The sequence below is a fragment of the Nannobrachium achirus genome (genome assembly GCF_963921795.1).
Source record: "Nannobrachium achirus genome assembly, chromosome: 5".
Classification (NCBI taxonomy): Eukaryota; Metazoa; Chordata; class Actinopteri; order Myctophiformes; family Myctophidae; genus Nannobrachium; species Nannobrachium achirus.
The window spans coordinates 65,588,405-65,732,583 of NC_137814.1; the positions used below are offsets into that span (position 1 = coordinate 65,588,405).

The window sequence follows — 144,179 nt, forward strand, 5'->3', positions numbered from 1 at the left end:
TCATTCATGGTGATACGATACGATTCGATTCAATGATTTAAAATCGATATAGTTAACTATTTGGCAAAACCATTACATATGTGTGAAAGGTGTGAATAGTGCAGGTTTTTAAGGGAAACATGGATTATTATGGATATAAATAAGTAAACACAGTGATTATCTGCCAAATACATGGACATTGTATATTGACAAACCTGCACCTTGACATGAAACCAGAGATTACACACATTTATCAATAGACCAGTGTAGCTATATCGGAAGGAAAAGTAATTAAACCCCTCCTTTTCATTTTTTCTTCTTAAAAATGCTAAATACAATGCACAAGTAGGTAGTATCGATACAATCGATTCTTTGCACTGCCGATTCGATACGATACAAAATAAACCGATACGATTCGATTTTAGCTGTTTTCATTTAGATATACTTCGATTTTTTAATTTAAAATGTATCGATATTTCGATACAGTTACTATATCGTTACACCCCTATTAAATACATGGTAGACATTCACTGTAAGAACAAACTAACTGAAGACCAGAGTTTATGTTTAAATACATGGTAGACATTCACTGTAAGAACAACCTAACTGTAGACCAGAGTTTAATGTGATTTCATTTATTTAACACAGTGTAAAAACAATACATGAAACAGTAACACAATGTAAAATTAAAAGTGCGGCAAGAAGCCCAAAGAGCTTTTTATACGAGGCCTTTACTATGTTTAACACAATAAAATACCGATGGTACATGATTTACCATGTTTAACACAATACAATACTAATGCAACATGGTTTACCATGTTTAACACAATACAATGATTTACCTATGTTTAGTTTAACACAATACAATACTAATGGAATGGATTTATAAACAATGCCATATACAAATATGGTAGACATTCACTGTAATACCAGAGTTTATGTTTAAATACAATATACTACTAATGTAACACGATTTACCATGTTTACCAAAATAAAATATTAATGAAACATGATTTACCATGTCAACAATACAATGATTTACCTATGTTTAACACAATACTATACTAATGGAATGGATTTATAAACAATGACATATACAAACATCGAATTTACAAATAATATGATTGCTGTATACAAATCAAATATTAAATTAATTGTAGAAATTCACTGTAAGAAAAACTAACTGAAGAGTTCAGTGTTTAAAAACATTAGTATTGTTTTGAATAAGAGTTAGAATAGATCAGCACATCATAACTGTCAGACAGAGACCAGCTATCTCAATGTAGAGGTAGCCGTAGTAGAGACAGGTTTATCTATCGAACGATGATCATTTCCCGTTACCGTTGTAATCTGCCTTAGCCATCCAAAGCTTAAATAGCCTATTAAGAGAATGAAGCTGAGATGTTATCATTCTCTGTTTGTACCAGGCCTCAACCTTGGGGCCACTTGAGGAACGCATCTTGAAAACTCTCGATAAGCTCAAAGACATTGAGTTTGAGATGTTCAAGATTCATTTGCGATGCCCCGAGGTCCTTGAAGGCCTCGATCCAATCCCAAAGAGAAAGAAGGAGGACAGGAGGACCATCGCTTGTCTGATGGTGCGGAGCTACTCCAGTCCAGAAGCTCAGAAGATCATAGCGATCATTCTGAACAACATCCACAGGAATGATCTACTGGACAACCAAGGTAGGAGGACACAAGTTAACGATAGGCTATATTGAAATACAATTAATATATTGTAATTGGAGACTGCTGCTAAACTCATTGTGTAATTGGGAGGGCAATGCACGGCTAAGGAATGATCTTGTATATAAACTAAAACTTGGCTTAGATGATTTTCTAAAGCCAAACAAGACCTGAATATGTTTGTCCCTCCTTGCAATACTACTTTCAAAATGGTGACGACACCTATGCTCCTGAGAAGACATAAGTTGAGTCCTGCAGCTTAGGCCTATTTCCAAAACACATATAAATAGTTATACCCTACCAGTCAAAAGTTTGAACACAGCTTCTCACACACATTGAATAGAAGCTGTGTCCAAACTTTTGACTACTATAGGGTACACACACACACACACACACACACACACACACACACACACACACACACACACACACACACACACACACACACACACACACACACACACACACACACACACATTCATTTGAGCACCTGGTTGTTTTTCCTGCTGCAGTCTGTAGACAACAATTAATTAAATTACTAAAAGACAAACATAATCAGTCCAGTATAATAATAATGATGAATGTCAGGATAATTACTGCCAGGTAATAGCAGGGTTCTGTTGTCTTTTCTGACACAATAGTTGAACCATCAGACCAGCATGTAACTACAGACCCACCAATGACAACTTCACCTTCAACAAGTAGAGACGTCTCTAAAGGTGAGCTGACTCTATGAATAGATGTCTTCAATGAACTGATTAACCACTAGAACCCCAGCATCCATATTCTGGGGGAATATTATACAAAAATAGCAGATCTACAAGGTCACAACGTGTTGTAGATTGTAGATTGTCTATTTTGGAGGAAGATATGATCTTTAAAACATAGGGAAGACTCCATAGATCTATAGAACATGGGGTTGGGCCTGTAGATCTGTAAAACATAGGGAAGACTCCATAGATCTATAGAATGTATGGGTAAATCTGTAGATATGTAGAATATAGGGATGGGCCTAGGAATGAGCCCATGGATAGAAAACCTATGGATGGGACCTTAGATTCATGGACTGACCCATAGATCTATAGAACATGGGGATGGGCCTGTAGATCTGTAAAACACAGGGACGACTCCATAGATCTATAGAACATGGGGTTGGGCCTGTAGATCTGTAAAACATAGGGAAGACTCTTTGGGATGGGCCTGTAGATCTGTAAAACATATAGATGACTCCATAGATCTATAAAACATGGTGATGGCCCTGTAGATCTGAAAACATATGGATGACTCAATACATCTATATAACATAAGGATGGGCCTGTAGATGTAAACCAAATGATGGCTCCATAGATCTATAGAACATGGGGTTGGGCCTGTAGATCTGTAAAACATAGGGAAGACTCCATAGATCTATAGAATTTATGGGTAAATCTGTAGATCTGTAGGATAGAGGGATGGGCCTAGGAATGAGCCCATAGATCTGTAAAACATATAGATGGGACATTAGAAACATAGAACATGGGGATGGGCCTGTAGATCTGTAAAACATATAGATGGGACATTAGAAACATAGAACATGGGGATGGGCCTGTAGATCTGTAAAACATATGGATGACTCTATAGATCTATATAACATGGGGATGGGCATGTAGATATGAAAACATAATATGGATGGCTCCATATCTATAGAACATGTATTGTTTATTCATTTCATTTTGTTATTTATTTATTTCATTGTGGTATTTATGTAGGCCTATTTGGGCATTTAGACTTCCAAAGGGAAAGGGACTGGATAGGAAAGCCCAGAGAACTCATGCCAACCCTAGAGCCTTTTGATTGGCTAGTGGAAAAGGCCTCACGTCATTGGCTCTCAGTCGGTCACGTGACTGTTGGCCCTAATTTGCCACTGCAGAACTGCAGCTGAAACTTGAAACTTTTCAAGTTGAAACGAATGTAAGAAGCGAAAAAAATCTGAAACCGAAAAATATAACATGATATCTATATTTTAACCTTTGCCAGCAGTAAAAAGATAAACCTAACCCTAACCCTAACCCTAAGTGCTCAGATCTCCACCAGGCCGGGTGGCCTACCCAGGGTCTGAGTGTACAAATGTTCTAAACAGACAGAAAAGCAACTTGCACCCCCCCCCTGAAATCAGTAAAATCCATAGAAAGCAGTAAATAAAACAATTTAATAAAAAATAAAAACTATTAACCTCATCGCCTGCTATTTTGACCCCTATTTCACGACGGTTCACAGATCGTGAACGCTCTACGATCATGCCCCACCCTGTCATTCCTCCCCCACGTAAACAATATTACCAAAATTGCATTCTTCCACCTTCACAACATCGCCCGCCTCCGCCCCTCCCTGACTGCCTCTGCTGCTCATTCACACCTTCATCTCATCCCGGTTGGATTACTGGAACAGCATTCTCTACGGCACCACATCCAAAACCCTCAATAAACTCCAATACGTACAAAACTCAGCCGCCCGCCTACTAACCAGCACCCACACCAGTCCTCCATGACCTCCACTGGCTGCCTGTCAAACAACGTATCCACTTCAAAATACTCCTCACCACCTACAAGACACTGCACAACCTGGCCCCCCCTACCTCTCCAACCTTATAGCGATTAAAGCATATTGAGAACTCATCATACATTAGCAAAAAGGACACACTTATATAACTTGTCAAACTTGTCATTAGCAGTCAATGAGTTAAAAAGAAAGGTTGTTGTCCTTGTTGGTGACAACATGTTGTGGGGCTTCAACGTTAATTTGTTTTAAGTGGCGATTGTAATGAAATATTACATTTCTTCTTTGCTTGTTAGCTGTGCCTCATCCAGAGAAGACCATGGCTTCAGACCAGGTAGGTGTACTGGCCAATAGCAACTCAAAATAAATGTCATTGTAACAACTGTTGCATATTGAAAAACATAATAATACCTGCTACTCATTTCTATAGGACTCGTCTGTGAACATATTGGTCGCCAACAAGGTGAAACTTGTCGAGTGGCTCAGCGCAGATCCTTACATTCTACAGCATCTACATGCTGATGGAATTCTTGAAACAAGAGTTTATAATCGACTGATGAAAACATCACCACCAGAAGATGCTTTTATTCAACTTATTGACACTGTGACTAATAAAGGAGAGGGAATTTCATATCAGTTCCTAAAACTTCTAAGAAAACCAGAGATTCTCGACACGTATCCACAACTCACGGAATGGAATTCTTCTTTTGTGCTGCCAGGTAAAAAAAAAAAAAAGAAAAAAAAAAGAAAGAAAAAGAAATTGTACAATTCATTGAAAGTATGAAAAGTTTAGATTTTAGTCTAATTTGGTCAGCTATTGCACCTTTAAAGCTATACTGTGTAAGTTGCTAAACTAGTGGTCAGTAGCGGTATTGCTTTTTTCGGCCGTTTTTCGCCCGGAGTCGTCGCGGACCACCGCCGCGGACCACCGGAGCGGCGCCGCAAACCACACTGCAACGATACGAATCGTCACAGGGGTAGAACGTAATTTTCTGGCCAGGATTTGGGGATTAAGAGGTTAAGAATCCTTCACCATGGTAAACACAGTAGCTGAGGGAAGCTACTTCCTGAAGATACGGCAGATAGGCTGTCATTGGCCGGTAGTGTATCATGTGTGTATGATCCGCGATGTGATTGGCCAACGTATACACAATGTATAAAGATGATGCAGATAACGTAATTTTTCCGCAAAATCCGGTCCCCGGCCAGGATCATAGAAAACGTATAAAGAGAAGGCTTTAGAAGCTGAAAATAACGGAGTGGGTGTTCTAAAACTTTAGCGATGTAACAGTTAGGACAATTTTAAGATTTGTTTTATAAAAAAAGTTACATGGTATAACTTTAAACATTAATTTAAAAACGTACATTAACAGTTTGACAGCCACGTGGAGCCTCTTAATATTAAAATCGTACTATATCGGACTTCCTGGGGGGAGGGGCAGCCAATCGTCTTTTCCCGTACTTTCCCGTATTTACCGAAATAAATGATTTTCATCCGAAAATCGGCGATCGTCTAACCTTCCCTAGTCACGACTCGTGCATTGATAGCTCATGGCTGCGCTGACATGAAGCAGAAGTGATGTCATTGGCCTTTCCTTTTCCAAGGCACATTACCCCATTCGGTTACTGTCCATACCCTGGTGCTGCTACAGCAGCCATGCTAGGGGCTATGCTAGCGAAAATTTTCAGTTCTGCTCTTGAGTCACACATGGATTATTTGAGGGGACATTTACGTGAACGGATCGCGCACGCGAAACGCACGGGGACATGATGCGTTAGCCGAATCTCCCACTCTAAGCCAATGCAGATTGAGAACTTCACTGGGATCTGGGGTGAGTACAACAACAGCGATTGCGGAATGGTAATGGGGGATGAAGACCACTTGATATAGCGCTGGATGTCTGGTAAAAAGAATGCGGTTCAGATCATAATATAATAATAGAAATTTCACGGCTAATCTACCAACAACCATTCTATGTCGGACGGCAAAGGGTTAAGAAACTTAAAATGAGTACACTGCACTTCTGTCTTCTACAGGACCACCTGAACCAAAGATCACAAACAGCCTTTCTGTTCCAGGTACAGACCCTCGCTTTTTACAAAATATCCATAATTCCAGATATACCAAAAATCTATACACTTTTGATTGTATTATTATCATCAACATTGGCCATCTTCTTCAGTTTCAAAGTGCTTTATTTAGGAAGCACAATACAAAAGTGTTTTTCACACTTATACAAGCTTAAGTTCATAGCCTAATGCCTCATTCACACTGTAGCAGCAAAGCTAATGGTTTGCTTGGTAATTCAATGTAATCTCAAAAGCTTTAAAGCTGGTTTCCATTGAGATTACATTGAATTACCAAGCAAACCATTAGCTTTGCTGCTTACAGTGTGAATGAGGCATAAGTATGTCTTCAATAAAAACCCCATTATCAAAATAGCTGGGTGTTGCCAGATTTTGAGAGAGGAATAAGCAACAGTCTATAACAAAAGCCCAAAAGCAGTAAAATATGGGCTACATGAGGACTTTAAACCTATATACTGTCTATCGGCTATTTGAAAATAGCCGATCCGATCTACAAGCTCACAACCGCATCCGCCATTAATTATAAGCAATTTACAGGAGAAACAAGCCCAACGTGGCTTATAATAATCAGACCTGGCAACACTCACTGCATGTACGTTGTTCCTCCACCACTCTTCTCTGACAGAATCAGAGTAGCTTGTTAACACTAACTGCATATGTATCCACTCTGCCACAGACTGTGAGACAAACAGTTACCACACCAGTCTAAAATCAATACGTTTTGAAATTCATCTTGAGAAATGTACAGTAGAGCTATTTCATCCAGTTCACAGATGTATTATAGCCCATATACATGTCCAAAAATAGAGATAGACCTATACAAACATAATCATAACACATAACGCAAATATTTAATTACCTGAGGGATACCTGAGGAATGTCTTTACATTTTAAAACATAGAGGGCTCTATTTTGATTGTCTTAAGAACCAGCTCTTATGCCTTAACTTAAATGTCTGTCCATACTGTCTCCAACGACTGAACTCCTCGTCAGTCTTTCTAAAGTGCAGCATTCCAAACTCTAATTCAGGGTAATTCAGTAGATGCGAGTGAGTCATTTTGTAATTGAACCGGACCTTTCCGACAAAATGAAAGAGCTCCCTCTGGTGTGAACACAGAAGCATTGCCATTTACACTTCTGGACAATGTTGATTGGCTGGAAACCAAACGCTCACCTGACAGGCAAAGGTCCCGCCCTCTATAGGCCTATTCCGTGTCAGGGGCGGTCCTCTTGTCATTTCCATTCCCGACACATGCATTCTGAAAACTCTACGTTCTCATATTGAGATCATTTCTCTATCCTAGTGTGCCTCATAAACAACCAGCTAACGAGGCCTAACTTTAGCTAAACACCTAGCCTAGCTCGCTCCGCTCTTGCTCACGTTAGCCTAGCCTAGTCAGTGTTTGTTTGCTAATAGTTCCCAGCTGTTTAGCACAGATACGCTGACTAGCTTGCCTCGTGTCCCACAACACTCGTAAGCCACTGTGTTTTGACGAGACCAAGATGGCTTCAAACGGCACCCGACAACCGAAGCTTGAAGCACTCCTGTCTCTACGGCCTTCGTTGCCCAGGGATCAGCCGTGTTAACACACCGTCCACCATCAGGCTGTTTGTTTCCCCCATTTCGTCTGATAGTCGTTGACTTTCCCCTGCACAGTCGTCCTCAATGGCCTCCGTAGTTCGGAGACTAGCCATCACAGGAGTAGTGTGAAACACTCTGATGGTTCTGGAGCGTGAGGGACTGAACTTTAGCATTGAGGGTCTGCCTCAGAGCGTGATCGACACCATCCAGAACACAAGGACCCTCTCTAAGAGGTCCGAGTATGTTGCAAAAGATTTCTGGGGAGCGCTTCGCTGTTACTACATGCCATCATTTCGACACCCAACTCTAACCCTTACCCTAAACCCTCCCGATGCTCCTTAGTCGAAATGATGGCATGTAGTAACAGCGAGATTTCCCGATATTTCTGCAGGGTCTTTTCCACCATAAAGGTCTATCTGGCTGCCGTCTTGGCTTGCCACATAGGATGGGGGAACGTAAAAGTGGGTCGGCACCCAACTATCGTCTGTTTCAAGAAAGGGGCTCGATGCAGTCTACTGGTCACAAAATCCCAGGTCCCGTCATCTTGGGCCCTCTTGATCCAAGCAGCAACTTGGGCTTCACCCTTGACCTTCACCAGCTTCTACGATCTGGACGTAACGGTGCCACCAGTAGCGCACGCAGTCCTAGATGTAGCTTCCAGACGGGGGTTGGACTTCGATCTTCCCATAGCGAGTCACAGAGTGAGTCTTAGAAATAAAACTAGAGGTTACTAGGGTAACCACAGTTTTATAATAGGACAAGTTAAGTGACTCGCTGAATCATCGTTCTTGGATGCATTCGAGAATAAATTGTGTTTCGCGTCTTGGCCCCCGACACAGGAATATATAAACAGGGCGGGACCTCTGCTGGTCAGGTGAGCGTTCATCTCCAGCCAATCCGACATTGTCCGGAAGTGTATAAAGATAATGCTTCTGTGTTCATGCCATGGGACATCTCAATATTTATACATTTCATTAGTTCGACTAAGGGTTAGGGTTAGGTTTTAGGTTTAGGCAGTTTTACTGAGGTTAGGGTAAGGTTTTAGGGTTAGGTTAAGACATAGTGGTTAACATTCACCAGGTTAGCATTCACCAGCATCGAACTAATGGGACGTCGAACTAATAATACGTCGCAATATCAACACGCTCCCTTTGCGCCAGAGGGCGCTCTCCCCTAGCGAGCCTCTTCACTCGTCTTATCATAAAACCAGGGTTATGCCAGTAACCTATAGTTGCTTAGCCTCGCGTAGCCAGGCTTACTCATCTGCGAAGAGAAAAGCCTGGTTATGACCATAGGCTGCATGAAATCTGCACGAAACGGTGCTACTTCTGCTGGGAGAATTTCACCGGCAGACTGACATAACTTCCGTTAACTGCAGCACTTCCGCCACTTCCGGTGTCTTTAGGTTCATGCCATTTACGTTGCCTATTATGGCCAGGGTGATAGTTGCTATGTCTCTTAGGAGGGCTGTGGGCAGTTCAGAAACCCGCCTACCAGTGACATCATCGTTAAGCAGATTATTATTTATTTATTTTTTACTTCCAATGGCTTCCGTTTCATCATGTTAACTTTTCAGGATTAGAAAGCCTGCAGTTTCTAGTAGCTTGGATTCCCCATCAATGATGTTACTGATTGGCAGGTGTTTCAACTGCCCACAACCCTCCTATGAGACACAGACTGAGTAGAAAGAAATTGTGCTATTTTATCATGAACATTAGTGAGGATCAATTATATGAAGATAGGTTGAAAAGCGGTGAAGTCGTCCTTTAACTAAATGTGCCTATCAGATAATTTCTCTCAACATCTGAAGGAATTGCTTTGTTCCTTGCAGGTTTCCTGGTGAAAACACACAAAGATACACATCCTATTACTTACTACCAAGACAAGCTCAAAGCAAACGTTAGGGAACCATTTGCATCTTTACCTGAAGGGGCAGTCCAAAGTGAGGATAAGAAGGATTATGAATGTTACACGCGTCTCACCCTCGTACGTGCGGATGACACAAAGACCAGCAGTGAACATGCGGTCATACAGAAGCAAGCAGGGCAGGAGAAGAAAGCAGGGCAGGACATCCAACTCAGTGAAATCTACAAACACCCTTCTAGAAAAAAAAAACGCATGAGAACTGTGATGTCCATTGGCGAAGCAGGAGTTGGCAAAAGCTTTCTGGCAAACAAGTTTATCTCTGACTGGGCAAAGAATAAAGATCAAGATCCCCATCTCACATTCCTGCTCCAATTCCGCCAGCTCAATTTGCTGCGGGGACAAGAGTTTACTTTGGCACAGCTCATCCATACATGTATTGACGCATCCAAATGCATCCCAGAAGAAGCTCTTGATGTCTTCTTCAATGAGCTGCAGAAGTCAGGAAATGCCAACTACGACCTGAGTCCTGTCAAAGTTATGTTTGTTCTGGAAGGGTTAGATGAATGTCACTTGAAGCTGGACTGGAATGTTCGCTCTAATGATGTAACCAAGGCCACATCACTAGAAATTCTACTTGTCAACCTAATCAATGGGAACCTGCTTCGCTCTGCTCACCTCTGGATAACCACACGCCCTGCAGCAGCTAAACTGATCCCTGATGGCTTAGTTGACTTGGTGACAGAGGTGAGAGGGTTCACCCATGAAATGATTGTGAAATACATCAAGAAGAGATTCACAGATAAAGTGCAGGCCAGCAAAATCATCTCACACATCAAAGCAACAACGTACCTCCACATCATGTGTGAAACCCCAGTCTTCTGTTCGATCATTGCCAGCGTTCTGCAGGACATGTTGACAGATGACAGAGGAGAACTTCCGAAGACTCTGGCTGACATTTACAGCCACTTCATCTTTGTCCAGACAAAGAGAAAGTGGTTGAAGTGTGGTGAGAATCGAAAGAAACTCACAGAGGCTGATAAAGCAGTTCTTCTGAAACTGGGCAGGCTGGCGTTTGAACATCTGCAGAAGGGCAACATCATTTTCTACGAAGAAGACCTGGAGAGATGTGATCTTGATATTAAAGAGGGCCCAATGGACTCAGGACTGTGCACAGAGATCTTCAAACGAGAGAGTCGATTCTTCCAGGAAAATGTCTACTGTTTTGTTCATCTGAGCATCCAGGAGTTTCTGGCAGCAGTCTACCTGTTTGACTGTTTTACACAGAAGAACAAGGAGAACATGGAGGTCCTGAAGAAATTCCTGAACAATGATGATTTCAACTGCAACAGTTCTCTGTCTGACTTCCTGAAAGCTGCAATGGAAAAAACTGTGCAGAGTGAAAGTGGCCACCTGGATCTCTTTAACCGCTTCGTGCATGGACTCTCACTGAAGTCCAACAAGAGACTGTTAGGGGGTCTGTTGTGTCAGGCAGATAGCGGTGAAAAGGAGATTGAGAAAGCCATCACCAACCTGAAGGAGATGGATCCCTGCAGTGGCTCTCCTGACAGATGTATCAACATCTTCCAATGCTTGATGGAGATGAAGGCATCCTCAGTAAGTCAGGGGATCCAACAGTACTTGGAGTCAGGAAAGAGACTCTCTGTGATCCAGTGTTCAGCTCTGGTCAGAATGCTGCAGATGTCAGAGGAGGTTCTGGAGGTGTTGGATGTGGACAAATGCAACACATCACCGCTGGGGCGAGAGACACTGATCCCAGCTGTGAGGAACTGCACAACAGCCAGGTTAGTAGTCATTCTAATATTGACATGTTGGTGCGTGTTAATTAATTAATTAATATTCATTCATTCATTCATTCATTATTACACTCACAGAGCGAGAGAGATTCATTGTGAGGAATGAGAACATTATATTCAGTACCGTGTGTGCGTGTAACACACACACACACACACACACACACACACACACACACACACACACACACACACACACACACTAATGAAGGAAGGAACCCCAATCTAAAAATATTTTGTGCCAGGGACCCTCCTACATTGTCTTGTTAAAATGGTTCCGACACATTTGAAAGATCTCTAAAATGATCACACAACGTATCACTTTTTGACATATTGTGAGCTTGTAGATCGGCCATATTTCAAAAATAACCAATGCCCAGAATACAGTGCTAATTCAGTCAAATTGTGATGCTATAATTACTCTGTGTGCGTGCATGGGTAAATAGAACATGGTTCTAGGGCTGGGCAAGGTAACCTCCATACCGCGATTTACCGCAGCACAACACGGTGTCAGGTCCCTACCCATGGTTTTATTTAGTTTGTATTTTTTCCCGCCATGGGAGTGGAGGGCGGGCTATTTCTTTATTAAAAGCGAGCGAGTTTTAAAACTGCGGAGGAGCGAGGACCGCCTGCCGCTTTGCTCTGGGCCATGATAAGACAAGCACCTCTGTGTATGAGCAGGAGGTAAGCTGGTTTGTACAGTGGTGTGATGACCATCACCTCACTGTTAACACAAAAAAAACTGAAGAAATGGTTTTCGATCCAGGTCATGTGGGGGACCACACTCCATTACTAATAAACAATGTCAATATTGCTCAGGTCGATTCATACAAATACTTGGGTGTGCATATTGACAGCAAGTTATCCTGGGATGTCCATGTTAATCATGTGTGTACTAAGATCCAGCAGCGACTTCACTTTCTGCGTAGGCTCAGGGTGTTTGGTGTCCAGCAGAGAGTGATGTTGCTTTTCTATCATGCTGTGATCGAGAGTATTTTCCGTTATACAATTTGTGTGTGGTTTGGTAATTTGACTGTGAGGTCAAAAGCACAGATTAATAGACTAGCTCAGATTGCATTGAAGGTGATGGGTGTGAGGGAGCACCCCACCCTTCAAGCAATATTTGAGGAAAGTGTAGTTAAGAAAGCTAAGAGAATAATTGCTGACCCCTCTCATGTTCTGCATTCAGAATATGAACTGCTACCCTCAGGTAGACGTTATAGAGTCCCAGTTAAAAACAAGAAAAGACATCTGAACAGATACAAATACTCATTCATTCCCATATCTGTTAATCTGCTAAACTCAGGCCGTTAGTAGGGGTGATGACTCTGGTGTAATGTAGTGTAATGTATGCACTTGACCTGTATGTCAGCACTGTGTGTTGTGCACTATTCGTTGTAATTTACTTTCTGTCTGTCTTGTCCTGTTGTATGTTATGTAGCAGCCTGCATGTCCAAATTTCCTTCGGGACAAAATAAATGAATCTTGAATCTTGAATCTTGAACCACATGTTTGTAGCAAGCTCGGACGTCACACCGACAGACACAGAAATCCTCAATACTGGAACAGCAGTGGCCTCGTACAGCTGCAGCGTTCACTTTCTCCATAATCCTCCATACTTTTTTTTATCCCCCCCAAAAACATATAGGCTTAACAGAGCATACAAGCGGAGCCATTTTTAGTTTAGTCGAGACATTGCGTCCCGGACGTGACGTGTTGAGAGCTTGTAGATCTGCTACTTTCGAAGCTGCGCTGTACGGGGAAGTATAACTTATAGGACTGTGGAGCGGTGAATTTTGGGCTGACGATAGGTATATTTTGGCTTATTGCGGAACCCAAATTAAAAGATGCGCTCCTCGAGGTAATTACCGTAATACCGTTGGTAAATAGAAGACCATTTACCGCAGTAGCAAAATTCCGATACCGGCCCAGCCCTACATGGTTCCACACAGAACAAGAAGTCAAGTCCTCTCTGTATTTACAAGTGTCCTCATCAGATATTCTACAAGGAAAACAAACTATTCCAAATGAGAAATAGACCATACCATTAGTGGAGGGGTGTACAGAGGATGGTCTTTTAAACAATGAGCCTGGTCATTACTTAGGTTTACACGTTACTTAATACATAAATGTAAGTTCCATGTTGTAGTTTACAGACAACTTTCCATCGGTCTTCCACGTCTCTGTTCTTACTGATGCAGCACCACAGGGAACCTCCTTGACAGAGAACATGGTCTGATCTGTTTTGATCATCTCTGATTTTACATTTAATCTGTCATTACAGCCTTGTTGGCTGTGACCTCGAAAAGGAACACATTGAGGTTGTGGCTTCAGCTCTCAGTTCTAATCCATCACATCTACGACACCTGGACTTAAGTTACAACAACCTGGCCAAGCTGGACCTGGAGCCGCTCAAAGCTGCACTCAACAGTCCACATTGTAAACTGGAAACTCTACGGTCAGATTAATTCACAATACTTATTTTCACCAGTGATTTATTATGTTATTATACTATGAACACTGTGGTTATGCTTTGTTTGAAGAGTGGCCCATGTCTGTCTGTCTGTCTGTCTGTCTGTCTGTCTGTCTGTCAGAATGCAGGGCAGAATGCCCTGTTCACAAATGCTAAAGGTTTAAAACTTTGTATACATTTTTAGAATATAGCAGATCTACAAGTGTGTTGTGAGCTTGTAGAGCTGATGTTTTGTTTTGTTTTTTGTATATCTAAAGTATAACAGGTAATGGAATAGGTGGTTAATGTACATTTTGCAATAATCTAAATCTGCAAAGTAAATTCGAACAACAGTTTCAAATATTGGAGGAAATATTTCCCTCTAAGGTGGTAGTACAGTAAAAGTATAAATTATTACAAAATGGACATTATCAAGTAACATAAAGAAATACCTAAGATTTGTACAGATCTTGTTCTTAGTTACATTTCACCACTTGTCTGTATTGGGTGAAGCTCTTTCACAAATGTTTGGCCAGGGAGACAGGGTTTTGAGGTTATCATTTCTGTGAGGTTAAGGTTAGGTTTAGGCATAGTGTTTGTAAGGTTAGGGTTAGGTTTAGGCATAGTGTTTGTATAATAGATGATTTTAAGCAGGTTTAGTCAGGAAAAGTTTTATTTCATAGCAGACAATCAAACATCTTGTGTTATTTTTGTATTCTTGTTTTAAATTGTTTCGTTTAGACTGATTCACTGCTGGTTGTCCGAGAGAAGCTGTGAAGTCCTGGCCTCATTTCTCAGCTCCAATCCTTCTCATTTGAGAGAATTAGATTTAAATCTAAACAGACTGCTGGATTCCGGTATCAAGGGTCTGTGTGCTGGAGTTAAAAGTCCCCATTGTCAACTGCAGACCCTGAGGTAAATATTGTTTTCCTCTGTGTGGATGTGTACTTGAGCATCAACAGCAGTTTGTTAAAGTCTTGATTTCTCTGCAGGTTGTCAGGCTGTGGGATCACAGAGAAAGGCTGTTCTTCTCTGGCGTCAGCTGTGGCCCTTAACCCCTCCCATCTAAAGCATGTGGACATCAGCTGTAACCATCCAGGAGGAGATGCTGTACAGACACTGCTCTCTGCTGGACTGGATGTCAAGTGAGTAGACTTGGACTGTGTCCATGTTGGTTAGTGCAGCCATTCCCTTGTTTCATGTTCAGTGGCTGGATGTGAGTCTGCTATCCCTACCAGATCTGAGGAGAGTAGGGGGAGGAGCTTGTGCAAGGACACGCTATGATTGGCCAGTAGCCAAACGATCTTGCCTAAACATCATTTACTATTCTGTTAACTATACTTTATCTGACAAACTAAACTCAAACAGTAACATTAAAATATGTATCTGAAGACATTGAGGTGAGAAATAAGCAGCTTAGTGACATAAACATGCTTCATGCGCTCCTTCTCTCGGGCTGCGTGAGATACAGGCTACAAACATAGCTTTCTCTGGCTAATGTATTCCCATAGCCCAAGGGCATGGGACCTTTCAGAAACAGGCTTCCATTTCAGACTGAAACTTTGGGACCATACCTATGTTCTCCAGGTTCTATGTTCCCCACTTAGCCCCACAAAAAAGGTTCTATGTTCGCTGCTCAACTATAAAAAAGGTTCTACAGGGGCGGCATAGCCCAGGGGTAGAGAAACCGTTATTAGAGCACGAAGGGTTCCCAAAGGGTTCCCAGTTCGATTCCGGGCTCCCCCTAAGTTAATGTCGAAGGGTCCTTGGGCAAGACTCTGAACCCCTAGTTGCTCCCGGTGAGTAGGTTGGTGCCTTGCATGGTTTCCTCCGCCACCGGTGTATGAATGTGTGCGTGAATGGGTGAATGTAATGCACAATCTCTGTAAAGCGCGTTGGATAAAAGCGCTATATAAATGCACTATTTACCATTTCTATGTTCCCCGCTCATCCAAAAATGCAGGAAACATTAATTTCTAGTTATTAATAACAATTAAAAACACACAGAATGGAACATAATGGGGAGAAATTATGAAGACTAGTGGGACAGGGGGCACTAGGGACATCTGGGTAACATATTTTTGTAATGACTGGGCATCTGGACGAGTGGGAACCTGGACATCTGGACGAGTTATATCCTAAATTAGGATTGCCCACATGTTCTTGGGGAACATAGAATGCAGTTTCTCGTGAAACGGTCCAGAAAGGATTGACATAGATGTATTATGTAAAGATGGGTGGGCTGACGATCGGCGCTCAGTATCACAGCGTTGCGCTATAGACTGACAAGGCAGCGGTTCCGGAAACACATTTGTGTTCATAGTAGATAAGATGTCGGCCGCGGCTTGTGATTGGCTGAACCAGAGGCAAGACAGTGCAACACAGTGCCTCTGCTGTGCGGAGAGGACGAATGGGGAGGCGGGGGAAGGGGAAAACACACAAACCAGCAGAATTCTGACCTTGTGAATTATTAAATAGACTTGATGATCGTCATCACACATTACGTTGTTGTTTAGGGGCTGGTCTTAGGACTGTAATTGTTTCATTATAATACAAAAATACTCAAATATTTCACTTTTTCTTTGAGCTGCAAGTCAGAGTCGAGTCTGGAGTCTCCAAAAATGTGACTAGAGTGTGTCTCTAGTACAAGTCTCTGATATATCTGGCAAAAATCTAACTGATTGATTTAATGTTGTATTTGAATTGTTTTGTTGTTTGCTGTTTTTAAAATGTTCTGTGAAGCACTTTGTATCTTAGTTTGAAAAATAAACAAATTATTGTTACTTCCTACAGTGTGAATCATGGAGGAGAACACTGGATTGAACACTGGACTAATCCTCAACTCCTCAAAAGATGTGAGTGTCTGTCTGTCTGTCTGTCTGTCTGTCTGTCTGTCTGTCTGTCTGTCTGTCTGTCTGTCTGTCTGTCTGTCTGTCTGTCTGTCTCACACATTGACACAGTGTTTTATTCTGTTGGCCCCTCCCTCCTTGGATACTGTGCTGAAAACTCTTCTGTAGAACTTCCAGGGAATTCATATGGTTTCTCTGTTCTTGGCCTGGTCTTTAACACCAGCTGATGCTCATTTACCAAGCCCTGACACATCGTCTACAATTCTTAGAGACCAGACCCTTCTGGTGGCTAACTTGTGAAAAATACTAGAAAAACAATTAGGGAAACTTGTTCTGGCAGCCTGAGCCACTCGTCCAAAAGTCTGGAAACTGGTGTTTGGCAGACAATGTGTCCCTAAAACACACTGTCCCCACATACAACACTCCCTCTGCCACACACATTCTGCTGACACTATTAGGATCATTTTGGTGACACCTGCAGATGTTTTGCATGATGTCCTACCCTGTCTGTTTCTTCTCTTTGTCCACTGCTCTGTCCACTCCTAGGCATAGGAGTGTTCATTAAACGTGTACAAAGACATACGGGTAAACAAAATACAAACACTGGGTAAAAAAATATATCAAAACTAGAGCCCTACACGGGCCTGGCCCATGGGAATACAAGCCTATCCTGGGTACCGATATTTACAGCCCAGCCCGGCCCAAAGCCCGCCACCTTATTTATTTAATTAATTATCTTTGTGCGTGGCTTCCACTGGTGTGCACAACAGCTACCCTCTCAAGGGCAGTCCATACTGTCACCGACCACCGAACTTTGCGTCGGAAAGGTCCGGTTCAACTACAAAATGACATCTCTCGCAACTTCTGAAAAGGATTACTCCTAAATTTGATTTCGGAAAGCTGCACGCACGTCGGAAAGTCGTGCAAGTCTTTGAATATTTCAAATCCTTTTTTTTTTTTTGAAAAAAAAAAAGAAAACTATGTTTCTATGTCAGAGGTTCTCAACGTTTTCATGTGAAGGACCCCCAAAATGATATGTATTTGGCCACGGACCCCCATCTCAAAATTATTTGTTCCAGGGACCTACATGTTCACAATGCATCACGTTGCGACGCGTTGTAGAAGTGATATTTTCAGAGCGCAGCCAAGTGTAAAATCAAAGATTTTTTGAAAAACCTATGCTTCTATGTCAGTGATGCTCAAAATAAATGGTATGTATTTGGCCAGGGACCCCCATCTCAAAATATTTAGCTCCAGGGACCCCCAGAAGCAAAATTTGAGTTACAAATATTCAAAGATTTGCATTACATTTTCACGAAAAATTACAAGCTCACAGCGCGGCACCGAGTGCCACGCTGTGATCTTGTAAATCTGCTTTATATATATATATATATATATTTGGTATTTGTCAATAGTTAAAGTATAAAATAATTAAGGCCCCTCCACCTTGGGCCCTAGTAACTCAGTCCCACTCCCCCCCTCCCCCTTGTGACGCCCCTGTCTGTGTGTGTGCGTGTGTGTGTGTCTGTGTGTGTGTGTGTGTGTGTGTGTGTGTGTGTGTGTGTGTGTGTGTGTGTGTGTGTGTGTGTGTGTGCAGGGGTGTGGCACCAAATGCTGGGCCCTGGGTACAAGGATTCACTGCAGGCCCCCCATGGATGTTCTTCATAGGAGGAGGAGGGGGTTTAACCCATTTAGACTGGGAACGCATTATTACGCATTATTTTGTGCTTTAACTATTGAAAAATAGTAGATATACAAGCTCACAGCGCGGCACTCAATGTCGCGCTGCAACCTTGTAGAGCTGCTATTTTTGAAAAATCATGAACATTTGTGCAAGTATTTGAATATTTCAAATCATTCTAAGGTTTTTTTGAAAAACCTATGATTCTATGTCAGTGATGCTCAAACTTTTTCATGTGAAGGACCCCCAAAATGTTATGTATTTGGCCAGGGACCCCCATCTCAAAATATTTAGTTTCAGGGACCCCCTAGAAGCAAAATTTTAGTTGCAAATATTCGCTTAAAAATACATGTATTCAAAGATTTACATTACTTGTCACAAAAAATAGCAGATCTACAAGCTCACAGTGCGGCACTCGGTGCCACGCTGTAAGCTTGTATATTTGCTGGATTCACTGCGGGGCCCCCCATGAATGTTCTTCATAGGGGGAGGAGGGGGTTAAACCCACTGGGAAAGCATTATTACGCATTATTTAGTGCTTTAACTATTGAAAAATAGCAGATATACAAGCTCACAGCGCGGCACTCAATGCCGCACTGCAAGCTTGTAGATCTGCTATTTTTGAAAAATCATGAACATTTTTGCAAGTATTTGAATATTTCAAATCCTTTTCTAAACCCTATGTTTCTATATGTCAGTGGTGCTCAAACCTTTTCATGTGAAGGACCCCCAAAGTGGTATGTATTTGGCCAGGGACCCCCATCTCAAAATATTTAGTTCCCGGGACCCCCCAGAAGCAGAATTTGAGTTTCAAATATTCGCTTAAAAATACATTTATTCAAAGATTGGCATTACATTTTCACAAACTCTGTGCCGTGCTGTAAGCTTGCATATTTGCTATTTTTCAATAGTTAAAGCAGGGGTCTTTAACAGAGGGTCCGGGACCCCTAGGGGTTCCTCAGAGTTACTACAGGGGGTCCTCCAAATCTTTGTGTGATAGAAACTTTGTTTCCTCCTTTTTTATATTATCCACTTAAACCATAGCATCCATATTCAGAGAACTTTTGCTAAAAATAGCCGATCTACAAGCTCATAAAGCCTCGCGCTGTGAGGCCGAGGCGTTGTGAGCTTGTAGATCGGCTATTTTCAGCTAAAAGCTTTGGTGTAGAGGGGAAAAAGCAGACTAAGTACAGAGTGAAAGGTCAAGTTTATTAAGTATTGACGGTTCAAGTGGTTAAATATCTGAAAACACAAATTAACAGGAATCCAAAATCCAAAAAATGATTGTGCTGTCAAACGATGAAACTATATGGAATCTATGAACAGGTTGTGGGGGTCCCTGCTTCATCTCTCTCTCAACTAAGGGGTCCCTGCTTCATCTGTCTCAGCTAAGGGGTCATTGGCCTGAAAACGTTGAAGACCCCTGAGTTAAAGTATAACATAATTAAGGCCTCTCCACCTTGGGCCCTAGTAACTCAGTCCCACTCCCCCCTCCCCCCTTGCGACGCCCCTGTGTGTGTGTGTGTGTGTGTGTGTGTGTGTGTGTGTGTGTGTGTGTGTGTGTGTGTGTGTGTGTGTGTGTGTGTGTGTGTGTGTGCTGGGACCCCCTGGAAAATGACACGGATGCTTTCCCGGCTTGAATGGGTGAATTCATTCATCAAAAATGAATGTATTAATGTTGGTCGATTAACCTTCATTGAGGAAAACCAAATAAAAACAAAGCTATGATGATTAAAACTAAGACTAAATATATTGACAAACATAAACTAGACTAAAACTTTAGGGAGGGACTAGTGGAAAAGAGATCCAGTAGAACTAAAAAGTCATTTTATGTTTGGTTGTGCTCTGAAAATAGCAGATCTACAAGCTCACAAGCTAGCTAAAGTATAAAATAATTAAGGCCCCTCCACCTTGGACCCTAGTAACTCAGGATTCACTGCAGGCCCCCCATGAATGTTCTTCATAGGGGGAGGAGGGGGTTAAACCCACTGGGAACGCATTATTTAGTGCTTTAACTATTGAAAAACAGCAGATATACAAGCTCACAGCGCGGGACTCAATGCCGCGCTGTGAGCTTGTAGATCTGCTATGTTTGAAAAATCATTAACATTTCAAATCCTTCTAAAGTTTTTTGAAAAACCTATGTTTCTATGTCAGTGGTGCTCAAACCTTTTCATGTGGTAAAATGGTATGTATTTGGCCAGGGACCCCATCTCAAAATATTTAGTTCCAGGGACCCCCCAGAAGCTAAATGTGCATGTATTCAAAGATTTGCATTACATTTGAACTGTACCGTCATGAAACTGTACTTTTTTCTATGCAAACTTCTAATAAAGTCTTCAATCAAATCATTCAATATTCACGAAAAATTGCAGATATACAAGCTCACAGCGTGGCACTCGGTGCCGCGCTGTGAGCTTGTATATTTGCTATTCTACAATAGCTAAAGTATAAAATAATGAAGGCCCCTCCACCTTGGGCCCTAGCAACTGTGTGTGTGTGTGTGTGTGTGTGTGTGTGTGTGTGTGTGTGTGTGTGTGTGTGTGTGTGTGTGTGTGTGGCACCAAATGCTGGGCCCTGGGTACAAGGATTCACTGCAGGCCCCCCATGAATGTTCTTCATAGGGGGAGGAGGAGGTTTAATACATTCATCGAAAATGAATGTATTAATGTTCATCGATTAACCTTTTTCATTGATGAAAACTAAATAAAAACAAAGCTATGATGATTAAAACTAAGACTAAATATATTGACAAACATAAACTAGACTAAAATGTTAGGGAGGGGCTAGTGGAGAAGAGATCCAGTAGAACTAAAAGAAAAGTCATTTTATGTTTGGTTGCGCTCTGAAAATAGCAGATCTACAAGCTCACAATGCATCACGTTGCAACGCGTTGTAGAACTGATATTTTCAGAGCGCAGCCAAGTGTAAAATCAGGCATTGCGACACCATCAAGGCACCGCCAAAAAAAAATAAAAAAAATGTCGTCAAAATCAACCGTAGATTGAAAGTCTAAAATCTTTAAGATATACAAGCTCACAGCGCGGCACTCAATGCCGCGCTGTGAGCTTGTAGATCTGCTATTTTTGAAAAATCATGAACATTTGTTCAAGTATTTGAATATTTCAAATCCTTCTAAGGTTTTTTGAAAAACCTATGTTTCTATGTCAGTGATGCTCAAACTTTTTCATGTGAAGGAAATGGTATGTACTTGGCCAGGGACCCCCATCTCAAAATGTTTAGTTCCAGGGACCCCCCAGAAGCAAAATTTTAGTTACAAATATTCGCTTAAAGCTATACTGTGTAAGATGCTCAACTAGTGGTTAGTAGCCCTATAGCAAACCGCGGTCGCGTCCGCGTCTTTCGGCCGTTTTTCGTACCTTCACACCCCCGCGTCTGCCTCCACCTCGCCGAGATCTATCTTTCGAGGGGTCCCTGGTTCCTGTGCGTTCAGGCATTCCGGAGAAACGGACTACTTCACCCTGCCTGATAGGCGAGATTACCTTTTGAGTATAGAGACAAACGGGCGACTACAAATATGGCCGCCATAGCGACCCCACTTCAAGATGCGCTGTGATTGGCCGGCAGTGTATAACCCTCGCTGTGATTGGCCGGTAGTGTGATGACGCAATTTTTCCGCGAAAACCGGTCCCCGGTAGGGATCATAGAAAACATATAAAGAGAAGGCTTTAGAAGCTGAAAATAACGGAGTGGGGGTTCTAAAACTTTAGCGATTTAACAGTTAGGACAATTTTAAGATTTGTTTTATAAAAAAAGTTACATGGTTTAAAAATACATATATTCAAAGACTTGCATTACATTTTCACGAAAAATAGCAGATCTACAAGCTCAAAGCGCGGAACTCGGTGCCGCGCTGTGAGCTTGTATATTTGCTATTTTTCAATAGCTATAAAATAATTAAGGCCCCTCCACCTTGGGCCCTAGTAACTCAAGGATTCACTGCGGGCCCCCCATGAATGTTCTTCATAGGGGGAGGAGGGGGTTAAACCCACTGGGAACGCATTATTTAGTGCTTTAACTATTGAAAAATAGCAGATATACAAGCTCACAGCGCGGGACTCAATGCCGCGCTGTGAGCTTGTAGATCTGCTATGTTTGAAAAATCATGAACATTTGTGCAAGTATTTGAATATTTCAAATCCTTCTAAAGTTTTTTGAAAAACCTATGTTTCTATGTCAGTGGTGCTCAAACTTTTTCATGTGAAGGACTCCCAAAATGGTATGTATTTGGCCAGGGACCCCCATCTCAAAATGTTTAGTTCCAAGGACCCAGAGCCGATTCTGGGCCCACGGGGGCCCTAAGCATGATTCTGCTATGGGGCCTTTTCCTTCCGAAAAAATAATATAATTTTTTATTGTTTTTTAATCAATTTTATAATGGGTTTAATTCTGGGTTTTGTATATAAATAGGCCAAATTGCAGAATAGTCATGCAATGTAGCATCAAATAGCCTAACATAACAAAGGACTGGACAAATACCCCCAAATAAGCATAGCCCCAAGGTGGAAAAGGGTGATTTTTTTTTTTGGGGGGGGGATTACATTTTTGACCTTTTTCGGGTCGGGTCGGGTGAATTTGGGTGATTCTAAGTTTCTAACTCGGTTAAACAGTGACTTACACATACAATACATGCAGCAAAATTGGACTTGTTGCCTACCACGGCACCGATTGTTCTAGATATAATGAAGAAAATTAAATCTACAATAAAAATATAATATATCCTATAGATATAGTTATATGAATATAATAATATTTAGGGACTTGTCTTTAATATAGGCCACAGGCATAGATAGAGACAATGCATGCTGTGAGCTTGTAGATCGGCTATTTTTTTTTTACACACAGTAAAAGATTTTGCTTAAAATGAAAGGGTTAAATTAACTGGAGTGGTTACCATGGTTACTGAGTTGTCTAGTGCACGGGCAGTGGTGTAAAGTAACTAAGTACACTTACTCAAGTACTGTATTTAAGCACAATTCATTTTCAGGTTATTTTACTTATACTGGAGTATTTCCACATCTCAGCGGCAAATATTGTACTTTTACTCTGGACTTTTACTTGTAACAGAGTATTTCTGCATTGCAGTATTGATACTTTTACTAAGTAAAACATGTGAGTACTTTTTCCATTACTAGTCTACATGGGCCAAGGGAGAGAGGGACGCGATACTATTGAGAGTGAGAACGTGCAGAACCCTGCGGTCATAAACCGATTCTCCGCTTTGAAAACTAAGCTTTTTATGACTTAATTACTTTATGACCAGCCTTACACAGAGGCGGAGAAGCCAGAACAGCAGCAGCAACGTGGCTCCATCGTACAACACAAGTTACAACTGACAGTGCAATTTGAATGTGTGTTTCTGTTTACCTGATCGCTGTTGCTGCAGTTCCGTTTGACGCTTTTTCTTTCTCTCATATCCAGAAAGATAAACGTGCATTGTCAAAGCGAAAGTAAACAAACACTAGACTCTGAAAGGGGGGCGGGGCGGAAACTCCCAAAGATTTCCAGAGTCAAGAAATGTGGTCTCCTGTTTCTTTTTGGCCAATGGGACAATGGCAAAGAGCCGTGACAGCCAATCAGGGACAAGGTTAATCAGAGATGTGTCATTCAGGCTAAGATGGCAGTAGCGCTGGTGTCAAAAGACAGTTCGGTGCGTTCTTTTCTGCAGAGAGGAGGGGGGCGGTGGGGGCCTTTTTGGTCGACGGGGCCCTACGCATACTGCGTAGTCTGCCTATAGGGGGCACCGGCGCTGCAAGGACCCCCCAGAAGCAAAATGTGCACATTTTCGCTTAAAATTACATGTATTCAAAGATTTGCATTACATAAACTGTACCGTCATGAAACTGTACCTTTTTCTATGCAAACTTCTAATAAAGACTTCAATCAAATCATTCCATTTTCACGAAAAATAGCAGATCTACAAGCTCACAGCGCGGCACTCGGTGCCGCGCTGTGAGCTTGTACGTTTGCTATGTTTCAATAGCTATAGTATAAAATAACTAAGAACCCCTCCACCTTGGGCCCTGGTAACTCAGTCCCACCCCCCTCCCCCTGTGAAGCCCCCCTCTGTGTGTGTGTGTGTGTGTGTGTGTGTGTGTGTGTGTGTGTGTGTGTGTGTGTGTGTGTGTGTGTGTGTGTGTGTCAGTGAATGATGTATTTAATGTTTACTGTGTTGTTTTCTCATCAGATTTTCAGATTCTCTCTCTGGACACAAACACAGCACACAGAAGACTCTCTCTCTATCCGAACAACAGGTGGGCGAGATGGGTGAGAGAGGATCAGAATTATCCTCCTCATCCTGACAGGTTTGATGGAGAGGATATCTATCAGGTTCTGTGTACAGAGGGTCTGACTGGACGCTGTTACTGGGAGGTGGAGAGGAGGGAAGAGGTTAAGATAGCAGTGACTTACAGAGAGATCAGCAGGAAAGGAGAGGGTGATGACTGTAGGCTTGGAGGGAATGAACTCTCCTGGAGTCTGCTCTGTGGTAGCAGTTACACTGTCAGTCACAATAGTAAGCAGACTGTCCTCCCTGTCAGTCCCTCTAGAGGCCTCAGGTCAGGTAGAGTAGCAGTGTATCTGGACTGTCCTGCAGGGATTCTGTCCTTCTATGAGGTGTCAGAGGACACTCTGACACACCTGTACACCGTCCAGAACACATTCACTGGACCTCTCTATACTGGGTTCAGGTTAGCCTCCTGTTCCTTAATGTTTCTGTGTGAGCAGAGCTAGCGTCTCTATGTGAGGGTGACATCAGGTCACCATGGTTACTCTACATGTCTGGCTGATTCCAGGTTGTCATGGTTACCACTGTCGCCTGGACACTTTGACCATAGATACTGTAAGTCTGACATCATAGACTCCATATTTGGTCATGACTGACTCATGGTGACATCATCATGATGACAGACAGACAGACAGACTGTATATAAATCTGTAAATATTTAATTCCAGGGACCGCCATGAGATGAGATATGTTTTTGTTAAAATGTTCATAATTATTCACGTTGAGAGCTTGTAGATCTGCGGTTTTCTAATAGTGAATAAAATATGGTTGGAGTGGTTCAGCTGATTCAATCATTTAGCCGGGGACCCCCTGGAACCCCCTCAAGGACCCCTGGGGGTCCCCAGACCACACTTTGAGAACTAACTGGTCTAGACACTGTTTCTCAACATCCGGTTGGGGGCCCACTAGGGGTCCAAATGGACCCTTACAGCAGCGCTTCTCAAAGCCCCACATTAACATGGTCCCCCAGGGACCCCCATCTGAAAATGTTTAGTTCCAGGGACCCCCAGAAGAGAAGATTTATGTTTAACATATAATCACAATTATTTAAACTGTTCCAAACATTTATAATATTTTCACGTGACGTGCTGTGAGCTTGTAGATCTGCTATTTATGAGTAGCCAATGCCAGTGTTGATTTTGACATCAAAGTTTGGCTCATTTTAGTCATATTTTAGTCTTTAGAATACAATTCATTTGGTTTTAGTCATATTTTAGTCATAGTCTTTAGAATACAATTCATTTAGTTTTAGTCATATTTTAGTCATAGTCTTTAGAATACAATTCATTTAGTTTTAGTCATAATTTAGTCATAGTCTTTAGAATAGAATTCATTTGGTTTTAGTCATATTTTAGTCATAGTCTTTAGAATACAATTCCATTTGGTTTTAGTCATATTTTAGTCATAGTCTTTAGAATACAATTCCATTTGGTTTTAGTCACATTTTAGTCATAGTCTTTAGAATACAATTCCATTTGTTTTTAGTCATATTTTAGTCATAGTCTTTAGAATACAATTCCATTTGGTTTTAGTCATATTTTAGTCATAGTCTTTAGAATACAATTCATTTGGTTTTAGTCATATTTTAGTCATAGTCTTTAGAATACAATTCCATTTGGTTTTAGTCATATTTTAGTCATAGTCTTTAGAATACAATTCCATTTGGTTTTAGTCATATTTTAGTCATAGTCTTTAGAATACAATTCCATTTGGTTTTAGTCATATTTTAGTCATAGTCTTTAGAATACAATTCCATTTGGTTTTAGTCATATTTTAGTCATAGTCTTTAGAATACAATTCATTTGGTTTTAGTCATATTTTAGTCATAGTCTTTAGAATACAATTCCATTTGGTTTTAGTCATATTTTAGTCATCTGAAATGTTTTAGTGTCAGTCGACTAAATCTACAGTTCATTTAGTCGACTAAAATTTATTTTGGTGGAGCCTTGATGGCATCGTAATGACTGCTTTTACACTTGCAAGATGAAAATAGCAGATCTACAAGCTCACAACACATAGCTCTACAAGCTCAGAGCGTGTCGCTATGCGACACATTTGAGCTTGTAGATCTGCTATTTTCAGAGTGCAACACCCGAGCGCAACCGAGTTCTACTAAAAAGCAATGGTCTCTAGACCAGCGGTTCTCAAAGTGTGGTCCGGGGACCCCCAGGGGTCCTTGAGGGGCTTCCAGGGGGTCCATTATTACTGATTAGGTGCTTGGTCTGCCTACGTTATTGTTTTTCTTCCTAAATCTATATTTCTATGGAATTATGTATTGTTATTTATGTATTGATGTATTGATTTATTGATATTAGGGCTGGGATGCGATTTAAAAAATAATCAAATTAATTACAGGCTTTGTAATTAATTAATCACAATTAATCGCATATTAATATTTGACCCGAGAAGCATTTTTTTCTTCAAGTAAAACACATTTTGTTGTACGAGTGAATCAACAAGTGAGTTTTTTAAATCTAAATTTCTCATCCACTGGGCCAAGCAAAGCGCTCTGATCGGCTACTTCTCCCTTCGCGTTTGTTGTCTTTTCTTGGTTGGTGCATCGCTATGATCGGTATGCCCCAAACTGAAGGTTCTGTGGTGCAAAAACTAAGTGCGATTAAAATGCGCACATTTTTTAACCACGTTAATTTTCTGTAATTAATTAATCGCAATTAATCAGTTAAAGTCCCAGCCCTAATTGTTATTGATGTATTGATTACCCTGCTATTGTAAATCTGGATTAAATGCCTAAACCTGAAACGGTCTAAACATTAAATACACCTGCTGTTTGAAAATGGCAACAGATCTACAAGCTCTCATCAGATCAGATCAGATTAGATCAGATTAGACAGACCTCAAACCTCCTCTCCACAAGTTTATAAATATGGATCATAAATACTGATGATGATGATGATGATGATGATGATGATGATGAAGATGATGATGTTGATGAAGATGATGTAAATATTTCTCTTGTATTTTGTGTATTTTCAAAATGCCTCAAATCATGAACGTAGCTTCTGATTGGCTTGAAACTTGTTTACTTCATCGTGATTGAATAAGATGATGATGATGATGATGATGATGATGAAAATATTTCAGATTGACTTCTACCTGTTCTGGTGGAGACCTGTGCTCTGAGGAGCACAGGTCTAATTTTAACATGTTATTGTATGATCATTTGTAAAAGTGTTTAATCAAGTGTTTAATAAAATGTTTGTTGAAAGTCTGTCGTTGCTGTGGTATTATTATTATTACCCTTAGAAAACATACATTAACCGCTTCAGCCCTGTATACATTTCTGCTATTTGAGAATAGACGATTTACAAGATCACAATGTGTCGCATCGCGACGCCTGCAGATCTGCTATTTTCAAATAATCTTTATACATTTGAAAAGTACTTTCTACTTTTGTACTTTAAGTATATGTTGACACCGATGCTTTTGTACTTTTACTTAAAGCTATACTGTGTAAGTTCAACTAGTGGTCAGTAGCGGTATTGCTTTTTTCGGCCGTTTTTCGGCCGGAGTCGTCGCGGACCACCGCCGCGGACCACCGATCCGGCGCCGCAAAACCACCGCGACCGATAGTAATCCGTGGAGGGGTAGAACGCATGGTAGAACGTAATTTTCTGGCCAGGATTTGTGGATTAAGAGGTTAAAATCCTTCACCATGGTAAACACTGTAGCCAAGCGGAGGCGCTTCCTGGAGACCAGAGCAGATAAGCTGTGATTGGCCGGTAGTGTACCATGTGTGCATGATCGGCGATGTGATTGGGCAACGTATACACAACGTATACAGATGATGCAGATTACGTCATTTTGGCGCGAAATTCTCCCCCCCTCACGGCTCATAGAAAACATATAAAGAGAAGGCTTCAGAAGCTGAAAATAATAGAGTGGGTGTTCTAAAACTTTAGCGATTTAACAGTTAGGACAATTTTAAGATTTGTTTTATAAAAAAAGTTACATGGTACAACTTTAAGTAAATTTGGACTTTTACTTAAGTAAGAAATGTGAGTACTTTTTCCACCACTGGCAGAGAGTACAATTCTTTGGTTTGGGTTGTTCAACATTCTAGCAGTAATGACAACAACAAAGATATAGCCTACTTTAGAATATCATTTATCCATGTAAACAGTAATTAAACGTTTATTTACATTGACCATAGACACTTTGAAGTGTCCAATAGTAACAATAACTACATTATAATAACACTCAACAATCATAATCCATGATCCACAGCCTCTCCATCAGTCCTCCTCCCCACCTCTGCATCAAACTATTGTGACACTGCATTCCTTTCAATCCTGTCATGCTCTTCATTAATCAGTCATCATGCACATAATTATATGTTTTGACGATCAAGTCTTCTTCCATTGTTGGCATACCTCACCTTAGACGTTCTCATCAACAAATACTCTGTTCACCTTTATTGGAACCACAACTATTAAAGCTATGTTGAGCTTGAATCTCATCCTGTCCTCAAGTAACCCTGTCCTCTGAAAAGCCATCTGTCTATATAATAAAAACTATATGAAGTGTAATGTGCACCCATTCACCTTTGCAGCTAAGTAGTCCATGGGATGATAAGAATGGATTCTGGTGGCAAATACTAACGCTGATTTTTATGTTCCCACATGCCCATGGTATCTTTTAAGACCTGGTAGCACTGCCAACTTGGTAGCTTTCTACCTGTTACCACCACTTTGTTGATAAAAAAGATTATATATATATATATATATATATATATATATATATATATATATACTGTGTGTGTGTGTGTATATATATATATATATATATATATATATATATATATATATATATATATATATATGGGCCCTGCCCTATAAAACCCTGACAGAACCAAGCAACCCTTAGAGCCATCCCCCCTCTCACCCTTTCCTTCTTCTCTTATCCATTTGTCTCCCATTCCTACATCTCCTTCCCTTTATCCCTCCATTCTCCACTTTCTTCAATAAACTGTTATCTGAAACTTTGTCAAAGCCTCTGCGTCCAGTCCTTCACACCCCTGAAGATACAACACCCTAAATGAGTCCCTTGAATCCACTTTGAGAACCATTGCATTTAGCCACAGACACCCATTTGATACAATTCATGTTTTAATCCCTGAGACCCCAATCTGACAATATCATCCTCATCATCATCATCATCATCATCATCCTCAGTGTTACCTAAACCCAAGGTGTACAAATGAAACATAATGGACCCTTACTTACCCGTAAAGGTCCATTTGGTTCAGAGTTACAGAACGTAAGAGTCCATTTGTTTTCATCTGTATTCTCTCAGACATACAGACCAAAATGTGTAGACCTTCTAACTGTGCAGTGCAAAGAGTACCAGAGGTACACGTGTACATCAAGCCTAGTGTAGGCTACTGTAATGACCAGCCATGTGCAACAACCAGTACAAAGAAGGTGCACTGGCCTCTGGACAATGCTACTGTAAGCCCAGGTTACTTGCCTACTTTGCCTGTGTTCGCAAAAGACCCTTTTTGACTGCAGCTTTAACACCACACTGCACCACACCACATACAAATATCTACATTTTCCATTACACAAAAGTACCCCTATCGGTAAGAAACAAATTGACCCTTTTAACTGTGATTACAATACAATATAAATTTGTATTACAACTAACTAGAAGCTGGGCCGCCCTTTGGGCGGCCCAGCGTCTAGTCGGCGACCTGGCCAACTCGGAACAATGTAAATAGGGAATGAATGCCCCGCTCTTTAATGCAAACCCCATTATACCTGTTTTCATAGGACCCGTTTTGACCATCTGTCTGCCTGTGTCCATTTATGCCCATATATGGAGATATCTGTATCTGTCTGTCTGTCTGTCGGCGTCCATTTTATGTCCATATATGGAGATCACTGCAGTTATAGTTCTGGGTCCATTTTATGCCCATATATGGAGATATCTGTCTATCTGCGTCCATTTTATGCCCATATATGGAGTATCTGTCTGTGCCTCCAACTGTGTTGCAGACACAGTGCCGGTTCCCCCTATGCAAACCTCATTATACCTGTTGTCATAGGACCCGTTTTGAACATCTGTTTGCCTGTGTCCATTTATGCCCATATATGGAGATATCTGTATCTGTCTGTCTGCGTCCATTTTATGCCCATATATGGAGATCTTTGACCATCTGTTTGCCTCTGTCCATTTATGTCCATATATGGAGATATCTGTATCTGTCTGTCTGCAATCCATTTTATGCCCATATATGGGGGCATTCATTTTATGCCCATATATGGAGAACGCGCGTGCCGGTGGGACGAACGGTTCTCGAGATACGCGGATTACACACTCACAGAGATTTTTTGTTGACTCATGTGGCGTACGTGATCAGCAGAAGTGATGTCAGATTGCCCATATGCCCTGCCCATATGCCCATATATGTAGCCCATATGGAGATCTGCCCATATGCCCATATATGGAGATCTCTGTATGAGTCAGCCCTTGCCATATATCTGTGTCCCCTTTATGCCCATATGAGTCAGCAGTGCCCATATGCCCATATATGTAGCCCATATGGAGATCTGCCCATATGCCCATATATGGAGATACATAACCATGGCATTTTGTGTTGACTCATGTTGCGTACGCGATCTCAGAGCCTTTTATGAAATGATGTCACAATGAGTCAGCGCTTGCGCCGATTTCCTCCGGAACAGCCTGATGTCAACAATCAGCTCCGCATAAGGAGATTCCGAACGTTTTGCGCCGTTTCGGAAAAGACGCGCGTCGGGTCGATTTCCTCCGGAACAGCCTGATGTCAACAATCAGCTCCGCATAAGGAGATTCCGAACGTTTTGCGCCGTGAGTCACCATATGCCCTGCCCATATGCCCATATATGTAGCCCATATGGAGATCTGATGCCCATATATGGAGATCTCTGTATGAGTCAGCCCTTGTGCCGATACGTCCATTTATGCCCATATATCTGTGTCCCCTTTATGCCCATATGAGTCAGCAGTGCCCATATGCCCATACTGTATATGTAGCCCATATGGAGATCTGCCCATAACCATGGCATTTTGTGTTGACTCATGTTGCGTACGCGATGTCAGAGCCTTTTATGAAATTATGTCACAATGAGTCAGCGCTTGCGCCGATTTCCTCCGGAACAGCCTGATGTCAACAATCAGCTCCGCATAAGGAGATTCCGAACGTTTTGCGCCGTTTCGGAAAAAACGCGCGTCGGGTCGGGTCGAGGCCGGGCACTGCACTCCGCGCCGCGGCGGAGAACGCGCGTGCCGAATCTGAAGCCGGTGGGACGAACGGTTCTCGAGATACGCGGATTACATACACGCAGACACGCAGCGACTTCTCGCATTTATAGATAGATAATGGATTTTAACTGTGATTATAATACACTATAAAGTATTAATGTATTACTATGATAATTATAATACACTATAATAGATTATAATAGTGGTTATAACACAATGTAATCTATTATCATGTATTACAACTATATCCTGGTTGTCTAAATGAAAAGTCAGTGAGTGATCAGTCATTAAGAAGTAGTGTCCGACAGATAGACTTTTTTGTGAACCGATACGATACGATACAAGAGAGGGGGGCCCATCTCCGCTACCGATACGATACCGATATAAAATATTTTTGAAAAAAAAAAAATATATATATATATATATATGAAAAGAAAAATGTTTTGAAAAAAAAGGTTTTTTGAATAAAAAAATGGCTGCAAACTCGGGAAACTTGGGCGGGGGCAGCAAAGGAGTTATTATTATTATTATATTTTTACACACAATCCAGGAGCATTGACAGGCCTGACGCACACACACAATCAAGGCCATTGACAGGCCTGACAAGGCTCGGCTGACAAACACAGTACGTTGTCAATTCACCATACAGGGGAGCGCACTTTTTATGATCTATACACCAGTTTGCTTGTTTCTCTCGCATAAATCTGGCAACACTCTTCCTTCCACTGTCCAACAGTGTTTTGTTTTATATACCAGTTTGCTTGTTTCTCTCGCATAAGTCTGGCAACAGCAACACCCTCACACTCTTCCTTCCACTGTCCACAGTGTTGCTAATGGCTAACGCTAGCTCCGGTAGAACTGGTCGTTTTAAACTCTATAAAGGGAACTAAAAATGCTATCCTTAGATCGCCAACAAGTGTTGTCCCTATACTCCCATGGACTTTGTTTGGAATTATCCTTTGTTGTTCTTGGAACAACGTTTAACAGCAACGTGAGACGTACGTGAGTTACACACACACACACACACGCACACACACACACGCACACGCTCCTCACTCCACTGGCCTGGCCTCAGTGACCTAGTATGAAGGAATGGTATATATGGTAAAAATATTTCATTACACAAGTAAATCTAGTCCACACAGCTCACAGCGTTGTGCATAGCTTTTTATTTATTTATTTTTATATCGGCGGGAAATTTCACCGATACGATATAAACCGATATGCCCAAATAAGGCCATATCGGCGCCATCGGTCGGACACTATTAAGAAGTGTTTGGCCCTGTTTGGCCTAGCTCAGACCTACTCTAGATTGGATACCTTTTTAGTACCACGTTTAGTACCACTTTCACACCACTCTACCCAAGTCCTTGTAGTGGGAAACCTAGATAGATAGATACCTAGATATAGAGAAGTAAGAAAAAAGATAGATAAGAGGAAAAGAAAAAAAGAGCAGTACAGTACCAATAAAGAGAAGGTGCATCAATAGAGGGGGCGAATAATATATAAGTATATAATACATAAAGTGACTTACAAAAAGAGACCGTAACAGTCAATGCTAGTTAGTGCAACAAGTATCTCACTGATATTGTTAAACAAAGCAGAATACTCAGAAACTACCAACACAACCTAATAGTGCAAAGTAAAAAACAAAAAAGCAGCTCAGAGAAGAAGAAAAACTAGGGAGCGTGTCACCGCAAGACGCACATGAGCACTCTCCCTGGAAGGTCCTTAGGGGTCAAAGTCAATACAGCAATAGTTCCGTCAGTCTAGGTTAGGAAGGAAGTCCTTTTCACTCGTCCGTTATGTGTCTCGTTGTACAGCTTAAGGGTGGCCGGTACAAAAGATTTTCCTAGTCTCTCACATTTCCGTCCTGGGTTGGCTAAGCGGTCGTTTCCTCTCTTACTCCAGTAACTGGTGATCTCCAGATGGAGGGGGTGAGAGGAGTTCTCCAAAATGGAATCTAGCTTCCTCGCTGTACGCACTCTGGTTACTTCCTCCACCCCCTGCAGAGAGGACCCAACAACAGAGCCTGCTTTCCTCACCAGTCTGTTCAGGTTAAACGTGTCACCTGCTCTGTTGTTGCCACCCCAGCATGTTATACCAAAAAAGAGGACACTTGCCATGACAGACTGGTAGAACATCTGTAACATCCTCTTGCACACACCAAACGATCTCAGTCTTCTCAGGAGGAACAGCCTGCTTTTTCCGTTGCTGTGAATCGCCTGCGCATTGTCCGACCAGTCCAGTGAACTATTCAGGTGTACTCCGAGGAATTTGTAGTTATCCACGAGCTCAACCACCTCTCCGTTAATGGTGCTTGGCACCGGGGGGACTCTCTTGGAAGTACGGAAGTCCACCACCATCTCCTTGGTCTTGCTAGACTGCACAAAGTCCCTCACCACACCATCGTGCTCAGCCGTGTTGTCACCCGAGATCTTGCTGACCACCACGGTATCATCTGAGAACTTCTGCAGATGACACAAGTGGGCGGTGTGGTGTGGAGGGGTGTGGTGTGGTGTTGGGTCAGTGGAAAAGGGGCTAAAGTAGGCAAATTTGCCTCTGTATTTGGGGACTTATTGGTTCAGCTGGAAGTCAGGGTCATCAGGCTGTGGAAGCGGATACAAATTTATAGAGAGCCCTCCTGATCTTTGGCCCTTGAACCTGGGCCCAACAGGGATTGATTGATTGATTGATTGATTGATTGATTGATTGATTGATTGATTGATTGATTGATTGATTGATTGATTGATTTGAATTGAGAGTCTGTTGTCATTCATCACATAACAAACTATGGCATTAATTATTTTACCGCTATGTACGTTAACGTTCGTCCGATTCTGGCGGGGTACTATTGCCAATACGAACGCTCGTTCTTTTACCTTGTTTGAGCACTGTAAGCTGATGAGGGGTTGCGCGGATGTGTACAGTAAAAACATCTCCCGTAGCGCTGCTCTCAAATCTCCACCACACATAAACAATAATGGAGGCGAAATCACTTCCTGGCTGTTTTCTGTGGACCTGATCTAGAAAATACATTTCTACGCCCTGAACTACGGAAAGAGGGGAGTGCCATATGCACATTCCTTCATTGCATTTGGCTGCCCCCTGCAGTCAGTTTGTCTGGTTTAGAGCTATAAAAAAAGATTTAAAAAATAATCTTTGGGAAATAATGCATAGATACTTTTCTATAACATCGCAAAGGTAAGCTACTTGTTGATGGCAGTAGCACAAATAAATAAATAATAAATAAAGCAGTAAAAGAGTTAAACATACAAGACCATAGAATTAGATATAGCCTAACAGACCATGACATCATCAGATATAACAGACCAAAACATCAGATAGGCCTATAACAGCCCATAACATCAGATATAACAGACCATAACATCAGATATAACAGAGTAAACAGACCATGACATGACAAAATCACGGGATAAAGGTGCCCACCCTTCCTTTGTGCTGACTCTACCTCAGCGATCAACCTGTGGGCTGCTGCCCGTGGGCTGCTTGCCCCTGCGGCCTGTCTAAAATATATTTTGTCTACTTTCAGCATGGACCTTTCAGATAATTTCTGATGTAATTTTTCATATTCTCTCCAAAACCACCAGGAAACAGTTTCTGTCTTGTTTTTGCTTTTTCCTTTGCTTGTTCCAAAAGAAGAAACTTCATCATTCCATGGCAATCTTTTTGTGCATTGAGGGGGATGTGGCAGTTTTCTGTGTGTTTCCTTCATTTTTAAACTATGCATGTGTAACACCCGGGATGCGAACCCGGGACTCCCGCGTGAAAGTCCATCATCTTAACCACTAGACATCTTTGGTCCAGGGGAGATGCTGGACTTTTGGGGTCATCAGGCTGAGGCTGTGAATCACTCTTGCTATACCTGTATGTAGTGTGTTACACAAACCATTGTCTAAACATCCAAAATAGACAGTCAGTTTTAGCTTGCGAGCCTTGGACTTTTTGTTTTTTCTGAGTGGCCCTGTTGTGTTGAGTAGCCCTGTTCTACCTGTTACCAACATAACTGAATGTCACATTGGAAATGACAATGTGTTGGTGGCCTGTAATAATCACTATGTCCACCAGAGGGAAGCATACAGCCACAAAATGCAAAGGATATGATGGTTTAGCAGCCTTGTATGAATGTTATAGTCCATGGGCCATACGAGATGTCGGTATCGGAAAGGTGGCAAAGGTTATCATGCATTTTTTAAAAGCTCTATATCCGTAGATTATAATTTGGTATGATAACCCTTTCTGAGACACAGCTAAATTGGTGTTATCAGCCGCTAGAGTTGGTGTCCCATTAACTTTACATTACAGGGAAAAAAAAGCAAAAAAAGAATCTGCTTTAATTAGCATATGAGGGGTCAAACTAGGGTTTTTTCATGATTCTGAATCCATTGCAAGCATCTGTTTTGCACAAAAACATTCCTTGGGCTAAAAAACTGCCCCACAAGACTATGGTTTAGTGATGAAAAGTGATGAGTCATCACTTTTCACACTTTTGTGTGGGCCGTTTTAGCCCAATGAAAGTTTTTTTATGCAAAACAGATGTTTGCAATGGATTCAGAATCATGATAAACCCCTAGTTTGACCCCTTATATGTTACTTAAAGCAGATTAATGTTTTGCTTTTTTCCCCTGTAATGAAGAGTAAATGGGACACCAACTCTAGCGGCTGATAACATCAATTTAGCTGTGTCTCAGAAAGGGTTATCATACCAAAATATAATCTACAGATATAGAGCTTTCCAAAAATGCATGATAACCTTTGCCACGTTTCCGATACCGACATCTCGTATGGCCCATGGACTATTAGTACAGAGGAGTAGTTGACAAAGTTCATGCCCCCCAGTCACTGCACGATGCAGAAGGGAGGCAAAGTGAGACCCTTAACACTTATTTTGCATTGGGTTTTACCCTGTTTTTGTTTTCTTCTTCTTTTTCTGCATAGAACTGTGTTTTATCTGTCTGTCATTCTATGTTATATGAGTTAAAAAGGACCCCCATTGAAACAAAACAAGCACAAAAGCTTTTTTGAGGAATCCTTTTAGTTGACCTTTAGTTGTACTAGTGAAGTGTACTGTCATGAAACCTGCATGCAAACAAAAGCTCCCAAGCCGTGAGGGCCGTGAACTTTGGCAACAACCCAGTTCCACTATTGTAATACAATACAATTACTCTCATTAGATTTGGAGTAGCCTACACCAAATTGAAGAATACAGTGCATTGCTTGTCATACAGATAATAGGCAGTAGAGTGTATATGAAAGAATGCAAATACAAATTGGAATAAACCAATCGCAACTCCGCCCCTCCAAACGCTGTCTCCGCCTAGACCTCCGACCAGAATCACAGCCGCCTCTAAAGGAACCATTCACTTGAATGGACATCCAGTGGATTTTTACACATTAAATATTTATTCCGTTTTGGACCCAGAGCTTCGAAATCTCTTCCAATCCATCAACAAGGCCTGGATCTGCATTGGAAAAAATATTTAGACCTTTAAACTTTTAAAACAATACGACATAGGAATATAAGGTCGCAGCAGAGGAATAAGGAACATGTCCATGGTTGCTGGACCACAGAAAGCCGTTTCAAACCAATTTAAGAATGGACTGTATTGGCCTAAACGACAATAACATACTACAAACACCTTATTTGTTATGTTAAATAGCAACTGATTAAGTAATGTATGTCTGTGAATGTCTGAACTAACAGGGGTAGCGACGCTAAGTGTTGTATTTCAACTCTGCTTTCGACTGCAGGCTGTGGGCAGGGGCGTCACAAGGGGGGGAAAAGTGGGACTGACTTACCAGGGCCCAAGGTGGAAGGGCCTTAATTATGTTAGACTTTATCTATTGAAAAATAGCAGATGTACAAGCTCACAGCGTGGCACCGAGTGCCGCGCTGCGAGAGTAGATTTGCTATTTTTGAAATCCCACGATGAAGAACATTCATGTGGGCCCACAGCGAATCCTTGTACCCAGGGCCCAGAATTTGGTGCGACACCCTTGCCTCTCCCTCTGCGGCTCGGCAGCTAAACTTGTCAGGAATCGCGAACATTTCACGCCAGAGATATCAAATGTTATAGATTTAGAAGCAATCGGAATGATAAGAAACATGTAGCCTACATTTGAAGCAGTTTATTCTGGTTGGTTGTTTGTGTAATGGAGAGTAATAGCCTCTAAACAAATCAGTGAAAAGTGAAAACGGCTCTGTAGGTCCAGCAGACAGGCGATTTCCTCATTCTGCTGTTGCATCCTTATATATTCCTTTGTCGTATTGTTTTAAAAGTTTAAAGGTCTACATATTTTTCCAATGCATATCCAGGCCTTGTTGACGGATTGGACGAGATTTCGAAGCTCTGGGTCCAAAACGGAATTAATATTTAATGTGTAAAATCCACTGTTTGTCCATTCAAGTGAATGGTGCGGCTGTGATTCTGGTCGGAGGTCTAGGCGAAGAGGTGGGGGCGTGGCCTCTGTGATTGATCCATTCTCTCATACCCCAAATTGCACAAGAACCTATTTCTAATGTGTTGTTGTCTGAACCCTTGTTGTTGGTGCAGTCACCTTCACATCCACATAATGAGGACTCCAGCATTACAACATATGCAGCGCAGCAGCCCACATGAGTTCTTGCAGTCTTTGTTCTGGAGTCCAGGTACCATCCCCACATACTGAAATCAGGAATTTGAGGTTGGACGGAGGTTATCTAAGCCAATTTTATTATTGCCTCACAGTAACATGGAATACATGTGCAATGTCTCAGAGTATGACGGTAGCTAAACAAAGAAGATTAGATGACTGCCCCAATGTGTCAAACTGGGGATTCCCTTTAGATGTCAGTGACGTATAGGGTTTATACATCCGGGGTTCCCTTCTCTATCTTAAAGGAGGATTGTGTTCTCTCCTTGCCATCTACTGTATGTCTCCTTCTGCACTGAGACTAGGAACAGAAGTTCCTCCTCAAGAGGTGGAAATGATTTCCAGACCTCTCTCCTGTTTCTTTTCTCTTGTTACTGCTCGTCATTCATCATTGTTGGACCACTGCTACTTTACTGCTAAGTTAACCCTCTTTGCTTGGTTTGAAACACACAAGGTATCAGTACAGGGTGTTTACACAGAGTTAAAACAGTGTTGTTAGTTAAAAGTTGTATTACTGTTTATAACAGAATTATAGAGATGCCAATGAAAATAGCACAAGACGAGTTCTTAATTTCCAATAATTCCAGGTTTATTTTAAATTCAAAATTCAAATTCAAAAAGGGATAAAATGATAATAATAGGTATCCCAGACAGCAACAGTAAAAAGTAACTAGAGTAACTAGAAGTTAATACTTTGTAGTTCTAGGAGCTCACACAATCCCTTTGCCTGCGATATAGGCTATCTGAGAGCTGTTTGATGAAGTTGAGTGGGGAAAAATGACCAAGTTCAACTCTAGAAATAAATGCACAATCTTTAAGGGCTCCAAACTTCCTCTCACAACAGTGGTCCGTAAACGAATGAATAGTTTTTGGCTCCTTTACCTGTTTTGTACCAGTTTAAATATAGTACTATTTGGGGCCCTCCTGTCAATGGCTTCTGATGTATTCACTCTTACTAGTGCTTGTTTACCACTCTGAGCTGGAGGAGTAGGTTTCTAATTTCACTGTGATTTACCAATAGGCCTTAAAGTTAGGCGATGTTATCTTAATACATTCTTCCACCCTGGTGCCATATCTGAACTTTTACAAACGTTACCGAAGGCTAAAGTTTGTGACAACCAAAACATTTTACACTTCATCAAACAACCATGTATTTTATGTTCCCTAATCAGGACAGGCAAACATGACATTGTGGTTCTTATTGTTAGCTGAGATTTTCTTCTTCTGATCATTTCTTGTTTCTAATTACCATCACATTGAGGTAACATTTCAACTTTCTCATCATGCTTTGTCAACGTTAACAATCATCAACAACTGTGAGAAAACAATGCATTTTCTAAAGTCCGCCACGTACCTTCATTGTCAGGTCAATATGCTCTACAGTTACAGTTACTGTAGTGTAGGTCAACTCTACAGTTATAGTGTAGGTGTGAGAAGAGAAGGCGTGAATTACTGAATTACTTTTTCCAGATCAGAGGTGGTCAACAACTATAAATTCTTTAATTAAGATGATGAAATGAGGACAGAATGACCTTAACGTGGTGTCGGAGGTTGAGGTCAGGGTCGATTATGCTCAGGGTTGATTCTCAGGTGGTTCATAATCATAATCATAATCCTCAACACCAGACATCTTTTTATTAATCCAGTCCACATACATGTGGACATTGGTGTAGACACCAGGCTTGTTCATCTCACCACACGTCGCAGTCCCCCAGCTCACCAAACCAGACACATAGTGAATCCCATCCTGTTTACACATCAGAGGTCCACCTGAATCACCCTGGAAGGACAAACAACCAGTATGGATGTTTAATACAGAGAGGTGATGGTAATACTATCAAATCAAATCAAACTTTATTTATAAAGCACATGTATAACAACAGCAGCAGAACAAAGTGCTGTACAGGGTTAAGACAAACATTAACATCAACAGCCTCAGTCTACGCACAGGCAAAGAATTACATCGTTAAAAACACATAGGAGAGTCAAGTGCAATTAAAAAGCCAGGGAGAATAAGTGGGTTTTAAGTAGGGATCTGAAAACATCAACGGACTGTAAGAACGGATGTGGAAAAGCAGGTTGTTCAAGAGCCTTGGGGGTGGCGGCAGCAAAAGCACCCCTAGTCCTTTAGTTAGTGTTTAGAATTGTTAATAGTGATTGGTCGGCAGACCTCAGAGCTCTGGCAGGGCTGTATAGATGCAGGAGCTCGGTGAGGTACAGCGGGGCTAGACCGTTTAAAGATTTAAAAGCAAATCAAATAACCTTAAAATCGATTCTGAATTTGACGGTGCCATGTCATAGTTCCGACCTCCCATATTCCGACCCGACCACCTAACCTAACCTGAGAGGTCGGACTTATGATCAGTCCCCTCAGGTAGAGGTTTGGTGGATTCATTTAGCCAGGGCTCAGGTAGAGGTTTGGTGGATTCATATAGGCCATGGCTATACGGAGCTGGATTTTTCATATATCCCGGTTTTTCAGATATCCACATAGAAAAATATCTAGGTCCACACGAGAAAGATATCTAGGTCTAAAATAATCTGAGTCCCCAGACCTCCACTGGGGGACAAGCACACACACAGTAAAGTCTTAAGAGATATCCGGGTACCGTGTCTACACGGATCCAGTGAATCGGATATTTTTCAATGTCTTCACTTATTTATCCGGTTTAAAACATATCCAGCTTCGCGGCCGAAATATCCAGCTTCATGTGGCTGCAAGCCCCAACAGCACAAAAAAATGTCTAGCTTCAGAAATATCCAGCTCCGTGTAGCCATGGCCTTAGCCAGGGTTCAGGTAGGGGCTTGGTGGATTCATTTAGCCAGGGTTCAGGTAGGGGTTTGGTGGATTCATTTAGCCAGGGTTCAGGTAGGGGTTTGGTGGATTCATTTAGCTAGGGCTCAGGTAGGGGTTTGGTGGATTCATTTAGCCAGGGTTCAGGTAGGGGTTTGGTGGATTCATTTAGCCAGGGTTCAGGTAGGGGTTTGGTGGATTCATTTAGCCAGGGCACAGGTAGGGGTTCGGTGGGGTTCAAGTAGAATTAAAAGTGTTGAGGAGTACCAGCCTCAGCTGGGGTATTACAACAGTGTCATGGTAGTGTCACCAACTCACCATGGCTCTGAATGTGTTTAAAACCATCTCTGAAGGTGTTTAAAACCATCTAAGGTGTATACTGCCTAAGTCTGTATCACTGCAATACCGCTCGTGGTCAATCCCACGAGCGGTATTGGAGAGATACGGACAAGCCAGCCAGAGATAAAGCTGCTTGTAGGAGTGGTGTGACCACGGCTCAAAAACAAATGGATGCTATCAGCACAGCAGTATACACCTTCAGAGATGGTTTTAAACACATTCCGAGATGGTTATAAACACATTCAGAGCCATGTTGACACTACCACACACACACACACACACACACACACACACACACACACACACACACACACACACACACACACACACACACACACACACACACACGTTAAGGGGGCGTTGTTGAGCAGGCCAGGCACACTCACACTCACACACACGCACGCATGAACACACACACGCACACACACACACACGCACACACGGCAGGCTCTCTTTTATTAGCCTGGCGGAGCCCGACGTTATTATCTGTGTTCATTCCTTCCACAGTATAACGTCTGGCCTTCGGCCTATTGGCAGCTTGAAAAGTGGGCGGGAGTACTTGCCTTGACAGACAGACTCCTCTAACCAATCAGCGTAGCATAACATCTCTCAGCCAGTCGGAAGAACGTCAAACAAACACGTCTTTTCGGCCGATAAACTCCACTAGCGCATCTCCCGTGTTCCTTTTTAATTGTTGTAATTGATTCCAACTCTGAAATAACTGCACTTATTGCTTGTTTTATGGTTAGAGCGTTAACTGTTACAGTTGTTGCATCGCGAGGGCAGCCATTGTTGTTTTGAAAATGCTGCAGGCTGCAGCATGCATCTACGTCACCGTCTACACATGGACCAATCAGGGAAATCTTTTCACTTGTTGTCAGGAAAGACAGCTACGTTTGTTGTGCGGAAGCAGTCACTGATTGGCTCCGATCAGAAAATAATCATAATACTCGCTGCCAATACCTGGAAGTCCAGACGTTATACTGTGGAAGGAATGAGTGAGTGAACGCAGTATGACGTCGGGCCCCGCCAGGCTACTCTTTTATGCCCATGTATGGTGTTCCTTGTCCATGCCACTGTCCAGGCACTGTAGTGATGTCACTCAGTGATGTAATTATTTTTTTACCCTACCCTAGAATCCCGTTTTTAAGATGAGGCCAATAAGACACACACTCACTGTGCAGGCGTCAACTCCTCTCTCTATGTCTCCTGCACAGATCATGGTATCATCCAATCTATCTGGATAGACACCCTCACAGCTCTGCTTAGAGATCAGGGGAATGTGGGCATCAAACAGCTTACTGGAACTTTTTTTATTCTCTTCTCCTGGGGGTCAAGAACACAGAGAGACAACGCAGATGAAGACAGAACACATGTCAACCTAAAGTTTCACTTTCCATTGGTAAATTAATTAATAGCATCAAGCTTCAACACAGGGTTCTAGTGGTTAAATATCTGAAAACACAAACTGACATGAATCCAAAATACACTGATGATTGTGCTGTCACAATGCAACTACTGTATATCTACGAAAAGGTTGTGGGGGTCCCTGCTTCATCTCTCTCAACTAAGGGGTCTCAACGTTGAAGACCCCTCATATAGAAGAATAGACAGTAATAGATGAGCCCAAGTGCATGAATGGCACAAACTGTTCGTGAAGACAATGCGGTTTCCCCTTCAGTTTAGAGAAGTGTGAACCTTCTCTAAACTGTCTTTAGAATGAGGTTGATTCAGATCAGTGCTAATGTGTAGTTAGATACATACCATGTTTAGTGTGGTAATTGAGTCAGATCAGTGCTAATGTGTAGTTAGATACATGCGAGTGCGGCCCCATCCAGAAAGCACACATTCTATGCCATCAGGGAAGAGCTGGTTCGGCAGACAGGCAGTTTTAACATAGCGACTTTCCACGGCACACAGAGGACTGTGGGTGACGTTCAGTTGAAGTAAAGCTGACACACAGAATGGTACATTATTAGCTTCTCTGATGAGCATACATCTCATTTATGAAATGAAATAATTACATTACGAGCCAATGTTGAACAATGTTGCATACTTTCTCCACAGTCATGTCAACACGTTCAGAATGCTAACTGGCTTGATAGTTAATCATGTTGTGTCAGTGACGTATGTAAGTTCATGTCCTCACCAACATCATTATGAACAGCCGATAGACTACCATCACGCAACTTTGATTGCCTGTAATCCGGGTGTTTGATGGCTTTCCCCACAGGGATGACCTGGTCATTCTCTCTCTGCTCTGTATGGTCCAATCTCCCCACGACCACCTGCATCTCCTTGGAACTGTTGCTGTAGAAACAACCAGTCAATCATTAAGACCACTTGATGTTACTGTTACTGTAGAAACAACCAGTCATTCATTAAGGCCACCTGCATATCCTTGGTCATTCATTCATTCACTGAGAACTTCATCTGCAGAAGTTCTCAGATGATACTGTGGTGGTCAGCCAGATCTCGGGTGACAACACGGCTGAGCATGATGGTGTGGTAAGGGACTTTGTGCAGTGGAGCGAGGCTAACCACCTCAGGCTCAATGCAAGCAAGACTAAGGAGATTGTGGTGGAATTCAACACTTCCAAGAGAGTTCCCCCGGTGCCAAGCACCATTAATGGAGAGGTAGTTGAGTTTGTGGACAAATACAAATTCCTAGGAGTGCACCTGAACAATTCACTGGACTGATCGGACAACGCAGAGGCGTTTCACAGCAAGGGGAAAAGCAGGCTGTTCTTCCTGAGAAGACTGAGACCGTTTTGTCTACCCAGGACGGAGATGCGAGAGACTAGGAAAGTCTTTTGTTCTGGCTGCCCTTAAGCTGTATAACGAGACACACAAAGATCGATCGTCGAGGACTACCTTCCTAACCTAGGATGACGGAACTATAGTTGTACTGACTCTGACCTCTAAGGACCTTCCAGGGAGGGTGCTTGTGTGCGTCTGGCTGTGACATCGTTTCTAGTTAGTGGCCAAGCCACGCAGTGGCAAAGGCCACTCATTCATATTGTACTTCATCATTACTATCTCACAACCTACTCAAAATGGGGTCCCACAGCAATAGTGTTTCCCTCCATCTGTAACTCCACGTTCATCAGTTGTTCAGTTGTCCCGCAATATATACATCAAAATGCATGGGTCGGCCAGGAATGGGGTGCTATTACTTTTCTTTCCGATCCACATTACCATGGCGACGTAATTCTCAAAAAACAACGCCCAAAAACCCCATTGACTTTGAATGGGGGACTCAAAAAAAAAAAAAAAAAAAAACAGAAACTTTGGCACCACATGTATAACTCTGCCATACTTCTGCCGCGTGATTCAAAACAGCGGCGTAGTTCGGCCAGTGGAGACGCCCCTCTCGTTCCGCTTGCCTCTGATTTGCCCGTGGCGGCACCCGGGTGGGGACGCTGTCATCTCTGTCAGGCACGTAGCGCGTTACTTTAACAATAACCCGACACGTTATAAGTTATCTTGAGTATGACAGTAGTTCGGGTTTTAATGTTAAAGTAAAGGCGAATTCGGATAAGCTTTAAGGAAATGCCGAGTATGAATGTTAATTCACATTTTATGGTTTCCTTAATTAAGTGTGCCTGCTATGCAATAGCAGAACACTTATTGTAATCCGCCATACTTAAGTAAGTAAGTAAGTAAGTCAGTAATGTTCTTGCAAATTTCGGCACGTAATAAGTGCCGCACAATTTACGCCACCCCCGCAATATATACATCAAAATGTGCGGCTCGGCCGGGAATGGTGTGCTATTACTTTTCTTTCCGATCCGCGATACGATTGCGATGTAATTCGCAAAAAACGACGCCCAAAAACCCCATTGACTTAGAATGGGGGACTCCGAAAAAAACCCAGAAACTTTGGCGCCACATAACTCTGCCATACTTTTGCCTAGCAACGTGATTTAAACTTTAAAATGCACACACAACTTTGGTCTTTTTCCGGCCAATAGGGATGAGCTGTAATTGATTAAGCCCCGCCCCCTCTGTAACAGGAAGTGTCCTTCGCCAAGCAGGAAGTGCCTCTATAACTCATGAACCGTTTGTCGTACAGACTCGCGGCTGGTGTCATAATTTTTTTTTTCTCAAAAAAATGTTTTTTCTCAAATTTTTTTATTCTCAATTTTTTTTTCTCAAAATTTTTTTTTTCTCAATTTTTTTTTCTCAAAAATTTTTTTTTTCTCAAATTCTTTTTTCTCAAAAACATTTTTTTCTCAAAATTTTTTTTTCTCAAAAAAATTTTTTTTCTCAAAAATTTTTTTTTCTCAAATTTTTTTTTTCTCAATTTTTTTTTCTCAAAACATTTTTTTTTCTCAAAAAAATTTTTTTTCTCAAAAATTTTTTTTCTCAAAAATTTTTTTTCTCATTTTTTTTTCTCAAAAAAAATTTTTTTTCTCAATTTTTTTTTTACTTTTTTTTCTCACAAAACAATTTTTTCTCAAAAAACTGTCGTTAAAGTGCGACCCGTGATAACGGCCAAAAATGCGCTAAAACGCCACTAATTAGTCGAAATGGCTGTGGGTGGTGTCATATGAAGAACCATAATGTTAAAGCTTATGCAAAAAATGCTAATGTTAAAAAATGTAACGCTAATGCTAACACCAACCGCTACACAAGGTTGCACAGACTTAGCGAGCTGCAGGCACACTTAAAATTTCTTGGAAATTTTCTTTTCTAGTTGTTTCCTACAGCCCATGTTTTACAACTGCAGTACATTTTTGGCTGTTGTAAATAAACAGTTATGTCTTCTAAGTTATGTCTGCATTTTCTAGTTGTGAACAAAACAAGACAGTATATTTTTATCTTTTCAAAGTGTGTTGTGATCCGTTTTCACTAATTCTAATTTCTCTTTGTGTACCATGCCAACCCATTAAAAAAACAACCAGCACAGAAGATAAATAAAATGAGAGGTCTTTCAAAGTACAAGTGTCAAGTTTATTTTGAGCACAGCACAAAAGTGTCAAGTGCAGGCTTTAACAATTAAATGCGTGTGTGTTGTTAAGAGGGGCGTTTCTATAGAGTATAAGGGCGTCTCCAGTGACCGAACTGTGCCGCTGTTTTGAATCACGCACTTCTGCCTAGCAACGTGAATTCCTATTGGATGGGCTTTAAACAGCCATTACTCCAGTTCACAGCATGACACCGTCTTGAAACTTGGTGTCTGGACTTAAACGGCCAATAGGGACTCATTACTTAAGCCCCGCCCCCTATTAAGCCCCGCCCTATCTTCCTATTGGCTGAGCTTTAAACAGCTAGAACTCCAGTTCGCAGCATGGTATCGCCTCGAAACTCGTTAAGTGTGCCTGCTATGCAATAGCAGAACACTTATTGTAATCCGCCATACTTAAGTAAGTAAGTAAGTAAGTCGGTAATGTTCTTGCAAATTTCGGCACGTAATAAGTGCCGCACGATTTACGCCACCGCCGCAATATATACATCAAAACGTGCGGCTCGGCCGGGAATGGTGTGCTATTACTTTTCTAAGAGAAAAGTTGTATCGTTTAATTGATATTAATTTATTAGTGAATTAATTTTACCCATTGACTTATAATAGGAATCGCAAAAACACACATTCAATATTTTTTTTCTCGCAAACCATAGGGGCTACAGTTTCAAAACTTGGAGAGGAGATTTATAATGATATCAAGGATTAAATAAAAAAAAATTTCGTCAGTTGGCCTCATGGTGGCGCTATAACAGTCCACTTTACCTTTCGGCCTGTAACTCTTGAACCGTGGGTCGGAAAATAAAAATTCATTTTTCCCTGGATTCCTTGGGTCATGACGCATCTCCTCATATAGGCCACGCCCATTTGCGTCAGGATAGATTTTCCGCCATTTTGAATTTTCTTCAAAACACACTTTTTGCTCCTTTTCCTACATATTTTCTCCAAATGTCACAAAAATCGATACACACGATCTATGGACTCATGCGATAAACATATTTAAACAATATTTTGATAGTCCATACCGTTCTTCCGTAACAGGGTTCCAAAGTTAGCGGGAGGAGCCCGTTTTGTAAGAAGTAGCCATAAATCACAAACGAAACATCCAGTCAACACCAAATTCTAACCACAAGAGGGGGGCGCTATACTGAACATATACCCATAAGCATTTCCACTTCGACCCATAGGGGGCACCACAAACGCGCAAAACGTAACCGCTAATGCTAATGCGAACAAATGCTAATGCTAACAAATGCTAATGCTAACACATGCTAATGCTAACAAATGCTAATGCTAACAAATATGCTAATGTTAACACATACAAGGTTGCACACACTTAGCGAGCTGCAGGCACACTTAAAATTTCTTAGAAATTTTCTTTTCTAGTTATTATTATTATTCCGCCACTTTTTCTCTAGTGGCTTGACCGAGCAGTCGCTTTTTACGAAACTCGGCAGTATGGTAGAGGACTATTCCAAACGACTAAAACACGAAGCTTGCAACAATTGACCAAAGGGTGGCTCTGTAGGAAGCCTTTGAAAATGCAAACTTTGAACAGGTATAGCTCATGCTCTGTTTGAGATACAGCCAGGAAACCTGTATACACGTATGCGTCTCCTCATGCCGAACAACTTTTACACTCTGACTTTTGACCTCTGACCTTTAGTTCTCCCACAATTTTGAATTATACGAAAAACTGTAAAAATCTATCTCCTCCTGGGATTTTCGCGTCATGTGCACAAAACTGTTTTTACATGAACTTTGGACCAATACGGTTAGATCTGTCTCGCGGATTTTTTTAAAAGTGAAACATTATTTTTTAATAATTCACTGAATACTGCAGTTTTATGCAAATTATTCTTCTGCCTCTAAATCATACATGCAAAGTGACACGTTCATGGCATTTGGCAAAGATGTAGAGGGTTAGTCCAAATATCACTGAAACCATATCACTATAACCATATTACAATTGGCCAAAGGGGGGCGCTATACGAAGCATTTGAAAATTCAAACTTTAAACGGGCATAATTCATGCCTCGTTTCGTTTAAAGACATGCAAGTTGCTTACATGCCTTGACTCAAGCGGAAGCCATCTGTGTCTTTAAGTAAGCTCCGCCCATTGATTTTCTGCCATTTTGAGCAGTTTGTACAACGCTTAAACCCTTTTATTCTGGAATTTTTGCGTCACATGCACAGAACTTTTTTTACATGAACTTTGGACCAATATCTAAAGATCTGTCAAAGTCAATGAATATTGCATTTTTATGCAAATTATTCTTCTGCCTCTAAAACATACATGCAAAGTCAATTATTCATGATGAACTACTGTAGAGGGTTAGTCTAAATATCACTGAAACCAATCTTACCCCAATTGGCCAAAGGGGGGTGCTATGTCACTTTGAAAGAAAATAAGATTGCAGGAAAATTCCAGAAACACTTGCTTACATTTACTCAATTACTTTTACGTCGAGCCTCCAAAATATGGAAAAAACATTAAAATATTGTGGCACTCAGTTTAATAAAAGGCACTCAGTGTGTCAAATACATTAAATTAAACTTAAAAAAAAACATGACTGGTCAATAACGTGTGACAGCCGTAGTGTAGTGGTTAGTACCTGTGCCTGATTATGCGGAAGGTTGCGAGTTCAAACCCCACATTGTGTTGAGTTGATGTTAACTCTCCTACTGCCAGATTATTTATTTATTTATTGGGTCTGGTGCCATCAAAAAGCGGCTTACATTTGCGACGTTATAGTAGATAGATAGACATTTATTTATTTATTATTATTATTTTTTTTGATTGTGCAATAGTGCACTTTGGTCTGCCAGGCAGCAGAGGGCGGCGTCATGCGAGAATGAATGTGAATTTGCCTGTTATGTGTTGCCGTGCATTCAGACCAGTCACTGGCCACAGAGCCTCACAGCCAGAGAAATCAACAAGGAAGTGAATTGGTCTCCGTTGATGTTAACGCATAATGGATTTTTTACACCATCACCGCGGAAAATGTGTTTACAGTACACGGCGGCGCGACCCCTCATCAGCTTAAGGACATCAACAAGGTAAACGAACGAACGCGAACGAGCGCCGTATTGGCGCGGAGGTCTCTTGAGAATTGGGGCGAACAGGAACGTCCAAAGCAGTATAAGAGTTAACATCCTGGATGCCCACGGTGTGTGCATATGTCAAACTCTTTAACCCATTTAGGCCTAACCTATAGTTAGGCCCAACTCAGAAATTAGCCTACAAAAACAAATATGTTGATACATACTGTACATGTACTGTAATACTTATTAATATATAGCTTATAAGCCCCTCCCATACACTAAAATGTGTACCCTGCCTGAATGGGTTAATGTTGACACGTCTGATCTAATTCAAGATCACATTCATGTTTAAAATGAACCCTTCTCTACCGGCCGTATTTTTTCTGTTCTGAGTTAAAGAAAATCGAAAATTTCAGAAATACTCAGATTACGTTTACTCAGATTGCTTTCACCCCAAGCCTCCAACATATGATAAAATACATTCAATAAAATACTGTGGCACTTGGTGATTAAATCATTGTTCAATCGAAGGCACTCAGCCTACATAGAACTTTTTTTTTCTTTTTTTAACAAACATGATTGGTAGATCCTGTGGCTGTCTAGTGTAGTGCTTCAATGAACTGGTTTGCTCAACTCGTTGTTGAATTTGCCGTATTTCTGGGTATCTTGGGTGCGGAATTCGGGATAACATAAGAGAAGCAACCCGCATTCACGTTTTCATTAAGAGTCTTTTTGAGCGGTGGTTACACCGTCTCCTATACGTGGCCGTGTGTGTATGCGTGTGTGCGTGTCTGTATGTAGCCTGAAGTACCTTTTTTCACCACACATGTTAAGGGAGGGGCGCTGTTGTTCAGGCCAGGCCAGACACACACACACACACACACACACACACACACACACACACACACACACCCACCCCACACACACAGGCACCCCTCCCCCCCCCCCCCCCCCACGACCACCGCTCAGTTCACACGGGTGTGATTTTTAATAGTGGAAGTGTGGAACAGCAGCAGCAGTAGTCAGAGGAGGACAGACGTGTTTTGGCCCTTATAGGCCATCATCAGTGTTACTAACATGCAGTGGAAGTGACGTATATAGGCCTATATTGTTGATTATATGAAATACAATACAGCTTGCAGTACTACCACTGGCCAACCCTTGCGGCCCAACCACCTGCAGCAGCTGAATGGAATGTTGGATTCGGAGTCTGGTGCAACACAAAGGTTCTGAACCTGGTGAGAGCAGGAGAGGACCTGGTGAGACGTAGGAGGGGCCCGGCCAGGAATCAACCCATAGAGCCTAGTTCTTCCATGCGCCAGAGTGGCGCTGCCCCCAATCCCGGCAGAGTAGTTCCAGTGCAGCACATTGAGTGACCCTGGTCTTTCCCTAATAGGACTGATCGTGGATAGCTACTGGGACGTAAGTCAGGACTTGATCAACCCCGGCTGGGTCACCTGGGCGAGGGTGTATGTTGCGAGATCCGAAACACCCGTCGACCCCAGGCTACATCACTGATGATACGTCCCAGTTGCATCCTCGTGATGTTTTTTTTTTTTTTTTCATAGCTGTGTCTCATAGAAAATAGAAAATAACAAATCCCACAGAGATACATTTATAGAAAACAGTTTAGTATTAATTCTTTGTTTAAACCTTTAGGGAACTCTGTGTTCATGTAGTGGATCCAAAAAGCCTCTCTGTAATAGCAATCGGTCTCTGTCTCCTCCTCTCTTAACCCTTAAGTTCTGTTCAGATTCACTACACCTTCGTTCTGTTCGGGTCATTTTGACCCGGGAGGTATTTGGTTTAAAAAAAAACAACACTAATATAAATTTTAACTTAACAAATCATCATGATACATTGACTTTGACTCAATACCAAACAATTCATATGATATATATGGTAAATGTTTGCATTTCTGCTTTGCTATTTCACATTAAACACTGAAAGAGCTAGGCGTTTTTAATGATTTAGCTGAAATTCATGTAAAAAAAACTACTTTATTTAATACTGGGCAATATTGCTCATGCTTATAGGACAAAATGAAAATCAGACAATATTTTTATGAACAACATGCCCATTAATTGAATACTTGGTGGTTCAACAGGACATCATTCTCACATAGAGCTGAACACACATGTGAACACACATGAACGTCACATATGAATATACACTTGACCGTATACACTAGGACAGAGGTTTTCAAACACTTTGGTCTCAGGGCACCCCTGTAAACAACATTTTCATCAGTGTTACTTTACAGCACCTTATGTTTATGTAAAATAATGTACAATTTCCCCTAAGATATACAGTCACAAGGAAAACTTCAGATAAGTGAGGGGTGAGGGGTGAGGAGGGGAGGGGTGAGGGGTGAGGAGGGGAGGGGGTGAGGAGGAGAGGGGGTGAAGGGTGTGGGGGGGTGAGGGCGATAGGAGGGGGAGGGGGGGAAGGAGGTGACTGTGTGTCTGTGTTAGTATACATGCTTTCTTTTATTTCTGTGCATCTGGGGTGGGGGGGGGGTGTGTGGGAGGGAGGTGGGAGGGGGGGGGGGGGGGGTTGGGGGGTTTGGAGGGGAGGGGATAAGGGCAAGGTGAGGGGGGTTGGAGGGGTGGAAGGGGTTAGGGGGTGATTGTGTATCTTTGTTTGTACATGATTCCTTGCATTTCTGTGCATCAGGGGTTAAGTGTAGGGAGGGGGGGGGGGTGCGGAAAGGGGGGGAGGGTTCGGAATGGGGCTTCGGAAGGGGGGTGTTAGAAGTGGGGGTGACAAGTGGGGGTGACTGTGTGTCTCTGTTTTGGCATAATACTGTGTATTTCTGTGCATCTGTGCTTCCGGGTCAAAATGACCCGAACAGCACTTAAGGTTCAAAAAATATGAGGGGGGTGTAGCATGGGTGTAGTGCAAAAATATTTTTTTTACATGTTCATCTCAGAAGAATCTTTAAGGCCAGTGAGTTTCAGGTGGAAACAATTTAAACTTCTACCTTTTTTTTCCAAATGAAAATGTAAAACGGGTCAAAATGACCCGAACAGCACTTAAGGGCTAATGTGTACATAGTAGCCTCAAGGTAAACCTAAATGCAGAAAACGTAATATGGTGTGACACTTAATCATAATGGTGTGACATGTCTGCTTGTCACGCCATATGACTTGATTGTCACACCATATGATTTATACTGTATTTAACTACAGATATAACAATACATAACAAAGTTCCATGTTTCTTTTGTACATTTAAACATTTGTTTTAAACATTTTTACATAAAATGTAATTTAGCTTCATTCAGTGATACTTCAAATTCATCAGACAGAGCAGAAACCCCTTCACAGAAACCTTAACATATTGTTTCAATCTAAACAATATTTTCTCTTTGTCTTAAACTATACATTCCATTTTCTTTTGTCAGCTGGAAAATGACAAGTGCTGAGAGAACGAGAAAGTACAGGGAGAAACTAAACAATGACCCAGCAAGGAGAGAGGAGCCAAAGGGGCGAGACTGCATTTTCTACGAAGAGCAGGAGGTTGTCTGTGGCATAGCAGAACCGCAACAAGGCAGCCGGTTTGCTACCCTCACCAAATACGACTGGCTGATGTACAATACAGTCTAAATGTATAATCTAATCTGATCTAATACTTTTGTACTTTCACTCACTGGACTGGACAGTGGACAGTGTTAAGGTAGGACCCGAGACAAAACTAGCGAAAATAGCTGATCTACAAGCTCTCAACACGTTGTGCTGCGAGAGCTTGTAGATCAGCTATTTTCGGAGTTGCGCAACCCAGCACTCTTTAGCTAGTGGAGATGTGGTGTAATGTCATGATTCCTAATTACATTTGTTCAACACAAAATGCTGTGTTCAAGTTCAGGAGACTTCGGAAAAAAGCAATTTACCTGAATGCTGAGTTCTGTTTCCACTAATTGGTGTTAATAAAATGTTGCCTTGGCTCCAAGTGTGGCTATGCGCCTTATTGTCTCTTTAGGATCCTTCTGCCGTGGGCCGGCAGAAGACTTAGGTGTGCGTAGCATTCCTGTGCACATCCTCATCATCCATCTACTACTACAATTCTTTCTTATCCCATGTTAAAGCCCTACAATAATATCCTGTTCAGAAATATTAAGGCCATGTTATCCTGGGTAATTGTTTAATCAATCAGTAAAGTTCAGTACTCACTAATAGGTAGGTTAAAACACAGTTTGCTTTGACACATGAAGATATGATCATACGGTGTGACACTAAATCATTTGGTGTGACATTCCAAATAGTGAAAAATCATACCTTTATTAATGATTAAACCAAAAAAATGTTTATGGATTACATAGAGAATATTATCAGGAAGAGTCACAAATATTTGTGTAATTTTAGAGAAAGTTTTGACAGAATACATTTAAAATATGTTGTAAGATCATGAACATGGGCCTCACACAGAGTGTCGATTATGAAAAAAATATACAGATATAATTAATTTTCAAAAAACTATAGTGGATCACTGGTTAGTTATGATAAAGGACTTTGATAAAGTGAGTAACTTAAGAAAGATGTACTCCATTTTCATTTTATGAACAATTATTTTCATGTCACACCATATGACGATTTTAGGCACAAGTACAACAAACTGCTGAATAAAGTCTGATTCCAATAAAATATCTAAAAACAAAATGTATTTCCATAAGGTTGAGAGTGAGTATAACAAAAGTAAATAACTTTTATGCCTGCAATTTAAAGTTTTTTTAAAAACAAATTTTTTGGGGCGTCACGTCACTGACCCATATATATATATATATATATATATATATATATTAGTAGAGCAGGAGAGAGGGGTCCGACGGCACCCAAATTACATGTTTTCGAAACCTGTTTTTTTTTAAGACCCTTATGGTGTCTAGTTATGATTTCTGCTTGTTGCCGTGGTCAACTAATGTCTCATGGGGTTAATTTTTAACCTTTTCTTACATCTATCCCCAATCTGAACGATACAATGGACATAACAAAGAATGCCATAACACTTGAAGTAAACAACCTACAGGGACAAATTAACACATTTTCTATTTATCTTGATACAAGGAATTCATTTATGTAATTTTTTTTTTTTTTTTTACATTCAAGCACATCTTCACCCTATTTCAGGACAGAAACAGTGAAAAACCAGAAAATGTTCAAAAAGCATCTATATTTCTCTTTGTACAAATACATTAATGTGTTATACCACATGTTTATTAGGGCCCTTGTGGTGTCTAGTTATGAATTCTGTTTGTTGCCGTGGTCAACTAATGTCCCATGGGGTTCATTTTTAACCTTTGCTTACATCTATCTCCAATCTGAACCATACAATGGACATGACAGAAAATGTCATAACTCTTGAAGTAAACAACCTCCCGGGACAAATGAACACATTTTTCTATATGATCTTGATACAAGGAATTCATTTACGTCATTTTTAACATTCAAGCACATCTTGACCCTATTTCAGGACAGAAACGGAACATTTCAAACACACACATATAGGCCTATATTTCTCTTTGTACAAATACATCAAGGTGTATTCTTTTTATACAACGTGCTTGACCCTAATGGTGTCTAGTCAATATTTCAACTTGTTGCTATGGTCAGTCAATGTCGCTTGGGGTTCATTTTTAACCTTTTCTTAAACCTAGCCCCAAAACAAAACATAAGATGGAGATAATAGAATATACCATAATTATTGAAGACAAATCAACACATTTTCCCAAATAATTTGCACCCAAGGAACTAATTAACCCTTAAGTTCTGTTCAGATTCACTACACCTTCGTTCTGTTCGGGTCATTTTGACCCGGTGGATATTTGGTTTAAAAAAAAACAACACTAATATAAATTTGAACTTAACAAATCATCATGATACATTGACTTTGACTCAATACCAAACAATTCATATGGTATATTTGGTAAATGTTTGCATTTCTGCTTTGCTATATCACATTAAACACTGAAAGAGCTAGGCGTTTTTACTGATTTAGCTGAAATCCATGTAAAAAAAAACTACTTAATTTAATACTGGGCAATATTGCTCATGCTTATAGGAAGGGGGGGAGGGTTCGGAATGGGGTTTCGGAAGGGGGGTGTTAGAAGTGGGGGTGACTGTGTGTCTGTGTTTTGGCATAATACTGTGTATTTCTGTGCTTCCGGGTCAAAATGACCCGAACAGCACTTAAGGTTCAAAAAATATGAGGGGGGTGTAGCATGGGTGTAGTGCAAAAATATTTTTTTTACATGTTCATCTCAGAAGAATCTTTAAGGCCAGTGAGTTTCAGGTGGAAACATTTTTAACTTCTACCTTTTTTTTCCAAATGAAAATGTAAAACGGGTCAAAATGACCCGAACAGCACTTAAGGGTTAAGGGGTTCAACTAATTCTATACCTTGGAACTTCAATGTACACATATCATGTCCTGTGTCATTAAAATGTCAAGCTATAGGGGATTTTTCAACTTTGGTTCTGATGTTACTTTTATGTTCTGTGATTCTAGTTCTCAATTCTCTCGTAGTGTTTCCTATATGTGTGTGTGTGTGTGTGTGTGTGTGTGTGTGTGTGTGTGTGTGTGTGTGTGTGTGTGTATATATATATATATATATATATATATATATATATATATATATATATATATTATTTGTTCACTCTCTTGATGAACCTTGCTCTTTACTGTACTCTGTTCTTGTCTTGTCTTTCTATCTATCTATCATTTATCCAGAGAAAAGTTTGAAGTTATTGCTGTTGATGTACTGACATATTATCTTGCGTATTATATTGATGCCTGCTTATTGTAAGTCACTTTGGATTAAAAGCATCTGCTAAATGCCTAAATTGTAAATTGTAAGTACTCTACAGATGTACTCTACGGATTGGCAGAACATTGAGCTTGTAGATCAGCTATCTTTGCTGCTTTCATGACCTTTTCCGACTTTGAAGTTAAAACTACATATGAAGGTGGATTGTGCTTTTCAATGGGGATGGAGCGGTTCCTTGATATGTTCGAGTCTCTACACAAATACATTCCATTAGCCATACAAATACCCAATTCTTTTGGAAAATCAGACTTGGAACGTTGTAAAAGGTTTTGCACCAGAAATTATATCAAGGACCTTCAAGGATCACAACCTGGGTGGACATTCTGGTCATCTAGCTACTGGAAAGCTACAGGGTGGGTTCAAACACCCCTATTGTGAAAAAGGGACAGATGACAGCTTTCTCTCTCTGGTTGAATATCTCTGTGATAATTCATTCTAAAAAAAAGCACATAATAAGCTTTCAGTTGATGCCTTGTTGATGCATGTTCCCACTAAAGCCACTAGATGGCACTGCGCCTTTTTTTGGTCTCCCCGAAGTGAGATCCATTTCAAGCAATGCTCTTCAGAGCTGAAGTCTATGCTGCACCTTCATTCTTCCAACCCACACCATGAATATGGTTGGAGTCGTGTCACCAGGGATGCAGAGATGATGGTCAAGGTCATGGCAGCAGTAGAGACCAACCCATTCAAAACAGCCTCAACATCCCTGATCAACATATCAACTGGACAGTGTGCAGATTGCTCAGTCAAGACGAGTGTGAAAGTAATTGGTCTGAAGGCACTGTCTGAGTCACTGTCCAGTGATCAGAAGAAGACACATATTGTGAAGCCTTCCATACACAAAACATGAAGCAAAAGAAGTCCAGGGCGAAATCTTCTGCACCTGGCAAGAGCAATGAAGTTACTGCCCTTCTGCGCATGACACAGATCATCGCCAGTGGTGGAGAACTCGACATTGTTGACTTCATAGGCAACTATGAGTGCAGTGACTTTCCCCCGTCCCTCTTCCAGGAAGATGTGAGGTATGAGAACGGGTACCAAAGCAAGCCTTGTAAAGATCCTGAAAGAGGAGACCAAAGTGACCAGCATCCCTGATCTACCTCAAGATGACAAAAAGACAGCATTAGTCGTTGATGCTATGTGCGCGATACAACAATGGTCTTTTCACAAAGGTGAACGATTTAGAACCATTGCTGAGCAATACAAAGACCTGCTGCTGAATGATGCACCTGCTGGCACTGAGATCATACACTTCTGTTGTGACAGGTACAGTGGATCCAGCCTTAAGTCAGCTGAACAGGAACAGCGACACGGACCATCACAATCAGACAGAGTATATGAAGTCAGTGAGCAGTACACAGCTCCTGATCCAAAGAGTTTTTTGCAGTGTCAGCTAACAAAGCAAACGTTCTGAGCTTCCTCTGTGAGAAATGCTGTGAGAATTAACAACTGGAGCCTGCTCTTGTCCCAACTTATCTCTATCTGGGTGGTGGATTCAAAGAAGAGACGAAGAGTGTGGTGCTCACAGAAGGTTCAGTTATGGATGTTCCTGCTCTGGAATCCACACAGCAGGAGGCTGACACTAGGATGGGGCTGCCCTGCGTTATACCATAATAAAATAGTAATTTAGAGCAGCTTACATGCAGTGGCCAGCAGTGAGGACCCAACAGGATGCAATGAGGACGCCTCCACATGCATGTTTGAACGGTTCTGATGAGTCTTTGGTTCTGCGCTGCAGGGACACCTGCCAGGGATGATCCCCAGGACGAGACGGCCTGCCTCTGACGACCTTGACTGTATCAGGAGGATCAGGTTTTCCACACTTGGAGAACAGGGCTGGACCAGATGGAGACATAGCATGAGATTACGTTGTGGTCGGACGGACAATAACAATAATTTATTATTTAACTGGTTATACAGTGGCTCAGGATGTAGAGCGCCCGCAGTTCAATCCTGGGCTCCCCTCGAGTGTCAGTGTCAAAGTGTCTTTGAGCAAGACTATGAACCCCTAACTGCTCCTGATGAGCAGGTCTCTGCCATCGGTCTATGAACGTGTGTGTGTGTGTGTGTGTGTGTGTGTGTGTGTGTGTGTGTGTGTGTGTGTGTGTGTGTGACACAAATAGATAATATATACTGTAGATAAATGTCGTTGTTGAAGTCATTGTTTGTTACCTGAGCAGATCACCTCCAGTCTGTCCACAGATTTACCACGCTGCATTGTTCCACATTCACTCAGTGTAGATTCAGAACCATCGCAAGAAGATGTAATCCACCATACAGGTTGACGTTCAGAACCATGACTCCATTTAGTGTCAGCAGCAGAGCCACAGTCAATCTGTTTACACACTACAGATGATGACGTCAGGTTCCAGTTAGACGAAGGATCAGCCGCTGGTCTCCACTCATTCCGGTGTTTCACTTCCAGTGTACCAGTACAGTGACTGGTTCCTCCCACCAACCTGACAGCTGTACAGAGACAACAGAACATGTTGTAAAAAAGTAAGGTTCAAGTAACCACACCCAGTGTGAAGGGGAGCGACATAACAGTGCCGTTACAGGCGACCACATTTATTGTAGATGTTTGGCTTATGTTTCCCCTAGCCTAAAATATAGAAGCTGGGGTTCAAGTGGTTTATAATCAGAGTCAGATTGTCCTTATATCTTTAATGCAATCGTCAAAGTTGCATAAAGCACCACTGAAATCTGAGTTTTTAAATGGTAGAGACATAATTACAAGATATGATTAAATAAACGTACAATAATATAAAAGAACAACAGCCATTAAATCCTCAATAATGTTCATAGAACACATCATAGTGAATTGAAGTAGTTTAGAGACCAGAGTTTTGAGTACGGCAGGATCGACACCATTATCGCTGATAACACTGTTGTGTTGTGTTGTGTTGTGTTGTGTTGTGTTGTGTTGTGTTGAGTTGAGTTATGCAATATACATCTTTATATTGCGCGTAATTAATGAGACAATTAGCATATTAAACTAATTATGCTAATTATCTCATTAATTATGCACAATACAACAATATACTTTGCAGAAATTGATTCTACAGGAAGAATTACATGAGGATCAACTGCGAAAAGTTTGGTAAACCCTTTTATCAATTTTTGATGAATTCTTTCCCGTTCTTTCTGTCCATGTGTCAAATTATTTGTAACATGGGTGGAAATGACAGGACAAACCCTATTTAAATGATTAAAGGGTTTACCAAACTTTTCTCTGTTGATTCTTATATATTTTTGCCTGTAGAATCCATTTCTGCAATATACATTTTTGTATCGTGCCTCATTAATGAGTTATTAGCATATTTGACATATGAGCGGAAATAACAGGAAAAACCTATAACAATTTGATAAAAGGGTTTAACAAACTTTTCTCAGTTGATCCTTATGTATTTTTTCATGTACAATCCGTTTCTGCTATGTACATTTTTGTATTGTGCATATTTAATGAGATAATTTGCATATTTGACACATGGGCTTTAATAATTGTATAATGATAATTTGGCAGTAGGCAGACACAATTTGGTCTTTAGGCCACAGAATATTTACATTTGATCAAAATGAATGTATTTTTACATCCAATTAAGTGTTTTTGCGCCACCTAGCGGCCGACCCCCGCCAGTGCAGCCCCTAAAAGCCCGTAACTCGGCCCCCCAGTGACCGAGGTGACCTGACGGTCGCTTATCTCCGATTAGGGAGTCTTACTGGTTAAAAGTCATCTGAGTAATCGCTCTCTATCTGATGCATCTGGATCACTGCTGACTCTTTGGTGTCCTTCTTTGACTTTCCAGGCTTTCATCGTTACTCTCATCATCAGCTTCTATGATGAGAGCAACAAACCTGCTAAAAAGAGGCGGAAAACAAAAGATGCTACATCTTCTGAAAATGAATCTATATGTACATCAGAAATGCCTTCTTCCACATCAGAGTGTGCACACTGACTTTGTAATCAGCAGTGATCCAGATGCATCAGACAGAGAGAGCCATTACTTAGATGACTTTTAACCAGTAAGACTCCCTTATTGGGAGTTAAGCGACCGTCAGGTCACATCGATCGCTGGGGGGCTGAGTTACGGGCTTTTAGTGGGCTGCAGTGGCAGGGGTCGGCCACTAGGTGGCGATCTGGCCATCCCGGTCGCTCCTAGCCCGAGTTACAGCATTGTATGTGCGCTGCAGTGGCGGGGGTCCTCCACTAGGGGGTGCAAAAAAACTTCAATGGATATAAAAATACATTCATTTTGATCAAATGTAAATATGCTGTGGCCTAAAGACTGCCAAATTATCCGTACACATATTTATTATACAATTATTAAAGCCCATGTGTAAAATATGTAAATTATCTCATTAAATATGCACAATACAAAAATGTACATAGCAGAAATGGATTGTACAGGAAAAAATACATAAGAATCAACTGAGAAAAGTTTGTTAAACCCTTTTATCAAAATTGTTATAGGTTTTTCCTTTTATTTCCGCTCAAATGTAAAATATGCTAATTAACTCATTAATGAGGCACGATACAAACATGTATATTGCATAAATGGATTCTACAGGCAAAAATACATAAGAATCAACAGAGAAAAGTTTGGTAAACCCTTTAATCCTTTTTAAATAGGGTTTGTCCTGTCATTTCCACCCATGTTACAAATAATTTGACTCATGGGCAGAAAGAACGGGAAAGAATTCATCAAAAAATTGATAAAAGGGTTTACCAAACTTTTCGCAGTTAATCTTTATGTAATTCTTCCTGTAGAATCCATTTCTGCAAAGTATATTGTTGTATTGTGCATAATTGGTGAGATAATTAGCATAATTAGTTAAAAATGCTAATTATCTAATTAATTATGCGCAATATAAAAATGTATATTGCAGAAATGGATTCTACAGGTAAAAATACATAGGAATCAATTGAGAAAAGTTTGGTGCACCCTTTAATCAGGTTTTTACATGTTTTGCCCTGCCTAGTAGGGATATCACGTGACAACAGGGTATGCGCCATGTCCAGCCATGACGCTCACCATGGGTTCCAGAACTCGCACCGGAAGTGCCATGAAATACTTGACAATGAATGGAGCTGGCTAGATCAGCTCATGAACAAACCTGGAAGAAACACTATTTATGAGTGACTGAGACATTTGTCATATAACCTGTTAAGTAATATAAAAGAAAACATATCAAAGGTATTTTTACAATCACTTGCTTTTCGAAGTGCACAGTACATAATGAAATAATAATAATAATAATAATCGTTTCTGTCTCCGAAGTATTGCGAGATTTGGTTCCCAGATACGCAGTATACTATCTATACTTTTTTCTCTTTAGATATAAAATGACACCGTGCACACATCGAGAATCAACACACCAGGAAAAAGAATTTCTGACATGCCTTCTTTTATTTTCCTGAGCTGAGTATGTTATAAAGGTCTCAATTGTTCAGAAATAGGTTGCTCCACAGGCTTCCACTGACTCCAGTGCATTCTACCAAACTTCCGGCTGCAGTTTGGCACCCATGGTGCGACGAATCTGCCGACTGGAATTGGAAGATAGCGAAAATGACTCCTATTTACCTTGTTGCTGAAGTATGGTCACACAAAGTAAACATCGCCCCCTAGGGGCTTGTATTTGAAGACCTGCTTTTAACTGCTTGTTTCAACAATGGACCTGGTCATTAATACCTGGCAGTCAATGTATCGCTGTTCGTTACTGAGAGAACAATCCGTGGTTGCTAGGAGACCGATGCAGGCAAAGATAACTCGGAAATGAAAAGCACTTCTCCATCCAGTTCAACTTCTTCTTCTGCAGGTAAATGGGTTTATCTCTGGTTCTAGGATTCCACAGCACCCAGAGTCCATTCACACGCTGTTTAGTGGACACTAGGTGAAACTACAACAACCAGAGAAATATTCTTTCCTATCTGGGTGAATTCCAACACATTCACAATCGTGTCCACACAGACACGGCTATGTGCACGGACGCGCACACGTTCCCGTGCGCCTTTGAAAATACGGTAAAACTGAATATTCTGGCAGTTTGCTACTGAATTCATTATAAAACCCTTGCAGACGCTACCGAATTAATAGAGAGGCAACAGGACAACATTTTGATGTTCCAACCTACGGTTTAGGAATCATCCAAACGTGAAGTGACCTGCTAACGCCACCATGAGGCCGATTTGAAACATGTGGGGTGGCAATTCTTCCTTCGCCTACTGGGAACGCTGTAGAGTTGTGACTGTGCCCTAACTGGCCCAGCCCAATTAGCATACATTTTAGGCACAATATAAATTGATCTTAATTTAATTAAATACTCACGGTGAAGATCAACACTGACTCCAGGTGAACTGACTGTAGCGATGTTGTTCATGGCCTTACAGTTGTATGTTCCACTGTCACTGGGTTGGATGTTAGAGATGGTAAATATCTCCTTCTCTGCCACTATAGTCTTGTCTTTGAAAATGAAGTAACTCTGGCTTGGTGGATTTGATTCACTGCTGCTGCAGGTGAAAGTGACCGAGCTTCCTTTGACAACATCTCCTGGTGGACTTACTTCCAAAAAGACATTCTTAGGACCATCTGTTGGAGAAACATTTATTTAACTTTAACAGCCCTCTTTATGACACAAAAAAAACATGCTTCAACAAATTATGCAGTTGTGTTGCTGTCTGTAGGCCTAATGGAAAAGTAGAACAAAAGAAGGTACAAAGTTTAGCTCACTTACACTGAACATCTAGATGGTGAGGTGATGATCTCTGTGTGTTTGTTGCCTGACAGGTGTAGTTTCCAGAGTCTGCAGATTGCACATTGACCATCACCAGCTGAGGACCAGTGGAGATAGAGACGTTGCTGTCTCTGTACCAGGTGTAGTTTACCGGTGGGTTGGCATCACTGCTGCAGGTCAGAGTCACTTTGCTGCCCTCAACAACTTCTCCTGGTGGATCCACTGATACTGAGATAATTGCCGGGGAGTCTGTAGAGGAATAAAGATGAATAATTATGCTCTCAACTAAACGTCTTTGATTAATGTACTGTATAGGCAAATGTATTTTCCAATAGAACAATAACAATAATCCATGCCTGAATGTTTTTTTCTAAATTACACCAGCTTTGGTCAAAACATTTATAAAACACTGAACAATAAAGTATTTTCTTTTGTGTACCTTTTGGGTAGAAGATTAAGTTTCTATTTTTCAGATTTTCTTTTGTTTAGGATCTGTGAGAATCCAAAATTGGATTTATAAGTTATTTTCAGACCTGAATACTATTGCATTCCTCTCACCCCTGAACGTTTATTCAATACAGACCCCACAACTTGATTTTCTGTATGTTGTGCCTAAGCGTCGCGTCACGTCGCAAATACAAACTTTAGAAGGCAATCGTAGCCAATCAGGAGGGAATATGGGAAATGGGACAGATCCATGTTGACTTTAGCCATGGATCTTTAGAGATACTGTGTGCCAAAATCTGTAGGAGCAGTGTCCAAAAATGTGTTTTGCAAAAAATTGGCCTGGTGACCTGACGGTTGCAATTATTACTTGCGCCAGCAGAGTGCGCAAGTACTGTCACCATCTCTTTGTGTTTATGCCCGTAGCCAATCAGGGACCAGAATTCCTGGTGATGTCACCATCAACAGCCAGTGAGGGACTAGCATTCTTGGTGCGACCTGATATAAATAACAAAGCACGCTCTGCTGGCACACAAGTAGGACATTCATGGCCACGAGTGCACAAGGTGCAAGTTTGCACCTCTACAGAGTGCAGTCTAGTTATCATTATTATTAGTGTGGTTGCCCGACAGGGAAACACACTGTAGTCCTGGGGAAACTTTATTTCTTCTTCTAGATAAACTTTTTTGGGAATGGGAGAGAGCATGGTCGAGGGACCATCCCTTGCAGAGTGGAACAGTGTTTCTCCTTTTCAGAGTCTCGTCTGTGTGGCAGCTTGCTAACTGCTGTCAGTGTTGGAACAAGTCATAGCAGAGAGGACACCAAGTGAAGGGTTCCTAGCAGCAACAGGCAGGTGCAGTTAGCAGCAGCAGTCGTGCAAAGTAACTAAGTACATTTACTTGAGTACTGTACTTGTAGGTATTTGTACTTGACATAAGTAGTATGTCCAATTCCCAGTATTTTTTCCTTTCTACTCCACTACATTTCCGATGCTATTGTATTTTTACTCAACTATTTACTTTAAAACATTACTAGTCACAGATATAAATTATAATAAAACATGCATAAACCATACTTGTAAGACATTTGAGTACTTTTCCCACCACTGATGGCAGTAGCAAGCAGCCACACAGACGAGACTTCACGGAAAAGGAGAAACACCATTCCCCTCGGCCTCAATGAGTTCGCCAGAGAATGTTTGCATAGGATGCGCACAGCCGTGCACTGTTAGGTTTTGTTTCCTCCTCCTGCTTGCCTTGTGCATGTTGAAAGCTTGTTTGGAATTCAAATGGCAGCGCTGTCGCATGCGATGATTTTGTCAAGATTGAAGATAAAACACAACACAAAGTATGTGTGTGCCTCGTGGTCAATATCAGTGATATCAAATCACATTAATGCGAGACACGCGGTCACAGAGCAGAGTGGCATACTTCAACATGAAGCTAGCTCTGGTCCATGAAGGAGCTAACGCTATTGACCATAGTTGGGTAACCGTGAAACAAATCCTCGTCGTTGTGATCACTGATTATACAGCCAACTCCAAGATGATAGCCAAAGATATCATTATGCTAAGGTACTAAATTAGTGTTGTCGAGGGGAAAGGCTTTCGTGAACTGATGGCATTTCTCCAACCGGAATATACTGTACCCTAGCTGTTGCTAAACACTTGACAACACGAGAGAGAGCGAGAGAGAGAGAGAGAGAGGGGATAGATAGATAGATAGATAGATAGATAGATAGATAGATAGATAGATAGATAGATAGATAGATAGATAGATAGAAGAAATCATGGCCAGACTAAAACATGGGGGGCCAGAAAAGGGCCAGAACAAACAGACAGAATAGATTAGTGTCGTTGTTGAAGTCATAGTTTGTTACCTGAACAGGTCACCTTCAGTCGGTCCCCAGATTTACCAGGCTGCATTGTTCCACATTCCCTGAGTGTTGATTCAGAACCATCACAGGAAGACGTAATCCACCATACAGGTTGACGTTCAGAACCAGGACTCCAATTTGAGTCAACAGCAGAGCCACAGTTGATCTGTTTACACACTACAGATGATGACTCCAAGTTCCAGTCAGACGTACGATCAGCCGCTGGTCTCCACTCACTCTGGTGTTTCACTTCCAGTCTACCAGCGCAGTGACTGGTTCCTCCCACCAATCTGACTTCATCAGACTCTGTACAGAGACATTAGGATACACGGTAAAACTGTAATATAACTTTGATCAGAAGAAAAGCCTTTTAGCTTACAATGATGTGTAGTTGTTTGTTCATGTTTGTTTACCTGTTGTCTTGACTGTTGGTTGAACCTGGAGAGCTGAAGTAAAATAAAGTGCAAATTAATGAGTTTGAGTGTAAGAGTAATTTAGTCAGAAACATTCACATCAAGTCCTTTACCATTTATTGCAAAATGGAATACACACTAAGCAGATTTAACCATTTATTGCATTAATGGAATACTTTGCGATAGGAGATGCTCCCTCAAATTGTGTGCAAGCTTTTCTGAGCATTAGCATTTTTGACATTAGAATTTGTTAGCATTAGCATTTGTTAGCATTAAATGCATTAGCATTTGTTTTAACATTGGCATTTGTTAACATTAGCATGTGTTAGTGTTAGCATTTTTAGCATTAGCATGTGTTAGCATTAGAATTTGTTAGTATTAGCATGTGTTAGCATTAGCATTTGTTAGCATTAGCATTTTTAACACTGTAATTTGTTAGCATTAGCATTTGTTAGCATTAAAATATGTTAGCGTTAGCATTAGTATTAGCATTTTAGCATTAGCATGTGTTAGCATTAGCATTTTTAACATTAGAATTTGTTAGCATTAGCATTTGTTAACATTAAATGTATTAGCATTTGTTAGCATCAGCATTTTTAACATAAGCATGTATTAGCATTTGTTAGCATTAAATGCATTAGCATTTGTTTTAACATTGGCATATGTTATCGTTAGCATTTGTTGGCATTAGCATTTGTTAGCATTAGCATTTTTAACATCATAATTTGTTAGCATTAGCATTTGTTAGCATTATCATTTGTTAGCATTAACATATGTTAGCGTTAGCATTAGCATTAGTATGTGTTAACAATAGCATTTTTAACATTAGAATGTGTTAGCATTAGCATTTAACATTAAATGCATTAGCATTTATTAGCATTAGCATGTGTTAGCATTAGCATGTGTTAGAATTAGCATTTGTTAGCATTAGCATGTGTTATCATTAGCATGTGTTAGCATTATCATTTGGTAGCATTAGCATTTGTTAGCATTAGCATTTGTTAGCATTAGCATGTGTTAGCTTTAGCATTAGCGGTTAGCCGTTGGGACTGTGGGACCACCCACCGAGATTGAGACCAGAAACGTGTTGGGAAGTGGCTGTTTAAAGCCCAGCCAATAGGAAGGCAGAGGGGGTGCAGCTTAATCCATTACAGATAATTCCTATTGGCCATGTAACTACACACAGCGAGTTTCGAGACGGTACCATGCTGCAAACTAGAGATATAGCTGTTTAAAGCTCAGCCAATAGGAAGATAGGGGCGGGGCTTCACACTTCACCAGCCAAAATAGAATGGCTTGTTGGTAGATTAGCCGTGAAATTTCTATTATTAGATAGATACCTTTATTATCCCAAGGGGGAAATTCAGTTACCCAGAAGGTACAGCAGTTAAAGGTTACAGGACAGTTAGAAAAAAAGAAAAAAAGAAAAGGACTGTTGTGTACAGCCGAGTGACAAAAACAAACAAGAAAGAAGAATCAACAATACAGGAGAATCAGCCATACATTGCAATTAGGTTAAAATATATATATATATATACATAAAGTGTCGAGACAGAACACAACAACAAAAAAAGTAGTACTAACGTTTCAAGTAAAGGATTGCAATTTTAAGGGACTTTTCTAAGCATATTGCAAACTCAAAGAACTTACAATGGTCCAGTCATTCAAACATTAGAAACTACTTCTCAACGTAGTGCCAAAAAATATATAGCCTACACATATATACAGTATGCAAAAAGTGTTTGCACCAAGACAATAATAATAATGCTTAGCCTAAATAAAAGAAAAAGTGCAGAGCCAAAAAAGTGTCCAAAAGTCTGTGCAAACAAAAGAAGTGACCAATGTCAAGTCACAACAAAGAAAAAGGAAAAAAAAAAAAACGCAGATAGATGGCGATGCTCCTCTCCGCAATACAGGAGGGAAGGCGGGGGGGGAGTCATTTGGATGGCCCGGGATGGAAGATTGGAACAATATCGTGGAGTTGTGTGCGCGTTGCAATCGTCCTTCCGAGCCTCGGTAGTACAGCGTCTCCTCCGCCGTCTTGGCCCACGTATGTTACGGACCTCCACAGCGACACATCCTCCGGTCCACGCCACGAGCCTCCGCGGCGAGGGCTCTGCTCCTCCGGTGCGCAGCGTGCGCCTCTGGCCAGAGTTACGGGCTTTCACGACGACAGCGTGTAGGCCTCCTCTTCTGCGCGAACATCGCGAGTATGCAGTTTACTCCGGATCTGACTCCCGCCGCCATGCTCGCCTGCATCCAGAACAAGGTCCACGTACACCTCCATGCCTACGGCACCAACAGACTGGTGTCTCCATAAAAAAAACACCAAAGCAACGAGCCAGTCCCGTTGCCCCAGGGCCACACGCTTAAGACAGGCTAAACTGATAGAGGTAGGCCACTGTTTCCTCTGCTTTGTTCCTCGCAGGGCACAGAAGGCCCTTCCCCCACTTTTTCTGCCAGCCGATCAGAAAAAACACGAAAAAAAGACTAAACTACTATATACACGAATAAAACAAAGTTCCTCAGAACATGCCCAGCTTGGCCAATGTAATGAGTCACCACAAGAAAAAAAGAAGACAGGAAAAAAAGCAAGAAAAAGAGAAAGTAGGAAATTAACTGCAGAGCTGTTCTGAGTTGCGACCTGCAGCCCTCAAGGAGCGCGTCGCAATCAATGCGATATTATATTATGATCTGAACTGCATTCATTTTACAAGACCATCAGCGCTATATCACGTAGTCTTCATCCCCCATAACCATCACGCGATCCCAGTTGTATACTCACCACAGTCCCCAGCGAAATTCCTCAATCTGCATTGGCTTAGAGTGGCGGTTTCGGCCGAGGCATCTTCTCCCTGTGCGTTTCGCATGTGCGATCTGTTCACGTAAATGTGGGCTCAAATAATCCAAGTGTGACTCTACAGTCGATATGAACATTTTCGCTAGCTTAGCCCCCAGCACTCCAGCTATCGTCTAAACAGAAAATGGATGAGCGCTGGGAAGCTATGGCAGGGAAAGGACCTGACGTCACTTCCGCTTCACGTCAGAGGAGCCATGCGCTATCGATGGACCAGCGGTGACTAGGGAAGGTTAGACGATCGCCGATTTTTGGATAAATATAATTCATTTCGTTTTTAATGACCCAGTACGGTAAATTACGGTCTGGCTGAGACTCCTTGCTCAGATGTCCGGTATATTACGGTTTTAATATGGGCATCTCCATACGGCTTGGAAAGTGTTAAGAGGGGGCGGGGCTTAAGTAATAAGTCCCTATTGGCCGTTTAAGTCCAGACACCAAGTTTCAAGATGGTACCATGCTGTGAACTGGAGTAATGGCTGTTTAAAGCCCAGCCAATAGGAATACAGCGGGGCGGGGCTTAATAAATTACAGCACGTCCCTATTGGCTGGAAAAAGTCCACAGTCGTGTGAGCGTTTTAAAGTTCAAATCACGTTGCTAAGCAAAAGTATGGCAGAGTTTTGTTGCGCCAAATTCTCTCTTTTTTTCGGAGTCCCCCATTCAAAGTCAAAGGGGTTTTTGCGCGTCGTTTTTTGCGAATTACGTCGCCATCGTAACGCGGATCGGCAAGAAAAGTTTTGATGTATATATTGCGGGGGTGGCGTAAATTGTGCGGCAGTTATTACGTGCCGAACTTTTGTGGCGACATTATTTATAATATAATTTATATATATACTGTATATATAAGTATGGCGGATTACAATAAGTGTTTTGCCATTGCATTGCATGGCAGGCACACTTAATTAAGCATAATACCAAATGGATGTGGAAAAGTGCAGTTTTATTGCTCAGGACAGACCACTGTCAAATGTGTATATCATTTTAAGATATTAATATTTGACTCATCAGCACATTAGTGCAACAGCGTTTTATAATTTACCTTCTAAGGGGTCCCCGTTTCATCTCTCTCAACTATTATATTAATAATAGTTATAATATTTGACTCATCAGCACATTATCGAGTCTTTTATATTATTTACTTTTAAATAGCCAATCTACAAGCTCAAGGCTCAAGGCGTCCGTCGCGGATCGCTGCGACGTAAGCATATGGAGTTTATTTATTTTGATGGGGAAATGACTTTCTTCTCGTTGATCTGTACAGCGTTGCTTGTGTTGCCTTGCTTTGACGTGACAATGCAGAGCGCGTCCCGAGTCACGGCCGCATACACAACACATGATCACGCTGTTTTAATCCTCCATTCTAAACCCAAAACAATGGAGGTTGACTTCTTTTTCACGACCAAATCTGAAGAATCAGCAGATTAGATTATGCATGCAGCAGCGTTGTCTTCCTCTCATCCATCTCTCTTTCCTTTTCGATTTCTTCGTGCTGTGGTGTGTGTTGCGTCTGTGAGAGACTGACTGACTGTGTGCGACGCGTAACAGGCACAAGCATGAAATGTGGTTTGTGGTTGGCTGGCCTTAGCTGTACATTTAGGGCAAGCGTAAACACATATGTTTTCATTGACTGAGCTGTACATGCTGGGGACATTTGATATCGTCAACGTACATGCTGGGGACATTTGATATCGTCAACATCGTTGCCTTTTGTGATATGCACATTGCACGTGTTCATACCGAGATAACGATACGATAACGTAATATTGTGCAGCCCTACCACATAGGCATTGCCAAATAGGCGTTGATGCCTGACGATGTCGCTGGTTCGATTCCCGATCCGGATGACCTTTGCAGCATGTCACTCCCCGTCTCTCCCCCATTCCCTGTCAATCTACTGTCCTATCCAATAAAGGCATAAAGCCTTCAACTACCTCTTACAAGTCTGAAGTAGGGCTTTCACTTCAAGTATTTTTTACAGATCGACTAGTTGAAGCCACTGGTAGTCGACTAGTCGACTATCGTTAACATATTATGTCATAATAAAGAGCGCTGTGGCACAGCTTTTCACAGCAGCCAAGTTACCATGACAACGGCTACTCACACAAACCCCACGGGTGCAAGTTAGCGCAACATAACAAGACCAGCATTTCACAATCGCCACATCCATTTTAGCTGCTACAGTAATAAGGAATAGAAACCCATGCTTGGACTCACCAATAACTGCTGTCTCTCGTAGCACAAAATAATCCATTTCGGCTAGCCAGGCTAGGCTTTAGTAGGCTAGCTCGCTACACAACACAAACACTCCTCTGTCTTTTAATTACTTCTAATCAAACGAAAGTGCGGAACGTCGGTCTGTCTGTTGTAGCAAGAACTGGGCTGTCCTTACTTGCTGCTTTGATCGCGCTACAATGTTATACTGTTAAACAACTATATTCTGTAGGACTTGTCCTCACTGCTGTGTGCAGACACGGCTGGACTTTCAGCACTTTGGGTGAACTCTGGGTGAACTCCACTCACTGTCTTTGGGATTATTAACCAGATGTGTGTGACTGGATAATAATATTCCGTTTGTAATGGTTGTTAGAAATAAAACAACTATAATCGAATTGAAATGAGTTTGCTAGGCCTTCATAAAAAAAAAAAAAAAAAAGGAAAATGTTTATTTTTTTATTTTTTTATCGACTTTTCGACTAGTACCTACAAGATCAACTAGTGGTTATACTAGTCGACTGACTAGTCAACTAGTCGACTAGTCGGTGAAAGCCCTAGTCTGAAGGAGGAGTACAAGTGCTCTAAAGTAAGACTTCAGATGGCATTGGACTACAAAGACCAGACCTTTAGCAAGGCTGCACCTCCCTTACTAACTGGACGGGAATGGACCCCATCCAAGGCTGTGCAGCAAGCAACATCAGCCCTTAGACACCAATACATCGTAGGGAATATCCAGCATGGAAGAGGAGGCTTTGGCCTGGCAGCAAGCAAACCAACGTGACGTACGGCAACGACAGCTGAGCTGAGGAAGCTGGTTGTTGAGGAGGTTTGCCGACAGGAGGAGACTGCAAGAAGTGCAAAGGCTGTCTCTCTTGTTGTTCTAACGCTATATTGACGTCACGAGCTGGTACGTTCGCCCCAGAATAGGCACGCTAGGGTTCACGTGGTCAAGAAAACGATTTCAGCGACAACAAAGCAATAAACGTCTCTCACCTCCGGTGTTTGCGGTGATCTGAAGGTCAGGCGAGAGAGGTCCGTCGCCAACCGAGGTGTAGGCCACCACCCTGATGTAGTAAGTCTTATTGGGGATGAGGCCCTGGATGGTGAGGAAGTTGGCCAACCGGACGATCTGCTTCTCCCAGAGGTTGATGTGCTGGCTGGAGTCCATGGTGTAGTAGACACGATACCCCATGATCTGCCCGTTGGCCTCCTCTGGCTCCTCCCAGTGAATCACGGCCGTGGTGGCGCTCATCATGCGACCCCTGACCTGCAGCGGTGGAAAAAAAGAACTCACATGTTTTACTGGAGTAAAAGTATCAATACTGCAATGTAGAAGTACCATTTCAAGTTTTCAAACGTATAACAATCCATAGAAAATAGCTGATCTACAAGCTCACAATGTGTTGCGTCGCAAGTTTGTATTGTAAGCTTGTAGATCTACAAAGTAACAACTAGCAAATATAGTTTTCAAATAATTCTCCTTTTGCACAAAGTAGTGCATTGCAAGATAGAGGGCGCCAGATCCCTTTTAGTCACACCCTACCACTACTTCCTGTTCATCCAGAGAGCATTGATTCTAGTTGTTTTCTCCATTACATATCTTTTCACTTTTTTCAACTTTTATTACTTGGGATGGTAAAAAGATGAGGCAGACAAATAAAATGCATTTTGACAAGTAATAAAAGTTGAAAAAAGTGAAAAGAAAGCACTTTAATCTAATGGAGAAAACAACTAGAATCAATGCTCTGTGGATGAACAGGAAGTAGTTGTAGGGTGTGACTAAAAGGGATCTGGCGCCCTCTATCTTGCAATGCACTACTTTGTGCAAAAGGAGAATTGTATTGGAGTAAAAGTACAATATTTTCCTCAAAGGTGGTGTAGAATTAAAAGTACTGAAAATTGGAAATACTCCATTAAAGTAAAAGTATTTCAAACTGTCCTTAAAGATGGGGTGCCATGACTTGTACTTTTTTAGCGCTAAATATGCCATGAGGCTGCAGAATCTTTATAATTGTTTCACCTACAACTGCTAGTTTAAAAAAAATCACCTCGCACAGCTTCTGTGGGGGTAGTTTCAGAATACAATGATATGCACGCTCAACTTCGCCCCTCCCTCCATAGCTAATCAAATTAATTCATTGCAGTTACTGTACAGAAAGTACTACTTTCAGTACAGTAACTGCAAAAAAATTAGTTACTTTACAACAATGCTGACCTGCCGCGGCGCTGTGCTAGGTGCCTGCTCCGCCGTCTTGGCCTCGATGCTCTCGCTGGGCGGCCCACGGCCGATGTCGTTCACCGCCACCACGCGGAACTCGTAGTCCGAGTACGGGCTGAGGCCTCCCACGCTGTAGCGGGTGGTGGTGACGCCGTCGATCTCCTGGTACATGTCCTCCGACTGCTTGGACTTGCGCTGGATGACGTAGTAGGACACAGGCTTGGGGTTGCCGGAGTCCCAAGTCAGCGTTATGGTGGTGGCCGTGCGTTCACTTGCCACGGGTGTGCCGGGTGCCTTTGGCAACGCTGGGATAACATGAAGTTGACAATTAATGAGCATGAACTAATTATACATTATAAGTGCACTGAGAACACATTAACATAATTAAAATTGGCCTATAAGCTAAAGTTAAATAGCTGAATCAAAAGAAACAAATCTAACAATGTTTCATTCAGTGAAGGAAGGTGGAATTCAGTTTCAGAATTTCACCAAATGAGACGGCAATGACCGACAATGTCCGGCGCTGCTGTGCTACTAAATAATTTAGCACATAAATGTATTGCTTCAATTCCGCCACACCAGTGGCACACAGCAAAAGATATCAGGGCAAGATTGTCTTTATATGCCATGTAAAGCGCTCTACTGGGGGAGATAGCTGCTGATTTGTTACACTTGTTGACTGCCATGTTAAGAAGCTCAGGTTAAAAGACAGAGTTAATCCTTGGTTCTCTTCTGAGCTAACTGCTTTGTTCAAGGTCAGGGACAGAGCTTGGTCTCGTGCTAGACGCCCTGGTGATCCTGCCCATTGGACATTCGTCAGTCACATTAGGAACAAATGCACCTCATCTCTTAGGAAAGCCACTTCTGACTACTACTTTCAGTTAATTACTTCCTCCCAGGGAAACTCTGGAAGGCAGTGAACTATCTTAGGAAACCTAAATCTGCTGCCTTACCTACACAAATCATCAGCACTAATCACTCAATCATAGACCCTGTGGAAGTACGCACATCTTTTAACACACACTGCTCGGAAGCTGGTCATTTATTTGAAAACTCACACAGAGGTCCCCCACTTGATGCTCCTAACTGTGTGTCTACAAACTAGCCTCGTAAACCAGTCTCTCTTCCTGCCTTCATTCGAATGCGAAGGAGAGACTGGCCTCTAGTAACGTCTGAGCGATTGGGCTGGGCGGGAGCATGGGCGGGAGTAGAGCGTTGACAGACAACCCCTTCAGCCAATCAGGGACGACTGGTGTTTGGCTGCTTAGTTTAGCCGGATATATTTGCATTTTGCAAGAAGACGCTGAAGGACTGCTTTCTCCCTCCTGCGCCTCCATTTCGTTTTAATGTTTATATTGTTTGACCGGCATGGACCCATGGACTTCTCCAGATGAAACCAAGGCAACATCATTTCAAAAGGTATAGTCAAGAGACAGTAACTTTGCGATCTTTTGCCTTGCTGAGGTTATGTCTTTTGCATTTTACAACAAGATGTGGCTAATGGAATCTAGCAATGCTAATATTGCTAACTTCACTGTGTAGACTTCGTTTTGTTAACCATGTCATTTGTATCAATGTGATCAAAAGTAGAAAAATACGCACATCTCTTAATGAGGTGCTGGGTGAGAAATATCACAGAAAAGGAAACCCGCTCACTCTGCTCCAAATGACTGAATATTTATTGACAACGTTTCGAGCTACAAGCTCTTCATCTGGTCAAAACTCCAGACCAGATGAAGAACGTGTAGCTCGAAATGTCGTCAATAAACGCTCGTCATTTGGAGTAGTGTGCGGGTTTCCTTTTTTATTTTTATCAATGTAAAATAACTAACTAGTCATTATATCAACCACTGTGTTTTATGCAACTCCTTTACTGCTCAACAGAAACTGTATGTCTAGGTTTATGAGGCTACTTACTGTATGTCCACCATTATAAACACCAGCAGTGGTTTAAAAATCTATAATGGTTATAATTATATAATGGTTTGTTATAGATTGATATAAAGGACACGAATAACAAAGCCTAAGCAACAGGCGAAATGCCTGCCAACATGACCGATCTAAGAAAATGGTTTAGCCTTAAGAGCAACAACACCCATTGTTATTTCTTTTCTTTTCTAACAGGTCAACACCAATACATGGAACTGGAGAGAGCACACATCTCCTTGCTGTCTGTCGTCCATCCTCTTGCTGTACTTGAAGACTCCAGACTCCAGACCTCCGTGCAACATCTCCCTTTGCATTTCTTTGAAATAGTTATGGTTCCTCTAATGTAAATGTTTCACACGCCGAGGACAAAGTAATTGTGTAGTAAACACTACAGGATCATTACATATACATTTAATTTTCAGCTGATCAAAATAATCATTTAAACCTTGTCAACCATGATATAAGATTAGCAGCATATTTACACATGTTTACAGTCCATCAGCGGGTATTCAGATAATACGTGTATACAATGTATACAGGTTTGTACATATATATGCTGAAGAGAAGTAGCAGAAAAGTGATGAATACTTCAGATATAACTGAGAAAATTAATTAAAACAAAACAGAATAATTTTTTTTAACTGACCCAACCGTTTTTTTTCTTTAGAAGACTGACTACTGTGTTGATGTTCTTTTCCTCTAATACTGTGATATTATAAAAAAGTGTTTAATAAATGACACTAAAGCAAAGATACAGTCAACTTCTTATGAAATTAGAAAGACGTCATCTCTGTATTCCTAAGAGGAACGAATGATTCCTATAATTGATTCCTGTAATTGTATTTATTATTTTATTGAGACCATACAAATATTGTCAATAAAGTTGTTGATGACAGCCAATGAATGTGGAACACCCTCTGTCAAACTCTGTCCATTGATGCAGTCATCCGCCAGCTTCCATTTCCTAGAGGAGAAAGAGACAAGATTGATTGTCATACGTTTTTGGTAATGATGTGTCACAAAAGTTACAATTCTATCACAAATGTTTTAAATTGCTAAAGGATACATTTCATTAGTTGTATGGGTTAATTCATGTATTTTCATCTACAAAGAACGGCCCAATCACAACAAAAATAACAGACAATGGTCTTTTAAATTTAACTTGTAGCCTAGTTCTTGGTGTGATTTAAGCTGTGAATACGTGCATTTACATCACAGATGTGTCAGGACCTATTGCCCAATCAATTAGTATTCAACAGAAACTGAACGTCCACCATTACATTATGCAAACAGTATAGTGGCTTAAAATCTAGGTTTGATATAAAGTAGCCCTGAAACATGACAGTCATGAGTGACCATCCTTCAGCCAGGGCTATGTTACAGATATATTTAAGGACAAAAAGCACAAGTCACAGGCGATATTCCTTCCAGAATGACTGTCTCTATATGGAAATGGTTTAGATTAAGCCAAAGCTATGGTGAGTGTACAAAAAATGATATGATTAGTTCCTTCCACAAAAATACAACGAGTACACAGGAAAATAGCTAGGCTACCAATGTTAGCAGTCTGTCCCATTAAATCATCAGACCGAAAACATTAGCAAGAGAACCGAGATTGCAAAGCCATACATATTATTAGTCTACTATACCTTTCGAAATTAAACGTTGTTGCAGTTGCCTTTCATCTGAAGAAAAATATCCATAGAGAAAAACGGGAGAGTGTTTTTGCAGGTCGTTCAGTCCGAGTGTATCAAAAAAGCTACTGTGTTAAGGCCCATACACATTGAGCCGATCCCGGAGCCGAGGATCCCCGATCAGATTTCGGGATGACCCCCCGAGAAAATCGTTTGGTCGGCCCGGAATCGGTCTTGGGCTTGAACAGTACCCCGACACGATCGGATTATGTTAATTAGCTTTTTATGACCTCGGGACTCGTCGGGAGCGCTCCCGATAATATCAAAAAAGCTTGATATTCTCGGGTCATCAGGTAGGAATCCTTTACAATTATTGTCGTCTGAATGAGCTCACGGGATTGCTTGAGATTATATGAAGCCAGCTCCTCCCTTTTTTTTAGGCTGCGCAGAGTGTAGGCTATTCTGTCACCTCACAATAGAACAGCCTACACTTTTATTATTATTATTAGCCTACTTACTTTTTACTTTAGCCTACTTTCTCCCTAAAATGTTGTAATCACTTGTTCAAAAACGTTATAGCCTATAGCGTTCTTTTTTTTCTTCTTCTGCGCAGTCATTTGGCGACAAGGCAGTGTATTCTATCATCTCACGAAAGCCTTTCCCCATATATATATATAATATATTTTTTATATTTATAAAAGATAATACCGTAAATCACCATTTGAAACGCCTGTTTCAAATAAGCGTACGGTTCGTATAAGCGCCTGGGCCGTTATTTCTTATTTACAATTAATATTATCCTTATTATGTTTTATATAAGAGCCCGGGCTATTATTTGTTTGGTTGTTTGGTATTATTTGCTATTTATTCAACTTAACTGGTCATTTATGTTGCATGGCAGTGGTGCGCTGAAAACAGCAAATCTACAAGCTCACAGCAGTGCTGTGACAGCACGTTGCAAGTGCAACGCACCGCACTCACTGTGCGTCGCTAGGGTCATATGTTGCATGCGCTGAAAACAGCAAATCAACAAGCTCACAGCCCTGTGGACAGACACTTCTAAAAATGTATATGCTGCCCAGCCCAGCTGGGCAGCATATACAGGAAACAACAGTGATTGGATTTTCCAAAACAGACCCCCGTCACTCGTGCGTCGGGGAACAGATTGCCAAAGGACTCCAAAAAAAGAGAGAGGAGTCTGCTGCTCTCTGCCACTGCTGGATCAGAATAACTCATTACCTGTTGCTGCCTCTTTTTATCCAGTCCGCATTTTGAAGAAGTAATCCATTATTTTGAGGTGCAAGGGGAATGTAGAAGGCTCAATACTATAATGGTTTAATGTCAGGAATGGATAGTGGAGCTGTTCAGTGGTCATGTCAGCGAGTCAGAACACCGCAGCTGCAGGACTTCTGCGCTAATTGGGTCGTTGGCTCGTTGACTACAGACCTAGATGCGTGTGTGTGTGTGTGTGTGTGTGTGTGTGTGGAAAGGGAGAGGACGCGTCGTTCGCTTCACGCTGTTGGTTACAACAATATAGTCTATTCATTATTTATTTATTTTGGTCGGCAAAGCCCATGTTCAAGTTCAAACTCTCTCACGCAACATGTCGCTTTGATGTCATGCAGAATGTAATGGGCAATTTCCTATTGATCAGATACACACCTGAAAGTATTCACGCTGATTAACAGTTAATTTGAGCAGTGATGGTAAAAGTAGGCCTAATCAGTGAGAATGCTTTCAGGTGAGCCTTTCTCCGCGCTCAAAGGCCAAGTAAAAAAAAAAGAGAGAGAGATTAAACTTGAACTCTGTCGGTCTGACTGTCCCACCGCCTCATCCAAGCCTTCAACCAACTGTCCAAAAAGGAAAATGGACATGTATGGTTCATTTAGTTCCATTACACTGTCAGGGTATTGCATATCACCTAAAACCGGATTAATTCTTCAAAATGTGGACTACATCACATCACAGATGCAGCACTCAAGGTAATTAAATGTCAGACCAAACCTCACCGTTGTGACTCCGACCAAGCCAAATATATTATTAGCCTATCTTATATAAATATAATAACGATATTATATATCCCCACGTGTGGGGAAAGGCTTTTTTGAGAGGTGATAGAATAGGGTGGTAGAATAGGGTGGTTGGGCCCATTAAATATAAAAAAAAACTCTTTAAGAGGCTGCGCAAACAAAGAAAAGGAAAAAAAAAGCAAAGGGGCAAATACACGGCCTACACAGTAGGTCTATATGTAGGCTGGTAACGTGTCCGTTGGCTTCACGCTGGTCGCAACGACTTCACTTTTAGCGTTTCTTGGTTATAGACCTATTCATTCTTTATTTTTTATTCTATTGGTCGGCAATGTGCGAGCCCATGGCACCATCCGCGACCCCACGTTGGGTCGGGACACATAGTTTGAGAACCGCTGCCACTTTCTCAATCCGTGGAGGCTGGAGCCTTGTTTCTTTATTCAATCAACTGCCAGAAAAAATAAAAGTGAGTGAAGAAAGAGAGAGAGAGAAAAACACTCTTGATTTTATCCCTCTTGAGGGGGCGGAATTTTCATCTAGTCGCGTCTCTCATGGCACCACCCCCCCGAGATCGTGGGTGGCTAGAATCGCGAGACGTCGGTCTCATTTGTAATGGTCTGAGATATTTCACTTGGCACAGCGGGATATACCGGGCCCGAATTCAAGACAGAGGATCGCTGTCGTTTGAAATGAACACCGATAAACCCCCGGGCACGAGATCTGATCTGACCCAACATCGCGTCTCGTCTGTGGGGCCTTTTAACGGTGACTGCAGACTGCAGAGAAAAACAAACAGATCGCTTCCGCACCGAAGCGACGTCATAGAATTCCCTGATTGGCCAAAGCGCACTGTCAATCACAGAGCTCCTGAGCTCGAATGCTGATTGGCGAGGAAGAGCGCTTGCTTCCGTCCGAATGGCTTGTATTGCTATGAGACTAGACTCCTCTGCAGATTCGAACTGAAGATGGGAGGAGTCAGTTTACTAGGCTATCTACAAACAGCTCATCTGATCAGTTCTCCCTCCAGCTCCTCTCTTCCCCTGCTGTCCTAGAAGCGCTTCTCAAAATAAACCACAAGAGCTCGATTAGTGAGGATAGATTAGAACCATTTTTCTTAAAGCTAGCAGCACCTCTCATTGCAGATCAGATCACTTATATTTTTTATCTCTCAATTTCCTCAAACCGCGTTTTCCTCAGATCTGGAAATTTGCCCATGTAACTCTGTATGTATGTAGCTCTGTTGAAAGATGTCATCACGTTCCGCCAAATATGGGCATGTATTTCCGCCCTACTTTCCTAGTTCCGTGTAAACAAAGTAATAATAGCAGTAGGAGTAGATCCTGCTCGTTTTGGATGGCATATGGATTCATATTCTAGCTCACAAGACAGCCCTAGGCTCTGTATTTCAATTGAAGTCGCGCTGTTTCTGATATCCCACTGAAACGTATGGGGGCGGGCTGCATTTGACAATGTGCCGATGTCACTGGTCACGTGATGCCGAAATCGTCACAACTCCGTTACCCTCTCAACAGGAGGGAGGGCACTTGAGCTAATGTTCACTCATCAACATTAACATATATACATGATATATTTGATTACTGAAAATGGGTGGTCATCCCCTTTAACACTTTTAATCATGATTGCACTTGTTTCACTTGATTTATTAGTTGCTGTTCTTTTGTAAATTACTTTGTTTAATTTATAATGTTTTAATATTGTCTTTTTGATTGCTCTGTATTGTAACCTCGGCTACATTGAACATGAGGGCTTGCCCTCAACGGTACTTCCGAGTATAAGTAAAGGTGATGATGATGATGATGATGATGCTATATTGTGACTATCTGTTATGTCTATGAAAAAAAAAAGAAAAAAAAAGCTGAGTGTTTGTGCTTGACTTCTACAACAGGGGAGGATGGGCAGGCACCAATCTGAGATATCTTTCTGGTATGCTGCTGCTGTAGAAATGATTACACCCATATATATGTCATCTGAGGCACCCCTCAGTTGACAGATAGAGAACCAGTAATCTCCCTATCTCCCTAATCTGGAGATAAGCGACCGTCAGGATCGCTCACAATGCCTGCAAAAAAGACGTCTCAAGTGTGGAAACACTTTGAACAAGTAGAGGACAAAACTAAAGTAAGATGCAGGATCTGCGATCTGACGATGACCTACCACTCCACAACGAGCAACATGTCATATCACTTGATAAAAGTAAGTTGGCTTAAGTTCCCTTATGGTGTTTCCGTACTCCCTTTCTTATTACAATCAAAAGCGACGTGACGCGGAGGCTCAGGTTTTGAGCTTGCTGATTGGCAATAAACCTATGCCATCAACACGTAACAGCACTAGAGAGTTGTGTTTTAAGCTCTTCTTTTCTCTTTCTCCCCACCGAGTGGGGGACTACCCATAAGTCTGAAGGTTCATAAGTCCGAAGGTTCATTAGTCTGAATTTGTTAGGGTTACTGAGGTTAGGGTTAGGGTTAGAGTTAGAGTTAGGCATCGTATTCTTAACAAATTCAGACTAATGAACCTTCGGAATAATTAACCTTCGGACCAATGCCATCATGGCACCGACGAGTGACGGGGGTCTGTTTTGGAAAATCCAATCACTGTTGTTTCCTGATGATTAACACGCGTGTCACTCTGTCAGCGTCTCGTCGACAGATGCATGCATGGATGTTACACAGATATTGGTGTCAGGCAGAGCCTTCAGAAATGTGTGACTGCATCGCCTATAGTTGCATGGGTGTTACACAGACATCGGCATCTGGTGCTTTAGCTTTTGGTGTGACGCATAGGTTGATTTTCTTTAAAAAAAAAGTGAATAAACTTTACACCTGCTATAGGCCTACTTAGTGTTGTATTTTGTTATTTTAATTAGCCTTATATTATTTTGTTACTTTGTTTATTTTGGAGATATTATTTCGTTGTTGTTATTGCTGTATTATTCTGATGACTATTGGACAGAAAGGATAGATGAGACACCAGGGATGCTGCAGGTTGTGGAGGCGACGCCAAGGATTCTAGAAGGGCTGGAACCCAAACACACACCCAGGGCAGACAAATCGCCGAAAGGTCACCTCAATATCCTCAGCCAAAAACTGAACAGCACAACCACCACCCAATCCTCTGGGGTAAGGAGAGGTGATGTATGGTATGGAGAGTGTTGGTCCCCATCTCGTCACCTGGCAACATCCTTGATGGTAGTAACAATGAGCCTATTGTCTGTCTCCTTGCCGTCCGATCTGATCGGCATGTAGATGTATCCTCTTTGCCTGTGTCCCCTTACCGTCCTATATGACTGGCGTTGGGAGATGTAGCTTCTCTGTGAGGATCAATATCAATCCGTGGAGAAAGAACTAGTCTAGATTGCCTCTGCCGCCTCCCTGCGGCAGAGCAACTTGTGCAACTCGCTCAGCATAGGTACTAGAATCTGCTACTAGAATCTCTTATCTTCCCTCAATCCATCTCGTGCCGACCTCTGCCTGATACCCTGAGCTGTCGTGTCAGGTCCCCTGTAAACCTCCGAGACCATCTTGTTTACTTAAATGGGCAGAGGGATTATCTCCATATATAGGGTTCTCAAGATCTCCATCAGCCAACATGCTTAACGTTGAGCTCGACACTATGGGTTTCCCCATACGTGGGATTCTTAGCTCGTTGCCCCGAAACGTTCGTAACAATAATAGTGGTGGATTTCTAAAGCCACGTTCCCAACGCTAGTCGCTAGATAAACTTGTTGTTTGATTAAATATAACGTGGCACCAAAAAAAAGCTCATAGCTTAACACTGCGTTCCTATCGTTCCTTTACCATTACAGAGACAGCATAAATGCAGCATGCATAGCATGAAATATGATGAAATTGTCCAGCAGCGAATAGTAGAAAATGATAGATAACAAGTAGGCTACGTTGTTGGCAATAAAGCCATATTATAATCCAGCAGCTGTACTGTAACGAATAAGGTGTATTGTCTACCTTGCTTTCTTTGGGGTGAACTGTGAAGAATGATCTTGCAAGCATTATATCCCCACAATGAATATCCATGTAACTACAGTATATAGGCCTATGCAATACTTTATAATGAGCCATTGAGCCTCATAAACGGTTTATTTTTGTGTGTCGTCCAACAAATGCATCCCCCAATTAAAGCTGTACCACACGGGGGTTAAAGCAAAAAAAATAAATAAAGAAAAAAATCCCAAGACTGAAAATTATTTTCAGACCATGTCCCAATATGTGATTTTGCAGCGCACACCAATATTTGGGGTGTTTCCCTGAAGTTTTAAACTGTCTTCACTATAGTCCAGTAGCCAGCCCATAGAGCCCCATTGTGAACCCGGACATTTTGAGTACCCTAAAGTTTTATGTTAGAAATGTTGAGTATGGGTCCCCAGCAGTTAGAAACTGCCGGATGCTAACTTGCATATGTTGGGCAATTTTCATAATTAGCATAATTAGATTAAATTAGCATAATCACCTATAATAATGGAAAATATGTCAAAAACTGATTGGACGATTTGAACAATATTGGAATGGTTTTGGGGGTTATTGAGGATGCTGAATCCATTTCTGACATTTTCTAAATTAAAAACGGCCGTTTTAAACCGGAAATGGCCATATACCAACTTAAATTGGGATGATTTTGATACTTTTTTGTTGATTTTGATTATGAATTAAATGATAAATGTGGTTATTTATATGCTTATAGATTATCTGCATTTCAAAAGCAAAATATAGACAATCCACACAAATTATTAGAACAATGACTGCCACAATAGCCTATCAAAAATAGTCACTTCATCATTTGGAAAATCAACAAAAAAGTATCAAAATCATCCCAATTTAAGTTGGTATATGGCCATTTCCGGTTTAAAACGGCCATTTTGAATTTAGAAAATGTCAGAAATGGATTCAGCATCCTCAATAACCCCCAAAACCACTCCAATATTGTTCAAATCGGCCAATCAGTTTTTGACATATTTTTCATTATTATAGGTGATTATGCTAATCTATCTATAAATGCGAGAAGTCTCTGCGTGCGTGTGTGTGTGTTTGTAATCCGCGTATCTCGAGAACCGTTCGTCCCACCGGCTTCAGATTCGGCACGCGCGTTCCCCGCCGCGGCACGGAGTGCAGTGCCGGGTCTCGACCCGACCCGACGCGCGGTTTTCCCGAACCGGCGCGAAACGTTCGGAATCTCCTTATGCGGGGTTGATTGTTGACATCAGGCTGTTTCTGAGGAAATCGGCGAAAGCTCTGACTCATTGTGACATCACTTCATAAAAGGCTCTGACATCACGTACGCCACATGAGTCAACAAAAAATATCTGTGAGTGTGTATGTATGTAGGTAATCCGCGTATCTCGAGAACCGTTCGTCCCACGGGCACGCGCGTTCTCCATAGACAGATATCTCCATATATGGGCATAAAATGGACCCAGAACTATAACTGCAGTGATCTCCATATATCCATATATGGGCATAAAATGGACGCAGATAGCCAGATATCTCCATATATGGACATAAATGGACAGAGGCAAACAGATGGTCAAAGATCTCCATATATGGGCATAAAATGGACGCAGACAGACAGATACAGATATCTCCATATATGGGCATAAATGGACACAGGCAAACAGATGTTCAAAACGGGTCCTATGACAACAGGTATAATGAGGTTTGCATTAAAGGGGGAACCGGCACTGTGTCTGCAACACAGTTGGAGGCACAGACAGATACTCCATATATGGGCATAAAATGGACGCAGATAGACAGATATCTCCATATATGGGCATAAAATGGACCCAGAACTATAACTGCAGTGATCTCCATATATGGACATAAAATGGACGCCGACAGACAGACAGACAGACAGACAGATACAGATATCTCCATATATGGGCATAAATGGACACAGGCAAACAGATGTTCAAAACGGGTCCTATGACAACAGGTATAATGAGGTTTGCATTAAAGGGGGAACCGGCACTGTGTCTGCAACACAGTTGGAGGCACAGACAGATACTCCATATATGGGCATAAAATGGACGCAGATAGACAGATATCTCCATATATGCATGGGCATAAAATGGACCCAGAACTATAACTGCAGTGATCTCCATATATGGACATAAAATGGACGCCGACAGACAGACAGACAGATACAAATATCTCCATATATGGGCATAAATGGACACAGGCAGACAGATGGTCAAAACGGGTCCTATGACCAGGTAAAAAACAGGTATAATGGGGTTTGCATTAAAGGGCGGGGCATTCATTCCCTATTTACATTGTTCCGAGTTGGCCAGGTCGCCGACTAGACGCTGGGCCGCCCCAATCTCTGCGTGCGTGTGTGTGTGTTTGTAATCCGCGTATCTCGAGAACCGTTCGTCCCACCGGCTTCAGATTCGGCACGCGCGTTCCCCGCCGCGGCACGGAGTGCAGTGCCGGGTCTCGACCCGACCCGACGCGCGGTTTTCCCGAACCGGCGCGAAACGTTCGGAATCTCCTTATGCGGGGTTGATTGTTGACATCAGGCTGTTTCTGAGGAAATCGGCGAAAGCTCTGACTCATTGTGACATCACTTCATAAAAGGCTCTGACATCACGTACGCCACATGAGTCAACAAAAAATATCTGTGAGTGTGTATGTATGTAGGTAATCCGCGTATCTCGAGAACCGTTCGTCCCACGGGCACGCGCGTTCTCCATAGACAGATATCTCCATATATGGGCATAAAATGGACCCAGAACTATAACTGCAGTGATCTCCATATATCCATATATGGGCATAAAATGGACGCAGATAGCCAGATATCTCCATATATGGACAGAGGCAAACAGATGGTCAAAGATCTCCATATATGGGCATAAAATGGACGCAGACAGACAGATACAGATATCTCCATATATGGGCATAAATGGACACAGGCAAACATATGTTCAAAACGGGTCCTATGACAACAGGTATAATGAGGTTTGCATTAAAGGGGGAACCGGCACTGTGTCTGCAACACAGTTGGAGGCACAGACAGATACTCCATATATGGGCATAAAATGGACGCAGATAGACAGATATCTCCATATATGGGCATAAAATGGACCCAGAACTATAACTGCAGTGATCTCCATATATGGACATAAAATGGACGCCGACAGACAGACAGACAGACAGATACAGATATCTCCATATATGGGCATAAATGGACACAGGCAAACAGATGTTCAAAACGGGTCCTATGACAACAGGTATAATGAGGTTTGCATTAAAGGGGGAACCGGCACTGTGTCTGCAACACAGTTGGAGGCACAGACAGATACTCCATATATGGGCATAAAATGGACGCAGATAGACAGATATCTCCATATATGGGCATAAAATGGACCCAGAACTATAACTGCAGTGATCTCCATATATGGACATAAAATGGACGCCGACAGACAGACAGACAGACAGACAGATTGGAGGCACAGACAGATACTCCATATATGGGCATAAAATGGACGCAGATAGACAGATATCTCCATATATGGGCATAAAATGGACCCAGAACTATAACTGCAGTGATCTCCATATATGGACATAAAATGGACGCCGACAGACAGACAGACAGACAGATACAGATATCTCCATATATGGGCATAAATGGACACAGGCAAACAGATGTTCAAAACGGGTCCTATGACAACAGGTATAATGAGGTTTGCATTAAAGGGGGAACCGGCACTGTGTCTGCAACACAGTTGGAGGCACAGACAGATACTCCATATATGGGCATAAAATGGACGCAGATAGACAGATATCTCCATATATGGGCATAAAATGGACCCAGAACTATAACTGCAGTGATCTCCATATATGGACATAAAATGGACGCCGACAGACAGACAGACAGACAGACAGACAGATACAGATATCTCCATATATGGGCATAAATGGACACAGGCAAACAGATGTTCAAAACGGGTCCTATGACAACAGGTATAATGAGGTTTGCATTAAAGGGGGAACCGGCACTGCATGTGTCTGCAACACAGTTGGAGGCACAGACAGATACTCCATATATGGGCATAAAATGGACGCAGATAGACAGATATCTCCATATATGCATGGGCATAAAATGGACCCAGAACTATAACTGCAGTGATCTCCATATATGGACATAAAATGGACGCCGACAGACAGACAGACAGATACAAATATCTCCATATATGGGCATAAATGGACACAGGCAGACAGATGGTCAAAACGGGTCCTATGACCAGGTAAAAAACAGGTATAATGGGGTTTGCATTAAAGGGCGGGGCATTCATTCCCTATTTACATTGTTCCGAGTTGGCCAGGTCGCCGACTAGACGCTGGGCCGCCCGAAGTTAATCTAATTATGCTAATTATGAAAATTGCCCAACATATGCAAGTTAGCATCCGTCAGTTTTTAACTGCTGGGGACCCATACTCAACATTTCTAACATAAAACTTTAGGGTACTCAAAATGTCCGGGTTCACTTTCTGGCTACTAGACTACTAGGGATAGGTATCGTTAAGATTTTAGCGATTCCGATTCCGGTTCTGCTTATCGATCCGATTCCTTATCGATTATCTTATCGATTCTCAGCCCCCTCTCCATGGGGGCTTGTCAGAAATAGTGGCCAATGACATTTTCTACCTCCTTCACTCCTTATTCTCCTCCTGTCATTTTCTTCTTTTTGTAGTTTTTATTTATATTTTTCACAGAAAAAAAGTTTATTTTTGACAGTGTGCTCAATCCAAGGTACCATTTTTGCAGTGCTCAGAACATGAAGGCACAACGTCATTTTTGTAGCCCAGGCACGTAAACCCATTGACATCAAAGGGGGTTTGAGCCCCTGCCCTTTATCCTCTGTTAGAAAGTGCCCTCTCCATGCATGCATTAATGCAAGTAAAGAAAATAGCTGACCTCCAAGCTCACAAAACGTGAGCTTGGAGGTCTGCTATTTTCAATATTTTCACCAAAAGGCCCTTTTAGATATTTCAGCCCCTGCCCCTCTAACATTCTCTGCATGTCCCTGGTGTAGCCTACTCGTCGGCTGCAAAGCTTGTGGAGGCGGCTAAAACAGAAGCACTGTTTTCCACAGTTTTGGATCAACGGATTTACACGCTTTTCTTTCTTGCACATGTTATTTATAGGGGAGCATTTAGCAACACAGAGCACATTGGACAGCCCATTTTGTAGTAAGAACGTGGGAGGCGAGCTTGCAAAACAAACTTTTTAGGGCACTCTAGCTTGGAAACAGATCGGGGAGACTTGTCCGTTCATACAGTGAACTTGAGTACAACTGAACTAGGAAAGCTGGCGCCTCATTATCAAAACATGAACATTCGCGTGAAATATACAGCCAGACTTTAGAACGCCCCTGCTTAGACAACATTTGGCTGCGGTCTAACAAAACAAGGCACTTGAAGGCAGCGCGCCGCGTGTGTGATGTCATCGCGCATATGCAGGCATCGATAGCGGAATCGTTAAGGACTTTGGCTAACGATTCCATGGAATAGATCCACGGGGAACCGGTTCTCAACAAGAACCGGTTCTCGATACCCATCCCTGGTCTTCACATAATGTGTGTGTGCCAATCCATGCTTAAATTTATAGAAGTGAACTGAACGTTCTATGTTTTCACTTGATGAACGATATTGTTGAACGCGTTCATTCTGACGCCCGTGAACGGTGTTCGTCGGTGTTCGTCGGCCGTTCATGCGGCGGTCCGTGCCTCCGTGGTCGTCTGTCCTCTCGTCTCTCTTTTCATTCACATGCTCCAATAGCACGCACTGCACGCAGCTCCTCGCGAACGTTGATATGCGGTGCTGTCTGCAGCTGGGGTGCTTCATCACATGAAGCCCTATGAATCTCCTTCTCGTTACGTCTCGCAGTCGCAACTCGCAAGTAAAGCCTGACTATACTTTGTCGTATGTGTGTTGCACGGCGAAAATAGATGATCTGCAAGCTCACAACGCGTCGCATCCACAAGACAATGTGAGCTTGTAGATCAGCTATTTTAACCAACGCTTAAACATGCAGATGGGCACGACGTTTAGAAACCTCTGACTTCACAATAAGCCCCTTTTCGATTGCAGCTTTAGCACCGCACCACACCACACCACACCACACCACATAAAATATCTACAGTTTCCTTTACGCAAAAGTAGCCCTATTGGTAAGAAACAAATTGACCCTTAACTGTGATTATAATACAATATAAATTTGTATTACAACTATCCTAAATTATAATACACTATAATGGATTATAACTGTGATTATAATACACTATAAACTATTAATGCATTAGTATGATAATTATTATACACTATAATAGATTATAATAGTGGTTATAACACAATAGAATCTATTATCATGTATTACATTACAACTATATCCTTTTGGTCTAAATGAAAAGTCAGTCATTATGAGGGTGCAGGAAGACTGAGCACTAGTGGTGGGCACCTAAATATTGTGGGCACTTCAACACTGTAAATAGTGCACTTGGCTGGCCATTCATATAAATAGTTGTTTCTACTTGATCTGAAGTAATACAATTACTATACTGTCTATTCATTGATGTGACCTAATTCAATCAGCTTAATTGAAAGTATATCTGCCTTATTTAGGATCAAAGTACATTTTTAACTTGATAAGGAAGTGCATTTTCAGGTTCCTTTGAAATCACGTGATTCTGACGTCATCAGGTTCAGTTCTGTTTGGTACCGCCTTCGTATAAATATCCGCCATCTTGAATTTTCGTCCGCACTAGCTGTTTGCATTGGGAAGACGGACGCACCCGAGCAGGCGGGTAATTCAAATATTCACAATTCAAAAACAAAGGTAAGGAATATGAAAATGTTTTAATAAAATGTCCATTATTTTATGTTAAAAAGACCAGCCGTTGTTTTACAAACCTCGCTGTTTTCCCGTTTTTATGACTATAATAATATAATATAATTCATGTCACAACAACTCACTAAGTATTGAAATGAACTAACATGAACTGTGGCCGATATATTGACATTTTCTATGCATGCTGCAGTATTTGCTGGAGTTTTTCTAAAGCATTTTAGGGATGTTTAATATTATGTACTGCTTTGCTTTGTTGTCGTGGATAATGCTAACGTTAGCATAGGGTAACAACCAGCTACCACTGCACAGTTAGCTTGAATCAGCGTTCCCGCGTGTACCACCGATAGCGTATTTATCAAGCACGGTGCGTGTCGCCGTGTTGTGAAGTTGTGGGTTTATTAAATTAGGTTAGGTGGTGTGAAATGAACGCAATTTGTCTCGTTAGTTTGGCTTGGTGGGCTCGCTAACCAGCCGGGGGCTAGAGCCGGGCTTTTCGCCTTTATTTCCGGTCCGTGCGGGAAACGGAAATGGAATTTTAGCATGCGTGTAAGTGTATGCAGAAATGGCCGGATACAGTTTGTGAGTTGGTGGGATCTAGAACGGATGCACGCAATGGACATAAACTAGGCACCGGCTAGAGCAGGACCAGAGCTAGCTACAGAGCTAGCTAGAGAGAAGGGCGGCAACCCGCGTTTTGTTTTGTTTTGTTTATCAAGCTCGTAAATCGTCTCTTTTAGCCCTATATACAGTGGTGGGGGGTAAGTATTGAAATGTTTTACTTAAGCGCAAGTATAAATACTGCAATGTAGAAATACTGTTACACGTTAAATGTAAGTCTTAGGGCTCCCCTCCTGGGGATATAGAGACTCAGAACCGGGCGGCGAGGTGCCGACGCGGCTCCTTCTCGCGTCCGACCGAGGGGCCTCGGCCGTCACGTCGAAGCGGCCGGGGACCCCCCGGAGCTCCGGGGACCCCCGCGGACCCCCGCGCCGCCGCTTGGCGGCGCCGCTCAGGAGTGTCCAATTGACGCGCCACTTTTTGGGGCTGGCTGTTAGTGCATGAATGTGGTGGAATCTCAATTTACTGAAGTACTAAAAGTACAAAATAACCGTATTTGAATATAGCTGATCTACTAACTCGTTCACCCGTTGTGAACTTGTAGATCATCTATTTTCAAATGGCCTAGGTGTACAATGTGGCTTCCTCCTGTATTATGATATATCTATGTATTAAACCTAATGTAAGAAATAAACATCTAGATACAAGCTCAAAGTGTGACAGTTTCACATTGTATAATAATAATTTCAACTTTTTGACAGCAGGAGGAGGAGCAGGATTGTTCACTTATGCTTTTGGTTGTGACAAATGGATGTTGAATAGGCTATAGTTTCAACACCCTATGCATCCAAACAGAAAAGTGCTATGTGAATACAGTATATTAAACGTTAAACTCACCAACATTGTAGTTTTATGAAAGCTTGTATTATCCAATGTGCAAAGTGTTTGATAAAAATCCACTGTAAACATGATACGAGTTACTTTCTGTCAAGAAATGCTGTGCAGGTGATTATTAGTGTTGGGAATCATCCTGTGTACCAGCTGCTTGTAATTGCATGTAATGCAGGAGGTAAAGGCTACACTTGGCAGCTAGGCTGATGGTGGATATGATGATGGTTATGATGGTATGCTTTGAATATAATTGAGGAATCAATTGTTTAATTTATTTATGTATTGCAGATCTACAGTGCGATAGTGTGTTGTGAGCTACTGTGCTTGTAGATGCTTATGCTGGTCCCCTTAGTGAGAGAAGAATGAAGCTGGGACCCCCATGGCCATTATATATGGTTCAGATTTAACTGTTTCATAGATGGCTTTAATGTTTACAAATTATCGTTTCTATCAATGTGGATTCATGTTGTGTATTTTTGTGACATTTAACCTCTTAACTCATTTATGTCTAGAATTATTTAATGCTTTTAAGTATTGAAAAATAGCAGATATTCAAGCGCACAGCACCGCAAGCTTGTAGATCTTCTGTTTTTGAAAAATCGTATTTGTTTTTCCTCCTTGAAGTCTTTGAATATATCTTTAAATATTTGATATAAAATATTTGAGGTGCAAAGAACATTTGCTGTCGTGAAAAAGTTTGAGAACTCATTTGGAAGAAGGATTTAGAAGACATAGAATTGGGTAAAAAATATTCAGACTTGCACAAGTGTTAAATTTCAAAAGTAGCAGATCTACAAGCTCGCAGCGCGGCACAGAGTGCTGCGCTGTGAGCTTGTGTATCTTCTATTTTTTTTTTTTTAAGTTAAAGCATAAAATAATGGTTAAAGTGGTTCAAATCTAAAGTGACAGAGATTTGCGTTCAGGTCTAAATGGGTGTTAAACACTCGATACTTTGTAATATTAATCTTTGGTGTGACTTTACTTTCTGTCTACAGACTGGTCTGTCTCTTGTTCCTTGGCTGTTCCTGTCTTCTCTGTAGAACCTTCACATCAGTGGTGGGCTCACTGGTATATTTATTTCAGATTGAACTGTTTCATAGATGGCTTTAATGCAAAACACATTTTTGACACAGCTCCTACAGATTTTGCCCTAAAATCAAGCAAAGCGGTACACAGTATTTCTAAAGTTTATTTATGCCACCTGACGGTCGCTTTTCTCCCGATTAGGGAGTCTTAACTGGTGTAGAATTGTGAGTTGTAAATGCTTTCTTTTCTGTCTGCAGGTTAGCTCCTGGCTCGGTACTTTGGAGGTTTGGTTGCCGTCACCTTCATTCTGTGTTCTGGACTTCTGCTGCTGCGGACTGTGAAACCTTGGCTGACCAGTTAAGTGTATAATGTGTAAATGCCAAGACTGTGTTACCAAATACAAAAACTTTAGAAGGCAATGTTAGCCAATCAGGAGGGAATATGGGAAATGGGATCTACAAGCTCGCAGCCCGGCACAGAGTGCCGCGCTGTGAGCTTGTATACTGTATCTGCTATTTTTTTAATGGTTAAAGCATAAAATAATAGTTAAAGTGGTTCAAATCAAAAGTGACAGAGATTTGCGTTCAGGTTTAAATAGATTTTAAACCCTCGATACTTGGTAATATTAACCTTTGGTGTGACTTTCCTTTCTGTCTACAGACTGGTCTGTTTCTGGCCTCTCTGCAAACCATTCACTTCAGTGGTGCTTGGCCACGCAAGGCAAAGCGGTACGCAGTATTTCTAAAGTCATGTTCATCAAACATGGATCTGTCCCATTAGGGAGTCTTACTGGTGTAAAATTGTAATTCTAGGTGGCTTACTGGCTTCAGACATAATTGTTTTATTTAGTTTATCTCATGTCATCATTTTGTGAGTTGTAAATGGCTTTCCTTTTTCAGGTTTGCTCCTGGCTCTTTGGAGGCTTTGCTGCCCTCAGATTCAGTCTGCTGTCTCTTCTGCTCTGCTGCTGTGTACATTGAACCCTTGGTTGTTCTGTAAGTGTTAAAGCATAGACATGTTGGACGTTGCCATGCACATATACAACCTGCCTGCTGCGAGCTTGTAGATCTGCTATTTTTGAGAAATTGTGAAACTTGCAAATCAGGTCTCTCTTGTCTCTCTCCCCCCTCAGCCATCAGAGACCGCCTGTTGCCCACGTCCACTCCAAGGCCAACAGCTCCTCTGCGGTCTTCCTGAGCTGGGGCCGCCCGGCCTTCACATCCAGCCAGACGGTCAACTACACGGTGCGCTGCAACCCTGTGGGCCTGCAGAACGCTTCCCTCATACTCTATCTGCAGACGTGAGTCACTTCCTTATTATTGCGACTGTCGGGTCACAGTTACTATCCAAACCTCCACCAGCTGTGTCAGTCCGTCTGTCCATAACGTCACACTTTTGGCCCTACTCTTATCTCTGCCACCTTTGCCCCTATCCATGCCAAACGTTGCACACACACTCCTCACGTGCCCCTCCACCGGCACCATGAGGTTGTTTTTTTTGTAGACTATTATCTCTGGCACCGTTGCCCCTATCCATGCCAAACTTTGCACACACACCCTTGGCTGGCAAACCACAACCTACGCCCCTAATTTCTCACGTGCCCGTCTTCTAGTGCCACCATGAGGTTGCTTTCAATGCCACTTACAGGCCAATTTGTGTATACATGCGACCTAAAGGTCACTTATATCCTGATAGGTGGCTTCACACAGACATGTTTTATTTAGTTAATCTCATGTCATAATGCTGCTGTAGACATCGAACCCTTGGTTGTTCTGTAAGTGTTAAAGCATAGACATGTTGGACGTTTTCATGCACATATGCAACCTGCCTGCTGCGAGCTTGTAGATCTGCTATCTTTGAGAAATTGTGAAACTTGCAAATCATGTCTCTCTTGTCTCTCTCTCTCCCCCCCTCAGCCTTCAGAGACCGCCTGGTGCCCCTGTCCACTCCAAGGCCAACAGCTCCTCGGCGGTCTTCCTGAACTGCCGCACACCGCACAGCCTTCACATCCAGCCAGACGGTCAACTACACGGTGCGCTGCAACTCTGTGGGCCTGCAGAACGCCTCCCTCATACTCTATCTGCAGACGTGAGTCACTTCCTTATTATTGCAACTGGCAGGTCACATTTACTATCCAAACCTCCACCAGCTGTGTCAGTCCGTCTGTCCATAACATCACACTTTTGGCCCTACTCTTATCTCTGCCACCTTTGCCCCTATCCATGCCAAACGTTGCACACACACTCCTCACATGCCCCTCCACTGGCACCATGAGGTTGTTTTTTTGCAGACTATTATCTCCGGCACTGTTGCCCCTATCCATGCCAAACTTTGCACACACACTCTTGGCTGGCAAACCACAACCTAATTTCTCACATGCCCGTCTTCTAGTGCCATCATGAGGTTGCTTTCAATGCCACTTAAAGGCCAATTTGTGTATACATGTGACCTGAAGGTCACTTATATCCTGATAGGTGGCTTCACACAGACATGTTTTATTTAGTTTATTTCATGTCATAATTGTGTGAGTTATATGCAACCTGCCTGCTGCGAGCTTGTAGATCTGCTATTTTTGAGAAATTGTGAAACTTGCAAATCATGTCTCTCTTGTCTCTCTCTCCCCTCCTCAGCCGTCCACTCCAAGGCCAACAATGGCCAAGACGTTTTCCCTACGGAGACAAGAAATGGTGGATAAACAGCCCAGGGTGGAACTGCTGCAGGAGCGATGGCCAGCTCTGTTTGTAGAAGAGAAGGTAGGTGCTCTGTTCATTGTAACTGTAGTGTGCCCTGACTGTGAACTACTTGTCTCAGAACTGCCTGCTGCTGTCTTTCAATCAATCTGCTCCTCTTCTCCCACCTATGACTCTTTGCATGGTCTTCACGGCTTTCTTCCTGTGTCCCGCTGTCATCCCTCTCTCTATAGCTGTCTCGACCTCACCACCTGCATTTCTCTCCTAACACCACCTGCCTGCTTTCATATATCTTAAATGAAATCTCTTGTATGTTTCAGATATGTGCAGAATTCCAGCGCATCACTACAGTACTCCTCAAAGCAAGATTTATGGCATCTCTAGATAAGCGGAGCGGTGAGCTGCTTAACATCATCCGGAGCAAAGGAGGAGCTATCCGTGAAAAGACAAAGGATACACTTCAAGTTATTGATCAGGTATGAAATTAACACATTTTTGGACAATGCTCTTAACATATTTTGCCCTAAAATCAAAGCGGTACACAGTATGTGTAGTCATATAATCAACATGGATCTGTCCCATTTAGCGTCACCATCAGGCCGATTTTTGCATAACACATTTGCGTACTGGCGGTCGTTTATCTCCCGATTAGGGAGTCTTACTGGTTTGATTACCATTAGGCCAGTAATGTAAATTTGCATTTTAAGCTATTTAATGTTTTCAAATATATCTCTTCTACAGAGTCTGGAAATAAACATCCGAAGAGAGTGTCTTCTCAAGTGCCTCATCATGTACCTGGGTGAAGATGAGAGGGACCTGATTAAAGAGTACCTGGTAAGTAAAGTTTGTATTGGCATCTTTTAACCCAGATTAGACCGGAAACCCCTGTGTCACTTTAGTTGCTATACTATCTATATCTGAAAAACAGGTGAGACTGTAAGTCTTGCTGTGTACTGATGTCTGGCTGTGTGCTGCTTTACAGGTAAACATTTAGCTTTCTGTCTTGTGTCATGTATGTTGTATATGCACTCTTTGACCTCCATTGTGATTATACCTATGTACTGTGAACACATAGCACTGAGACACAGCCTGACTTGCCTTATTATTATGCAACTACACCTTAAAGTCTGTCAGTCCTGTCTCTTAAGAGGTGAGTCAGTCAGTCTTGTCTATTTAACTTTGACAAATGCTAATGTTCTCTCTTTATCCCTTCTTGTCTGTCCGTCTTCAGGTTGTCGAGAAGGATAAGGCTGAGACGGAGCTTGCGAAGACCACCATGGGGGTGTTCGTCCTGCGTGAAGATAAAGGTCCTCTCTGCAAGCCGGAGGAAATTGGCATCATTATTGATGGTGTTGAGGTATTCAGTGAGCTGTCCTCAGTTGCTTCTGCCTGTGCCATGCTGTTTGGCCTTATCTATGCCCTGAACTTGAAGTATCCAGAAGAGCTCAAGTATTGTTTTGAGGCCTTTCAGAAAATCATCATGGACATTGAGAGCCTCATGCACATGGAGAGCAAAATAATTCTGCAATACCTGTGAAACCTCAGCCAAAGTGTGTAGAAATGTAAGGATGTTGTTTTTGTTATCAAAGAGGAAAACATATGGTTTGTTCCTTTGAAATGGGATGAGTATAAATAGTTAGCAGAGCCTTACTTACTGTGTTACTGCCTGATCAGATTCCTGACTGATTTGATGACTGGCTGGTTTACTGTATGGCTGGTTGTTTTACTGGCTGGATTACTGATTTTACTGTTACAGACTGACTGATTTGATGGCTGGCTGGTTTACTGTATGGCTGGTTAACCAGTCAGATTACTGATTTTACTGTTACAGACTGACTGATTTGATGGCTGGCTGGTTTACTGTATGGCTGGTTGTTAACCAGTCAGATTACTGATTTTACTGTTACAGACTGACTGATTTGATGGCTGTCTGGTTTACTGTTTGGCTGGTTGTTAACCAGTCAGATTACTGATTTTACTGTTGGACTGACTGACTTTGATGGCTGGTAGGTTGTTTAGTTTTACTGTCAGGCTTGTTTAATGTCTTGATTACTGATTTACTGTTACATACTGACTGATTCCTGTGAGACAGACTGGGTTAGTCCACTATAGCGTTAAAGCTGTGCTATTTTTTAAGGAGAACATTACACAGAAGAGGTAATGCACTAATTGGCAGCAAATGGTAAAGATGAGCTCAAAATGATCTGACAGTCATGTTATTGGCAGGCAATTTGTGAATGTGAAAAATGTATATACTGGACCTCATGACAAGTGTGAGGTTCTCCTTGAAATGAATTTATTTGTAACAGATAATCTGTTAAATGAGAAAACAGTTGCAGACATTCCAAATTTTGGTTATATTGTTTGCCACATTGTCTTAAGACATTTCACTTTAGAAAAGGTGATGTCATGTTGGTCCTAACATTTTACCAAAGCACTAAGCCTTGCCTCAAATTCTGTCTCTTTACCTCTGTGTCTCTCTGCCTCCTCATTCTGCCTGTCTCTTGCTAACTGTCTCTCTGCCTTTCTCTCTCTCTCAGTATTTGTGTGCAAGTGTTATTTTATTGGATGTGCATTGTGTTGTTGGATCCGAGATTGTTTTCGCTGACCCAGAAGTGAATGTATATTGTGCACATGCACAGGGCACTTTGTAATTATGGTTCTGGTTCTATTATGTTCTGGAAGATGCCATAATAAATGTTGAGAATATACATTTGTGTCTTTGTAATTTCATGTAAATTTCATGTTAACCCTTAAGTTCTGTTCAGATTCACTACACCTTCGTTCTGTTCGGGTCATTTTGACCCGGTGGATATTTGGTTTAAAAAAAACAACACTAATATACATTTTAACTTAACAAATCATCATGATACATTGACTTTGACTCAATACCAAACAATTCATATGATATATTTGGTAAATGTTTGCATTTCTGCTTTGCTATATCACATTAAACACTGAAAGAGCTAGGCGTTTTTACTGATTTAGCTGAAATCCATGTAAAAAAAACGACTTCATTTAATACTGGGCAATATTGCTCATGCTTATAGGAAGGGGGGGAGGGTTCGGAATGGGGCTTTGGAAGGGGGGTGTTAGAAGTGGGGGTGACTGTGTGTCTGTGTTTTGGCATAATACTGTGTATTTCTGTGCTTCCGGGTCAAAATGACCCGAACAGCACTTAAGGTTCAAAAAATATGAGGGGGGTGTAGCATGGGTGTAGTGCAAAACATTTTTTTTTACATGTTCATCTCAGAAGAATCTTTAAGGCCAGTGAGTTTCAGGTGGAAACATTTTTAACTTCTACCTTTTTTTTCCAAATGAAAATGTAAAACGGGTCAAAATGACCCGAACAGCACTTAAGGGTTAAACTAATTCTAATCTTCATTCAACAGGTTGACACAAATTTACACTTTGAATCAAAGTAAAATAAATGCGTCAAATGTTACACACAATTATTTTACTTTCTCTCAACTTAAAAAAATAAACTTCTTACAAGTTTATTTTTCAACTTGGAGTAAAGTAATTAGTTTAGTTTTGTTAATTGTAAGACATTATTTTATTCAAAGTAAGTAAATATATTTGCTTTGTAGAAAGGTGTTTTTTTTAGTTGAGAGAAAGTAAAAAAAATGCGTCAAATGTTAGACGCAATTATTTTACTTTCTCTCAACTTAAAAAAAATTAAATTCTTCCAAGTTTATTTTTCAACTTGGAGTAAAGTAATTAGTTTGGATTTGTTGATTGAAGAAATTATTTTATTCAAATTAAGTAAATATATTTGCTTCGTAGGAAGGTGTTTTATTTAAGTTGAGAGAAAGTAATACAATTGCGTGTAACAAATTGACGCAATTTTTTTACTTTGAATCAAAGTGTCAATTTTTACAGTGAATGTTAAGTTGGATGAAATACGGTAATTGCTGTGTGTGGTTCTAGTTGGGATGTGTCAATAATTTTGACAAATAATAGCTTGCAGCAACGTAAAAAGAAAAATAGCCAAAAGTATAAAAATATTATGGTTAAAAAAAGAACTAAAAAGAACTAAGTTAGTTCATTTTGGGGAACCATGAACTTTAGTTCAAAATGTAGAATTATGAACTATAAATGAACTAGTTCATTTTAGAAGTTTTGAACCTGAACTTGAACTAGTTCATATTGAAAGTGAACTTTCCCAACACTGCCTATAGGATCCAATTGCAGCTTGGATAAAGGCATTTTCAATGATTTTAATTCAATTGTTAAGAAACGATTGTTCTAAGGTTCGATCGTAAATCTCCGGCGAGGTTCGAATCCTAAAAACAGGGCTTAGTTACAGTCTTAGCGGCAGCAGAGAAGTTTGGACCAGTGCCATCATTTCAGTCATGCATACCTTTGACGGTGATCTGAGCCACAGCCTCGATAATCCCCAGGCTGGACATGGCCACGCAGGTGTAGTTGGCCGACTGACGGACGCCAGTGAGCTCCAACACGTTTCGCCCTACGGGCATCTCGTCCTCGGGCGTCAGGTCCTCTTCTCCGAGCATCCACTTAACATATGGCATGGGAGAGCCCACCGCCACGCACGTGATGTTGACGCTGCCGCCCGGCATGATCTCCATGTCTGAGGGGGGCGGGGTGGAGAATCTAGGGGGCACTCGACGCACTGTAAGAAACTCTAAGAAAAAGGATGATTTGAGAATAAAAAATCAAGGAGAATGGGTGTAGACTGTCCCAAAAAATACTAATATATACTAATATCAAAATTATGGTAAAACTCATTCTACACAGCAAAGACATTGGTATTCAGTATGTATCCTTGGCATAGATAATGAAAAACGGGTGCGTACATGTGTAAATTTATAATGGGATGAAAGGGTAAAAAAGAAAAAGGAACAAAAACTAAAGGTTTTTTGGTGGCCTACAGATCTCTCTGGTAAAACAGCCTGTGTCATCACCATCGGTAAAGAGAAATAGAACATCACAAAAGGTACTGGAGAGTCCGCAGTATTTCCGAGTTGCGTGCAGATCAGTCAATGCTGCGCACTTCCACCTGATGTGAATTAATGTGCCAACACACATTTTCACATCCCACATACAGTAGTACAGCATAGTGGATAATCCTGACAAGCATAGCCGGATTAATGCATGTGCTGAAGCACAGGGCACCATGCTGGGGGTGGGGGGTGGTGGTGGGGGGGGGGGGGGGGGGGTGTACCAAACGGTGGAGAGAAAGTGAAAGGAGACAGAACTATCGCCGCAAAAGCTCAGACATCTATACCGAAGGCTGCTGAAGGAGCGCTAAAACTGTGAAACAAGTCTGTAAAGTGTCTATTTTCATGCGCTGCGTGCACCGCCCCCAATCTATGTGATAAGAGAAAACACAAAATAACTAATTAACATCCATAATGCACATGGATGGATTCAAAGCCTTAGAGGTGGTGGAGGGTGCAACATCATGCACAAAAGAGCATAGCCAACATCATCCGTCAAAATCAATGACGGAGCCTAGCACTGCAAAATCCTCAGTGTTACTGTAACTCTTATGGTTCCATCAATTTGTACAATCTCTTGAGTTCAAGGACCACTTTGTTATTTCACAAGGGTTCATATTTTAGATTGTAAGAATAGAAAAGAAAATATGAGTGTTAAAATATTTTCATTTACTGCTTTCTATTGTTTCGATTTTGGTATTTTGGTTGGGGGTATGCCTCCAAGTGGCTAAATACTGTATGTCTTTTTAGACACAATAAGCCGGCAATTGCTTTGTTACTATTTACACAGCCCCCATAAGTCACATCTGCCCGTGAAAGATTGCTGTGCATCTTGGGAATGGGCTTATTGTGTCTAAAAATACATATCTAGCCACTTGCATGCATTCCCCCAACCTGGGGTTATTTTAACACTTATCTTTTCTTTTCTCTAATGACTATCTAAAATATTGTCACTGTCGGGCAGAAACCTTGTATCTCCAAGTTTCAAATGTGTACATTCTTTCGCAAAGCCAAAGCCCTGCTTCATCATACAAGGCTGTCGCACAAAAGTATTGAAAACAGCAGATCTACAAGCACACAACGCCGTGTTGTGTGCTTGTAGATGGGCTGTTTTCACTAGTTTAAATCATTTTTAAAATGATAAATACAGCACGGTTTTGGACATGCAAGGTTTCCACCCGACAACGACGAAATTAACCCTTGTTGTGAAAAAAAACAAGTTGTCCTTTAAATTAACACTGAGTATTGTTCAGTAAACAGGGGCTAAATAAATAGGAACACAAGCACAAGGGGAAAGAAGTCAGCAACTTAAAAAACATAAGGTAAAAGGCAGTAAAAGGAGCGGTCAGAGAGTGCCACTGGCTGTCAACGATGTAAACAACACTGGAAATGATAGATGAGGCTGTAAAAAGCTTAATATTATTAATGATAGATGAGGCTGGACAAAAGCATATTATTTGGGCAATGCTGTGTTTCTGTTCGACCGCAGCTGGGATGAGGTTTTTCATGATACTAATAAGGATGTGTCTGAATGCTTCTATTTATAGCTTCTGCTTTGTCAAGGCCCTCTTTGATTTGTAGTTATTGTGACCACAAGCATTTACTTACTGTGTGTGTGTGTGTGTGTGTGTGTGTGTGTGTGTGTGTGTGTGTGTGTGTGTGTGTGTGTGTGTGTGTGTGTGTGTGTGGCTACTGTACATCCTTGCTGTTGGGCAGCCAAAATGGATAATTTTCAAGAAATGTAAAAAAGGAAAAATAAATCTGTGTTCCACTGTATCCAATATGTAGTGCATATTTGGTCACAAGTTCTTGTTAATAGATTGTATTGGTTCAATATTAATAAAACCCACAGACAGACCTAACTACTTTCACTTCAAAAACCTACAAGATCACAACAGGTCGCAGCTTGTTTATCAGCCATTGTTGCTGCTTTTGTGTGAGACAGTAGTATAACAAAGTGGGGCATTCATTTACAAAAAAAGAAAACAAACAAGTAGAAATATCGAGATACAAGGTTTCTGACCGAAAGCAACAATATCCACATCATTTGAACACATCATAACGTTGGTGCCTGATGACACCTGGGTGCCAGCGTTCCAGAAAGAACGCTACGTTCTGCCGAGCAGATTGCAGATCTTACAATGACCTCATGGGATGTGAACCCTTTTAGACTGCTTTGGTAACTCAGCTTTTTATCAGCTTTTTTGTTTTCATGATACAACATTGTTACCTCATTTCATCAAGTGTTATTATTATTACCCTTTTTATTATTATTCTTTTTTTATTCTTTTTTTTAAGGAGGATGATATATTAGGTTGGGGTGGAGTGCCACTAGTTGTTTCAGATCATTCCCTACCTCTGACATATAGATTGGCTGCGGCAGAGTAGCGAATTCCAACGTTGTTGGTGGCGACGCACTCATACTTCCCCTGGTCGGACACTTCGCTCTGCTCGATCTGGAGGGCCCCTGGGTAGGAATAAAGAGAGGATGATGGAGGAAGCTGGTTAGACTTCTGCCATTCTGAATCATATTCTTAAGTAGAAGGAAAAAACCAAAGAAAAAACTGGCTTTTATTCTTAGGGGCCAACACATTTCTTGCTGCAGTTGGACTCTTTTAAGGACATTGTGCGGGTAATCAAAGTCACCTGAAGTATGGTTTGCTAATCATTTGTAGTTTTGAAATGTCTTTCTGTTGCTACAGACGTTTTCCTCTGCAACAATAAACTACATTGTTCATATAAATGCACACCATGTCTGGAAAAGCTCTAGTTATGCCCTCAGTATCACAGCCAGATATATACAGTAATGTAAGGCTAAATGAAGCAGGGGTCATCGCCATGCTGGCTTGTGGTGGACATTTCTGTCAAATGTCCATTGTTGCCAAGGACATATGAAATGAGTGGACAATAAATAATATTATCAGAAACACAGAGCTAGCCCTGTATGAGCCCATAACAGGTCTGCGACGCTGAGAGTGTTCAAATGGAAACAGTGATGGTGGTCCTTGCAAATAAAACATTTGAGAACTAGTGAACTCATAATGTACCATACATAGTATCGTAGTAAATAAGTGTCACACATGTTCTGAAGAAAACCTGGAGTTTCAGGTCTTGTGATCAAAATTAGAACATAATGGTGTGTAAACAATAAAATGGTACAAACTGCATCAATAATGTTCCTGTGAAAAGGTCAAGTAATAACAGGGGGAATTAGAACAAAAAACAAAACAAAAAACAACCAAGAAAAACTCTCATAAACTCTCTGCATTTCTCTATTTTATGTTTACTTTTTTTTCAGGAGAGAGAAAAGCCTCAATGCATATTTTAGGGTCTAAGAAGGCTCATATTTAGCCAATGTAAAGAATACAGAAATAGTAGGGCAAGCCCTACAATATACAACATGTCACTGGACTGGTCAATATGGGGATGAGTGATATTGCTTCAAGGAAGCATGGATCAAACAAAAGATGTTTACAGTATACAAAAGCAACATTTGGAAAATAAATAAATATAAGTATGAGTTTTAGCATATTCAATCACAGATCAAGTAAATATTCATCTAATTTGATCATTTGAGACTTCAACTAGGTGAAGTTGAGTTTTTTATTTTATTTTTATATGCAGCTCATACATATATATATATATATATATATATATATATATATATATATATATATATATATATAAAATATATATATATATATATATATATTATACCTGGGCCGTTATCGGCGTTATCGTGCTGCGTTAACGCGAGACTCTTGTCGGCGGTAAAAAAAAATATCGTTGTTAATCGCGGATCAATGTTGGGTCTGGGAGCTGCATGCGCAATGACATCACACACAGGACATCCTGCGTTGTTTTGTTAGATGCAGCCTACATGTTGTCTAGGCAGAGCAGGCGTTCTAAATTATGGCTGTATATTTCACAACAATGTGCATGTTAATGTCACACTGTCATTGGCTGCACCTGTGTGCTGTGCTAGTTTTGATAATGAGACGTCAGCTTTACCTATATTCAGTTGTTATTACTCAAGCTCACTGCAGGGACATGTCTCCCCGTTCTGTCTCCTAGCTAGAGTGCCCTAAAAAGGGTTTTCAAGCCGCCTCCTACCACGTTCTGACTGTCGTGATCATTGCCGTCACAAAACAAGCTGCATGTTTAAAGTGCTCCATGTTGTTAAATGCTCCCCTTAGTCCCCTATAAATCACTTGTGCAACTTGTTCAAGAAAGAAACGTGTGTAAATCCGTTGATAGAAGTGCAGCAGCAGCAGCTCCGACCATATGAGATACTTAAATGGTTTCCTGTGGAAATAAGCTTAGTCTTTTCATGGATCTCCTTTTAGTAGACCTTGTACCAGTGAACTGTACCGTCATGAAACTGTACCTTTTCCTATGCAAACTTCTAATAAAGTCTTCAATCAAAATCAATCAAGGAAGCACAAAGTAGCCTACACTGTTAAAAACGTTGTGACTTCTCGTTCTGACCACCGCAAAAACAAGACTGAGTACACTGTCAAAAATATTTTGTGTGAAATACGTTTTAAAAAAAAATAAAAAATAAATAGGCTACAAATAAAATAAACATGCAGCTGTTAATATTATGGGCTCATTGGGCTGTTTGCAGATAAATACATTTACTGCACCCAGCATTTAGCTTGTCAGAGTGGTCTTGTTGGAGCGCCTCAGTGCTGCTGCAGAGTTCATGTGCAACTTCTTCCAGGGAGATTGATTGATTGATTGATTGATTGATTGATTGATTGATTGATTGATGGATTGAAATGAGCCATTTTAATCGCGATTAATCGCGATTAACTCCAGGATTGAGTGCGATTAATCGCGATTAAAAAATAATAATCGTTGCCCACCTCATATATATATATAAATATATATATATATATATATATATATATATATAAATGCCGCTCATCTATGTGAAAAATATTCTGCAAAGTGATTTATTAGGCAAAACCATTATGTAACCCTCTGTAACAAAAATGTTGGCATGCAAATCTTCCCAAATAGCAAAAAATGTATGTCGACATAACATACAACCTTCTGGAACCCTTAGCTGAAAAATAAAATGCAATTGGTAACCAACCACTGCCTCTTATTGGTGTACCACCTGGGTGGATAATATGAATGCAAATAAGATTAGAAAGAAGAAGCATTAGTACGAGAAGATAGAGGCTGGGGGCTTTGGAAGAATAATCAAATTAGAGGTGTGTTGCGATGGCGTCTGAGGAGCATCTTCTGAGGAGAAAGACTCAGCACCTTGCACAATGAAGAGGGAGAGCGGACTCATTTAAGAGTCCTGGAACCCAGAGAGACCCAGAAGTCAGAGACACAGAAGTACCTACAGTGCAACTCATTTTACTCATGACACAACATCGCAGCCAAAGAGAGTTTGCAATTTCAGTGTTGCAGTCTCCCATACCCTGATCCATTCAAACCACAACAAACTGCACAGGTTGACTAGAACGTGTAACAAGAGTGTCTAGCCAACAAGGTGAACTTTTTCAGTTAGCCACGGTATAAAGTGAGAAACACGCACCATAGAAGCCAGGGTGGGTGGGTAACTGTAAGGCTCGCCCCTAAACACGCTCGCCCCTAGTTTTGGAGCACAGTTCCTTGTCTACCAAGCGACCCCAGAGTCTATATGGTATGTGAAATCATGTCAATTAAAACCCTTTTCCCCCCTGCTGCGCTGCACATGCACCCTTATTTCCATTTCTGGGGGCATGTGACTTTTTTCTTATTTCCACATAACAACTGAAAGATATATTAATGACATGGTTCAATATTGAAAACACAGGTGGTCAAACATATACTGTAGAACAGTGTCTACCAAACCTTTTAGTCCAGTCAATCTGAGGTTTGACCCAAAAGAAATTGCAATAGTAATGGTTCAAGATTTTTTATGATCCTTAGGGTCATCCAAAACACATGTTAAAAATCTTCCAAAATATTCTTAGTGGATCAAGGTAAATTCAGGGTGTTCAAGTTTGGGTCCCTTCACTTACTATACAGGAAAACGATGCCTAAAACAAATTTTCTTTAAGTAGCATGTGAGGGGTCTAACTAGGGGTTTTTCATGATTCTGAATCCATTGCAAGCATTTGTTTTGCACGAAAAACATTCCTCTGGCTAAACATGGACCCACAAAAGTGTGAAAAGTGATGACTCGTCACTAAACCATCACTATACCATAGTGTTGTGGGTCCGTTTTTGCCCAGAGGAATGTTTTTCGTGCAAAATAAATGCTTGCAATGGATTCAGGATCATGAGAACCCCCTAGTTAGACCCCTCACATGCTACTTTTGTGCCTTTTGTGTTTTGGATGACCCTAAGGATCATAAAAAACCCTGAATGATTACTATTCTTTTGGGTCATGCCCCTTTTTAGCTTAGATTGACTGGCCTATTTTTTCAGGGGACCAATTTTTAAATGAGTTTTAAGACTAGTAATGCCATTCAAAACAATCTGGAGAAATCTGTGTTTTTACCGCGATTTCGCAACAATTGGGAAGGAAACTGTAAGCAATAGCTAAAAGAATAAATAAATAAAAACGTTTTATTTTTATTTTTATTTGGTAACCCAATTTTAATCTCCCGACCCATTGCTTGGGAAACTCAACTAGACCAGAAGACTACATTTTAGCAGAAATAGGGTCAAAAGCTAAAGTTCAGATTTTAGTAGTATTATTGGAAATTAAGACCAATATTCTATTGCCGTGAGAATATTAAGATAAAACTAGGAATATTCAGGTTTAGTAATGGGTATATTAGGGAAGGCCAAAGGCAAATAGAGTGGTTAGGGGAAGCTTTATAGGCTTTTACACACTACTGTGGCTAGTTAGTCCAGAACGCTGTTCAGGTTTACGTAGCCTTGATCTAAGGATAGTTCTCAAACAGTGTCAATGTCATTTTGAGGCCAGTGATCCCTCCTATGAAATTACAATATCCAGAAAAATTATAGATAAATTCAGAAAAAATGGTGAATAAAATACATTATTATGTTCATGCCTTTGTCATTTTCTGCAAGATTCTCTATTTTAGCCAGAATTAACTGGATTGTTGACATTAATGGGTATTCTGAATGAAGCCGAAAGTTGAGTAAAACAAAACACAAAAGTCGGAGAATGCATCTGTCAAAATCATTGCATGCATGAAGCAGCGGGAAAGGAATCAACTCAATACATATGTATAAACAACAACTGAAGCCATTGTTAACAGTCACAGCAGTGAGCAATGAGGAAGTCAGGGACAGAAGCCAACAAACACGCGGGGGACAAAACCTATACAGACAGCACACAGAGAGTAGAGCAATAGAGCAACAAAGTTTGACATCATTTACACATCCTACCTGGTTCCACGTTTTTATCCCCCATTCTGAATTCCAAACGTAAACAAATGATCTCAGCGGTTTGACTCTTATGGATATGAAGAATCAACTGATGGTAAGAAAACGCTAATGCTGCTGTCGCCGAATTAGTTAAATTTTCGCTAGAAGCAGGCTTTATCAAATATGAGTGAATAACTATCATAAACCATACATGCAGAGCCACCTCCCCGACAATATCGCGGAGACCGTTTGTTTATTTTTGGACCACAATGCTTATATGAGACGACTTTATGATGACTTAATGTTATTCTCCATAGAGAAATTACTTCTGTAGTACCGGGGGATGAGCAGGTCACATCATGACTTCACTGCTCTATAGAGGAACTAGTAGAGAAACATTGCCATTGCCTACAAAACCCAAGCAAAATAACATGTAAAAAGTAGCCAGAAAAGAACAAAGACCACAAGAAGAACTTGAAGATCAGAGGAAACAAAACAAATGAGAAAGAAACCCAGGTTGACTATTTTGATGTTGTTACATGATTTAAAAAAGAACATTCCAGTGGCGACGTGGAAATCGTACCTGATCTGAGCTGCTTAATGCGTCCATTGTTGTTGTTGGTGTTGACAGGGAGGAAGTCCTTGAACCAGGAGATGTCGGGGTCAGGGATGCCACTGGCGGCGCACAGCATGGTGGCGGTGCGCGTTCGCTCCACCACCTTCAACTGAGGTCCCATGTCTATGGTGGGGAAACCAAGGGGAAGCTGGTCCTCTGTGGTTATACAAGGGGAGACACACCAGAGTTCACATTGGGCAACGTCACCGGCCCCTCCTCACGCCACAGATTTGACCGAGCGATGAGGAGGAGGGAGAGCCAGTGGATCACTAACAGGCTGAGGAGACAGACTGGAGAGAAGAATAACTGAAGAGATAGATAGAGAAGTGATAGGATAGAGACTATAGTGGCGTTTCCATAAAGCCTCTTAATGCACATTCAAGGCTTATTCTCAAAATATTTTTATGGAAAAACTTCAAAATGGGAATAAACTTTCATTATCCGCAAGAAGAAAAAATCTGAGATCAAAATCAAAGATGAAAAAAACCATTGGCAGCTTATGGCAAGGAACATACATACATGATCCATAGACTGTGTATTCACTTGAATTGGATGTGCATGTGTATCTTCATGAATATACTGCCTCTTTGATGTTCTTTGATGATGGCAGATGGCTTTTCTGTATTGCATAAGCCGCCTACAGTAAAGGTACATGGTATTAACAGCAATTTGTCACTGTATGAAAAAGGTATCCAGATAACGTCTGACTAATCTACCAATATACCCGACCAACTCATATCACATTAACAATTAGGACATACCGCCATATTTTATACATCAAGTTGAGATCAAAAGCGCGGAGTTGAAAAATTACTGATTCAAATAATATTGCTCAGAACCCATTAAAACAGTTCTACTGCCAGATTTATTATTTATTTATTGGGGCTGGTGCCAGCAAAAAGCAGCTTACCTTTGCGATGTTATAGAAAATTATCTATTGATTCTTTCCAAACGAATTCATTTTACAACGGACGCTCATATGTGTACTTTAGCCAAACTGGTGGCAGAGGGCAGTCTTATGCAAAGAATTAATGTGAATTGGGCCGCTCCGCTTGCCATACATTCAGAGCATAGATGCATTTTCTAGATCAGATCCACAGAAAACAGCCAGGAAGTGATTTGGGACTCCATTATTGCTAACGTGCGGTGGGTTTTTGAGAGCAGCGTTACAGGATGTTTTTACTGTACACGGCGGCGCGACCCCTCATCAGCTTACAGTCATCAGACAAGGTAAAAAGAACGAGCCATATTGGCAGCGTGCTTGGTTAAAAATTGGGGCGAACGGGAACGTCCGAAGCAGTAAAAGAGATAACATATAGCAGGCCAGGAATGCTTGCCTATTTGCATAATCTATCTGGCATCTTAATTATTGTGTCAGAAATCAGTATGCAAATGATTTAATTCACTTAGAAATGGAAACGTATTCGGCTAAATCTCTAATGGTGCAAATCTCATCACGCTAGTATACCAACGTGAGTGCAACCAGTCAGTGTTCCTAACGCTTCGTTTATACTTGCTGCGCACCATTTTCCACATCGAAAACTTCAGATCTACAAGCTCAATGCGTCGCAGTGGGCCGAGCTTGTGGATCTGCAATGTTCGCTGTGTGCATGCATCAGGCTTACATGATACATGGTAGAATGAAGAGCGAGGGCAGGTGAGACGAGAAAAAGAAAAGAGAGACAGGACAGACATAGAACAAGTAAAAGTCTAGCTTACCTGGTTTAGCTGGAGGATCTCAGAGAAAAGGGGTTTTGCTGAGAGTGACCTACCTCGTAAAACAGTGAGTCTGGCAGTTGTGCTTGTTTCTCCAACACTGTTGGAGGCGAGGCATTCATATATGGCTTCATCTCGGGGCGAGCGCAATAACTGATTTCTTAACACTGAGCCAGAGCCGTCATCAAACTCAATCACCTGCAGGTGCGAAAGGATTATTATTTTTTTTGCCACCGTTGATGGACCTTGCGCAGTGCAACAACACTCACTCCCAGTCAGAGACAACATAGTTTTGCTAATGACATGGTGATGGTGAGTGACACAATTTGCTATTGTGACAAAAATAAACAAAGCCGCTAGACTAGTTCATATATTCTTAATGTATATCGTGGTAATGTATTACTTTTTTAAATATATATATATTTTTTAATATATTGATGTACTTCATCCCTATATTCTTCAGCTATTTGAAAATAGCCAATCTACAAGCTCATAACTCGTTGCAAAGCGACAGATTGTGAGCTTGTAGATTTTTATACATTTTGAAAACTTGTGAAATAGGACTTTTTTTTTCTTTTTTTTTTTTACTTTTGGTATACATTTAGTTTACCAGACTTTTACTTGTAACAGAGTGTTTCTGCATGACTGCATTTCAGTATTGATAGTTCGACTTAAAATAAATCTGAGCGTTTTTGCGCCCTTGACCAGGGTGGATTACCCTTTGGGTGAGGTTTGGTTTCAAATGTGGCACACCCTGGTTCAACTCAGGAGCATGTCGATATTTCGTCATAACATTTGTTTGACGCTCCATTTGTTCGACGCGGGTGAATGATAACCTGGTGAAATGCTAACCTGCCGACGCTGGTGAATGCTAACCTGGTGACTGTTAACCACTATGAAAAAGTAAAACTATGCCTAAACCTAACCCTAAAACCAAACCCTAACACTCAGTCGAAATAATGACACGTAGAAATAGCAAGATTTCACCGTTCGTCTCCAGGCAGGTTATCCTTGCAAATGTACGGTGGGCAGTGAGAGGCAAACAAGCAGTGGCTGATGAGATGGATTATGTTGAGGGGAACAGCCAAAAGCAGAGGCATTCTCATTGTCGTCTGGCATTTTACGTCACAACAAAAGGCAGAGTGCAGTAACTACGTACAAGAATTTCACAAAAAAATTGGTTCAAGAGTGTTACAGCTGATCAGCCAAATGAGATAAAGGCATAAAAGGGTGATATTACACTGACTGTATATCTGTTCTTGAGCTAATTGTTCATCCCCCAATATCATGAAAGCTAATTTGACCTTTGGGCGACGTGTTCAAAAACGTAGTTACTGCACTCTGCATTTTTAGGGCAGAATAGACCAAATACCTCGAATCTCTGGGAGCTGACTTTCTTGCCATTCTTGTTCCACACAATCATGGGCCGTGGATCTCCTGTAGCTTGGCAGATGAAGGATGCCACGCCTCCTTGAACACCCGTTTGGTCATTGGGGGTTCTTAAAAACCGTGGTGGTGCTAGAGAGTGTGAGACTGAGGGACAAAAGATAACAAAAGTGTGTCGATATTGCAACATAGCATCTGTTCGACGGTCCATTCTTTCGATGCGGGTGAATGTTAACCTGGTGAAAAGCTAACCTGCCGACGCAGGTGAGTAGCTAACTTGCCGACTGCCTAAACCTAAACCAAACTCTAACCTCAGTAACCCCGATGCTGGTGAGTAGCTAACCTGCCGATGATGGTTGTCGAAAGAATGACACATCGAAAGAGCGAGATTTCCCCAAGCGATTTATCGCTCTTATGAAGCTCTGCAGGCCAGAAAGTAACAAAGTTGCAGATTTCAGCATACTGCCGTTAAGAGGATTGTCTTTGGAGGTCAAGACAAGCGATTGTACAGCCTTTATAGTGTGAGTGGAAGCAGACAATCAGTGACAACAATCATGGATGGGTAAAAGGACATAAATCTGAGGGGCGTGTTCAAATGGTGCACTTTGAGGGAAATGAGTATTTAAAGACATTTTGCTGTGATTATTTTCCTCCCTACAACATAATTGTCAGGTATTCTGATTATACTTGGAGTAAGATATTTTTCAAAAAAGTGTACAAAACGTGTTAAAATTATGTTTTCATGTGGCCACACCCACCTTATAATTAGGTATGTCTGGTTGTCAGGTGGGTGGTGACACATTCAAGCCACACCCACAGTGTCGTTGAATGTGTGTACATTTTGTGTCTGATTTTATTTGTTATTCTTAACTCTTTGAGCGCCAGCGCCCTCTAGGGGCCAAGGAATGCCAGCGCATCTCTCATAGGCGAGCGCTTTAGCTTCCAGGACTTCAGCTTCCAGGACCTGACGTGCTCACGTTCCTGCACGGCATGGAAATGTCCCGGATGAAGATGCTAACAGAATGGCTATTCCCATTTTGTCATCTAAAAGATCATTTTTGGGCGATTTCGCCGTAAATAAACCTCGCGCCGCTTTCCTAAAACACAAAAAAGAGATATAAGCCTTTAAAGATGCGGCCTTTCATTGGATTAGGCGGAGATTGGCGATTGCGTTCGCAAATTACGGCCGGCCGGGACGTTGTTAGCTTTCGGCTAGTAGCTACAAAAATCAAGCCAGGCTTCAGAAGGCCTCTTATCATTTTATTCATTTAATTAAATAAAGCCGAACTACTTCGGGATCGGCACACTCGTGTACTCATCGGAAGCGGCGCCGAACATCGGGTGAACATTGGGGAGCTCAAAAATGTATTTTAAACCATTTTTAATGGAATATATCGTCGGACAGAGTAGAATGGCTAGCTGGCTAGCGGCTAGCGAGCCAGGACCACCCACGACTCTACAAGCAGCTCGGGGTAAGTGAATTAATTAAAAAAGATTGTATTGGATTGAAATAAAGCCGAACTAGTTCGGGATCGGCACCAGATGAGTTAAATAGTCTTATTTGCTCATTTCAACACCCATTTAACACCCTAAAGTTAAACATGTGCATATACTCCCAGAAAAAGAAAAAAAAGCTATGATGGATCATAGCTGATGGCGGACATATTTGATTTGGCCATTGTGCCATTGGTGCCACTATGGCGAGCAAGCACCTATGTGATTTTTCATGTCTAGGGACCCAATGAATCAGTTCAGATGAGAAACTCCCCTAACACCAAATTGCGAACGGGTCTACAGGCCAGGTACTGTATTATCACTGTGATGTCCGAACATGTATGGAGTCTGTGAGGTCACATGTAGAGGTCTTGACCAGTTCCATATATGGAGATCTGTGATGATCAAGCCGTCTTCATGTATGAATATGGGGTTTGATGAGGTGTCGTGATCTTCATATATGGAGATCCAGGTTATGATGGGCATGGAAGGGATTCTATTGTATGGGCATTCCCAGATATGGGCTTAATATTGATGGTCATAAAATGGATTCTATTAGTGTGGTCATCTGGGAATCAGATGAAGAGGTCAGCTCCATATATGGAGATCTAGGTGATGATCCAGTCGTCCAGGGTTTGATGAGGTCAGTGTTGTGATCCTCATATGGATATCCAGGTGATGATAGTCAGCAGTCTTGATTTTTGTCTTGGACATACAGTATGGAACATCCATACAGGTCTCTCTCTCTAGGTCGTATGGGCATTGCCAAATATGGGCATAATATTGATGACATCAGGGATCTCCATACTGTATGATTGCCAGAACAGAGAACATCTTGGTCCTAGCCCCATATAGAACCTCACCCTCTGCTGCATACTGTTGTGCTCTGAGATGAGGTCCTACGGGGATATCCCCGGGCTGCAGTGGAACGCCTCCACGCAAAAGTAGATCACCTTTTTCTCGAAATTGTATCCAAAAAATAAAGGTAGTCCCACGCTCTCAGAGTATGATTTTCCATCTGTCGGTACATATGTTTTATGTACCAATGGATGGAAAATCATAATCTGGGAGCTTTAACAAACTCTAGCAATGATTATTATCACAATTTAGATCAATTTAACTCTGTTACAGAACAAACACTCTATAGCAATGATTACTATCACAATATAGAGCTATTTAACACTGTTATTGAGAAAAAAAGAACTCTATAGCAATGATTATTATCACAATATAGAACTATTTAACACTGTTACCGAACAGAAACTCTATAGCAATGATTACCGACAAAATATAGAGCTATTATTATCAATATATAGAGCAATTTAACACTATTACTGAGCAAACATAGCATTGGTTCTCAAACATTTTGTGTCTCAGGTCACTTCTGTAAATACATTTTTTTCCTGAATTACATTGTTATTACTTTATAGTTCCTTATGTCATATCAACATGGTATCATGGTGATGTCATCATCCAGTGTCACATGGTATCAGGAGGAGGATTAGATCTACTCACCATGAAGGAGCGAAGAGGACAGAATCATCCACAGAATCATCTCCATCCTGCTATGAAGATAGCTTCACTGTCTGCTCTGTGTGAGGATAGCTTCACCGTCTGCTCTGTGTGAATATATATTATATAGATCTGCTCAGTCTGACGCTACACAGATACCTTCAGCCACTGTACTATGACACTGTGTCCTGATACGCCCCCTAAATAGCCCTCCCAAACAACGGATCAATGATTAATGGTTAACTTTGAATAAGACCAAACATCACACTGTGATCAAAGCACACAAAAACATGCTGCCATAAACATTACATAAAGACATTAAAAAGATAGGCTATAAATATACTGATGTCAGGTACGTGATCATTTAGTTCACCTGACATCCTATAGTTTGTATAGTTTCAATGTACAGATTATACATGTTTTAATATTCGACTGTTTGCAGGTAATGCTTCATATCATATTATGTGATGGTGTTGTGAACATTGACCATCAGGATGGATGTTTGTTTTTCTGCACCAGTGTTTACTCAGTGCTCTGGACTCTGAGCTGCTGGTCAATACAATGTATCCATGTTTAATTAAAGACCAATAAGTATCCGTGTGTCCCTCTAATCTATCAATTCAATGTGTTAATGTGTGAAATCAATGCATAGAAGCATTCCCACACATTTAACATTGTCATTTGCGTTCACATTTAACAAGGAATTCTTGAACACAAACAGTAGCAGATGCACAAGCTTGGAAAACTCAGGATGTTTCAGGATACAGGCAGTGGAAAGTGACAAAATACATTTACTTATAGAGCAAGTTTAGCAAAATAAATGTGATACAAAATGTATTCCCAGTTTGTTACATAACAGTGCAATGTATTATTAACCAACAGACACATTTTGAATGATGAAAAAAATCGAAACGTTTCCAAAATTATGTTTAAAAATGGATGAAATACAATGCAATATTTTTCAGGCCTCTCTGCTAAGGACTGTAGGGGTGTCGGGTGTGTCCAATGTACAGTATGAAACCACGCACACTTGTGGAAGTATCTTGCTTTGGTTTCCAGTGTTGTAAAGTAACTAAGTATATTTACTCAAGTACTGTACTTAAAGACCCAGTTCAAGGAATTAAGCTATTTCTTTATAGACACATTTTACATGTAGAATAGTCATTTCTGAACCCCTGTTAAAAAAATTGGAACTTTATATTGCAGCATTGTGATATAAGACTGCTTTACGTTTTTTAATCATAACTGGGGTGTCATATTTTAATGCTTGTCACCGTGGTGCGCATCACGGTGATAGCTATTAATTAATTACTTTTGATAGGCTACTGAATAGCCTATGAGATCAGAACTAGGCAAATTCTTCCCTTCTTCCTGCTAGCCTGGTCGCTAACGCTAACGTCCACTGTTGTTGTTGCTGCTGCAGTGCTCTCTCCCCCTTTTCAAACTTTTCGATTTTTTTCATCATTCAAATTGTGTCTGTTGGTTAATAATACATTACTCGTGTGACAAACTGGGAATACACTTGTTATCATCTTTATTTGACTGAACTCCTCCTTTAAGTAAAATTTTGAGGTACTTTGACTTTACTTGAGTATTTCAATTTGTTCAAAGAAAAAGAAAAAAGTTCACAATGCGTCAAGCTTGTAGATCTGCTATTTTCAAAATATTTTATAGTCAACATTTGAAAACTTGAAATGGGACATACAGTACTGAATAATTAGTAATTTTACTTTTGGTAGCCTACCTTAAGTACGTTTTGATTCCAGAGATGGGAAAAGTACTCACATTCTGTACTCAAGTAAAAGCACAAGTAGGCCTACTTGTGAAAAAAAAAATACTTTGGTAAAAGTAAAAGTAATCATTCAAATAATTACACAAGTAAAAAGTACATTTTAAAGTAAAAGTAAAAGTATTTTGACCGTATGTTTCTGTGCAAAGTCAATGGTAACATAGAATTTAAAGGATATTAAACTTAAAAGATCCCCACCAAACACATGTCTTAAAACTGGCCCAGGATTGGTTTCCTAACTATGATGTGAAATCTAAATACAGCAAAGGTTTTCTACCTTTTTTAGACTGAGTACCAATATATATATACATATATATAGATATATATACATATATATATATATATATATATATATATATATATATATATATATATATATATATATGTTACAGTATGTTTAGGTAACTCAGGACGGTAAGAGTAAGAGCGCTTGTTTTGTCGTTCACCACACTAATCACCACCAGGTGGCGACGACAGCCCATAGACAGCCATTCACTAGTGCAGGCGCTGACGTCACTCGTTTGCGACTCTCTTTCTTTATTTACTAGCCTAGCTGGGCGGTGTTTAGCCATTAGCTTAGCCATTAGCTTAGCCATTAGCTTACTATGAGCGTTTATCGTGGGCTTGCCCAGGCCTTACGGCCTGGGCATAAATATAACGATTGCATTCACCACGGCTTCGTAACTCGCGCGGCGCTCCGCCGGCCGCGCGGCCCTGGCCCGCTCTTCGCGGGCCGCTGGCCTTCGCGCCGCTTGCAATGTCGTGGACAATCGAGCGGCTCCGCCTGGAGGACGTTGTTGTGGGCGACCGCTTGCCCCGTGCTGCACGGCGAGTGCTCCGTTTCTCGACCGTACTGTTTAACAAACCGTGACATATATATATATATATATATATGTATAGCCTATATACTTATCCCACGATTTTGTAACCCATTTTTCATACAGTGCCAATTATTGACAACCAAGTACCACCATTATGACTTAAAATATAGATAATGTGTCCTAATAAGAATGTCATTTTCATTCATGTGTGTCATTTCCACACACACACACACACACACACACACACACACACACACACACACACACACACACACACACACACACACACACACACACACACACACACACACAGATAATATTAACAACTGTAGCCTACTTCAAACAAACAGAAAGAGATAGCCCACTATCCTACTTTAAAACCAACCTGCCTGCAACTCTAAACTGCCATACTGTAAGATGTTTTGCACATTATCCTATTGTTTGTCTGGACCCCAATGTAAACAAGCCATATTGCCTTCTTTTTTTATTTTTTTTATAATTTTTATCCCACGATTTTGTAACCCATTTTCACCCAGTGCCAATTGCAATTTACAGTTTTTTTAGGCCCAAATGACGCCCCTGGATGATGGTAAATGGTGCATTTATATAGCGCTTTAACCAAAGCGCTTTACAGAGATTGTGCATTACATTCACCCATTCACGCACACACCGGTGGCGGACGCGGAGGAAAACCATGCAAGGCACCAACCTACTCACCGGGAGCAATTAGGGGTTCAGAGTCTTGCCCAAGGACCCTTCCACATTAAGTCAGGGGGAGCCCAGATTCAAACTGGGAACCCTTTGGGAACCCTTCGTGCTCTAATAACGGTTTCTCTACCCCTGAGCTATGCCGCCCGACAATGATGTCACTAAATGGGACAGATCCATGTTGATGACATGACTCTAGACATACTGTGTACCGCTTTGCCGCTTGCCGCTTGCGTGATTTTAGGGCAAAATCTGTAGGAGCAGTGTCCAAAAAATGTGTTTGAAAAAATCGGCCTGATGGTGGCGCTAAATGGGGCAGATCCATGTTGATGACAGGACTGTAGACATACTGCGTACCGATTTGCGTGATTTTAGGGCATTTAAGTGTCCAAAAATGTGTTTTGCAAGTATCGGCCTCATGGTAGCGCTAGAAGAGGGCCATGTTAGAAATGAGGGGGTTGTGGTTTGGCAGCCAAGGAGTGTGTGTGCAAAGTTTGGCATGGATAGGGGCAACGGTGGCGGAGATATGAGAAGGGCAAAAGTGTGACGTGACGTGACGTGACGTGACGTGACGTGACGTGGCGTGGCGTGACGTGACGTGACGTGACGTGACGTGACGTGACGTGACGTGACGTGACGTGACGTGAGGGACATACTGACTGACTGACGGACAGCCGGGGGAGGTTTGGATAGTAACTGCGACCTGACGGTTGCAAATATCTAAAATACAGTATGAACCCTTGTTTTAAAAAAGGAAAGTTGTCCTTCATGACCTGAACAAACACTCTTGCAATTTAGAAGGACACTTTAGTAAAAGGCCTGGGTTGTGCATTTACCTTGCCATGATGTACCTCCAGTCCAGAGGTGGGCGAGGTTAACCTGGTGCTGCCAGCCTCTTTCACACACTTAATCACCACCACCAGGGGGTGGAGTTGAGTCGGGCTGGAACTCAGACTAGGGCAAGGTATACAAAAATAGTTGATGCATTGATTAGAAACTGATCATTCAAAAAAAATTATTATTTTTTAATAAGATATATGTAAATCAATGTGATATGATATACCCTCACATTCACATATCAAATAACACTTTACGCAAAGGCCAGGTCTATTAATGCATTATAATCACATTTATACTGCATGGTAATGCATGTACAGTATAGGGCTTAATACAATGTGTTATAAATGTTTATAATTTAACAACTTATAACAAAGATAAATTAGTTATAAAAACGAATTTATGGTAGTGTTAATGTGCTGTTCCACTGAGCTTATGAAGCATTATGACCAGCACCTTTTTTTAAGTTGTACTATTATAAGCAAAAGCATTTATAATGAGTTATATGAAGCCTTATGAGTGCATTATAATGCATTGTAAATGCATTTATAATAATAATAATAATAATAATGGAACTTTATTCATATAGCACCTTTCAAAACTGGTTTAAGGAGTGCTTTACAGAGGAAACGGCTAACATAAAAAGGACACAAACATAACAAAACAAAGGGGAATGCAGTAAACGATGCAGAGAAATTAAATACATATAACTCAGGCATCTTCAACAGGGGGTCCGGGACCCCTAGGGGGGTCCTCAGAGTTACTACAGGGGGGCCACCAAATCTCTGTAAAACATTTTACATTAACCACTTGAACCCTAGCATCCCTATTCGGAGTGGAACATTAGCCAAAAATAGCATATCTACAAGCTCACAACACCTCACGATGCAAGGCTTTGTGAGCTTGTAGATCAGCTATTGTTGTAGAGCTTTGTAGATGGAAAAGAGCAGACTTGACAGTTGACAAGTAGTTAAATGTCTGAAATCATCATCCAAGAAAACTATAAACATTTTGAATCTGCAAAATAATTTCATACAATATGTACTGGTGGTCCCTGCTTCATCCCTCTCTCAGCTGAGGGGTCCTTGGCCTGAAAACGTTGAAGACCCCTGATATAACTGATAAGCTGGTACTGGAATACTGTAGATCTGAGTTACGAGAAATGGGGATTAAAAGCTAATCTGTAGAAACGGGTTTTGAGGAGGGACAGACTCAGCCTGATCTCTAGGGGTGGGCATTCAAGATGTTAACCCATTTAGGCCTAGGATTATTGAATGCTTTAACCAGTGAAAAATAGCAGATATACAAGCTCACAGCGCGGCACCGAGTGCCGTGCTGCGAGCTTGTAGATCTGCTATTTTTGAAAAAGTCGTGAAATCTTATGTATTTTCAAAGCGAACGTTTGTAACAAAAATCTTGCTTCTGGGTGGTCCCTGGAACTAAAAATGTTGTGATGGAGGTCCGTGGCCAAATACATATCATTTTGGGGGTCCTTCACATGAAAAGGTTTGAGAACCACTGACATAGTAGTCTCTCAAGAACAGACTAACTGAGCTCCATTTAAGTGAAAAGGACCTTTTCTTTGACGATGCTGGCCAGATTGCTGACATAGAAACACAGGTTTTTCAAAAAGTCTTAGAAGGATTCAAAAGACACTTATAGAATCGGGTCATAATTCGGTGCCGCGCTGTGAGCTTGTATATCTGCTATTTTTCAATAGTTAAAACATAAAATAATGATACACAATACAGCAGGGGTGCCCACACTTTTTTGACGTGTGATCTACTTTTAAAATGACTAATAGCTCAACACGATCTACCCATCCAAAATGTTTTAGTTGAGGGCCTGACGGGGGCTTTGGAATAGCAGCACTGGCGTTACATTTTAGACAAACACTTACTGTAAGGGGGAAATAAATGGGAAATACTGGGGGAAATGTCTTCATCCCATTCGGTATGGCAGTGGTAGGTTTTGGGGTTCTTTGTAATGCTACTGACTCTTGAACAAAGTACCTATTGCATTGGAGGTTTGCCTACTTTAGAAGCCATGAAGGGAGCTGACAGGCCCTTCTTGATGTCATATTGACATAGGCCTATTCTTTTTATATTTGAATTATATATTTTTAGAGGCATGTGGTCTACCTGGCCTGCACACCCTTGGTGATCTACTGGTAGATCACGATCTACCTTTTGGGCACCCCTGCAATACAGTGTACCCATTCTAAATGGGTTCAAAGCTAATCTGTAGAAGGAGGGACAAACTTTGAGGAGGGACAGACTCAGCCTGATCTCTAGGGGTGGGCATTCAAGAGGTTAAGGGCTCTGAGAGCAAAGGCCATGTGATCTTTAGTATTGAACTGACCTGTTGGAACATCCAGGAGTGCTTTGTGAGAACCTTCCCAAACCTTTTAGCCTGTGACCAGGAACCAAAACTAGTGAAAACAGCAGATCTACAAGCTCTCAATGCTTGCTTGCATGTACGCGCCTCGTTGAGAGCTTGTAAATCGTCTATTTTCACTACTTCTTAATTATTATTATCATTATATTTTATTAATGGAATTTATTAGATGTGTTTGCTTATTACTTTGAAATGTATAGAATTCTTAACCCTTGGATGCATGACCAACCAATACCTACACTCTTCCATGAGTGGGGTCAAAAATGACCCCAATTAAAATGAATGTGTTTTTGCAATAAACGACTTGCTCTCACACGTAACTCTGCCATACTTTTGCCTAGCAACGTGATTTCAACTTTAAAACACTCACACGACTTGGGCCTTTTTTCTGCCAATAGGGACAAGCTGTAATTGTTGAAGCCCCGCCCCCTCTGTCTACTAAACGCATGCAGCAGCTGTCACACTTTGCTGTCACACTTTGCTCTCACACGTAACTCTGGCATACTTTTGCGTAGCAAAGTGATTTCAACTTTAAAACGCTCACACGACTTTTTCCGGCCAATAGGGACAAGCTGTAATTGTTGAAGCCCCGCCCCCCTGTCTTCCTATTGGCTGGGCTTTAAACAGCCATAACTCCAGTTCGCAGCATGGTACCATCTTAAAACTTGGTGTCTGGACTTAGACCACCATAGGGATGGGCTGCAATTGTTGAAGCCCCGCCCCCTCTTTCCTCCTATTGGCTGGGCTTTAAACAGCCATAACTCCATTTTGCAGCATGGTACCGTCTCAAAACTTGGTGTCTGGATTTAGACAGCCAATATGGACGAGCTGTTGAAGCCCCGCCCCCTCTTACAAGTCTGTTGTTTCCACCCGCCCTGACGGTCGCTTCTCGCCCTTAGGGCGTCTTACTGGTAATAGTAGTAGTAATATAGTAGTAATAGTAGTAGTAATATAGTAGTAATAGTAGTAATACTAGTAGCAGTAGTAATATTAGTAATATTAGTTGCGACCATAGGTCGCAAGTTTAGTATGTGAACGGTCACAGCTTGTATGTATGTATGTATGTATCTCTGTCACGCCTGACACTGTGGTTCTATGGGTTTGTCACTCTGACATCATGCTCTGATGTCACTGTGATGTCAGGGGAACCACTCTAACAGAATGTGTTTGCCACTCTGGCTTCACTGTGATGTCACACTAATCGTTTTTATGCCCATACATGGAGATCCCTGTCTGTAGAACCAGCTACACAGATACGGGATGTCTTGGCCTTCTGTCTTGGCCATATATGTGGCCGATGTGGTCTCCATATATGGGTATTCCCATATGAAGTCCTGTTAGATATGAGCTTAATATTAATGACATCAGGGAACTCCATGTATGGGCATAAAAGGGATTATGTTAGTGTGACATCATAGTGAAGCCAGAGCGTGAAGCCAGAGTGGCAAACCCATTCTGTTAGTGGTTCCCCTGACATCATAGTGACATCAGAGCATGATGTCAGAGCGACAAACCCATAGACCCACAGTGTCAGGCGTGACAGAGATACATACATACATACACATACGGACAAGCTGTGACGTTCACATACTAAACTTGCGATCTACGGTCGCAAACTATTATTACTACTATTACTACTACTATTACACTATTACTACTTTTATTACTACTACTACTATTACCAGTAAGACGCCCTAAGGGCGAGAAACGACCGTCAGGGCGGGTGGAAACAACAGACTTGTAAGAGGGGGCGGGGCTTCAACAATTACAGCTCGTCCATATTGGCCGTCTAAGTCCAGACACCAAGTTCCGAGACTCTACAATGCTGCAAACTGGAGTTATGCCTGTTTAAAGCCCAGCCAATAGGAGGGAAGAGGGGGCGTGGCTTCAACAATTGCAACTCATCCCTATGGTGGTCTTAAGTCCAGACACCAAATTTCGAGACGGTACCATTCGGCGAACTGGAGTTATGGCTGTTTAAAGCCCAGCCAATAGGAAGACAGGGGGGGGGCGGGGCTTCAACAATTACAGCTCGTCCCTATTGGCCGGAAAAAGTGCCAAGTCATGTGAGCGTTTTAAAGTTGAAATCACGTTGCTACGCAAAAGTATGCCAGAGTTATGTGTGAGAGCAAAGTGTGACAGCAAAGTGTGACAGCTGCTGCACGCGTTTAGTAGACAGAGGGGGCGGGGCTTCAACAATTACAGCTCGTCCCTATTGGCGGATAAAAGGCCCAAGTCGTGTGAACGTTTTAAAGTTGAAATCACGTTGCTAGGCAAAAGTATGGCAGAGTTATGTGTGAGAGCAAAGTAGTTTATTGCAAAAATGCATTGATTTTAATTGGGGTCATTTTTGATCCCACTCATGGAAGAGTGGGGTAGTGATACAAAAACTGCAATTTCTTCAAATTAATGAAAGGAATGATAAAAATGCAAATGGCCTCATGTCACAAACATGTTTTATGAGGAATACCTGGAATATGAAAATATTTAAACTTTTAATTTTAAAGATATTGAAGAATAACAACCCCTGGGGTCGTTTTTGACCCCACTCATGCATCCTAGGGTTAAATGTGTTTTATTTCTAAAAATGTTATATTTCAAAAGTTTTTCCATACTTATTAATTTTTTTGTAGGAAAAGAAAATGTGATTTTTCCACAAGTCGTGACCAATAAAACTACGTTTTATACGCACTGGGTATAAAACGGATGGGTTATTATACAAACAGTGGGTCCAATCCACGTGACCCATAAATGGGTTGTACCCACAGTTTGGGAAACAGTGTTACAAGATCTCAGTGTACGGGCCGGCCCGGCACATAGGGGGACAGTAGAGGTCCCAGATATTAGCCTGATTAATAAACCAGACTGCACAACACCACCCCCTGTTGGTAGTGGTAATATCCAACACGCAGTGAGGAATTAGTATGAGCAACGCCAGGCTACCCAGATATAGGCTGGGGCACGGCCCATCCTGGCCTTACATGTAGGATTTTAAAATGTATTCTAAAATCAACTGGCAGCCGGTGCAGAGATCCTAAAATATACAAACTTTTTGTCTCAAGACCCAAAAGATAGAGAGATGACTTTTGCCCGGAACCCAAACTGCTGAAAATAGCAGATCTACAATCGCACAACGCGTCTCTTCACGCCGCGTAGTGAGCTTACGTAGATCGGCTATTTTCACTACTTCTTAAATGTTTTGTATTTATTTGATTTATCTTTTATTTCTTCGTGAAAAAAAAACTTTGTTTCATATATATATATATATATATATATATATATATATATTTATATATATATATATATATATATATATATATATATTTCTTTATTTTTTATGTTTTTAAATAATAAAAAAAAAAAAAACACTGACCTATAAAAATGAAATGTCAAAGGTCGTTGGGATCGGGACTTGTACATCAAGTTGCCTCACGCTACAGAAACACAGCCCTATGAGCATCATGGCTCATAAGTCATGCTTACTTATGTTATTCCCTGATACGGCATCCTTTAGAGCTGCCATGAGGATCAGCAGTGTCCCTGTCAACAGCTATCTGTGGTTGCCAATATGAGTTAACTCATGAGTCACCAGGAATCGACTGGGAACTGAATTCTGTCTTGCCATTTATATTAGATTGATTAGATTGAGAACAGTAAAGTGTGAAGCATGACCAAAAGCTTCAGTTTTCTGTTGTACAGCCTTACAACCCTGATAGTCTTACCTAATAGCAACCACTCTAATTATGATTAAACTGTAAAATGAAAAGATAAAAAAAGAAAATATATTTCACCCAAGCAACAGGGAGCCATGGAAGAGGGGCTAAGAGGCGACCTTATGTTTGCCAAAGATCTGAGCAGCGTGTATCAATTCAGCATATAGCTTAAGGCAAGACCCATATTCAAATATTTGCTTCTGGGGGTCCCTGGAACAAAATATATTGAGATGGGGCCAAATACATACCGGTAGCCTATCGTCCTTAACCACTGATATAGGCCAATTCTACAAATGTCTTCTAAATACTAACATGTTTTCAGAAAAAAAAGAAAAAGAAAAAAACATGTTGCTATATCAGGGTTCTCAAACACCCTGATATAGCAACAGAAGTTATGTCAAGGACCTCCAAAAATATATGTATTTGGCCACGGACCCCCATCTCAAAATATTTAGTTCCAGGGATGACCCCGGGAAGCAAAGGTTTGTGTTGAACATTTTCACTCTAAATTTGGGTCTATTCTGCATCTGGCTTAAGGCCCAAGACCAGTTGGGGAAACATGTCTAAACTTTAGAGGCCCATTCCCACTGGGCCGGATATACAGATACAAAATGTTTTTGGGTCTGAGCTAAATGTCATCAAACGGTGGTCCATGGAACAAATGGCGAATAAATAATGGCCTTGATATGAAAAAGATTGAAAACCACTGCAATAGATGAAATAGGGTCTCACCTCCATATGGTCTCATCAGGTTAACTTTGACGGGAAAGGCCTCGTCGGCGACGAACACATGTGGTGCGATGACTTCACTCCCTGGTAGCAACGCTGGAGGTGGCAGGGGGAGCTGTCCATCGATGATCTGTGTTCCGAAGGCGCTCCTCGAAAAGATGCCAGCGGCACTGTCTCGTCCATATGCACCGATGTCCACGTAGGTGAACTTGTACCTGGCATCGCAGGCGGCCATCAGGATGAAGCTGAAGTAGCCTTTGTAATTGTAGAAGGCACTTCCACTGTTGACTGGTGCTTGGATTTGGACATGTTTCCCATCTATAGCCCCGACACAGTTGGGAAAATTCCAATCGTCCCAGAATTGTGCCTTCAGCCTCAAACACTGCGTGCCCGAAGGGAAAGCAACAAACTCATCCTTCAGTGCCGTCCATATTGCTTGGCATACCTCGCGGACAATTGCAGACACCGTTGAAATCCCAAGCATATACGCTGTTGCCACTGACTGATGGCTGTGTCCATGAGCAAGGTACATGAGCGTGACGCAAAGGCGCTCGGCTGGACTCACAGGGTCACTGTGGTTTGTAGCAGTTTGAATGTACGGCGTCACCCTACGAAGCAGATCGTCGAATTTAGCCACGGACATCCTAAAGTACCCGTGGTGCCATTCAGGGTCTAGTTTTCTGATCCGCGGGATGAGTCTAAAAAACTCCCCATCTACGCGTCGTGTTGTATTTAATGGCCTGATATACCATTGTCTGCGCCTCGCCATATCCCTCTCTCATCTCCTTCTTCTCATCCTCATCCTTCTTCTCAAAGTCATCATCAACAAAAGCTCCTCTGCAGCATCCAAATCAGCGTCTGACGAGTCCGACATGTTTTCCAACAATAACAATAACAACAACATGCAGCCAGCTTTTAAAGCAGTTCCCCCTTCCGTCTGGAAGTGTCGCGTTGCATTGTGGGAGATCAACATAGCTCTCCCTACTGCCATCTAGTGGATACGGTATGTAAATAGAACCCTATGTAACACAGAGACCGTACGTAACTACCGTATTTTCCGGACTATAAGGCGCACTTAAAAGCCTTTAATTTTCTCAAAAAACTACAGTGCGCCTTATAGTCCAGTGCGCCTTATATATGGATCATTCATTGACATTGACATTCCCTTTAGCACAGCTCCATCTGTTGGATTGCATAACGCAACAGTAGGGTCTATTATGTGCGCCTTATAGTCAGGTGCGCCTTATATATGAAAACAGTTTGAAAATAGACCATTCATTGACAGTGCGCCTTATAGTCAGGTGCGCCTTACAGTCCAGAAAATACTGTATGCATATTGACGCAATTACCGTACGTTCTCTCTCACCCCCAAACGTACACAAAATCAACCATACGTAACTATAAATGGGAACATACAAGTGAGCAGGGCCACTGTAGTTGATCTTCACCGAGAGAAGTGCACACAGAGTTGAGTTGTCCATGCGCATTCTGCTGTCCGTGAGTATGTTGTTCAGCATGCTGAATGCTCTCTCTGAGCCTGCATTGCTGTGAGGGATGCAAATCATCGCTTTCATCAGCTTTGCCAGGGCTTTGAACCTCTCCTCTTTTCCAAGAAGGCCCCAGAAATGGTCAACCTTCTCTTCCTTTGGCAGAGTGTCATCTTCCATCATTTGATAGTCAATGAACTGGGTCCTCAGCTCATCCCCCTTCAACCCCAGTTGAGGAAACTGGACTTGCAATCTTTCAACTGAAAAAGAAACGGCAAAAACTGTTATTGACTGACTTGATGATTTATCTATGGCAATCTTCACTTAACACCCAAAATAATATAGTGAAAATGAAGATATATCAGAATTAATCAAGATAAGATAGAGTAGATCATAAAAGAAAATAGTCACAAATAAAGAATAAATAAGTCATGAATTAACGAGTCCATTAAAAAAGTTCAGTGACTTCAGTCGGTGTCAGCATATATAAATTAGATAATTAGTTATTGAGTGAGCTCTTGATACCACATGAACACTTAATAATAAATAAAACAAACAGCATCACTTACGTTTGACAATTTGTGTTGTCTTGGTTTTCCCTGCAGAGAACTTCCTGGCAACTGCTGATTCACCAAAAGCCTTAGGAATAATTTTGCTCAAGGTATCACAAAACCTAAAGGGTATGTTTTCGTGAATAGAGTCTCTGCATAGATGATCTTATCAGCTTCCATCTGCCCTTGCACAATGAATGAGCCTATTCCTTGTGTTGACTTCTGTGCTGCCACATTCTTCTTGTGCTTTAGTGAGTTCTGATGAGTGGTCACATCAGATTTACCAGCATGTTCTACACTGAAATCGACCCAACATATTTTACAAAACGCCTGGTACTTGTTGCCAGGGCTAGCTGCTATGAAGTCACAAGATTCCATCCATGCTGACTTAAAGACTGATGCATACTTCTTCCTTTTCTGGTTTGGTTGAGACATCCGTCACTGTCACAAATTCAATCCAAAAAGTAAACAAGGCTGTGTTGCTGTTCTTCTCCTTCCACTGGATTTCCTGGTTGTGTTGTGTTGTCTGCTCCGTAGTGCCCTCCTCAGTGCAGGATGAGTAATACACTGAAATTAGCCAAGAGGACGGACTTATATGTGAATCAGAGGTGTGCCCTTTGACTCCACCCCCGTAGGCTACCCACATTTACATCACAGTGGCTTCTGTGGTAGTGAGTGGGGGGGGGGGGGGGGGGGGGGACTTCTAAGGCGCCCTACACACAGTTGCGTGAAACATCTTCTCCGTATCGTCTGAGAATGGCCACTGGGGCTCCGTACTAATGCATTGTCAATGGAAGTGTCAGGAATGAGTATCGGGCAGGACCCAAATGCAGACGAGTAGGCAGGAAGGTTCAATTTAACGGGTTTATTAACTAAGCAGAGTGATAGACAGAACTTAAGCATCAAGTGCAACATACAGAACTCACTCGACATAGGTCTACGGACCAACAGGGAAACAATGTAGACACAGGACTTAAAAAGACAGGGGGTAACAACACACAGGTGGACTCAAAGACAATCAACACTAGGATAGGCTGAGGGACAAACAGGATACAGGTGGAGAACATAACTAATCAGGGGGAGGTGAGACAAGGCAGGTAAACAGAACTACAGGGGCTGACAGGAAGACACAGAATACTACTACAAAATAAGATACAGAACACTAAGGCAAAACAGTAACAGAAAACCAGACAGATAAGAACAGAACATACTGAGTGACATACTGTATCAACATAACAACCAAACATATTACACACAGTCGTCAGAGACGTATCAATAAAGTCCAAAACACAAAGTGGACAGTCAATGTCCCAGGTCCGAGGTGCGGACGTGACAGTACCCCCCCTCCAAAGGGCGGCTCCCAGACGCCCAACCCGGATCACCAAACCAGGGCGGGTGGAGGGGGCCAGGAGGAGGGAGCCAAAACGTGTCAGATTCAGGGCAAAAAACTAAACAGAACTGGCAGGGCCAGAAGTACAAAACAGGGCAAAAACAAACAAACTGGCTGTACTGGCAGGAGCAGGTAAAAAACAAAACGGGCCAGTAACGGGACAAAAACACTGACTGGCTGGGGCAGGCCAGAACAGAGCACTAACGGGTAAAGGGCAGGGTAACGCAGAAAACGGACAGAAAAGAGAGAAAAGCAGGAAAATACAGAAGCAGAAAGACAGGCAACATACATACAGACAATAAGAGAGGACAAAATACAAAGACATACAGTACAAATTCAAACCAGACAAAAGGACAGAAACACAGTCAACAGAGATCACACAGACAAGCTGACGGGCAGGCAGCTGGCTGTAATGCTGAAGAACTGGACAGAGTAACAAAACACAGACGGACAGAGAAACAAACTAACAACCGAGACTGAACCATAGAACATAGCCTATCACACAGACAGACAGAAAGAGAGACAGGAGAACACACAGAAATACACATCATACATACAACATGGCAGAGGTCAGCGAGACAGAGGAAAACACAATCACACACCAGGACAGACTCACACAGAAAGGCAGGTGGGCAGACACACAGACACGCACGCAGAGAGACACATAGATAGGCAGGCAGGCACCAAATGAGCCAAACCCATAGACAAACACACTAACTGACACACAGACATGCAAGCAGAAAAACAGGTGACCTCACACAACAACAGGCGGAAAAACAAGCCAGGGGAAAGTTTGAAGGATTGGGGATTAAACAGGTGGACTAGCTGACTCGCAGATAGACTAGCAGTCAAACATAGGGGGAGACAAACTGATAGACAGGCCGGGAGAGGGGTCAATGGGCAGTTAGGCTGACCAAATAAACCTCTCACTGAGGGGGAGGACATTAACGGAGAAAACAGAGGGGGCTGGTAAGGGGAAGTGGTTTGGGAAAACTGAGGGCCATTAACAAAAGGGACAGAACTACATACATAGTCAGGGACAGGGCTACACACAGGGTTGTGAATGGACTTAGGTTTGGGGAAAGAAGACCGGGGATGCAGAGACTGGGGTACCTGAGAACCAAGACCAAGTGGCTGAATAGCAGACCCGGGTTCCAGTGGCTGGCGTGCAGGCCCAGGCTCTGGCAACCGATGTGCCAGCCTAGGGGCCGGCTGCTGGAGTGCAGGCCCGAGATCTTGCTGCTGTAGTGCAAGCCCAGACCCTGACCGCTGAAGGTCAGGCCCGGGGTCCGGCAGCATGAGTGCTTGTTCAGTCTTGGCAGTGACAACATAGGACATATCACAAAGTTCACTTCGGTTGTCAGTAGGGAAAACAGACTCGGGTGCAGGCAGTTCCTTGGGGATGACTGGCAAAGGTTCAGATGAGTCAATGTCAGGGACAGTCAACAAGGGTTTAAACGGGACGTTGGTGGGGGCAGCTGACGGGGGTGCAGGTGAGATGTCGGCGGGGGCGGCCAACAGGGGTTCAGATGAGGTGTCGGCGGGGGCAGCCAACAGGGGTTCAGATGAGGTGTCAGCGGGGGCAGCCGACAGGGGTTCAGATGAGGTGTCAGCGGGGGCAGCCAACAGGGGTTCAGATGAGGTGTCAGCGGGGGCAGCCGACAGGGGTTCAGGAGAGATGTCGGCGGGGGCAGTAGACAGGGGATCAGGAGAGATGTCGGCGGGGGCAGTAGACCGGGGTTCAGGAGAGATGTCGGCGGGGGTAGCCGACAGGGGTTCCGGAGAGATGTCGGCGGGGGCAGCCGACGAAGACACCAGGACATTGGCGTAAGCCACAGGCAATGACGCAGAGGACACAGGCAGGTCGTCACTGTAGACGGCTGGCGAGGGCTCTGGCAGGTCGTCACTGTAGACGGCTGGCGAGGACTCTGGCAGGTCGTCACTGTAGACGGCTGGCGAGGGCTCTGGCAGGTCGTCACTGTAGACGGCTGGCGAGGGCTACGACAGGTCGTCACTGTAGACGGCTGGCGCAGCTACCAATAGGTCAGACGGGACGTTGGCGGGGACAGCCAATGCAGGAAGAGACAAAACGTCGGCGGGGACAGCCGATGCAGGTTCAAACAGAAGGCTGGTGGGTCCAGCAGACACTGGTTCAGGTTCAAACGGAAGGCTGGTGGGTCCAGCCAACACTGGTTCAGGTTCAAACGGAAGGCTGGAGGTGCCAGCCAACACAGGTGGTGCACACTTGTCGCCAGGCAGTGGTGCACGCTCGTCGCCGGGCAGTGGTGCACGCTCGTCGCCGGGCAGTGGTGCACGATCGTCGCCGGGCAGTGGCGCACGCTCATCGCCGGGCAGTGATGCACGCTCATCGCCGGGCAGTGGTGCACGCTCGTCGCCGGGCAGTGGTGCACGCTCATCGCCGGGCAGTAGAGCATGCTGAACGCTGGGCTGCAGTGGAGACTCACCGTCGCAGGCCAGTAGCGGAGACTCGTCGTCACCGCCACCATCCTCGGAAAGCAGTGGAGACTCATCGTCACCACCGCCGTCACCGGACAGCAGTGGAGCCTCAACGTAGCTGGGCAGCGGTACGCGTTCATCGTCCTCGTCGCTGGACCACCGAGTGCGTTGGTGGCGGCGCGAGCCATGACGATGTCGCCCCCTCGCCTGGTTCCCCCTGACGATGGCCAAGCGAGACCCACTCCATGGAGTCTTATCGTAGACCGGCTCAGGGAACACAGGGTCAACAGGGGCGGAAACAGGATCTGGACAGGCAGGCTGGTTGCTGGCTGGTTGTAAAGCGGGCAGAGGGCTGGTTAGAAGGTGGTTAACATCCGGCAGGCTAGCTGGTTGAGGAGCAGGTGGCGAAGTAGGCTGAAGGCTAACAGAAGCACTGGACAAAGTAGCCCACAACATCTTAATAGTCCCCTCAAGTTCACCAGCAAGGTTCCGTCTTGAATAAGCCACTCGGAGAGCCCCCTTCAATGCCTCAATCCTTAGTTCTTGGTTGGAGGAGGGCTGCATACAGAGTTCCAAACAAGACTGGATGTAACGCAATACCTTCTTTAAGGCAGCCTCTGTAGTATCGTCCGGGTGTTCCATAATTGGTCAGAACCAACTGGTCGGAAAACCAAAAAAAAACCTAGTCCGCTGGGTCCTTTACTTGGTTGGTCCGTACTGTCAGGAATGAGTATCGGGCAGGACCCAAATGCAGACGAGTAGGCAGGAAGGTTCAATTTAACGGGTTTATTAACTAAGCAGAGTGATAGACAGAACTTAAGCATCAAGTGCAACATACAGAACTCACTCGACATAGGTCTACGGACCAACAGGGAAACAATGTAGACACAGGACTTAAAAAGACAGGGGGTAACAACACACAGGTGGACTCAAAGACAATCAACACTAGGATAGGCTGAGGGACAAACAGGATACAGGTGGAGAACATAACTAATCAGGGGGAGGTGAGACAAGGCAGGTAAACAGAACTACAGGGGCTGACAGGAAGACACAGAATACTACTACAAAATAAGATACAGAACACTAAGGCAAAACAGTAACAGAAAACCAGACAGATAAGAACAGAACATACTGAGTGACATACTGTATCAACATAACAACCAAACATATTACACACAGTCGTCAGAGACGTATCAATAAAGTCCAAAACACAAAGTGGACAGTCAATGTCCCAGGTCCGAGGTGCGGACGTGACAGGAAGGTTGTTTGTTGTTTTGTCATTGCCGTGTATCTTGGGCAAAAGACAGCCTGTGGTTGAGCTAGAGACACGGCAACGACAAAAAACCAAACAACCTTCCATTGACAATGCATTAGTACGGCGCTCCCAGTGGCCATTCTCAGACGATACGGAGAATATGTTTCACGCATATGTGTGAGTCCAGCCTAATGGGTGCTAAAGCCCCCTCACGCACTCATTATATCTGCGCCCAAGGAGGTGTGATTACTCGGAATGTGGTGATTTCATCGCAACGCGCGTGCAGGCCACAGAAACCCCCAAAATCCAGGAGAAATCCAGGAGATTTGCCAATCCAGGAGACTACCAGGAGCAGGGGTCAAAATCCAGGAGACTCCTGGGAAATCCAGGAGCATTGACAAAGTGACACAAACACCCACAAGTTATTAGGCCTAGTATTGTGTTTGTTTGTCTCTACTGTTTCTTTTCTTTTTTTTAACAATCACACTGCATATAGGCTATAAAATAATAAACTATAACTTTGGGCTAATTCAGGAATATGCAACACATAGTTGTGCCTATTAGAGCACCAAATATGCCTACTTGTTTTGTGGCATAAGAACATAATTATGAGCAAATGAAGACCAAGTCCCCAGCAAGCGGGCAATTAAAGTGATCCAAAACAAACACTACCATTTAATGTTTACACGCCGCCAACTACTGAGCCAAAGTGTAGGTGCAGGCCAGATTGTACAGAGCATGTGCAATACCCGGTACCACGCTGGGACACGCCCCTGTATTATATCCTTCCTTTTTATTCTAGGTTTCTCTGCGCGCCTGCATCAACCGCCTCCGTTGTTGGGCGTCGGTTTGTTTTACATTTCTGAGCTCCTAGCGTTAAGGTAAGTCTTCATGTTGATGGTGTACTAATAGGTTATCTTATCTGTTTAGTTTCATTTGTGTAGACATATCCTCCAGGTTACAAGTAGCCTACTTTTTTCCCTTTAATAGACGTTCGTTTTTAGGAGCTCAGAAGACGCAGACAGAGCCCTGCGTGTGTGTGTGTGTGTGTGTGTGTGTGTGTGTGTGTGTGTGTGTGTGTGCGTGTGCGTGTGCGTGTGCGTGTGTGTGTGTGTGTGTAGTGTGCGGGTGAGTGTGCTAACCGTTATGTTTTAGAGCTGCTTCGTTTTTATTCATTCTTTTGTGCAGTGGTGGAAAAAGTAGGCCTACTCAAATTTAGAGATGCTCTGTTATTAGTAAAAGTCCAGAATGCTAAATGGACTTGAGTAAAAGTACAAGTATTGGCACCAAAAGTAAAAGTAGCCTACAAAATGTTTGAAAATAGCAGATCCACAAGCTCACGTCACTAGGCGACGCGTTGTGAGCTTGTAGATCGGCTATTTTTTATAATATTGTAATTTATATCTGCAAAGTAACTAGTAGGCCTAACTAAACTTTTCAAAAATTGTAGTGGAGTAAAAGTACTATCTGTCTGTCTGTCTGTCTGTCTGTCTGTCTGTCTGTCTGTCTGTCTGTATAGTATATGCCTATAAGGATCCGAGAGTAGAAGTTACAAACAAAATGTATTGGAAATTGGACAACAACAAGTAAAGTACAAATACAGAAGGCCTAATGTACTTTACACCACTGCTCTTTTGCTGTTTATAATGTTGACTATGGGCAATTCAAGTCAAGTTATTTAAGATTAGAAATATAAAATTGTCATGGGAACTGGGTTTCTGTCACACAGAAAACAAACACAACTATAGTTAACATTTACAGAAAATCTATAAAAAGAAATAGGATAGATTTTCTTAAGCAGGTATTGGAAGCAAAAGTATTCACAAACAGTGGATTAGCTATGTCTCAAAATAAAGATTGGACTATCTGGAACAGTTAAGATTAAGAGATTAATAGAGAACTACTACATCTTCTTGTTACAGTGCCTTTTTACTACTTGTTATGCAAAATGCAAGTCATGGTGAGCTGGCAGTCGGCCATGAGTTAGCAGAGTGTCTGAAAGTTGTGGTGGTGGGAAGTTCCTCTTCCGGAACTCATGCACGTTGAGAAGGAAGTGTCCCCATACTGCGGTGAGGTGGGGGACTTCTTCTTTTTAACGGTTCTCTGTCTATTCTGGGCTTTAGAAAGGTGTTGCAATAGACATGTTCCGTCCCAGTAAGTTCCCATTCCACTGTGAAGTAGCCTCGCGTAGCCAGGCTTACTCATCTGAGAAGAGAAAAGCCTGGTTACGACGTGAGGTTTAGACAGAATAGAACGGTGCTACTTCTGCCAGGAGAATTTCCCCAGATGTTTTATTTTTATTTTTTTATATTTTTTCACATTGTGGTGTATTGTTGAGTTAAGACCAGACGAGGGAGAACAACAAGAGCGGCTCTTTCTTCTCACTCTGACTCTCCATACTCGCTTTGGATTAAAAGCGTCTGCTAAATGCCTAAACTGCAACTGTAACTCTCTTGGGTAAACCGTTGGAGGCTTAACTCCTTCCCCCCCCCCCCTAAATACTTTTGAGGGTTATCATAAAGAAGGTATGAATAGTACATTTTTGTAAAGACTTAGTTGTTTTTAATGGAAAATCAAATTTTAATGGGAAACCAAATTTTAAAAGAAACAAATGGGGTTTACGCTTTGAACCTTCTCTTCTTTCTTTTCTTTTAGATACAGAGATATTGATACAAGATTTGTCGTCCAGGTCTGCCAACATCCATCCAAAGGTTTTCCATCATCAGAGTGTGAAGAACAGAGGTGTAGCAGAGATGCAGACCACCATGTTGAAACCTGTGATCAAGTTACACAGAATAGGTATGTTTTACATTTTAGTCTTTTACTGTTTTAATTATGTTACTGTAAACATTTTAATGGGAAACCAAATTTTGAAAGAAACAAATGAGGTTTATGCTTGGAACCTTCTCTTCTTTATTTTCTTTTAGATATGGAGATATTGATACTATTTGTCGTTCAGGTCTACCAACATCCAAAATGCCTTGTTAATTAACATCATGCAGGATTTACACTCTACTACATTACTTTACCTCTGTATTTATTGCCATGTTTTAAAAGTATTTTCTGCAGGTTTGAAACTAGGATAGGCTTGGCTTGGCTTGTGTCGTGTCGTGTCGTGTCGTGTCGTGTCGTGTCGTGTCGTGTCGTGTCGTGTCAGTGTGAAAATCCTTGCATGATAACAAGCTGTTAATGGCTGTAGCCTACTGGAATTCAATTATGTGCACTATAACTAATGCTTTTTGTTTTTTGATATGATAAGTTTAATTTATCATATAGAAAATGTAATAGTGTCTCTTACCAGATGGATTTATAGATAACCCATGGTCTTTGATCATGCGACCAGTCCTTAATAATACGAGACAATATTTAATCCCAATGCTGTTTAATTTTAAATGCCACATTTTTTGTCCATTGGCAACCAAGGAATCAATGTAAGACAATGCAATTAATTAAAACATCGCTATACTATTAAAAAACACAAAACACTAAAAAAACACGGAAATACCCATTCTACTAATGGGGGTTGGTGTAATGTTTGTTGGAAGTTTGTTGATGAGTGCTCCTCACTCACTCTTCTGAAAGGTTTTACATTTAGTCTATTCATTTAGATACTGATGTAATTGCGACCGTCAGGTAACTTGGCTGCTGTGAAAAGCCGTGTCACAGCGCTCTTTATTATGACATAATATGTTAACGACTAGTCCAGTGTTTCTCAAATGGGGGTACGTGTACCACTAGGGGTACGCAGGGGTGCTGCAGGGGGTACGTGAGAAAAAACTAGAAAATGGAAATATGTATTTTAGTGTTATGGTCAATGATAAAACATTGACAGACTTTGTGTGAACCTGCTCAGATGTCACTGAATAGAAAGCAATGTTTGTTTGCCATTATGCCGTTTTATTTTTAACATATCAGTATAGAAACTGGACTTTTGATCTAACATGTTGAAATAAAATGCTTTAGACAAGGGAAGGGGGTACTCGGCTTCAGAAATCAGTATAAGGGGGTACTGCAGCCAAAAATGTTTGAGAAACACTGGACTAGTCGACTACCAGTGGCTTCAACTAGTCGATCTGTAAAAAATACTTGAAGTGAAAGCCCTACTGTCTGTCTGTCTGTCTGTCAGTCTGTCACACGTCACACGTCACACTTTTCCCCTGCTCATATCTCCGCAACCGTTACCCCGATCCATGCCAAATTTTGCACACACACTCCTTGCCTACCAAACCACAACCACAACCCATCAATACTCACATGACCCTCTTCTAGCGCCACCATGAGGCCGGTTCTTGCAAAACACATTTATGGACACAGCTCCTACAATTTTTGGCCAAAAATCACGCAAATCGGTACACAGTATGTCTACACTCATATCATCAACATGGATCTGTCCCATTTAGCGTCACCTTCAGGCTGATTTTTTAAAACACATTTTTGGACACTACTCCTACAGATTTTGCCCTAAAATCACGCAAATTGCTACACAGTATGTCTACACTCATGTCATCAACATGGATCTGTCCCATATAGCGCCACCATCAGGCCGATTTTTTCAAACACATTTTTGGAAACGGCTCCTACAGATTTTGCCCTAAAATCACGCAAATCGGTACACAGTATGTCTACACTTATCTCATCAACATGGATCTCTCCCATATAGCGCCACCATCAGGCCGATTTTTTCAAACACATTTTTGGAAACTGCTACAGATTTTGCCCTAAAATCACGCAAATCGGTTCACAGTATGTCTACACTCATCTCATCAACATGGATCTCTCCCATATAGCGCCATCATCAGGCCGTATTTTTCACACACATTTTTGGACACTACTCCTACACATTTTGCCCTAAAATCATGCTGCGACCTGACGGTCACTTATCTCCCGATTAGGGAGTCTTACTGGTGTTTTAATTGTGTTAATGTAAACATTTCATAGGTATGTATTGTTATTGTTAAGTCTGTAAACATTTACACAATGAGAAAAGAAAAGTTGAGCGTTGAAATGGTTTAATTTACTGCTTTCTATAGTTTTAGCGATTTGAATGTTTTTGATTTCAGTGGGTGGCGGCCTGCATACAAGTGGCTAAATATCTATTTTTCCCAAGATGCACCGCAATCCTACATGGGCAGATTATATCATGCAGATGCATGATATAAACTGATATAACAATCTCTAAAACGATAGAAAGCAGTAAATGACACCATTTTAACACTGTTCTCTAAATACAATCTCAAATATTAAAGTTATACTATGTAACTTTTTTTATAAAACATATCTTAAAATTATCCTAACTATTAAATCGCTAAAGTTTTAGAACCCCCACTCTGTTAATTTCAGCCCCCAAAGCCTTTTCTTTATATGTTTTCTACTTAGCCGTGACAGGGGCGGGATTTCGCGGCAAAATGACGTCATCTGCATCATCCGTATACGTTGTGTAGACGTTGGCCAATCACATTGCAGATCATACACACATGATACACTACCGGCCAATGACAGTGCATCTTGAGGTCTCTTCAGGAAATAGCTTGCTTCAACAGCTTTGTTTACACTGGTCTAGAAGTCTAGCTTGTAAACCTCCCCAACGCCGGTCCGCAGAGGGACACTACGGATGCGTGGCGACTTGGCGAGGCGGGCGAGGCGGACGCGGGGGTCTGAAGGCCCGGTCCGCGGCGAAAAACGGCCGAAAAAAGCAGACGCGACCGCGGTTTGCTATAGCGCTACTGACCACTAGTTGAGCAACTTACACAGTATAGCTTTAACACTTGTTGTAAAGAAACAAAGTTTTCCTTTAACCTCATACCCTGCCAAAAAAGACGTTTCTATGATAAAAACGTCTTTAAAACGTCTTTTTCACGATGGACCTCCCTGCCAGACGTCTTCTGAACGTCTTTTTAAAAAAAAAAATAAAAAAAAAAAAAAAAAAAAATTGAAAAAAATTTTTTGGAAAAAATTTTTTTTGGACCTCCAACAGTGTACTAGGCATGATCGCGATCGCGAAATTGCATGTTTAACCCCCATACCAACCCCATCTTTCAAACATGGCAGCCATGTTTGTTTACATTTGAAGAAAACATAAGGGCTCCTTTCTCCTGAATGCCTGAACGGATTTCCAAGCGGATTTTTTTGTTTGAAAGCTGTGAAAAGCATGCACATGCATAGTGCATGATCTGTGCACGAATGTGTGCACCAGCGTGCACACTATTTTTTTAACCCTTTGTTGGCGAACCGGCAATATAAGAGGTCATCCCACTTTAAATATGGCACCGACTGAGTTAATCCTAATAAAATAACTTGCAACGCAATTTAGATAAGGTAAAAGTAAAAAAATAAATACTTAAGTTGGAAGTGGGATTTGATCTCACAACATCAGGACTGGGGGTCCATTAGTTACTGTATTTATCTGCACACCACCGAGTGGCATCTTAAGTTAGTGTTTCAGGAGCTATTTAAGGCACTCCACTGTTCTGCGTGGGTAACAGGCCAAGGGGGCATCACCAACTTGCAATAACAAGCGGTTCTAATGCCACTCGCGTCCCATCAAGGCCAAGAATGAGACACTTGGCAACCTTAAGAGAGAGTTGAGCAAGTTGGTCCCCTGTGGTGGTGTTTCTAAGACGTGTGTGTGTGTGTGTGTGTGTGTGTGTGTGTGTGTGTGTGTGTGTGCGTGTGCGTGTGCGTGTGTGTGTGTGTGTGTGTGTACACTTTGTATAGCCATACAAGAGATCGTATTAGTGTGGTGGACCATCATCTGTGTGGGGCATAAGATGTTTGTTTTGTTTCCCTCTACTCCCCTTCACAACTTGATGTGGGCAGTGGCACAACCACCTTGAATCGTTGAGACAAAAGCAGCCTCCTTATTGGTCTGATAGGAAAACCTCTCCCCTCACGATCCACATATGCCCACGCTAAGAGAGAATTGCATGTGGTAATCTATACAAAGAAATAGGATAGATTTTCTTAAAGGGGAGCTCCGGTCGTTTTCAAGGGCTTTTGTAACCCCATATTATCATATTCTAACTTGGAAAACAAAAAATAAATTTATTTTTGTGGTACATTTCCATTTTTTGGGAAACGCGAAGCTATGACCTCACTTCCTACAGCACCAACCTCACTTCCTCCAGCACCCATAATCCTTTGCGCAAGCAGCGCTTGGAGAAGAGAGCCAAAGCTAAGCTAACAGCGTAACCATAATAACATCCTCGCTGCGTTGCTGTTTTAGTTTGTTTGTTGCTGTTGGTTGGAAGTCACGTAGTAAGAAGATGGGATGTTATGACCGCAGTGATGCTGAGCAGTTGTAGAAGTTTTGAAACGTGTGCAACTGTGTCGGTGAAACAACATGGCATTGTTGTTTTACCGTGGTGTTATGATTGAATGAAGCCGAGCGACGGAGCGAGCCCCGGGTGCTGCTGCTGCCTGCAGAACGATGGGACATGAATCTGCGGTTGTGTAGTGATTAGTAAACATTTCACAACAGATGACTTCCACCGAGATGTAATGGCAGGATTGATGGACACAATGCAAAGCTAACTGTCCCTTGTAAAGCAGAACATAGGTATGTACTGTATGTTTGGAATTAAAATGCCACTCTACGAAACATAATGTATAATGTACAAGCAAAGGTTGCAACTTGATTCATGTTTGTAACACTTATTTTGTTGTCATCTCTTGTCTTTAGAATCATCCATCTAATGGGTGGAGAGGCTTCATATCAAGGTGTATTCTTTCAAGAGGTAGGACTACTTTTAGGCTATTGTTATTGCTAGCGATGCTAATCTTTAGCCTGTAACAGCAGTGCGGTTCCAACATTAATGTAAATGTGCGGGGCACCCAAAAGTGGTGAGATAAAAGTCAACAGAGGGGACTGTATTATAATGTATATGAATCGACAAACAACCCCTCCCCCAGTGGCTGCACAGTAATTATGATGTAACGTGAGCTATTATAAAAGATGATGATGATGATGATACTACACTCTGATTCCTAGTGTAGGCAACCAAACGTTGGGTACTTACAACTGTGAAGTGTGTGAATCACTAGAATATATTTTATTCAGACAAACTCATAAACAAACTGAATCCACATAACTCCATTAAAACACATAGCAGTACTGTAACACTCCCCTTCCCTCATTGACCATAAAAGGAAGCTAGATCGCATTGTTTTTTTTTTAAATGTTTTTTACTGATGTGCGTGGTCTAAATGTTATTGTTTTCTAGATTGATATTGCTATGCATTTGTTATATTGTTGTTGATGTACTGACATTATCCTATTATATTGATATACTGTATTACCTGCTTATTGTACATCGCTTTGGATTAAAATCTGCTAAATGCCTAAATTGTAATCATCCAGCACTTTTGCCAGTTACTTTTTATTCTTTTGTACTACACTGTTTTATAAAGTAGGGTTTAAACTTACAAACAAAAAACTGTTTAAATATGGAGATAAGAGGTTTGTGCCCGAGAGCAACCCCCCAACATTACATGAAATATGTAACATGGTAAAATGCAGTGTTACTGTTGTTAGCTTATAGATCTGTTCTTTTTTTTTTAGCAAACTGGTTTAGGATTCTCATTATTGCATGGTGTGATTACTAGAAATGGGGTAAAAGCTATGGCAACATTTTGAAATGTCATTGTAAAAAATCTGTGTACCCTGAAACATTTTTCCTCCTCTTTGTCTATAATTGCATAAGGTGCTGACACATCACATAATCCACCATGTCCAAGATGATGTCCATAGCAGTCCTGCGGGAAGACAGCGGTACAACTGTCTACATCGCCCTCTGAAGAGATGCCGTAGAAGAAGCAGCTTACAAGGAACTCCCAGGAATATTATTTACTCTCTCGATTCATACAGCAATGTGATCTAATTTTTTAATATTAGACTACTCTAAAGCCTCTTTCAACTCTAATGTTGCCTCGCCTGTGCTCTGTACACCCAGTAATAAGCTTGTTATTTTAATAAGTCAAATTGGGAAATAAGATAAAAGTGAGAGAATAATTTTCCAAATCCTAGGGAGAAAAATAATCATTTACAAGAATCGTGCTGCCCTTCTGCAGATATAAGTGTCTGCTAAATTTCTAAATTAGATCAGCTAACACAGGGAACATGTCAGAACCCTAAAACATCCGGGACAACCATGTCCTAGCTCTGGTCGAGAGTGTGCGCTGCTCAACCCATTTTCAGTATTGGCTACAGCACAAACTATTAGAATAACGGTTTCAATTTCAGGTGGACTACACACTAAAAAGGCTAATAAAAACAATATATAACATCATGAGCTTTTTGGTTTCATCCTTGCAATCTGTCATGAAAATATGTATTTACTGGTAATATATTATTTGCTGGAGTAGAGCAGTGGTTCTTACTCTGGCGTCCCTGCAACAATCATATTTGAACTGGGGACCCCCCACCCTGATAAGCACTTAGACTGTAGGAGTTGAGGCATTACATTCTGCTCGATTCCGTTCCACAGATAAATATTGTGAAACTAGCCGATCTACAAGCTCAAACTCCCAGACTCAAAGGTTGAGAACCACTGGACTACAGTAATGCTCTGAAACAGAAGTACTTGCCACTGTGTTTGTTACATTGTACTGTGTTTACTGTGTTACAAATGGCAGGTTCACACAGCACTCCATACTGTGTACATTATATTTCTTACAAGTAAAAACAGAAAAGAAGGAAAATCAAATGTATTGAATCTATTTTATTATCTATTATGACAAGGATCATAGAAATGTTCACATCTCTATGCATTTGTTATGTATAATACAATATAATGATGCCAGGGTAAGAAGACGTCGACTCTCCACTTGCGACGACTCTCCAGGACACTCCAAACGATACCGCAGTGCCTGCAGTGAGAAGAAGAAAATACTGTAACATGTTGCATTGTCTTTGTCACACACAAACGGTTCATCGCCATGGCAGCTTATCGTGTACATCAGGGTCTGCAACCTTTTACAAATGAAAAGTGCCATGGTTTTATTTTTTTAGATAGTGTGCCATGTCAACATGAATTTTAATGACAAGCCATCATAAGTGTGGACATTTTGATTGGAAGGACATAACAATCATTAGACTCTGAGCAATAAGTCACTTATCTCCCAGACTCCCTCCCCAGTCAGAGTTCATAGCTTTAATGAATGTAGAATTATATGCAGGATGTCATTTGCTGCAAATTAGGTGACTTAATTTAATTTACCATGTTTAAAATATATATTTGAAATAAAAATCCTGTCTCACACTTCTGCCAGTGTGCCAGTGATCACCCCCCCCCCCCCCCCCCCTGTGCCAATGTTGGCACTCGTGCCTAAGGTTGCCTAGCCCTGGTTTTTGTCATGGACATACAAATATTAAATATGACCAGAGACATTTCTGCTAGCCCTAAATATTAGCCTACTAGTGCTGTTCTCAGTGTGTTGAGGGACCTTCAGTTGAAGATGGTTCAAATGGATCACAGGTCTATTTTCTGAGAGCAGTGGTGTAAGCAGTGCTTGTAAAATGTTGAGGCTTTTGTACTTTGAATAATTTCCAGCTTTCTGTACTGGTACTTGACTCGAGCTCGAATCCAAATATAGTACTTGTACACCATTACAATCATTTGAAAACTTGAGTTACTTTGCACATAAATGATTATATTATAAAACCTAATTAATCAACTTTAGCCCTATTTTATATCCAGGCTATTTGAAAATAGACGATCTACAAGCTCACAATGTGTTGATGCGATGTGTTGTGAGTTTGTGGATCTGCCATTTTCAAACATTTTGTACTTTTAAAGTATATTTTGATGCCAATACTTTAGTACTTTTACTTCTTACAGAACGTTTTCTATATTGCAGTATTGATAGCCTACTTTTACTCAAGTATCTTAGTCCTTTTTCCATCTCTGTCAGAGTGTAGACCTACAAATGGGACCAAATAGACCCATAGGAGGTACTGGAAAATAAACGTTTTGAGAGCCACTGTACTAGTGGACTCCTAATGTGAAATACATAGTAAAATCAGTGCCATCATACATATTTTAAAGTAAACTTAGGCCTACAGACTTTACATTCTGTAATTGGGATTAATATAGGAATGTGCATGCCAGGACACATTGATGATGACACTCACATACACAAATAAGTTATACATGAATGAAACATACCATTGGGTCTCGGTTGTCTCTTCCAGTTCAACTTGGGGATCCTAGCAGCATGGAGCAGTAGTCACAACAAACGGGCAGAATAACTTGGGTGCAGAGAATGGTCCTATGACAGTGTGTATGATGTTAGCTTAGTGGAGTCCCAGCTGGCAGAGAGACGCCTCGTCTTTTCTCTCTGGTTCACGTCGCTGCTTTTTTTTTTTTTTTCTTCCTTCATCTAATGTAATGCATAGCCTACTCCAGTTCATATAAAAAGTAGTTCTACCGAAGATTCTGCCAGCAAGTCCCTATGTCAGTAGAAAACATGTCTGAAACAAGTAACAACCATACTGTTGTTGCTAACTAGCGTTCACGCTACGGCAACCACACCGGGTCAAATCCTACTGTAGTTTCTGCAGCTACAACGGCCTCCCACCACGTACGTCATAGCCAGGCGTTCCATTGGCCGAATCAGTCTATGACGTACGTGGTAGTAAGGCCCCCTACTGTCCACAGAACAGTAATGTAAGGAAATAGACGCGTTTTAGCATGAACGTAGTTGACTAAAAGAACACAGACTTGGTTGAAAACTGGCGAACCACTCCTTTAAGCAAGTATTGGAAGCAAAAGTATTCACATAACAGTGGATTAGCTATGTTTCATAAAATAAAGATTGGACTATCTGGATCAGTTAAGATTAAGAGATTTATAGAGAACTACTACATTTTCTTGTTACAGTGCCTTTTTTACTACTTGTTGGGCATGAGTTAGC

At 41.7% G+C, this 144,179-nt stretch overlaps 1 protein-coding gene and 2 long non-coding RNA genes across 3 annotated transcripts; 1 reads left to right on the forward strand and 2 right to left on the reverse strand.

Moving 5' to 3' along the window:
* Nucleotides 1-39,268: 39,268 nt before the first annotated feature.
* On the reverse strand, nt 39,269-114,249 carry LOC308284550 (uncharacterized protein). The gene is made up of 17 exons (XM_080725208.1): nt 114,139-114,249; nt 111,116-111,276; nt 109,800-109,941; nt 107,995-108,183; nt 102,424-102,534; nt 99,467-99,751; nt 73,471-73,778; nt 72,249-72,522; nt 66,184-66,216; nt 65,774-66,076; nt 63,452-63,700; nt 63,046-63,306; nt 58,892-59,185; nt 58,360-58,555; nt 44,036-44,196; nt 43,064-43,212; nt 39,269-40,533 (listed from the first exon to the last, which is right to left on the reverse strand). Exons 1-17 carry the CDS (start codon nt 114,182-114,184, stop codon nt 40,327-40,329), a joined length of 3,369 nt encoding a protein of 1,122 aa, XP_080581334.1. The 5' UTR covers nt 114,185-114,249; the 3' UTR covers nt 39,269-40,326.
* A 25,148-nt stretch (nt 114,250-139,397) lies between these two features.
* On the forward strand, nt 139,398-141,553 carry LOC308285837. Its single transcript, XR_013962085.1, has 3 exons — nt 139,398-139,824; nt 139,948-140,002; nt 140,969-141,553. It is a non-coding gene; the product is annotated as an uncharacterized lncRNA (long non-coding RNA).
* A 417-nt stretch (nt 141,554-141,970) lies between these two features.
* LOC308285704 lies at nt 141,971-143,627 on the reverse strand. The gene is made up of 2 exons (XR_013962079.1): nt 143,432-143,627; nt 141,971-142,133 (listed from the first exon to the last, which is right to left on the reverse strand). It is a non-coding gene; the product is annotated as an uncharacterized lncRNA (long non-coding RNA).
* Nucleotides 143,628-144,179: the final 552 nt, after the last annotated feature.

Bases quoted from the DNA above. Each gene is read 5' to 3' on its own strand.
- LOC308284550 (XM_080725208.1), bottom strand. From the start codon at position 114,184: ATGGAGATGATTCTGTGGATGATTCTGTCCTCTTCGCTCCTTCATG. The intron at 63,701-65,773 runs GTAACAAACTAT...ATTCCTCTACAG, and splicing joins ACTGAAGGTGACCTGTTCAG to ACTCCCCGGCAATTATCTCA. The intron at 63,307-63,451 runs GTAAGTGAGCTA...TTTCTCCAACAG, and splicing joins TCACCATCTAGATGTTCAGT to ATGGTCCTAAGAATGTCTTT.